This window comes from Cololabis saira, chromosome 12 (assembly GCF_033807715.1).
Source record: "Cololabis saira isolate AMF1-May2022 chromosome 12, fColSai1.1, whole genome shotgun sequence".
Lineage (NCBI taxonomy): Eukaryota > Metazoa > Chordata > Actinopteri > Beloniformes > Belonidae > Cololabis > Cololabis saira.
In genome coordinates, this window is record NC_084598.1 from 33,108,615 (window position 1) to 33,252,793 (window position 144,179).

At 39.9% G+C, this 144,179-nt stretch overlaps 6 protein-coding genes across 6 annotated transcripts in view; 2 read left to right on the top strand and 4 right to left on the bottom strand.

Moving 5' to 3' along the window:
• Positions 1-46,146: 46,146 nt before the first annotated feature.
• Positions 46,147-77,312, bottom strand: spen (spen family transcriptional repressor). Its single transcript, XM_061736670.1, has 15 exons — positions 76,937-77,312; positions 73,776-74,096; positions 66,181-66,795; positions 61,989-62,146; positions 61,654-61,854; positions 61,428-61,579; positions 60,165-60,290; positions 59,917-60,030; positions 59,714-59,827; positions 58,796-58,896; positions 50,876-58,703; positions 49,802-50,146; positions 49,481-49,675; positions 48,377-48,535; positions 46,147-48,249 (listed from the first exon to the last, which is right to left on the bottom strand). The coding sequence occupies exons 1-15, from the start codon at positions 77,017-77,019 to the stop codon at positions 48,118-48,120; spliced, it is 10,644 nt and encodes a 3,547-aa protein (XP_061592654.1). The 5' UTR covers positions 77,020-77,312; the 3' UTR covers positions 46,147-48,117.
• A 6,967-nt stretch (positions 77,313-84,279) lies between these two features.
• tmem82 (transmembrane protein 82) lies at positions 84,280-89,948 on the bottom strand. Its single transcript, XM_061735052.1, has 6 exons — positions 89,656-89,948; positions 89,479-89,548; positions 86,987-87,185; positions 85,281-85,695; positions 84,891-85,078; positions 84,280-84,422 (listed from the first exon to the last, which is right to left on the bottom strand). Exons 1-6 carry the CDS (start codon positions 89,747-89,749, stop codon positions 84,342-84,344), a joined length of 1,047 nt encoding a protein of 348 aa, XP_061591036.1. The 5' UTR covers positions 89,750-89,948; the 3' UTR covers positions 84,280-84,341.
• A 5,082-nt stretch (positions 89,949-95,030) lies between these two features.
• Positions 95,031-99,038, bottom strand: mad2l2 (mitotic arrest deficient 2 like 2). The gene is made up of 8 exons (XM_061735053.1): positions 98,751-99,038; positions 98,186-98,304; positions 98,013-98,084; positions 97,820-97,920; positions 97,633-97,727; positions 96,170-96,243; positions 95,964-96,056; positions 95,031-95,853 (listed from the first exon to the last, which is right to left on the bottom strand). Exons 1-8 carry the CDS (start codon positions 98,788-98,790, stop codon positions 95,815-95,817), a joined length of 633 nt encoding a protein of 210 aa, XP_061591037.1. The 5' UTR covers positions 98,791-99,038; the 3' UTR covers positions 95,031-95,814.
• A 1,986-nt stretch (positions 99,039-101,024) lies between these two features.
• Positions 101,025-108,074, top strand: LOC133457417 (solute carrier family 25 member 45). Its single transcript, XM_061736676.1, has 7 exons — positions 101,025-101,161; positions 101,467-101,523; positions 101,620-101,663; positions 101,751-101,822; positions 103,958-104,140; positions 104,763-104,997; positions 107,073-108,074. The coding sequence occupies exons 2-7, from the start codon at positions 101,487-101,489 to the stop codon at positions 107,351-107,353; spliced, it is 852 nt and encodes a 283-aa protein (XP_061592660.1). The 5' UTR covers positions 101,025-101,161; positions 101,467-101,486; the 3' UTR covers positions 107,354-108,074.
• A 3,277-nt stretch (positions 108,075-111,351) lies between these two features.
• On the bottom strand, positions 111,352-120,157 carry LOC133457416 (solute carrier family 35 member E2A-like). Its single transcript, XM_061736675.1, has 8 exons — positions 119,765-120,157; positions 118,667-118,802; positions 118,431-118,558; positions 117,422-117,542; positions 116,004-116,057; positions 115,857-115,929; positions 115,552-115,697; positions 111,352-112,759 (listed from the first exon to the last, which is right to left on the bottom strand). The coding sequence occupies exons 1-8, from the start codon at positions 120,009-120,011 to the stop codon at positions 112,531-112,533; spliced, it is 1,134 nt and encodes a 377-aa protein (XP_061592659.1). The 5' UTR covers positions 120,012-120,157; the 3' UTR covers positions 111,352-112,530.
• Positions 120,158-129,558: 9,401 nt separating this feature from the next.
• Positions 129,559-144,179, top strand: part of LOC133456556 (uncharacterized) — a 17,291-nt gene continuing 2,670 nt past the window's right edge. Inside the window, exons 1-7 of the mRNA XM_061735054.1 lie at positions 129,559-129,674; positions 131,109-131,205; positions 131,486-131,654; positions 134,369-134,514; positions 136,623-136,799; positions 141,923-142,039; positions 142,272-142,358. Coding sequence (XP_061591038.1) covers positions 129,661-129,674; positions 131,109-131,205; positions 131,486-131,654; positions 134,369-134,514; positions 136,623-136,799; positions 141,923-142,039; positions 142,272-142,358 — 807 coding nt within the window. The 5' untranslated portion in view covers positions 129,559-129,660. The remainder of the gene's footprint in view (positions 129,675-131,108; positions 131,206-131,485; positions 131,655-134,368; positions 134,515-136,622; positions 136,800-141,922; positions 142,040-142,271; positions 142,359-144,179) is intronic.

Below are 144,179 nucleotides of genomic sequence, written 5' to 3' on the forward strand. Positions count from 1 at the left end.
ACGCGGCGACGCGCACCGTACGCCGTAGGCTCTGCGTTGGTGTAACGCGGAACCATAAATCAGCCATTCACAAGCGTCCCGGCGCGTCACGGCTCCGCCCGCTGGAATGCGTGTGTGTGTGTGTGTGTGTGTGTGTGTGTGTGTGTGTGTGTGTGTGTGTGTGTGTGTGTGTGTGTGTGTGTGTGTGTGTGTGTGTGTGTGTGTGTGTGTGTGTGTGTGTGTGTGTGTGTGTGTGTGTGTGTGTGTGTGTGTGTGTGTGTGTGTGTTTTGTGTTTTCAAGGGAGGAGGTGGTTCGTTCCACATGAGGAACTTTTGAAACCTTCATAGACGGTTGGACATACCGCAGTTTGCAAGTTTCACAAACTTAAAACTTTCAGGTTCCCAGTTAACTTTTGCGCATTGTAAGCATCTTTGCGTATGATATAAGTCAACATCACACTTCCTCTTTCCCCTTCTAAATTAAAGGAAAACATAACTGTGGGGGATCAGTTCCTTAGTTTTGTCTATTTTCATCGTCTTTTTGGGGGGGGGGTTGGCAGTTTTCCTACGTGAATTAAATCCAAAAGTAATTTGAACTCATCAAAGTTTCTACGGAATCTGAACTAGTTCAGGAAGTTCAGCTTTCCACCAAAAATGCAAAATATAAATGTAGAAAATAAGGTTGAAGTTACAAGTCACTTTAACACACATCAAAACAAATATTCCTAATCCAGTTTAATGCTACTTTCCACTTCATTATCTCAGAAAATTAGAATATTGTGATAAAGTTCTTTATTTTCTGTAATGCAATTAAAAAAACTAAAATGTCATATATTCTGGATTCATTACAAATCAACTGAAATATTGCAAGCTTTTTATTATTTTAATATTACTGATTATGGTAAACAGTTTAAGATTCCCAGAATATTAAAATTTTTTGAGATAGGATATTTGAGTTTTCTTAAGCTGTAAGCCATGATCAGCAATATTAAAATAATAAAATACTTGCAATATTTCAGTTGATTTGTAATGAATCCAGAATATATGACATTTTAGTTTTTTTAATTGCATTACAGAAAATAAAGAACTTTATCACAATATTCTAATTTTCTGAGATAATGAAGTGGAAAGTAGCATTAAACTGGATTAGGAATATTTGTATTTTCTGAGACAGTCCTGTAAGTCAACATCACACTTCCTCATTCCCCTTCTAAATTAAAGGAAAACATAACTGTGGGGGATCAGTTCCTTAGTTTTGTCTATTTTCATCATCTTTTTTTTTTTGGTTTTGGCAGTTTTCCTCCGTGAATTAAATCCAAAAGTAATTTGAACTCATCAAAGTTTCTACGGAATCTGAACTTATTTCAGGAAGTTCAGCTTTCCACCAAAAATGCAAAATATAAATGTAGAAAATAAGGTTGAAGTTACAAGTCACTTTAACACACATCAAAACAAATATTCCTAATCCAGTTTAATGCTACTTTCCACTTCATTATCACATCTCAGAAGGAATTACTGTGTTTACCGCACCACTGCACTTATTTGACAGTTACAAGTCACAGACACACCCTCATCCAAATTAATTTATGTAGTAAAGCTAGTAAGGCTACACTTGATATTAGATCTAAAAGAAAAAATCATCAAAAACAGTGGTCTATGTATACTGTGAAAAACATCAGATGATAAGCATCATTACTCACCATCAAAGTGTCCCACAGTTTGACTCTCCTCGATAGGTTAAAAGGAAACAAAAACTGCCAAAATAAGATAATTTCCTTTGTTTTTTTGTTTGTTGTCCATCAAAAAAAATTGGGCATTTTCTTTTCCACTGGATTTATTTAACACTTGTGGTTACAAGTCACTTAATGGCTTCTGTCTTGACCCACACTCACACATTTATCCAATTACACTGCTAGTTTGCATTTAATCCTGTTCAGACAAACCCTGGAAACATGGCCCATGATTGTATGAAACCGTTATAAATTCCGCTTATGTGAAGGTTATCTGCACATACGGCAAATTGTTTTAACATTTTCATAATTCATAAAGCAATCTGTCCAAATTTGATCAAAAATCAGGAGTCCTAGTATTCGAAATGTGAGGATTTAAAGTTTTTGTGTCGTCTGTATGAAACCATTTCTTTGAATCCTTCTCATCAGAATTTGAGAAACTTTCACGGGACTCCCCCTCCCCCAAGATTTATAGGCTTCCCACTCCTTCCATGCAGGACTATGTAATTTCCAGAGAGCACTTGAAGGCACCATGAGGCTGGTTATCCTTCTGTCTACCTGCACATCAAGCAGCCTGCAGGGCACCGAAATCATTTGCATGGAAATGTTGATTCAGAATATTTTACCACACTGAATGGGCCGCTGCTGGAAAAGGAGCTGAGGCTGCTTTACATGATGTCCCTTTGTTCTGAAGATCCACTCATACAGAGGTGAAATCACTCTGACAAGCGCAGAGAGATGTATTCATATTAGTATAATAGCAACTCTGAATAACCGAATTTCAAGAGTACAGCTGGCCCGCCGAGCTTGTCATAAATCATGGGAAATATCTCAAAAATGTAGCACCCTGCCAGCCCTGATGATTAACACTGGTAGCTACGGACAAGGATGGTTTCATCTACATTTTTTTGCAATATCTTTCCTTCTCAGGAGGGCATGTGGGAGTGGAAGTGGGAGAGGCTGGTGTGAAAATAGGAAAAGTCTTTTGCCTAGCAACTACCGCAGTGTGGAATTTGCTGTTAAGCTTTACATTGTTTGTTGCTCCGTGTTATGGCAAGACATTGAGCAACGACTTCAAAAACGATAAGAAGAAGAGTTTTACATCTAGCCTCCCATTCCCTCCTCCCATCTCCCTCGTTCCTCCTCCCACCAGCCTCAGGGAACACAGCCTTCTAGCCAGAAGGTTGTACCTGCTTCCCTACAATTCATTTGTTTACCTTTGAGCATCAATCAAGTCCCCCACAGTAGATGATTACAATAGAGAGCGTCATTGATTGGACATGGCTCCCTCTCTCTCAAAGGCCCTCATGCATTGTTGTTCTTACACCTGTGATCCTGACGCTGCGAGAAAAGAGACGTAGGCTACTGACATTGTGTCCCAGACCCCCTTTTAATCCACCACAACCTTCACCCTCCCCTGTGCCTTCTGGGGTCTCCAGTTTCACAAAGCGCTGTAAACCCACAGACGGACGCTCAAGCTCTCTCCGGGTTTTTGAACACCAATCACTTTTGGAAAGATTCCTTTGCTGCCGTCATGTTCCCTCTTAGCTCTCACAACCGCATCCTAATGTTGTGATCAGTGCTGAAAGGGTGGCTGCCTGACCAATTTAGCCTTCAGCCCACCTAATATTTGCAGCTGGAGCCCTCCTGAGATGTAAATGAGCTGAAGAACAGGGTTGTTCATGGGTTTCATTTGAATAATTAGGCTCAGGTTCATGGGTGATGAATGGGCACAGACCCAAAACAGGAGTCTTTTTGGTTTTACTTGGCTGACCACATAAATTAACCCATCCATCCATTCAATCCTGGTTATGTCGTTCATGTCGTATAGAAACCACCTGGATAAGAACCCGGTAGAGAGACCCAGAGCCGCCTATGTTTACCACCTACTCCAGCTCTCCCTGTCACGGCTCAGACAGGACAGAGAACCCAAATGCACAACACCAGGCAGGTCAGAGTCCAAGAGGCTTTATTGAGGTCCAAGGCAGGCAGGGATCAAAACCGGGTAGTCAGGCAGATCAGGCAAACAATCCGAAGGGGCAGGCAAAATCCAAAAACCAGGAGTCATGCAGGGTCACAGGCAGGCAGAAACAGAACAGAACAGGAAGGCTGGAAAGCGAGGCAAAAACACTCGACAATCTGGCAACAGGTATGAGGAAATGGGCCGGTATATGAAGGGGAAACTGATGAGGGAAACCAGGTGTGGAGCTGGGCCGGGGAAGCACAGGTGAAGGGAATGAGGCTGATGAGGGTGGCAGGATCTAGATGACAGGAGAGTCAGTAACACAGTAAAAAAAACCTATGAAACTGTGACCATGACAGAACCCCCCCCTCAAGGGACAGATTCCAGATGTCCAAAAAAAACCCCACCCAGGGTGGGCGGAGGGGGTCCGGAGGAGGGCCCCGGCCAACACATGGCCACAGCTCCGGGGGCCATCCTCGGTGCCGGGCAGACCAGCGAGGCAGTTCCGGGGGTCGGCCTCGGGGCTTGGCAGATCCATCCAGGATCGCCTCAGGAAGGGGAACAGAGACCGGCGGGACCACCTCCAGAACAGAGACTGGCGGGACCACCTCTGGAACGGAGACTGGCGGGACCACCTCTGGAACGGAGACTGGCGGCGGGACCGCCACAGGAACGGAGACTGGCGGCGGGGCCACCTCAGGAACAGAGACTGGCGGCGGGGCCACCTCAGGAACAGAGACTGGCGGCGGGGCCACCTCAGGAACAGAGACTGGCGGCGGGGCCACCTCAGGAACAGAGACTGGCGGCGGGGCCACCGCTGGAACAGAGACTGGCGGCGGGACCACTGCTGGAACATGGACAGGTGCGTCCGGGACCACCAGACGCTGGGGCTGGCGCTGACGCCGTTGTCGTTGCCTCCCCTGAGCCTGCAGGCTCCTGGGCCCAACCAGAGCCAGGCGTGTTCTCCAGAAAGGGGGAAGAGACTGGGGTGTGTCCGGGGCCACCTCGGAAACAGCAACAGGCTGGAACTGGGGGCATGTCCCTGTCCCCTTCACCATACGGTGGTAGAACGCCACTTGGTCCCCATAAAAAAAATCCCATAAATCCACGTCCTTACGTGGTAGGTCCATGTTGGCAGGGTTCATTCTTTTGGCCAGATTGTACTGTCACGGCTCAGACAGGACAGAGAACCCAAATGCACAACACCAGGCAGGTCAGAATCCAAAAGGCTTTATTGAGGTCCAAGGCAGGCAGGGGTCAAAACCGGGTAGTCAGGCAGATCAGGCAAACAATCCGAAGGGGCAGGCAAAATCAAAAAACCAGGAGTCATGCAGGGTCACAGGCAGGCAGAAACAGAACAGAACAGGAAGGCTGGAAAGCGAGGCAAAAACAATCGACAATCTGGCAACAGGTATGAGGAAATGGGCCGGTATATGAAGGGGAAACTGATGAGGGAAACCAGGTGTGGAGCTGGGCCAGGGAAGCACAGGTGAAGGGAATGAGGCTGATGAGGGTGGCAGGATCTAGATGACAGGAGAGTCAGTAACACAGTAAAAAAAACCTATGAAACTGTGACCATGACACTCCCAGGAATACCGAGGTACTTCCAAGCGAGGCAAGATATGTAATCTCTCCAGCAAGTCCACCTGCGTCTCCAGCCTGCACCAGGCTGGACATCCGTGGGGGGCACCTATATAATACTAACCATATGACCAAATCAGCTCAGCTGGCTCCTCTCGATGGGCAACTCTACTCTGAGTGCCTCCCAAATGGTGAAACGTCTATCTCTAATATCCCTTTTCCACCAAACTGGTTCCAGGGCTGGTTCTGGGCCAGTGCTGAGTTTGGAACCAGGTTTTCTGTTTCCACGGACAAAGAACTGGTTCCAGCCAGAAGAAAACAGTTCCAAGGTAGCACCAACTCTTTGCTGGGCTAAAGGAAAGAACTGCTCACATTAGCGGAGGGGGCGGAGTTATTAAGACCAACGGCAAAAGACTGCGAGACGGCAACATTTTCAAATAAGCGACGAAATAATATGGATGCAGCAAAGCAGCAGTGGTCTGAGGAGGAGACAACCTGTCTCTTAGCGATATGATCCACGGAGGGAGCTATGCGGACCAAGTCTGTATTATAGCAAATACCTAGTTGTTGCTTTGATTTGCGCGCCAATGCAAACGCATCAACGTAACTGACGTTTAGAGTGACGTAATGACGTGACGTTTAGCTCCCCAAGCTATGGAAAATCAAACTGGTTCTCAGCTGGTTCGCAAGTTCAATGAGTTGTGAACCAGCCCCAGCACTGGCCCAGAACCAGCCCTGGAAACAGTTTGGTGGAAAGGGGTATCAGAGAGTCAAGTCACCCTATGGAGGTAACACATTTCACCAACTTCTATCTGTGATGTTACCCTTTTGGTTTTTACCCACAGTTCATGAGCATAGGCACGGCTCGAAGAAACACCACAACAGATCAGTGCAGAGTTCACACTTCAGACGCTGTTGATCTTCCACTCCATTTATCCCATGTGTGAAGACTCCCAGACACTTAAATTCTTCCACATGAGGCAGTATCTCCCTCCCAACCCTGAGAGAGTATTCCACCGTTTTCTCTCTGACAACCACGAATTAGATTTGGAGTTGTTGATCTTTATGCTCGCTCTTCAAGCTCAGCTGGGAACTGTTCCAGTGGGATCTCAAGATCGTGACTTGATAACTCCAACAGGACCACATCCGCAGATATATAATCCCCTGGCCAGCAAACCGGTCCCCCACCCCGCGTTGGATGCATTAAGAATTTGGTTCTGTTCATAAGCGAATCAAAGTGGGGAAATTTCCATGGAACGGATATGGAACCAGCGAACATATGGGACAGGGGACCAAATTACAGTGGGGAGAACAAGTATTTGATACACTGCCGATTTTGCAGGTTTTCCAACTTGCAAAGCATGTAGAAGTCTGTAATTTTTATCATAGGTACTCTTCAACTGTGAGTGATAGAAATAGAAAATCTTTGGAGGGAGCTGAAAGTCTGTATTGCCCAGCAACAGCCCCGAAACCTGAAGGATCTGGAGAAGATCTGTATGGAGGAGTGGGCCAAAATCCCTGCTGCAGTGTGTGCAAACCTGGTCAAGAACTACAGGAAACGTCTGATCTCTGTAATTGCAAACAAAGGTTTCTGTACCAAATATTAAGTTCTGTTTTTCTGATGTATCAAATACTTATGTCATGCAATAAAATGCAAATTAATTACTTAAAAATCATACAATGTGATTTTCTGGATTTTTTTTTTAGATTCCATCACTCACAGTTGAAGAGTACCTATGATAAAAATTACAGACTTCTACATGCTTTTCAAGTGGGAAAACCTGCAAAATCGGCAGTGTATCAAATACTTGTTCTCCCCACTGTATATCTTATCTCTGTCCTACATTATTATTAGAGATTAGAATAATCAGAGTTACAAATGGTCAATAAAAACATTGAGAAGAAGAAACCGCTGATATTATCTGTTTCAATATTGATATGAAACAGTAAGCTGGTTCCTTGTGTGCGTTATGTGCCCTGCTTATGTGTTGAATATGCAAACTACAAGCTGATGAGGGATGTAAACTGAGAACTAAAGTGGACTGGGTTGTGTGGTTCATGGGTTGGGGGGTAGTAGGGGGTGGATTGAGGTAATATGTATGTCTTGTAGGGGGCAGGGATGCCGGGAGAGCTGCCAAGCACAGGTGTAAAGCAACTACAGCAGCAGTGGTGCATAGGCAAACAGCAGGGCCTTTGTTTCCACACACACACACACACACACACACACACACACACACACACACACACACACACACACACACACACTAGCAACAGTGGTTCAGGGCAGCATATGTGGGCAGGATAGTGACTCATCTGTTAGCCTGATTAGATATATTAGCCCGTCCATTGCAAAGAAATAAATAAATAAAAATAAAAGAACGCCCCCGTTGTCTCCAGCTCTTCCACAGACACCGGATCCTTTTGATCCCACTTTGTTCAGGGCCTGGCATGAGAAAGTGGCTCAGCGTGCCGGCTCAGAGATTTACTGCTACCTGATAAGGCAGATGGTGTGGGTGGAATTAAGAAGCAGGGTCAAGGTACAGCAGGCTGTGCGGATGAATTGCAAATTTTTACCCGGAAGGTCCATTCAGCCTGGACTGTTCACCGTTCAGCAGAAAATAATGGTGGCTTTGAATTCACACACGAGAAACGTCCACCATTAACCTGCAACTCCAGCCGCTGGACTTTGACAAATCACCACACAAGGCATACATCTGCAAGTTGTATATATTGAACTCTCAGATTTGCGTATGTGGTAATGAGCAAATGTTGGTTGTGTGGTCCCTGTGTGTGTAAGTGTGTGTGTGTTGAGGTGAAAAGCTGGGCCGCTTGGAGGCATGTGTGAAAGCTTCGTGTTGAGTGGTAATATAAACCATCCCAGCGTGGTCGGCTTCAGTGTGGTCATTTTGTATTTCAAACAGCTCAAGACGCCAGCACTGAGGAGAAACATTCAGAAACAGCTGACGGTGACCATAATCCCCTGTTTTCTTGTTCTTTTCAGAGTTGTGTATGTTTTCTCAGTAACTTTATTACAAGACGGACTTAGTGTTGTTTATGCTAAAATCCTCTTGGTAGTCTAACGGTTATTAATATTGGTAAACTATGGTCTTTAAAAAAGGGACAGTCTACTTGGTTTCAGAATTTTCATCAGTTTGGTGGTCCTGCAAGAGGCCGTTGAAAATAAACAGTCAAAATCAAAGCGGCAGAGGCTTAAGTTTACTGACGCTGGTCTTCGGTGTGGGCCATGACACATATCATCCATTCATCCACAGGGGTCTGCTGGAGACACTTCCATTCGTCTTCTGGTGGAAAGACAGATTTACACCCTGGATATGTTGTAAGTCCACTTACATATGGACAATCAACCATGCACACTCACATTCACTTATACGGACAAGTTAGAATCACCAATAAACCTGACATACATGTTTTTGGACTGCAGGAAGAAGCTGGAGTACCTGGAGAAAATCCAAGCAAGCACGTTGAGAACATGGAAACTCCACAGAAAGAAAGTGACGATGCTACCCAACAAGTCACTGAGCTGCCTCAAATCCAAACATTTATGCCACGATTACGTGATTGAACCCAAGTCAATCCTTTACAGGACAAGTGACCATATTTGGTCAATTCAGTAGGATTACAGTCTAGGGCAGGAGTCGGCAACCCGCGGCTCTAGAGCCGCATGCAGCTCTTTAGTGCTGCCCTAGTGGCTCCTGGAGCTTTTTCAAAAATGTGACCTTTTTTTTCTTTTTTTCTTCTTTTTCTTCTTTTTTTTCCTTTTTTCTCTTTTTTTCTCTTTTCTTTTTTTCTTCTTTTTTTCTTTTTTTTCTTTTTTTCTCTTTCTTTTTTCTCTTCTTTTCTTCCTTTTTTTCTTCCCTTTTCCTTTCTTTTTTCTTTTCTCGACATTTCAACTTTTTTCTCAACATTTCGACTTTTTTCTCGACATTTCTAATTTTTTCTCGAGATTGTACTTCAACATTAATCTCGACATTCTGACTTTTTTCTCAAAATTTTGACTTTTTTCTCCACATTTCAACTTTTTTCTCAACATTTTGACTTTTTTCTCGACATTTCGACTCTTTCTCGAAGTGCATAATGAAAAAAAAATCTTCCCCCAATTATAACTAATATAGAAACATCCAGCATGTGTTGTCTTCATTCCAAGGCTTATACAAGACTTTTCATTTTTTGCGGCTCCAGACATTTTTGTTTTTTGTGTTTTTGAGCCAATATGGCTCTTTCAACATTTTGGGTTGCCGACCCCTGGTCTAGGGTTACTACAAATAAAATTAACAACATTAATAGAGGTCCTTTAATATTCCCCAGTAACCCTCCAGAGTTAAAATTTTGAAATGAATTTCATGCAAACTTAATACAACACATTTACTCAGAGAGAGACGTATGAATTTGTTCTAAATACCTACGGACCGTAGCAGTGGCAGAGACATGGTTAAATCAGTCACCAGAGATCGCCACAAACCTATTGTTGTATTTGTTGCCTGGCAACAGCTCAGGTGATAAAGTCACGATCTGCGTCAGCAGGTAGCACAGATGAACTCTCGCAAGAGATAAACGGTAAGAAAACTGCAGCCGCCCAGTTCAATATCAGAGACACTCCTTCACCGTAACATGTCACTGACCACAGTCTCTGTTCTTAAAAGCACTGCAGTCCCTCCTCCTGCACTCTTACAGCTCTGACTGCACTCTCTTTCTGCCTGTTTCAGTTTTTAAGACTGATCTCAAAATCTACTTATTTAGACAGGCATTTGACCTATAATATCTGTCTTTTATATTCCGCTGAAAACCCTGCTGTTTTCTGATGTTTAAATTGTGTTTTTATATTTTGATTGTTGTACGGTGACCTTGAATGCCATGAAAGGTGCCTAACAAATAAAATGTATTATTATCATTATACTGCATTTCTACTATATTTGCCTGATGATCTTACATTCTTACATTGCCAGAGTCAACTAAAGGAAGAAATTATTTCTCTCTCGCTCTATTTTTCTCTCTCTCTTGCTTTCTCTCTCTCTCCATCTCTCTCAGTTCATTTAGATGTGCAGAGTTCATGTAGAGCATTATTGTGGCTTTGGAAAACTCCATCATATACTCTTGCATGTAAACAAATTTCCATCGGCTTGATTACTCGTCATAACAAATCAAATTAAATAAAAAAAATTGCCAGAATTACCAGAAATCCCGTATGCAGCCCAGCATCCACATCAGAGAAGGAAAATGTTTTTGAAATTAGTGCCCAAATTGAAAAAAAAAAAAAAGAAGACAGCTCAGTGGAAAATCTTGAGAAGAAAGGCACAATATGACCAGAGGTAATGTAAAAGAATGTTAGTGGTCCCTCAACGACTGAATATATCATCAGCTTCTTTTGATTAAACTTTTATAGATGTAAATAAAGCTCTATATTCTGCATATTTGTCCATTTAAATACTCAATTTAAATAAACAAACAAAGAAACCTCGATACACTTTAAAGAAGTGTAATCAACTGGTGAAAGTTCATGAGGTTGTCTGTATCGTTTTTTAGGGAAGCTTCACGTATTAAATCCGAATCCTTTATGTTGTTTTTGTATAATGTTTGTGTTTATTTTATGCTTATTTAAAACTCAATCTACAACTGAAACTTACAGTAAATGATCATTAAAATATCAACTGGTCACTTATGTAGAATAGGGTTAAATTATTGTCGAAATTACTTTAGCTTGTGACTTATCAAAGTACTTCAATCAATCAATCAAATTTCATTTGTATAGCACCTTTCATCCAGGTACATGAAATACAAAGTGCTTTGACATTTTGACTGAAAAATAAGCACAATAAAAACCAAAATAAAAACTGGGAGACCAATGCACACTGACATACAATATAGGTAATTAAAATGAAATAATTATAAAAGTTCAAGAATTAAGGCTAAAAAATAATCAGTCCATAACAATAAAATATAATAATAATAAAAACATTACAAGAAATAGATAAATAAATAAAAGAAATACCTCTAAAAAATCTTAAACAGAATAAAACTATAAAATTTGATGCCACATAAAAAATGCCACATAAAAGCCAGACCATTATTATTTTACGTTTAAAAATTTCCACATTTCCAGCTCCTCTGGCTGTTCCACAGTTTTGGAGCATAGTGGCTAAAAGCAGCATCACCAAATGTTTTAGTTCTACTCTGTGGAACAGCTAAAAAGGAAGAGCCAGAGGATCTGAGGGGCCTTCCTGGTTCATAGAATAAAAACATATCTGAAATATACTCTGGTGCAAACCCATGTAACGCTTTATAAACTAATAAAAGAACTTTAAAATCAACACGAAAACTAACAGGTAGCCAGTGTAAGGATTTTAAAATGGCCCTAATGTGTGCTCTCCTTCTGGTCTGAGTCAGAGCGCAACTTAACCCCATCCTACGCTCTTTTTATTTAAAAGATAACACTTATTACTGTTGCACCTTTGTGATTTCGGAAGCTTACACAATCATTGAAACAAGTCAGGACAAAACCTAACAACTATTCTACAAAAACATCCTCATCCTCCACTTCCCCTCGCCGCGACGTAAGAACTGACTGTCCTAGGAAAGAACTGGTCTCGCCTGTGGGGGCAAAGCCAGAAAGACGTTACACGGCACCCTTCATTCAAGTCCTTATCACAACATTATCTCAGCATTCCGATGCCCTGAGCTGGAACATGCTCATATTCTCAGATGACGCCTCCAGCGTTTTTTATTAGAGACGTAGGTCAAACTGGAGCGGCAGATGTTCCCGTCTGCTCACCCAAGTAGAATGACCTGCTCCTCGAGGCACCTCCTTCCTCTCCTCCTTCCTCTCCTCCTTCCTGTCCTCCTCTCATATCGAGTGACTGCCAACCTAAAGGCCACTGTGGACGTTTAGGGAAGCACAAAGGGAAGGGCAAAAGTGGCCGGTGTTGTCAAGGTGCATTCCTGGGGGGGGCCGTATCCTCTAGCCTCAAACAAGGGGCCGCTGGGCCGGTGAGAGCCTCCATTCAGAGCCACCTGTTGATTCAGTTCCAGATGAGCGGGCTCACCCGTATCAGATGGGATGGAGAGGAAGGAGCGCTGAAGTGAACATGCTAAAAGGATTTAACCACGCATACAGGACTGTCTCCGAAAATTAGAATATTGTGATAAAGTTCTTTATTCACTGTAATGCAATTAAAAAAACACAAATGTCATACATTCTGGATTCATTACAAATCAACTGAAATATTGCAAGCCTTTTATTATTTTAATATTGCTGATTATGGCTTACAGTTTAAGATTAAGATTCCCAGAATATTTTAATTTTTTGAGATAGGATGTTAGTTTTCTTAAACTGTAAGCCATGATCAGCAATATTAAAATAATAAAAGGCTTGCAATATTTCATTTGATTTGTAATGAATCCAGAATGTATGACATTTTTGCATTACAGAAAATAAAGGACTATTCTAATTTTCTGAGACAGTCCTGTATGTTAATAACCCTGTGCTTTATTTTTAAACTCATAAAAAAATGTATTATGATTGATTAACTCCTTAACTGCACCTTTCATCCAGGTACAGTACATGAAATAAAAAGTGCTTAACATTTTGACTGAAAAATAACAATAGTAAAAACAAAAATAAAAACTGGGAGACCAATGCACACTGACATACAATATAGTTAATTAAAATGAAATAATGATAAAAGTTCAAGAATTAAGGCTAAAAAATAATCAGTCCACAACAATACAATATAATAATAAAACAAAAATTACAAGAAATAGATAAATAAATAAAACAAATACCTCTAAGAAATGTTAAACAGAATAAAACTATAACATTTGATGCTACATAAAAGCTAGATCAAATAGATGAGTTTTTATTCTACGTTTAAAAATGTCCACATTTCCAGCTCCTCTCAGATCCTCAGGCTGTTCCACAGTTTTGGAGCATAGTGGCTAAAAGCAGCATCACCAAATGTTTTAGTTCTACTCTGTGGAACAGCTAAAAAGGAAGAGCCAGAGGATCTGAGTTCCTTCCTGGTTCATAGAACATGACGGCTTTATAAATTAATAAAAACTTTAAATTCAACACGAAAACTAACAGGTAGCCAGTGTAAGGATTTTAAAATGGGCCTAATGTGTGCTCTCCTTCTGGTCTGAGTCAGAACTCGCACTGCAGCGTTTTGAACCAGTTGCAACTGATTGATGGTATTCTTGGGTAGACCAGTAAGAAGAGCATTACAGTCGTCTATCCTGCTAGTTATGAAGGCATTAGTGCATTAGTCTCTCCGTGTTGCTCAGAGAGAGAAATGGCCTCACCTTAGAAATATTTTTTAAAGGAGCATGAGGCTCCTTTTAAGAAATGAGACTCTCTAGCGCCATCCTTCACCACGACGGCCGTTGGGGGTACTGCAGCCAACAGCGAAGCTGGCACGGGAGAACGGGGAGAACGCACATGCAGCGTCATGTGACGTCACATCCGCAGGACAGCGCGGGAAATTCCGGCCCGGAATAGCAGCACACAGCCTGTTCAAGGCAATGGAGAGATACGCTAGAGGGCTCTTTCTTTTTGGTTTGGAAACCTTCATCTGACATTATTACTAGAAAACTTAAAACGTATACGAATATTTTTCATAGATCCTGCCTCATGCTCCTTTAAATGATAAAATGCTGTTTTTGTGACACAGCGTACATGTGATTTGAAATTAAAATCAGTGTCAAACATGACTCCTAGATTTCTTGCCTCTTTGCTCGGGTTTAGTCCATATATTTAGTTTAGAGGCCAGTTTCTCTCTCTGGGCTTTTGAACCGACGATCACTACTTCAGTCTTGTCCTGGTTTAGCTGTAAAAAGTTCTGTGACATCCAGGCCTTAATATCTAAAATACAGTTAAAAAGTGAGTCAATCAGCCTAGTGTCACCAGGAGACACGGCCACATACAGTATCTACGACCAACAAAAGTATGTGAACCTTGGCTGCCAGTATTTGTAGTGACACCTTTTTCCAACCAATAATCCTTTATAGGACTGTAAAGGCATTTATTGTCATTTGTTAAACAGCAAAAGTTGATTGTGTAAGTTTTTTGTACATAAAGAAAAAGGTGTCAAAACTTTTACGTCAATGGCAAGAGGCAGAGCTTTGTTATCATTTCGAAAGCAACCACCTCGGTGTAACCAATGCAGTAAGATGATGTTAAACTTTATCTAGGCTGGGAACTGCAGAGCCCAAGACATGACATCTGAAAAAAAAATACTTTGTGGTCTCAAATTAGTATTTCATACGCATATGTTAATAACCAGGTGCTTTTTTTTATTGGTCGATCTCAGTGTACTTGATGGAGTATGATGATGTTAAACTTTATCTAGCTTGGGAACTGCAGAGCCCCAGACATAACATTAGTATTTCATGGGGCTAAAATTAACATTTTGTGGTTTCACAGTAGTGTTTTGTGGCCACAGGTTAGTATTTTGTGGCCTCGAATAAATGTTTTATGGCCTATTATTAGTGTTTCATCACATCCAATTAGTAGCCTTTCATCTCAAATATTTTGTAGTTCTTTGTAGTTCCGACTTTAAACTAGTACTCTGGCACAAAATACTAATCTAAAGCCATAAAATAATAATTTCTGGCCAACAAACACTAACTTTATCTGTTTATTGTTTTTCTTATCTATTTTTATATCATTTAAATGGCAGTTCAGGCGCCACACTTAGGGCCTTAAAACAGCAGCAAACTGGCGGCGCATGATCACATGATCATGTCTGATTCTGTTCCGGTTGCAGATGACAAATACTTTTTTTAGTATTTTTCTTGTATACTGCTGCAGCATTACAGTTCATTAAAGGGGACCTATTATGGCATTTAATGTATATTTTAAACAGGCCTTGAATGTCTTAAAAACAATCTAAAGCTTGTTTTTTCTACATAAAACAGAAATTCAGCCTGTGGGCCATGTCTCTAGTTTTACCGCTTCTAACCTCATTTTCTGTGCTTCATTCTAAGGGGAGGGGGGGGTATGATAATGAGGCTCTGCGCTGATTGGCTGCTTGAATGACGTGTAGGAGGGGAGGACACAAAGCCTCGCTCTGGCTGAAGAGCAGCGGCTGCGTACACAAAGCGTGTCCCATGCAAGCGAGCTTCTGCGACAAAATCAATTCCATTGCTTTATTTTCTATTGGACTGTCCTAACTGGCCGCGAGTTTAACGGCTTCAGTGTGGACAGAGAGCGTCCGATGTCACGCAGCTCGACGCGATAGTCGGATGCTCGCATGCAGTTATGACACGGTGTAAACGGATCTTAAAGCCTAATTTACAGTTCTGCATTAAATCGACGCGTACCCTACACCGTAGGCTCTGCGTTGGTGTAACGCGGAACCATAAATCAGCCTTTAGTTCCCTGAAGACGGAACGGGTCACCTCGTCTTCACACAGGAAGATTTAATTGAATTCTAAACAGGTACACCACAGTTCTTTACTCCAATTCCTCATCATTTCATTTCTTATGTTACAAGACAAATGAATCATGTTAACTGTAATGAAATCACAACACTGAAGGTTCACAAATGGCAACTTTATTGTTAAAAAAATAAAAGAACATAAGTTGTAAATAAATAACATGTATGCACTATTACTGGCTCAAGGAAGGACCGTGCGTCTTCTGAAGGTGTCGTTGAACAGCTTCAGGTGCATTGCTTGGAAGATCTGAAACCATAAACAGAAGAAAAATGTATTACTAATAGAGCTCCGGTGTTACCTAACGAGTGAGTGGCTCCGTTAGGGAACACTGGAGCCACTGGAGCCACCGGAGCTGCTCACCGGACCGGACCGGTGAGCAGCTCCGGTGCTCCGGAGCTAAGCTAAATACTTAGCCCATGCAAAGATCATACTTGTAGACAAATATAAATAACATAAAAAAATAACGTCACTTACCGCTGACTCGTGTGCAGTTGCCGGATCCGTACTGTTGGTACTGATCCTTTTATGAGGGTAAATGTTGATGCAAAAACTGTCCCTCGCTGTGGAAAAAGTCACCGCTTCCAAACAATGGCGGACGCTCCAGCCGGCGGAGTTAGTTGTGGGCGTGGTTTCAGCAGCGGAGGCCGACCTATGGAAATCTGCGCCTATCGTGACGTCACATAGGCGCAGATTCTGAACGGCTCGTAGAAGTCACATGACACTGGAAGATTCAGCCGGGCGGGGTGAACAGACCCTGCAGAATTCGGTTGCTTTTCATCTTTTCTGTGTTGGCAGGGTGAGGGGAGACCACTTTATATATGTTAAAACAAGAAAAAACGTGTTTTTCATAATAGGTCCCCTTTAAAAGGACATTTCAAATCAAAGTTATCCGTGAAGAACATTTAGATTAACCAGAGTTTATTAAGAAAAAAAAAAAAGGAAGCTGAACAGTAACTCAGCGAGCAACAGAAAGCAGCACCGGTGCTTTTGAGCCCTTGGTGATATTAACGCAAGCATGATAATTATAACGTGATGTTTCCGGTTAACTTTCAGCACAATCCAGACTAAGGACTTGTTGAAATAGTTGTGGTCACATCACCTATCAAGTACTTCGTGATGACAGGATTCAGCTCCTTCGCCAGTTTAATGGTGGAGCTTAACCTGTCATTGTTGCAGCCAGCGCTGCAGTCAGATTCGATTTCAAGTTTTGCCGCTAATCAAACTTGAGATTTTGTGGTTTAAATGGTATATTATGAGTGCAGACAGCCCTACATCTTTCGTTGTGTCTTAAAACTGTTGATACATGAGTAGGGCTCCAAACTCAAGACACAAACTAAAACTGCTACCAGGGCAGTATATATAAAAGAAAAAAGACTTCATAACACAGTGGCAGCTCAGCTAATAGAACGATAATGGAGCAGTAGAAAAGCAAGGAAGAGCAATATGTAGATACAGGAGATGAGGAGACACAGGTGTCAGCAATCAGGACAGATGAGAATAGGGGAAGTAAAACTTGAACCAATACAGAAATAATAACACTTTCAAAATAAGACAGGAAGTGAAGCAAAACAGGAAAAAGGTCAAGATGAAACTAAACAAAGAACAGATGTTTAATTAAAAAAACACAAGAATATCAAGAAAAATCTACAAGAAACCAAAACGATAAACCAAAAATAAATAAATAAACACTTGGAACCTCAGCAGTAAAACAACAAAACACATTACAGTGGTTATAAAGTAAATAACATAGGAAAACCCTGAACCGACCAAAACCCCTAGATCATAACAGTCAATTGATGGGAAGCATCTGACTGACAGAAGAGGACTGTTCCAGTTTTGGAGGTGCTGCTGCAAAGCCTTCTTTAAAATGTGACCACAAAAATGTATTTATCCCTCATGACATTTTATTTCACATTTCCTCTTTTATCTACATAGGGGTTTAAACCCAGTCCCCCTATCCATCTTGCTCTAACTGCCATGTGTCAGCTCCTCCTTCCAATATCACTGTGTTGGAAGTTCAAACGGTTAAGTTCCTCCAGCATGTTCTCAAAACTCCCTTCCAACTAAGTTTCCCAGATGCTTTTTCATGCAGACACGCCGCAAGAGGAAACGACGCACTGTCACATTCCTTTGGTCAGAGATGAAGCTGTAAACCATCTGATACACTGAATGCTTTGTTTTGAGCCTTTGTTTATCACCCTCCTTCCCAGCAATTCAAGTCGACCTTATGCAGAATAGCAGCCAGCCAACATTTACATGGACTCCCCATGAGTGCCCCGCAGACCCTGGTGTGCAAACAGTTTGTGTGAGCTCACTCACTCTCAGCTGGATCTGTCTGAATCTAAAATTGCTCATCTCAGTCTGGGTAACTATGAACTTGAATTAAAAGGTGTCGGCAATGTTAAAGCTGCGGTAGGTAAGTTTAAAGATCAACAGTAAGATAAACATTTCTAGCTTCCGCTCCCCTCCTCACTGCCAGCAGCAATTAGTAACAGGTGACTGGCAAAACAGTGCATAGCCTTCATTCGTCGCTATTGATCACAGTTGTTCAAATGCCTGAGCTGCACAACTTACCCTGAAAGCAAACAGAGAACTGTCAGCTCTGCCAAGATTTTGACACATTAAACTATTTATTTATGTTCGCTCAACCTGGGAGTTCCTTCTGCTGAGTGAACGTAAAATATCAACTTGTAAAACCTCCCCACAAGAACCCACAGAGTTCCAGCCTGCTCTCTTGTTACTACAACAGTTGTGCAGTCAAAACAAATCTGAAATTGAAACTGACATTTCAACCTGTTTGTCTCCACTGTGGCAGAAACTATATAGAAACGAAATAGCCCCAAAAATTCATGTTTTAAGTTATTTCATCTTCATATTGTCAAAGAAGCATGTCATCACTTCTCAGTCCTTAACATGTATTAAATACCTTAGCCTTCAACAGGAAGTGACATCAACACAGCAACACCTGTGCTGGCAGGTGGATCCACATCTCCACAGTGGCTTTTTGGTTTGCTGATGAATGCATGTGTGGCATGTGTAAGAGTTGTCATGTCAATGAAAGCGTTGGGACAGCTGGGTGTGTGAAAAGTGTGTGTGAATGTGTTTAAGTGTCTCTTGGCACCCAGCCAACCATAACAAATACTGGATGTGCATTTCATTGTATTATAGAAGCTTCATCTCCTCTTTGTCTGGGAAATAATTCCAATAAAATGCTTGTAATGAAAACATTTCCACTATCCTACATACAATATCACAAAAAATTATTCAACCAAATTATCTTTGGGTTGTCATGGAAAGTATTTTATCTTTGGGTTGTCATGGAAAGTATTTTATCTTTGGGTTGTCATGGAAAGTATTTCTTTATGAGGATAATGCGATTATAATACGTTCGAACACCTTATGCTACAACTCCAGAGCTGGCAATTAGAGAAGCCAGTTTTGTTAGTGGTAGTGTACCGGCCCCCTGCTGGCGCTTATCTAGAGTTTCTGTCTGAGTTTTCAGATTTCCTGTCTGGTTTATTGATCAGTAGAGACAAGGTCATCATAGTGGGTGACTTTAACCTTCATATGGATGTTGACAGTGATAGCAAGTTAAAAAAAAAACGACAAACTGGTTTTAAAACCCACCTCAAAACCCACTTTTACTCATTGGCTTTTAACCCAGTATGAGACCTCGCTCTGTTTTTAGTGGTTTTATGTAATTTTATTTGTTTATTTATTTGTTTTTATGGTCTTTTGCTGTTGATTTGTTTGTCCTCTTATGTACAGCATTTTGTTTCAGCTGTGGTTGTTTTAAAGCGCTTTATAAATAAAGTTGAGTTGAGTGAGTTGAGTTGAGAATCATACCCTCGATCTCATCCTCGCCTACATTATAGAATCTGATCATTTGTTAGTGTCACCTGTTAACATATCCGACCACTACGCTTGAATTTAACATTGTCGACGTAAAGCACATAATAAAAAGTATCACTATAGCATATGTTTGTCCGATAATGCTGTTGCTAAATTTATGGAAGCCATCACTTCTCATCTTTGTATAGTAGAACATAATGAAACTATCGAGGGCTATGACTTAAAATCTAGCTTTGCAGATATTGATTGCCTTGTCAATAATAGTGCATATTTGCTGCACTCAGCTTTAGATGCATTTGAAAAAGGGTCTCTAACCATAGGAGCTTAACTCCCTGGTATAATTCGCATGTCCGCATGCTGAAAAAAAATGCATAAAATGGAAAAGAAGTGGTACTCTTGTAAGTCTGTAGATTCTCATTGTGCATAGAAGGATAGTCAAATAGTATCTTTCAAAGTCCTTCGCAAAGCTAGAACAGCTAATTATTTGTCCTTGTTAAGAGATAATAAAAATAATCCAAGTTTTCTGTTCAGCACTGTAGCCAGGCTGACAAAGCGTGACAACTCTGTTGAGCTGTGCATTCCTGCAGCTCTCATTAGGGAAGACTTTATGAGCTTCTTTAGCAGTAAAATCATGAGAATTAGAGAGGAAATTAACCAAGCCCACCCGGTAGCAGCGGTGGGTGTTTCTTCAGCTTCAGTGACTTCCTGACCTAACTCTAGACTGTTTCGTTCCTGTAGACCGCCCTTAGCTAAGCTCAGTCGTCAAAAAAGCGAAATCATCCACAAATCTGTTAGACCCCATCCGAACTCGACTACTCAAAAAAGTGTTTTCTCTTATTGGTGCGACAATATCAGACCAGATATGTGCCACACGTTTTTAAGATTGCAGTAATTTAATCTTTACTCAAAAAACCCTTTCTTGACCTAGACATTTCACCGAGTTATAGATCACTTCCCAACCTTCCATTTGTATCTACAATTGTAGAAAAGGAAGTTGCAAGCCAGTTATGTGTTTTTCCACCAGGGTTCAGAATGCATAATAGCACGGAAACAGCACTGGTTCAAGTCACGAATGAATGACTTTCTTATAGTCTCAGACTCTCAGATAATAGATTAGTTTCCACACTAGTTCTACTGTACCTCAGCGATGCTCATGATCCTGTAGATCACAGCATTTTATTGCACAAGTTAGAGCATGATGATCGTATGATGGTGTCTTTTAAGACGCAGCTTTCTTGTATGAAGGGATTGTTCTGTTGGGTGGGAAGGTAACACTCAAAAAAACGGTTGTCCAACTGGATTCACAGCAGTCTGACCAGCACTGATCCAGCTGGACCCTCCTATGTGATTTTTTGCTTGTGTTGTTCTCTTAGATGTAAGTCGCTTTGGATAAAAGCGTCTTCTAAATGACAGTAGTAGCAGTAGTAGTAGTAGTAGTAGTAGTAGTAGTAGTAGTAGCATGTTGTTGGAATTAAAAAGGTCAGCTCTAGGTTGGATTAAATCATATCTTTCTTACAGATTCCAGTTTGTTCATGCACATGAGGTTACTTCTGTACAGATTAGGGTCTGCTACAGTGTCCTGCAAGGTTCAGTACTAGAACCAATCTTGTTCAGTTTATACATGCAACCTATGGGAAGTATTATCCAGAACCACGGCATCAATTTACATTGCTATGCTGATGATACACAGTTGTATTTGTATGTGAAGCCAGATGAAACAGAATCGTTAGCCAAAGTTCAGGCATGTATAATTATTAATATATTATTAAGGATATAGTAAGGGTTGGATATCCGCAAACTTTTTATTTCTAAAGTCTGTTGAAACATAGGTTATTGTTTATGGTCCCAAAGATCTTAGTTAGGGATTGGATGATGTTGTCATGGCCTCCAGTACTACTATGTGAAAACCTTCTGATCAGGATTAGTCATTTAAACAGCATATTAAATTAGGTTTGTAAGACGGTAAATATTAGGAGCATCCTCTCCCAGAGCCTGTAACTTGTAGACTAGATTACTGTAATGTATTATTATCAGGATGTCCAAGTAATTCTCTGAATATCCTCCAGGTGATCCAAAATGCAGCAAGGTGAGTGCTGACAGGAATCAGCAATAGAGACCACGTCTCATCTGTGCTAGCCTCCCTGTAAAATTTAGTCCAATTTAAAATTCTATTACATGTTTATGAAGCCCTAAACAGCCTAGCTCTGTGATATTTGCAAGTTCTGATAGTGCCTTATGTTCATAATAGAGCTCTCTGCTCTCAGGTTGCACGTTTACTGTACCTGTACTTCCTCGCATATCCAAATGTAGGTTTGGAGGACGGGCCTCCTGCTATCAGAAACCACAACTATGGAACCAACTTCAAATTTGGGTTAAGGAGCTGACACCATCTCCACTTCTTCATTCTTTTTTCCTATCTCCATTTTCCTGCTCTACCCAGCTGGCCTTCAGCAGGAGGTCCTGCTCAAGGTTTCTTCCCTTTAAAGGCTGAATTATGCTTCTGCGTCAAAATGACGCCGTGCCTACGGCGTGTGGTTTGGATCGACGCAGAGGACACGCCGTCACCTGCGCCGTCACCTGCGCCGTCACCTGCGCCGTCACTGACGTGCACCTCCTGAAAATTGTAACTACGCGTCGAGGAGACGCCGTCCACACGCAGACCGAGTTTGAATCAGTAGTGAACTTCCAGGGCTCTTTTCTTCGTTTATATGTGATTTTTTTTGTTTTTGTTTTTTGCACAATAGTTGTCCTTATCTCTTTGATTTACTGTGACCGGAAAAAGTCGGATAAACCATTCAGAAAAAGATCGCTAACTAGCGGCCGCGGGGGGTACTGCACCGCGACCAAATGAAGAGACGGAGAAGTCCGAAGGGTTCAGCACGGCGTCACGGCTGCGGCGTGTGCTCTGCGTTGGTGTGACGCAGAAGCATATTTCAGCCTTAAAGGGGAGTTTTTACCTGCTATTGTTTGTGTAATACTTGCCCAGGGCTCATGTTCTGGCTCTCTAAAAAGTGCCTTTCAACAAGAATCACTTTTGAAGAAGCATTGAAATTAGAAAGTCAAAATTCAATTCAACATTTTCATCTTATCCAGGCAATTTTTATACTTGAGCTACACAATCATCATAACTCCAAACAGTTTTTCGTTACTGTAAAATGATTAATAAATATTATTAATACAGTTCCTGAAAACATGATGTATTCATTATTTTTTTATCTATTTTATCTCCAAACTATTTGCTTTTTTTTAATATTTTACAAGAATTTTTACTAGTTTTAAATTTTACAAGAGCAACCACATCACTTTTAAATAGTGTAGTATTTACAGTACTTACACCTCGTTTACACTGTATCCAATGCACTTATGAAGCTTGATGGTCCTTGTACAGTACACTTGCTCATTTATCATTAGGCTACTTGTTATGTACTTTTCAAGAAAAATACAAAACTTTATTTTTCCAGCTTATGATTTTGGGTGCCTACGTGCTTTGGCTCCTTTCCTTGTGGTGAGAAACCATTTTGTTCTAAGGACTGTCCTGCGAGTCTAACGACAAATTATTTCTTCATTCATTTTCAACAACCATGGAAATAACATTTGCCTTCTCAGTCGCGTTATTCTATAGTTATGAGTGATAACTCTATGAATAATATATTTTTAAGATAAGCATAACGTGTTACATCATAATACTAAATTATGACAATAGCTTGCTGTTGTTTAAAGTCACGAAATATCCGGAGAGTTGTGACTCATCACTACACAAACTTTAAGAAGCTGTTGGTTATTAAGCTGCCAGAGAGGTCTCTGCAGAAGTTCAGAACAGTATTTTTAGATTTTGTTTGATTCCAAAATGGAGAATTTGATTTGATTTGAAAATCTTTAATGTCCCCGAAGGGCAATTTGGTTTGCAACAACAGGACAACATACATATCCCACTTCAAACACACAATACAATAAATAAAATAAAAATAAATAAATATAGTAAATACAGTCATCACAGTAAACAGGTACATTGTTGAATGTAAAAAATGTCAATTTAAGGAACTTAAAACACACTAGGTGGCGATGGAGGTTCTTTTGTGTAATACTGTCGCTTGCAATGCTGAGCCTCCTTTTCTTTGCTTCCGTTATAAAGCTCAGACATAGAGAAGCATATTCTATGATTTTGAGCTAATAAGCATATTTTTTTACTGACATTGCAGCAATCTGTCTTTTCCCCATCTTGAAAATGAAAAGTAGATTTAGTAGCGGAATTATGAAAAAGAAGAACAAAGCTGCCAAGCACACCAGTCACATTTGTTGTGATCCACTATCAGCCTGACGTTTAGTTATATATCTGAAGCGTGTAATGACATGACAGGGGTTGCAACGTCAGGTTCCCCTCTATATACATCACCAGTTCAACAAAGGGACATAAACGACGCTTAATGCCGAACACGTTGTCATAATCAGCTAATATTTCCTCACCATCTGAGACCACATGTCCGTGGTCTTCATACACGGACAAGACTACATTAAATGGAAACAGACAGAATAAAGGCAGTCTGTCCCCAAATCATAACAAACGTTGCCCCGGCCAATCACCAGCAGGGGGAGGTTCATGCTTGTGCAGGTGTTCGCTCGGGGAATGTGCCGTAATGATGTTTTCTCGGAGGGGGACTAGAGGAAGGGGGAAGGAGCAGCAAATTTCCCACGTTTCGTTCAAATAACAACAGACATGATGTGATCCAAAAATTGGTTACCCTTTAAAAACATTTCTAAACAATGCATTGACTTTTACAGATGTTCTTTGGTATTAAACTTTACATCTGTGTATTAATGCATCAGCGGAAACAGCTGTGGAGTTGGAGAAACAGCAGCAGCGGTAGTCACCGTGGTAGAAACAGTAACCTTACCACTTTATTGTTAAAGTGCTGTTCCAGCTTCCACTCCAATTCCTGCGGTTAACATGAAACACTTGTGCTTTCATTATAGTTTTATGTCTGTCATAAGATTTGCAACAAAAGTGCAAAATGTCTGCAAACAATTTTCTAAATTACCTCACTAAGCTGCCACACCTGCGCGTGGGTGTGCCAGAAAGAATGACAAAACTGTCCCGGCAACAGAACACAGAAAATGATGTTAAATGAAGTGACACAACATGATGAGGCATGTATGTGTGTGGGCAGATCTGAAATCTCACAAGCGATTATATCATGTCGCTTGTCTGCAGAGGAACTCCCTGGGCGTAATGCAACTGTTATCTTTGTCAGAGAAGTATGAAACTTCCAGTCTTTTAACCTTTTGCCACCATAAACACACCTAAAATGACCCTCCAGATGGCAAATGACTATAAACACACATGCTCACTTTCACTTGCAGCCTTGTCAGAAGTACCGGTTGCATTACAGTGTTTAGACAGGCTGCCTGCAGCTGTCACGTCTGCAGATGCAAGTGTGGGAATGCATGGTGGGCGCACATGCTTGCATGCGTTCAAGGAGGTACGTTCATGCGCCATCTTGTTTCTAGAGAGTCGGTGGGCAGCATCACTGAGGAAACTGCTGGTGCCGCCGATTGTTGCGAGGGTGACGCGGTTTTTGACAGCTGTCTGTGGAATGATGTTTCATTTCAGCGCCTGTCAGGGCTGCCTCGCAGGGAACCTGTTCTTGCTTGTTGAGCTCTTTCAACAAAGCACCAAATACCACAGCAAGTCTGTTTCCGCACCTGTGAAGCCGGATGAGTCTCACGGTCACATGATGAGCAATAAAAGAAACTGAGCATTGAACCGAACTTGAATGTGAATTCTTGAGGTTCATCATTGTATCTCATGGGAAAAAACCAGCACAGGCGGCGTTCCTGAAAGAATTTCTCAAGTCAGTCATTAGCAAAAGTTTGCATACCGTCTTTATATGCAAATACAAATTAGATGAACAACATTGAACTGCTTTCAACATGCCACTATTTATTTAACAAGAATGAAGTCATAAAAAAAAGCTTATATAACCACATACTGTATATGACTTGTAGTCATCATTTCCTGTATGATTTGATCAATCGCCCACATAGTTAGGAACTTTGGCCAACTCTTTTTTGCAATATGCACAGCTCTCTGGAGATCCCATCCCAGCATTTCAATACAGGCCCAGGTACTTCCCATCTCACCTCAAATCGAAGAGAAAAAGCAGAGTTTGAGAAGAGTTAATCAATCAACATGCCTTTCAGAAAATCTAAAGGACATTATACAGTGAATGGTATTATAAACTTGCTAGGGGAAAAAACAAACGTTGGCAGATTTTGTAGCAGCTGCAGAGAAGAAGTATGAAGATCTGGACAACTGCGATGAGGCCGAATCAGACAACATAAGGCCAGAAGTGTCAAGTAACGAAGTACAAATACTTCGTTACCTTACTTAAGTAGAAATTTTGGTTATCTATACTTCACTGGAGTAATTATTTTTCAGACGACTTTTTACTTTTACTCCTTACATTTTCACACAACTATCTGTACTTTTTGCTCCTTACATTTTACAAACAGCCTTGTTACTCTATTTCATTTCGGCCTTTAAAAAAAACTATCCAGTTAAATTGCTCCATCCGGATAGAGTGAATTTGGTTGTGGTTGTGGCACAGATGTTCTTGTCCAGTTTTGTTCTTACATCCGTTGCCCTCAGATTATGGTTCTTTAATATATTTGCATTATACTAAGATGCATTCATTTTCAATGGCTTTTGTCCTTAATGGCTTTTCCCCCCCTTACATTACTTTTACTTTTATACTTTAAGTAGTTTTGAAACCAGTACTTTTATACTTTTATTTGAGTAAAAAACTTGAGTTGATACTTCAACTTCTACAGGAGTATTTTTAAACTCTAGTATCTATACTTCTACCTGAGTAATGAATGTGAATACTTTTGACACCTCTGCATAAGGCGCAACGTCATGAGCGAAGCCAGCGGGAATCGATGGCACGGATCGGCATTCCTCATGTATTCATGTATTTGGTGATGTTTTGTCGATACTCAGCTGAAAAATTAAAAACATTCAGGGACCACGATGGTTACGTACTGTATGTATGTGGTCAGATTCAGCGTCGCCACAGTCTTCCACATCTTCATACCGTAAATAATCCCTTTCGCAATGAAATGTCCTCTAAACCTCTTCTTGATTTTCTGAAAGCCATGTTGATTAAACTCTTATCCTCCCCAATTTTTGAGGTGATGAGGCAAATGTCCAGGTCGGCTCCCCTGTCCCCCTAGTGTGCTTCGGATTACTGTCCTTTTGTGAGAAGCAATTTTCACCGAGCTTTTAGCTGTCGCACAGATGGCCTCACATTAGTTTCTAAAGTGCTGTTTTACAGAGGACTTTATGGTATCTCAATGACCCCGAGGTGCCCCGATGCTGTGGCTGCAAAATAACCACAAATCATTGCTCTTTCCACCACCAAGTCTGACGGTGTGAATGAGATGTTTCTTCTGAGATACAATGCTTGGTATTCACCAGACACGACACAGGACACCGAGGCAAAACGATGCGATTCTTCCTGGTCACGTGCAGTTTTGCAAATCTAAGTTGTAAAACTAGTCTTGAACTTTGACATTAAACATTTTCAGTGCAGCTTGTAGCATCTGAGATGTAATTATTGCACTGACAGATGTTGCAGTAGAATTACCAGGATGTCCAATCTTGGCTGGCAACTGCCTTGAATACGTTCTACTTGACAATAATGTTAATGTTGATTACTGTGATTGTTTGCCAATGGTTTTATAACCCTTCCATATTCATTTGCAGCAACAGTTGCCTCCAAGACATGCATCTGGCTGCAACTTATATTATTAAATAAAACTGCGAATGGGAACTTAGAATTACCATATGCTTTGTTTTGTTTGTTGTTGTTTGGGGTTTTTGTGGGGTTTTTGGCTTCAAGTTTGTTGAATGAATAATAGCACAGGGGGGAAAAAGTTATATGTTGTGGTTGCGTTTGGCCAGTACTGGGACGCACTGTAATCACTGGCTAGATGGATGCAATCAAATGATATCTATTGTTTTTGTTACTCATTAAAATAAAAGGAAACAAAGACATGGGATTGAAAGTAGGAATACTAACGTCTGCACATGATAGTGGAAACAAACAAGTCAGCTTGAAAAAGAAATATTTCCAAATGCCTGATATTTCCTGATATGGTCTAAGGCAGGGGTCGGCAACCCGCGGCTCCAGAGCCGCATGCTGCTCTTTAGCGCCGCCCTAGTGGCTCCCTGGAGCTTTTTCAAAAATGTTTGACCTTTTTTTTTCCTTTTCTTCTTCTTTTTTTTTCTTTTTTTCTTCCTTTTTTCTCTTTTTTTCTTCTTTTTTTTCCTTTTTTTCTCTTTTTTTTCTTCCTTTTTCCTTTCCTTTTTATTCTCGACATTTCAACTTTTTTCTCGACATTTCGACTTTTTTCTCAACATTTCGACTTTTTTCTCGAGATTGTACTTCAACGTTAATCTCGACATTTCGACTTTGTTCTTGAAATTTTGACTTTTTTCTCGACATTTCGACTTTTTTCTCAACATTTCGACTTTTTTCACGAAACTTTGACTATTTCCTCGACATTTCGACTTTTTTCTCGACATTTTGACTTTTTTCTCGACATTTTGACTTTTTTCTCAAGATTCTACTTCAACATTAATCGTGACATTTCGACTTTTTTCTCGACATTTCGACTTTTTTCTCGAAGTGCATAATGAAAAGAAAAATCTTCCCCCAGTTATAACTAATATACATGCAGCATGCGTTTGCCTTCATTCTAAGGCTTATACATGACTTTTCATTTTTTGCGGCTCCAGACACATTTGTTTTTTGTGTTTTTGGTCCAATATGGCTCTTTCAACATTTTGGGTTGCCGACCCCTGGTCTAAGGTTAGTTGCATTTAAGGCTGAATTTTCACAAATAAGCATGCTAAAATCAGCAAAGTTGCAAAATTTATAAAATGTAACATGTTATCATGTGTTATGTTATACTGCAGGAAAAACATCCACATGCATGTGTTTGGTCTGTGGGAGATAATCCATATAAAGGCAAAAAAGTGCGAGATTCTGGACCAGAAACCTTTTCATTGTGAGACGACAGCGATGCCATTGTGTCACTTCATCCTCAGGACAAATCACATATCCTTACAGGATTTAGTCAAGCAGAACATTCTGTTTTTATCTCCCAATGATACACATCTCTGAGATTTCAGCCCACACAACAGCACAGCGGCGTTTATGGATGTGATGAGTGAATGATGATGTCTTTTCATTGCTCATGAGTTTTCCTTATTTCCCAGGATTTGCCAGATGCAAATCAGCGAGTTGCCTGCAGGAACAACAAACAACCGACCCTAACGGCGAGACAATTAAACAAAGATACAATTCAAGTCTTACTTCAGGTGCAAAACATTACCATCTTCATGTTGGATGGAAACAGGGGGACTTTCAAAGCGCTGCAGACAGGTTTGAGAGCCGGCATCTGCTAGCGATTACCAGTCCCACACAGTCGGGCAGAACCGACACTGACTTCAGCTTTTGGCCAGTCTGGTGGCAGTTTGATTGGCCCAGATGTAAATCTGGTGTCAGGTATTATCAGCGCTCCTCCGTCCACAGAAAACTGCTCAGGCATATTTAGAAAATTCGGACTTTAATCTTTCTTTAGCGATACGCATCAGAGACCGGCGGGGTTGCTAAATGTAAGAGAGCTTTGTGCAGTTTAATGACATCACCTTGCAGGATTTTCATGTGTTGACATTTAAGCTTTTTCAAACCACCTGGTGCCAGCTTTTATGGCACTGAGAGATTCTGAACAACTGATAAAAAGGCTCGCTCTTTGAAACGAGTGCGCTCTGCAGTCTTTCTGTGTTTAAATGGGAATGCATGGCCTCATTTTTTCTACCTACATTTCAAGCCATAAAATAATGCTAATCTGCCTTAAACATGTGGAACAAAGGAGGAAAGCGGTCGTCTCAGAAGTACTTATCCTTAAGGCAGACATTCAAAAGAAATATAATAAGTGGGAAATAAATTCAGTCTGTGGAAGGAGTCTAACTTTAACCATCTCCCTGTAAGTATGCAAAGCGACCAAATATCGCTAATGTCAGAGGAGCAGTGTTCCAGTTTACGCAACTTAAAAGGCTCTAGAGTCACTCACTGAGACATAAATCAGTGTGCAACTAGACTTTGGTAATTGCCCAAAACTCTGGTGAGACCACAGCTTTCCATAAATCATAACTTGGTTGAGGTTTGAGGGCTGCAGCGATATTCCTGTAAACAGCTCATAGCTTGTTAGTGTGCTGGAAGCGTAGCAGAGCTAGGAGACTCACAATCCAGCAAAACAGTAAGACAACAATTAGCCATCCAACAAACACAAACAATCGCACAATAGAAAATAATACCGCTCAGGAATCCTGACTGCTAAATGCCTTTCTTTGTGCTTTATCTCTTCCTTAATTACACTTTTGTAGTTTCCAGTCTTGAAAATTCCAACCCCATCATTTTCACTGCAGGCGTGCTCCGCACTATAGGCAGCCAAACAATCAGCACATCCTGACTGGCATAATGGCTCTTTGTGCTCACACACCCCACCACTGGAAACCTATTTAAGGAAGACACATGCTCTGCTCTCAAACTTACACCCACTTTCAGTGACCTAAGTCCAGCGTTGCCACCCGGGCTCCATCTCAAGTCTCCCACATTTATTCATGCCGACTGACAGATTGGGTTCTGCAGGCGGAGAGCGGTTAAATTCAGAATAGATGGATAGTGGAGGGGGAGAAAAAGACGGCAAAACACAAGCCAGTCTTTTATTTTCCCCCTGAAAAGTGAAAGAACCTTAAATCATCTCAACAACTTGCTGGAGCCAGATCACGGCCTGCTGCAGATCGCAACACACACAGACACGGGTCCCCTGGAAGATATGGGCCACAGCACTATATTTAACTGCTGCTAATTTTAATGTAGTGGCAAACACATGCGCATTTAACATTTTTATCTGCTTCCTTTACATGTGCAGCTACTTGTTAGATTGTAAAGTCAGTAGTGATGCACCTAAACACAAACTCTCCTTTCTGACTTGTATTTTTCTGGCCCCAGTCACATTGGTTACAGCTTATTCTTGCTCCTAAAAGATCATATTTATTTAAAGAGATCTACCTAAACAATGTGATGGTCAGGAAAACTATCCGAGAAAACAACCATAAAATCATCCTGCAGATTTAAACTTTGCTCAGTTTATGCAAATAAATCACTTTGGGGGCAGAAGAGCGCAGACTCAACTCTTCTCTTGCAATAACTTTCCACAAGTTAAAAGTAGCCTTGGGACATTTTTCAGCTGCACAAAAATGTTCCAGTGCTCCACAAGTGGCTTCCCGTTTTGTACGGCACACCTATGAGAACACACACGTACAGAGATTGGCACGTGTAACCCCAGCTTCATCCCACCCCTCCTGATTGACAGGTGGTGGCCACGATGTACAAAAGGTAACACAAACCCTAAGCAAAGGAACTTTATTACAAACATGGATTTAAATAGTGTCGCATTTTGAATATACATTTTTTTGAGAAAGGAAATACTTTTAGAATTTTATTCACAGATCAGTTTTAGTGAGTTATGTTTAACTTTTTTTTTCTTTTTTTTTTAACGAAGAGTTTTTTCATGGGCTCTGGCTGTGCAGAAACTACATTAGCAGCATCTGAATTTGCTCAATCCAGGTTAATCCAAAAATTGGCAAATGAGGGATGAGCAAATTAGAATGACAAATATAGAACAATTACTGTATGTATTGTCTAAAAGACATAGATTTTTCTGTGGAACTGCATGTATGTATGTATGTATGTATGTATGTATGTATGTATGTATGTATGTATGTATGTATGTATGTATGTATGTATGTATGTATGTATGTATGTATGTATGTATGTATGTATGTATGTATGTATGTATGTATGTATGTATGTATGTATGTATGTATGTATGTATGTATGTATGTATGTATGTATGTATGTATGTATGTACGTACGTACATATATATTCCCGGAGATCCCAATCATACGCTCCCATGAGCCTCCCATATGAGAGGCATAAGGTGGATTGAAGATCCATCTACAACCTTGATTACTCAGGAATGTCTGTACTGATTTGTCCATCCCGAGCTCTTTGCAAGCACCGACAATGTTCGTGCCACAGTCAGAGTGAAGCTGTTTTGCTGGGCCTCTGAGTGCGAAAAATTGTCAAAGGGCATTTATGCAGCTGGATATATCCATTGTCTCGATGACTTCAAGATGAACAGCTCTTGAACTCATGCAGGTGAACATGATAGCCCATCTTTTACTCTCTGCCTGTCCTCCTCTGGTGCGTCTTGTAATCACTGACCAAGGGCCAAAGACATCGAGACCAACATAGGGGAAAAGAGGGCAGGTTGCGAGGCGTTCAGGAGGAAGGTCTGCCATGCGTTGCTCTTCCAGCTTCCCACGAAGCTTGTGACAGGTTACGCATTTATGAAGAACTGAGTTGATAAGTGACTTGCCTCTCAAGATCCATAATCCCTTTGATCTGATCGCACCTTCTGTCAGGTGGCGGCCTTGGTGTTTCACCTGCTCGTGGTGATGACGGGTGAGCAGCAGTGAGATGTGACTGTCCTTGGGTAGGATGACAGGATTCTTTTCTTCAGCTGGGAGTTGAGTGTGCTTCAGGCGTCCTCCAACTCGTATGAGTTCATCTTCCAAGGTAGGGCAGAGTTTCTGCAAGGGGCTGTTTTTGGAGACTGGTTTGTTTTCTCTGAGAGCTGTCAGTTCCTTTGAGAAAGTGGCATTTTGTGCTGCTTTAAGGATGATGTCTTTTGCTTGAGCCCATTCATTCACAGTTGTAGGTGAGTCACACCTGTGCCAGCCTTTACATTTTGGGTTGGGATTTGTTTTCTTACAGGATCTTACAATATGGATGAGGAAGGCCACTCCTCTTACTAGGGAAGTGAAGGAGGAGAAGTGAAGGAGGAGAATCGAAGGAAGCGCTCAGTGGTAAGTACAGGTTCCATGTAAGTAGCACAGGTTTGTATCTGTGGTCTGATTTCTTTGTCTTTTTCAGGTTGAATGAGATCAAATGTCTCATCTGTTTCCTCTGCACGTTGTTGATGCAGTAAGGTGGGTCCCATGAACCAGGAGGTTGGCGCCAGACGGGATGCAGGTAAGGAGCGTGAAGCATGGTCCGCCGGGTTTTGTTCCGTATGTACATAGTGCCATTGTGTACATACGGAGAATTTCAACACTGTCCTCCGCCTCCCAACAGTTAATTATACCCACAAGCCTACATGCATCACCCCAAAAAACATTTTAAATGGGCAAATGGAAAGAAAGCACACGGTTCCTTGCAGTTCCTTGACTAGCCGCTAGTTGCTGGCTCCTAAAGTAAGTCAATCTCCACTGACCTCCATGTTAAAATGTCCAACTTTGGAGCAGAAATAAACATATTTACAACCTAGTTAAAAAAAAATGACTTGGTCTCAATCGTTTAATTCAAACATCCATGACAACTCTGCGGGAGTTGAATTTTTTTGTACCAAATCACAAGAGTTTATATAAACCAATAATACACTGACTGACAGGCAGCTCAGCCAATGGCTAGCTGTTATCGCTATCTCAACCATAATCATCGTGCTACCGCGCTTAGCCAAGCCAGCAGTAGTTTGTGCTAACCCAGCATTGGCTAAATGCAACAGTAATTTTTGATTTCAACATAAAGTCGACATGTGAAATGGTATATCCCGCTAGAAACATCTCTGCCAGCAGGCGTGGATCCGCCGAAGGAGCCAGGAGCCAAAGCTAACTTTGTTTGACAATACGTTGAGCTTGTTACCATCAGTTTCCTGGGCATCATGGCTGCAGAAAAAGAGGCCTCAAAACCGCTCTTCACAAACCAATAAGTCATGTGACTTTATGCTTCATTCATTGTTATTTCAACTCATAACGAAGAACGCCTGTCAGTACAGTTACCAACACAACAACCATTAAAATGAGAACAATTATTCTATCTTGGCTTCGCAGCGTAGGAGTGCTAATTAGCTGCAGTGATGTCATGTCCATTAACATTATAGTGCAATGCAGCCGTTACTTAAAAAGCCACGCCCCTAATTACTCATATCAAAGAGTTACATAAAAACTCATCCCAGTAGAGTTGATTTTGATGGGAAATAAAGCTATGGGGGCCAAAACCTTTTTGTACCAGGCCGTAAGTATCTGTGGGATCTCACATATGGAGCCATCCCCTAGTGGCCATTCAGGGAACTGCACACTAGCAAGCCAGCTGTAGTCCAATGAATAAAATATGTGTTTGACTTTTACTTCAAGGACTTATTAATCACCTTTAGGAAGAGCTATCTAGCTCTCCAGGTCTTCAATCCCTACAGCAAAACCTAGTCTAAATTATTTGGACTCAGCGTTCCTAAACTATATATCACTTGATTGCAGTAAATCACAGATCAACAATGATTAATCAGTCTCCCAGAACTACTGTACGGTAGACACCATGGGAGATGAGACAAAGAGACAATAATGTTCAGCCAAATAATGATAATGGCTGATGGTAAAAAGAGAGTGACTGAGCAAGAGATCAAACAAGACTGAAACTTGGTCAGTTTTGGTAAAAGCAACTCAAACCACTCCTGCAGGAACCTGCTGCAGTAAAAACATTGCAATGTTCTTATATGCTGCTTTCAGGGAACCTTTCCATAACACTTCAATAATTGTGCCTCTGAGTCATGAATCAATACACATTTTGGTTGTGAAGATCCCTCGTTTTTCAAACCGGGGATGTAGTTTGATTTCATCCAGCCACAAAAGTTTCCTGCAGCCGTAGCTGGATTTGGCCTCTTCTACACTTGTGATTGTGGTAAAAGAAAAATATTCAACAGCTGCACTGCATTAATGCATATAAGAAAAAGAGCTCATAATCCTTTCCGTGCTTGGTGTCGAAGACTACTTTACTTCTGCCTGCAATCAGCACAATCCAGCCCCTTTTTTACCCCGCTGTGTCCAAACAACTAATCTGGCTGCAAGAAGCTGGTTGATGTGATACAAATGCAGAAGAGTGAAGAAGTACATTAGCTTTTTTTCCCCTGTGTTTAACAGCACGGTTCAGCTTCTACCTGTCAACACCTGCCATGCACCGTGGCCTCATCAGTCACTCGTTTCTTATTCTCCTCCGCTGGGAAGTGGACCGGTTCACCGGTGTTTGCCCGACGTTTTTGAGCCATTTTCACTTTCCATGTACACATAACATCAGTCAACTGTGACTTTGTTTGATAGAAACTTATTTACATGGTGACAAGATAAAGTCCTTTAGGAAGGGTTTAGAATTCATAAAGGTGAAAATTTACAGTGGGAAACTTGTTAATGTTTTCTAAATGAATAGCGCCTTTGTGTATGTATCTACATGACCTTTGCCTCTTGTTCTTCCTGCCTGTAGAGAGTCACTAAAACACTAAAACGGCATCTTATCTGTCACATTCCAAGCTTTACATACAGCTATGTCCACATTAGATAGCTAAGATTACAATAGTTAATGTTTATCTGTCAAACATTCCTTTCATAATTTCCTCTGGGACATGCAAACAGTAATGATGGAGCAATGTACAAGAATCATATTTGTATTTCTGAACTTTATCATGTTAACATGGAAATAAGTCATGGCTACTTTGTGTAATACATTGTTTCACTTTGTTTCCGTTTCCTACATTCTTGATCAGTGTTTCCGAAGCACGATATCAGAGTTTGCATTTAACGATTTGTGGAAAGAGACTTAAAAAAAAAAAAAAAGGACATATTTGTTACGATGCCATAAAAACTGCTCCCAGGCTAAGCAGTGCGAATAAAGTTTTGACAGCTGATTTAAAGCCACGTCTGACCACACGAGGGCATGCAGAAGCATTTTTAGGAATAATTGGCAGGTTTCCATTTCAGGGCTTGTTTCACAACAAGCTGGCAAAAATAAGACGAAACAAAACTTCAGGTATTTAGACGATAACTATTTAGAAAGGCAAAAAAAAACATGTATATTTTTGTTTTTTTACATATCAGTTTTCTGACCGAGCCATGTATTACAACTGAAACGTGTTTTGAAGTCATGTGGAAAAATAAAAAGCCCCAAATATGTAGAAAGTCTGTTTTTTATTCTTACCAGTTAGCAAATGCAGCCTGAACCCGTTCGCCTGTCAAGTTAACAAGGGATCGGCACAGCGGCAAAAGCTTGAAAATGTTATGACTTGTAACAAATCATGACTCCGCTGTATCACAAGTCTGTCGCGCTCTCGTGCAGCTGTAGGCAGACTAGCCCAGCCAAAACATCTCAAGTCTTACGATTCAACCACAAATCAGACTTCAGTCTCACAGTTTTGTGGAAAAGAGGCTGTTGAAGCTTTTTACAAGGTGATATGCTGGTTAGAGTTTTAGGCCTCCAGTCCAGAGGCTTTTGGCAAGAAACAGACCCTGGCAAGCGTCTCCCGAGTTTCAGGCTGAAACTGTCTACTTTTTCCTGACATCTCAAAATGTTGATTCATCACAAACACGGTCATCTACACACCAACAAAGCAAAAGGTTAATTTAACTAAAAATCAAAGACTCATTCGTATGTAAATGCACCAGATCTCAGTTCTGGTGTGTGTCACTGCCAGCAGCGGCCCTTGTGATGCGGGAAGAAGTGACCACCGGCTTCTCAGGCTGGATAGTTTCAAGGAACAGATGGATGGAAGAGCTTTTTGAAGCCTTTAAAATGTCTCAAAATCTCCACATGGAAGAAGTTTAAGACTCAGGTAAACAGAGAAACAGGGTAGATGCAGTACTCGAGTTGAAGGGGGGTGGACGGGGGATGGGATCCCCCCTGAAATAAAAATGGTCAAAATCATCCCCCCTTTAAAACTGCCATCCCCCCTTTCCATTCCTTATGTCATTTCATCAATGAATGTGGTTTTACTGCTATTTCAACATTTAGAGTCATCACCAGAAAAATAACTTATTTGACAATTTTCACCTGTTTCAAGTAAATTTTCACTTGAAATAAGTAGGAAAATCTCCCAGTGGGATTTATCCTACAAGCAAAAAAATCTTGTTCCACTGGCAGATTTTTCTGCTTATTTCAAGTGAAAATCTACTTGAAACAAATGAAAATTGTTGTTTTTTCCAGTGATGAGTCTTGTTTTAAGTGTAATGAGATTATTTTACTAAAATGAGACATTTTAACTAGAAATAAGACAAATATTCTTGTTAAGATTTTGAGTTTTTGCAGTGATCCATTTTACTTATTATGTGGAAGGACAGAGTCATATTGATAAGTTCAGAAACTGTTTTTTATTTTTGTGTTTTGATGTATTTGGTGTAAGCCCAGTGGATATTTAAAGCTTACAGAAGGCTGCATTTAACTGCTGCTATGTCATTCCTGCAGGTGTTTTGGTCAGTGCCATCATTTGTAATATATTATATTATTTGTAATCAGCACAAATTATCTGTCCTCATATGATAAAATCCACCATCCCCCCTGATCTTTTTTTTATAACTCGAGTACTGTGTAGATGGATTTTGGTCAGACAGGTAACATATACTGTAAGCCAATCGATACTATAACTGAGGTTCATAGTTCCTCTGGTTTGTAGGAAGAATCTTAAAGAACGACATGCATCAGTGCAGCGCTCCATCAATCTTGCCTTTAAAGCAGAAAGGTCAGGCAGAACCAAAGCAGGAGCAAAAGCTCCAATAAACTCAACACTGACGAGGAAACACAAGAACACAGCAGACACACACAACAAGCTAACGAGGGAAAACAGGACTATATATGCACACACCAGTGACGTGCGGTCAGGGGAGGAAGGGGAGGCTGTGCCTCACCTGCCATCATGGAAAGAAAGAAATGTAAAATGAAAAAAAAATATTTTTTTATATTTATCAATTGATTTGTACTATAAAGTAATTTTCCATTTAACTTCACCATTTTTAGATTATTTTTTCTTCAAAATCGCCGAATTTTCACATTTGCCGTTCAAATGCTGAGCCTCACCATGGATTGCGCAATGACTCGGCTAACTGTGCTGTCATGCTATGTAGTGAGACCAGATCGCTGTCTCTTTGTATGTCACGATTAAAATTTTCAAACACGTTTGCTATATGAAATAAGTTTCCATAGTTAAGTTGATTTACAGTATATAATGAACAGCAACTATATGTGTGTAATGTGTTTCTTGTGCCGGCACAATCATAAAACGGCTGAAAAGAGGCACGGGGTGAGGCACGCACTTCTCCTGCCTCACAGTAGGGGGCACTAGTGAGCTCAGGGATTCTTGCGACTCATTGGCTGCAGAATAAGTGACAACAAGCAGGAGTTTACAGTTAGCGGCGCATGGACTTCATTTATAAGTAAAGGTAAGACCATAATAACTTTTAATTAAATGTGCTTTTTGTGCGCTAGTTTGTATGTGTAAAGCATTTGTATGTGAATGACGATAGGAGGTTTTAAACATAACTAGTTAACTGCTGCCATTCAAATGGTGAATAAGTTGCTCTGGAGGGTTCATATGCTTGTAAAATCTGACTGATGAAGTCAGTGTCTCACCATCCATGAATCTCACCGCACGTCAATGGCACACACTAACGAGACACAGGTGCAGACAATCAAGACAGAGCACACCAACAGCATAATAACACACCATTGGAGGACACTTTCAAAATAAAACCGGAAATCTAACAGGACTCCCAGAAAAAAATGACAAGGAGCAAGTCAAAGCTAAATAAATAATAATTAGGAAGACATGGACAGGTCTGAAAGCCTTTACAGTACTCTTGTACAAAAGGTTCCTACCTATGAATACTTACCCAAAAAAGGGGCATGTATGTATTAAAACACTTTTTGTAGATTTTTGTTGTTGATTATTAAACATTTGACTAAAATAGCAGTAATGATGCTTTTTGAAGTGTAGAAACTGGTGGTTTAGGTCCCCAGGTCAGAACCCCCACACCTTACCTTGGGGCCACCAGTTCCCAGGAAGACCATAGCAATGGTCCTGTTAGCAGAAGGCCCAGACATATTTTTAAAGCTCCAGAAACAAATACCCCCCCCTCCCCCTAATTTATATACCACTTTTAGCAGTTTTTTCTGTCTTCTCATGTGAGAATAAATTGTCCAAACTGCAGCATGGAATGCTGGGAGCTCACTGCCAAAAGGATACATGAAAACAAGCACTTATCAGCGTCTGAAAAAAGAACCTCTAAATGTTTTGCATTCTTTTTGTTTTCTGGCTAAAACTGAGCTTTTTTAAATGTCATCTTGCGGCAAAGAATTCAAGGGGAGAGCCGCTTAAAAATATGGATGAGGTCTACTTTAAGGTCAGAGGCATATGAATTTTCTCTCGTGTTGCATAAAAGAAGTACATAATCTAAAAAAAAAAAAAAAAAAAAAGTCTAACTGAAGAAGGAGGGGAAGGAAACATGAACGGAAGTCTTCTTGTCTTGGCATTTTTCTGGCACCTGATCTGCTTCTCCTCACTTCAGGAGCAGGGTGTCAATTAACATTCCAGGTCCCAGCCTGTCGGGGCTTTATAAATCACTTATGCTTCGGCTCTGCTGGTTGCACCACTTTATTTCTACTGTAAAGGCATAATGACAAGACTATGGGAGCACTTACTAGGGCATGACCCTCCGCGTGCTTCTCACCGTCTTATCCTTCTTCAGGTCCCGTCATGTTTTGTCGTCGCCATTGGCCGACCGTGTCAGATCTGTTGGATACAACTATATTTGAAGAAAAAACACTTAGAAGGTCACAATGATCTTTGAGAATTTGTTTTGTTTTGTTTTCACGCAACTAAGTCTCTGAAAAGCCTGTCATACCTGATTAAAATAACGAAGGGAGTATTTACATTCTTGACATTAGTAAAACTATCAATAGCACAATGAAAAACTGCTGTTAAAGGTTAAAGTCTTGTGTTAAGGATTTCACTCAAGTATGGAGGCTTTTGCACAAACTGCAAGAATATTTTAACATGAATTGTTTTCAGCTGAGAGAAATGTATATTATTATTATTATTATTATTATTATTATTATTATTATTATTATTATTATTATTATTAATAATAATAATACAATTATTAATAATAAGGTATCAGTCTTAAAGTAGAATTTTGTTGTGGTTTATTTAAAATCTGTGTGTGAGCCACCTCAAGTGACTTCAAATATGCAGTTCAACTCGTTCTGTGGTCCATACAAAGCCATTAAAATAACTAATAATTATTACTTCACTAAGGAAACCAACAGATTATATTAAAGCCTTTCTTTCTTTTTCTTAAGATGTACCATATTTTCAACTATTTTGCAGAGGAGTGAAACCATTGATTTGTTTCCTAAATAATTGACTTCATGCCATTTTCTGGGGGGTTACTAAAGTTGTCAGATAAATGTAATAAAGTTTCTCCTTTAAGGCTTCATGGAAGTTGGTGTCAAAAAAAAAAAATGTCATGAAAATATGGGCCCTAAGTACAAGAATAACAAATTTGTAACTAATTAGAGAACTGTATAAGTTTTAACTTCTGAAAAGACTGCTTCCAAAAACAATCAGTATAATAAAAGATCCTGCACCACTGACCGCCAAATGTTCCCAAATAGAATTCCAACTGCCACCAAATTCCCATCTGGGGCATCTCTGGACATGCACGTGCTTGAATTGGACAGACGCAGGCAGAAACCGTAACATTCAAGCCACGGTTTCAAAATTCTCTAAACCATAGCACTGTCTGCCTGCAGGGATGAGTCTATAACTATGACAGCAATGCTGCTCAGCTTTGCTCCACATCCATCTGCATTCTGCTCTAAAACGCATTCTGGTGTTCCCAGAATCTGTGGCATGTGCACGCTTGCTGCTTGACATTTGGACAGTATTGTGCAAAACATTTATGTGCTTAAAGTTATTATCAAGTCACTTTGTTTGTTCATGTGTTTTTACAACCAGAGGTGGCAAGTAACAAAGTACAAATACTTCGTTACCTTACTTAAGTAGAAATTTTGGTTATCTATACTTCACTGGAGTAATTATTTTTCAGACGAATTATCTGTACTTTTTATTCCTTACATTTTAAAAACAGCCTCGTTACTCTATTTCATTTCGGCCTTAAAAAAAAAAAACTATCAAGTTAAATTGCGCATCCGGATAGAGTGAATTTGGTTGTGCTTGTTTCAGATGTTCTTGTCCAGTTTTGTTCTTACATCCGTTCCCTCAGATTCCTGCAACTAAACTTGGATGTACATTCCAATAAAGGTTAGGATAAATGATAACATGCCTCTGAAGTTTGACTTTTTGCACCATTACAATACTTATAGGCAACTAGTCATCATATCTTCTGCTCTCTGAAACACGTGTTAATGCTCAATAGTACACATATATGGTTCTTTAATATGTTTGCATTATACTAAGATGCATTCATTTTCAATGGCTTTTGTCCTAAATGGCTTTTTTCCCCCTTACATTACTTTTACTTTTATACTTTAAGTAGTTTTGAAACCAGTACTTTTATACTTTTACTTGAGTAAAAAACTTGAGTTGATACTTCAACTTCTACAGGAGTATTTTTAAACTCTAGTGCCTATACTTCTACCTGAGTAATGAATGTGAATACTTTTGACACCTCTGTTTTACACACAATATGTTTATGAAATCCCGTCCGAAACAAAGAAAAAATGTAGTTTTTAATCATTCTTTAAAAGCATTTTCTTACTTGAATAAAAATGATCCAAAGTATTGATGATAATGCCTCCAATTAAAGATTTTTTTTGTACTTAAAACGTTTAAAGCAGCATAAAGGAGTGTTTTCATGCTACAATATCTTAACCCTTGTGCTGTTTTTGGGTCAAAATGACCCAATTCTTCTATCCTTCTTTCCTCCTGCTCTCTCCTTCCTTCTTCCTTTCCTCTTTTCCTCCTTTTTACCCTCCTTTACTCCTTTTTCTTCCTACCTCCCTTTCGTCATTCGTTCTTCTATTACCATCTTTGCTTTTCCTTCCTTCTTTCCTCATTTTCTCCATTCCTTCCTTTCTTTCCTCCCTTCTTTCTTTCCTTTTCTCCATTCCTCCCTCCCTTCTTTCCTTTTCTCCCTTCTTTCCTTCCTTTCTCCCTTCCTTCCATCTTTTCTCCCTTCCTTACTCCCTTTCCTACTTCCTTCCTTATTTCCTTCCTTCCATCTTTTCTCCTTTCTTTCATCCCTTCCATCTTTTCGCAGTTCCATCTTTTTTTCCCTTCCTTACTCCCTTTCCTACTTCCTTCCTTACTTCCTTCTTTCTTTCCTTAATTCCATCTTTTCTCCCTTCTTTCCATCCTTCCATCTTTTTTCCCTTCTTTCCTCCCTTCCATCTTTTCTCCCTTCCTTACTCCCTTTCCTACTTCCTTCCTTTCTTCCTTACCTCCTTCTTTCCTTCCTTCCATCTTTTCTCCCTTCACCCTCCCTTGACCCAAAGACAGCACAAGGGTTAAGGAATATTTGATTACTTTTAGGAATGACATCACCTGTATATTTTCCCTATACCGGGTGATGAACGTATTTAGACGTGGCATTAAGATGTTCGTTGAAACCCAGTCGGAAAAGGTCGGTGCTAATGCCGGGTGAGATACGATCCTGCAGGATATATGTGAGGGTGGTCTGGGACACATTTGTCCACGTTCTCTTTGTAACCTAAATACAAGTGTCCTGGGATGGGTTCAGGAACCACCTACTAGCCGATAAGTCATTTGATCTTGCAAGGAAATAATGGTTATAAAGCTCTTTGTCATTCGATTTCTTCTTTGTGACGCAAATAAAGAAAGACTGACCAATCAAGACACCAGTGTTGTTCTCGTTCACGAAAACGGAAACGAAATATGTTCGTCAACGCCCATTTTTCCCCGGACGAAAACGAGACCGGACTAGAAAAAAAACACGTGTATAAACAATAACTAGGACTAAATCATTATGCAAGTTCGTTGACTAATAAAAACTAAACGAAAATATAGTTCACAAAATAAATACTCCGCTAAAATCTATGATCATTTTCGTTCATAAACAAAGACGACACGAAATATATAATTATAATGAACGTATCACTTCCTCCTGTCTCTTTTGCCATAGAGCGCCGCTGTGCGTTCGCAAATGCTCACCGGGACTGTCCGGGAGCACAGTTGTCTATCACTTTGTATTGGCATTGTGGTCAGGGCGGATATATCGAACATACCCTTCCCCCACACACTCGCACTCACACTCACACATAAACAAACACACCCCCTTTTGAAGTTAGCGCCAGCGCTGCATGCAGCCGCAGCTGCACACGATCTCAACGCGGACATTTCATTTAATGTCATTAAATAAAATAAAACGGTAGCATGCTTTGCACGGGGATCGGGAGAAAGAGAAGGGAAGATGTCTGGAAACATTTTAGATACATTGACGTCGAAGATAAAACAGAATGCTTGATTTTAACGGACGGGGAGCAGTGCGGTCATACTTCAAGGTAATGTCTAAATCAAGGTAAGCTAAGTTAACATAAAGTATGTTGCTGGTTGTTTACAACATTAAATCAACGTCGTGTTGTTGAGTGTACTGTCAGCTTAATGTTACTACAATAAAACCTACCCGAAAATAGTCTACTAGTTAGTGAGTGTGTGTGTGTGTGTGTGTGTGTGTGTGTGTGTGTGTGTGTGTGTGTGTGTGTGTGTGTGTGTGTGTGTGTGTGTGTGTGTGTGTGTGTGTGTGTGTCCTTATGACATTATGAGCAAAGGCTTTGAAGTGCGACTGTTTTCATTCATTCACATGGTTTTTGTGCAGAAGTTCAAAGCCCCTCTAAGATTATTTTGTATAAATGCACACTACACACACCTGCACAACAGGTCCATAAACACAAATAAATCCAAACATGGGGCATTTTGAATCACATGAAAGGTGCAGCCATAGAGAGAATCATAACAAACTCCGGCTTTTTGTTGAGTCGTTTACACAGCTGCGACTGCAGCCAAAGTTTATAAAACCTGGCATTTAAAGGGTTAAATCTTTAAAAAAAAATCATGAATATTTGATATCAATACTTAGGTCAGATATTGGTGAAAGAAATGAGCTCATTTAAAGTAGAATATAATATTAATGTATAATATGTTTTATAGCTACCTTATGAAAAGTGCATTTTTTGCGCTAAGGGGTCAGAGTGTAACAATTATTCAGACTGCAATTACATTTTTGTTTAAAGTAGGATAGTTTTGGATTGGAATGACATTGACTACGTTTACATGCAGTCAAAATTCGGGTTTTTACTAATATTCGGGTTTTAGATCTACAGTACACTCAACAACACAACGTTGATTTAATGTTCTAAACAACCAGCAAGATATACTGATGTCTAAAATAATTGTCAAACTAAAATTAGACTAAATTGTCAGACTAAAACTAGACTAAAATGCAAATAGTTTTTGTTGACTAAAACTAAACAAATAAATTCACTGTTTCATGGACTAAGACAAAGACTAAAATGCTTGACTTTTAGTCGACAAAAATGTGACTAAATAAAAAAAGGATGAGTTCGACTAAATATGACAAAAAATAACAACGGCGATTGAAACAGGACTAAGACTGAAACAAAATTAAAAAATAGCCGACAAGAACAACACTGCAAGACACCAAACAAAGACTAATTCCTCCGAGGTGTAGTAAAAGCTACGTCATGCCTCTAGGGGGACCCTCTGAAATAAAAACGAAATAAATAAGTCTCTTTGAGCTGCTTTAACTAAGTTTGTGTGGAACGGTGGGAGAAGCCTGATCAGACCTTTTGATTGGACCGGTTGGATCATATGCCTGCTGGGTGAACGGAGATATATAATGTTGTGCTCTCAAGGTCATGTTATTAAAATCACTGCTGCTCTTTGCAGCTCCGTGGACGACAGCACACCTTTATCGTGTAAAGCACACCGCTGAGTGATATCTCCTGGTGTTTGATCTCCATTTAAATGCAATACAATCCAGAATTCTCTCGTAAAAAAATATCTTAACCTTTTCCAGCCTGAATATCACTACCAACTCAATTACTGAAGTCCTCAGGAATGCATCTTCTGTTCAAACCATGACACATCTCAATAAATGTGTTGTGAGGATCTGACTTGGGTTGTTGTGGAAAAACCTATTAACACCTCTGTCTGTTTAAACCACCAGGGGCCTAATATTAGTTTGCACCCTCCGTACCCAGGCCAAGGCTAATATTTAACAGTTGCAAATAACCAAGGCTAATATTTCCATCACATGGGTTGACCGTTGTTGACAACCTACTCACTGCTGACTATGAGAACAAATGTCATCTTCAACTATTGAACTATTGAAAATTAGTCCCAATATGTTCACAAACGTTGCACATTACAGAATATACAGGAAGACGTGTCTTGCTGTGCTTTTTCATACCATTAAAAACACAGTTGGGTAACTAAAGCCCTGCTGACTGCACACCTAACCTGACTTTATTCAAGTCTCACCAGAGGGTTTCTGCATCTGAGGAGACTTCAGACCCCCCCAGGTGGCCTGAGCTTTACTCTCTGCCTTGTAGTTTAGTCACATGCTGACATCTTCTGACGGCTTACAAGACTGCAGCTTGAACTGGGCAGAGCGACGACACGTTAGACGAGACGTTTTAACTATTTAAACCAGGGGTGTCAAATGTGCGGCCCGCGGCCCGCATGCGGCCCGAGAGAGATTTTCATGCATGAGAAGTTTCCAACGCAAAAAAACGAAATGTTAATTTACTAAAAAGGAAGGCATAAATAATTGCCATGAATCGCAGCATATCCGATAATATATTTCTTCTACAAATCCATCGTTATTCCACAAAGAGAGCAGTTTGACATTTTTTTAGTTTGCTAGAATGCATTTGCCGATTTTATTTCTTTGTAGACGGTCATTTATTTTTATTAACTGACTACTATTATATATTTTCGCAGGAAAAATATCCCTGCTAAAAAAGATGATAGAAGATATTTATTCAGAGAATTTCAGTTTTGAATACGAGGATAGTGACAAAGTAAAACAGTTAAAAGAGAAGTGCTGACTTTTTCGGCACACTGGCGTAAATATCCGGGCCTGTACTCTCGGATGTAATAAGAAAGATTTTGCTTTTTATTAAGTTTCCTATAAAAAAGCGAAATATGAAAAAAACATACTCGTTTCTGTTTATCTTTGTAAAATTATATTAAAAGTATCTTACATAATTTGAAAAAAAAGAGAAATTTCAAGAAAAGATCCTGAAGAAATATATTTTACATAATTAGAGTGTAAACAAAGTGCATATTTCCTTTAAAATGTACTAAACTGATATTGGATTAGATAACAATAGTAAAAAAAAAAGAATTAAAAAAAAATATTTTCGCACCGTTTTTGTTATTTTGAGCGTGCGTGAGAAAAAAATTTGTCAAATCCGGCCCGCCAAGCAAAATTAGTTTGACACCCCTGATTTAAACCGTCATGCAAAAATGATGCTGAAGCTTCTCAGCTCATGAGATGATGTGAAAGCTTAGACTCGAGTAATTGGGGGTTCAGGGGGGGGAGCATCAAAGTTCTGTCAGATTCACAGATCAACCAGCCAAAACACAGAGTTATGGACCATTTAATGATCTTCAGAAGTAAGTTAAACAACCATTTATGTTACAGTTTAAAATGTCCTCATGGAGGAACAGCGAAATACACTCAAAGTGAAGATTGATCAAAAGACATTTTTCATAATAATCACCGTTTTGAGATTGTTTTTTTTTAATGTTGTTTGTTTTTTTTCTTTTCATTTGTATATCAAAAATTATAAGTGCCTTCAACATAACCATGAGAGTACTTAGCTTGCAGTCAAAGAAATATTTACATCACAAAACTGACAAGCATGGTTTTACTTTCAGCATCGGTTTCACACACCTCATCTCCCGTCTCTTTTAGACTGCTTTGTTTTGTTGCACAAAACAAAAATATAGACCCTGAAGAAAGACAATTGTAAAGGGGAATACACAAGAGTACGGATTAAGGACATCAGTATTTACAGCTTGGCTCAAGGACACAGTTAAGAGAGATGGAGACATATGATAAACACATCCATTAGCGGCTTTATGTCAAGTTTAAATCACATTCTTTGCCATAATGAACCTACTTTACCCTTTAAGATATGAAAATAAAGCATGCTATAGCACATCTGACACAGAGTAGTGGCATAAATGACTTCAGTCTGCAGTCTTTAACGCATAAAGAAAATCATTTTCAGACAGCAGGGGGCAGTAGAGGACCACACGGGGGGACGCAAACGGAAATAAACAACCCCTTACAGTACAAAAGGTTCCTTCAAATGAAAATGTTATTTTCGTTATGAACAAAGCACTCTGGTAACAGAATTGTGTTGATGAGAGATATAAAAACAAAAAAAGTCACATAGGAAAATAGGTTCTGATCACATGTAATTTACATACATGCACATCTTGAGCATTTGCAAGACATTTTGGCACAAAAAAAAAAAGGTTTTCAGTTTGTTTATTCTTTTTTGCAAATGTCTTTCCCCACTGCTCCACATTCTTGCTCTGCCCAAAGTAAAATAGTGCAATATAAATAAAAACAAAAAAGAAAAGTCAAAGAGGGGGAAAAAAAGAATAAAGGACAAAAAAAACTGATGATCTGTCTTGTTAAAATATTTAGCTTGGTCTCTCCATGTTGCTTCAGTCTTTAACTATTTATAATATTTACAGTTTCACAATTGTCCACAATACCCTTAGGTTTTAAAGAAGATGCAAACAAAAATAAACAAATTAAATATTTTTTACAAAGTCCCCTCTTGAGGCATTGAGTGTAAACTGTACAACTCTAAAAAGGTCCCATCACGAGTTCCTGGGGCAGGGAACGCTTTGATGGAGAGTCAAGTTTGGAAATGATGTAGAAATTTGCTGATGATTTAAAAAGAAAACAAAAAAAAAAAACAAAAAAAAAAGCCAAAGCAGTATAACTGATGAGGCTAAAAAGAATCTTGATCATTTTCCAGGCAATGATTTCCTTTACTCGAGCACAAGTAAGAATGATCACATGAATAAATCCATTACACATATCAATTTATACTCAAATCTGTACAGAATTCACAATTTCTCCTTAACATAGTGCAATGACTTCTCACATTGTCTTAAAAAAAATCACTATCACTTGTATGAAGGTAAAAAAATATCCCACTGGAAGGTCTCCATCCACAGCCCTATGAATGTTATGAATTATAAAAGGGTATGTGCAACACCTCCAAAAATGGCAACAAAAATAAAATGAAAACAGCAATCAGTAATGACCATCAAAAGTCCCCATTTAACCCCTCACCATTCACATCCTCTTCAGGAAGAGAGTTTTAAGAATTCATCATCACTGGGTGATTTAAGGACTTGGTGTAGTGAAGAAGAAACGGTGAGTCCAAAGAAGAAAAAAAAAAAACGTATAAAAAAAAAAGAAAAGTCGTCAAACTGATAAAAAAATATGAGGCAATTCCAGTTTCCAAACTGGATGAATCCAAAAGGGCTGGTGTTGGCTTTGTTCAGGAGAAGAACGGAGGTCATTAAACAGAGGCAATAACAATCATGAGGTGAGGAGAAATGTTAGAGATGCTGTTGAGAAGGTCCGGGGCCAGGCGTGACAGGTGGCTCTCAGAGAACTCGCACGGCGGGAAAATCTGCACCACGTAAGCTGGCTGCATATCCAGAGATGAGAAAGGTTTGATGAGAGAGGGTCCAACATTGTCAGGACAAAGCATTTACTATGACACTCAGCCAAACTTAAAGAAAAGTAAGGAAGAAATGTTTAAAATAAGCACAAACCTGATTGGAGCCAGGGTTGGGCACGTTGATGATGCCAGCTGCCTGTTTGGCTTGCAAATAGGTAATGAAGCCGCTTTTCAAGGCTTGGGTTTGACCGAGGACGTCTTCCTGGTCTCGGCCACATGGCAGAGCCAGCAGCAAACAGTAGTCACCTTCCACCTGCCGTGGATAGAAGGATTATTTTATTTATTTAAGTGTATGAACTACCCTAGAACTAGATAACCGCATTACATTCTAAAAGTCATAATTTAATCAAACTAAATCCAGAGGTGGGTAGTAACGAGTTACATTTACTCCGTTACATTTACTTGAGTAAGTTTTGGGAAATGTTGTACTTTTAGGAGTAGTTTTGAATCACTATACTTTTTACTTTTACTTGAGTAGATTTGTGAAGAAGAAACTGTTACTCTTCCTCCGCTACATTAGGCTACATTGAGCTGTTACTTTTCTTTTATCCCTTTTATCCACGTACGCGTCAATCTCATGACATCACTGAGTGATTCTTTGGGAAAAATGTTTGTTTTTGCATGTTTTGCTACATATACACAGACTCAAACATACACACACACACAGAGTTTATATGAGTTCATGTTCTAGTTCTGCCTGCGGAGCCTGGTTAAAAAAGAAAAGTACAAAGGCTTGAAATTTTGTGCTACTTGTGCTTAATTTATTTTTTTATTCTTATTTCATTTATTAAAGTACTTGAATTTACTTTAAGATTATTTTAATTTAAGCTATTTTTTATTAATTTATTTTATTATTTTATTGATTTAATTTGCCTGAAGATGATTATTTTGTACTTTTGTCTGTTTGAATGATTGTGTTAAAAAAATAAATCAGACGTTACTCAACAGTTACTCTGTACTTGAGTAGTTTTTTCACCAAGTACTTTTTTACTTTTACTCAAGTAATTATTTGGATGACTAGTTTTTACTTCTACTTGAGTCATATTATTCTGAAGTAACAGTACTTTTACTTGAGTACAATTTTTGGCTACTCTACCCACCTCTGACTAAATCCGTAGTTAAATCAATGTGTGTCGAGTATTAAGTTCTACTTAATGCTCGGGATGTAACAGCGGTATCAGAAAGCACCGAAACTCACAGTCATTCTGCGCGCCACACTGTCCAACTGAGAAGCCTCGAGCCTCATTCGTTGGACAATCCGAAGCAGAGAGCCTCCCTCCAGGGGTGGCAGGGAGCGCTGGGCCAGCACGGTGTTGCCAGACACAAAGTGTAGCTGGACCGCAGCCTGGTCATTCTTTAGTGCCAACAGTCCCTGCCATACTATAGGATATTTCTGCCAGGAGAAAAAAAAAGGAAAAGAGAAAGAACACAAAGCGATTTAAGTATATTGCTCTCCGTGATAAAGTCTTAAAAGCACATCTTACGTATGACGACACTGCTGGTCCATGGATCCTCCTACCTTCAAAAGCTGCACCATATCAATGGACCGGTGTCCTGAATGTTCCAGCTTAGCATCATAGCGGGACTTTTGTGGACTCAATGAAGGTACTGTAGGAGAAGGTGTGAGGAGGACAGATGGGGGGGCTTTCTGTTGCGAGAGGTCTGGCTTGTGAGTGAAACCCATGGGGGATATCAACGGAGACTGGTACGACGGTGAGACTGTGTCTCTTGGGATTCGGGAAATGTGTGAGAGGTCTGAAGAAGCAGTGTGGCGGAGATGCGAGCTCTCGGGCTTGAAGTCACGCCCTCCCCCGTGCAACTGAGACATCTTTGCTCTGTTTCCTGGCTCGGGGTCTGGAGGAGCCTGATTCAGAAAAATCATAACACAAAAGATGGATGTATCATTTTCACTTTTCTGAATAAAGCTTAATTTTTTTAAAACGCTACATTAAAATGTGCATACATTTAAGAAGCATACAGGACTGTCTCAGAAAATTAGAATATTGTGATAAAGTTCTTTATTTTCTGTAATGCAATTAAAAAAAAAACAAAAATGTCATACATTCTGGATTCATTACAAATCAACTGAAATATTGCAAGCCTTTTATTATTTTAATATTGCTGATTATGGTTTACAGTTTAAGATTAAGATTCCCAGAATATTCAAATTTTTTTAGATAGGATATTTGAGTTTTCTTAAGCTGTAAGCCATGATCAGCAATATTAAAATAATAAAAGGCTTGCAATATTTCAGTTGATTTGTAATGAATCCAGAATGTGTGACATTTTTGTTTTTGTAATTGCATTACAGAAAATCACAATATTCTAATTTTCTGAGACAGTCCTGTATAATAGAAGCACATCAGAGTCAGAGTCAGAGTCATTTTTATTGTCCCTCTAGGGGAAATTCTTTTAGCAGTCTGGGAAAACAGTCATCATACAAACACAGACATACCAATAAGAACAATTAAAACATTAAAACGTGATATAGTAACCATAATAAATGAGTAAAAGCAAAAGTGCTTTCAGCAGTGCAGGCAGAATGATAAAAATATATTAAAAATATTAAAATGTATGCGAGTCATCAAGTTACCTGGGAAGAAGCAAGACTTTGGTTGGGTAGGTTGTGTCCCGGATACTGGGAGAAGCCCCGCATGTCTCGGTATACTGGAAAGGATCCTGCCACTCCTGGATGCATCAGCTGAACCCCATGAAGGTGAGGAGACACCATGACCGGAGTAGACCCATGGACCCCTCGAATTCTACTGTCATTGGAAGATGGATGCAGCATCTTTCCTTCAAGTGGTTTCAGAGGCTCTTTAGCTGAAAGCTCCATGCTTTTTCCCAAAATAGGACTGTTTGAAGGCCCGGGGATGTTACTTGATGATGCTGTTCCGGTCTCTGAGCTGCGTGACTGTCTTGCATCCACGTTGGCCTGATCTCCCAGTTGCTGGTGCATGAGTATGCGCTGGTGCATGTCTCTGTATGGATCCATGCGAATGTTTGAATGAAGACCTCTGTGATCACTGTGAACCTTCATCACATCTGACTGAAGCTGGGGAATGGACGTTCTCGTACGGGTTTGGTTGAAGTGTCTGGGCTCCTCTTCACTGCCGCTGTTGCCTCCACCACTCGACAGGGATCCTTGGGGACTTGAATGAGACTGCAATACCAAATCGCGAATGACGTTGGACGGCGGTGTGTTTGAGCGCTGTGGAGGCCCTGGGTGTGGCGAAGACAGGGAGTCTCCTCTTCTTCCATAGTTTATCCCAGAGATAGGTGGGCTGTTCATTCTGGCCTCATGAGCCATTGACTGGGTGACGCTGTGAGGCTGAATTATGACAGACGACTGTTCCGAGTGCGGGTGATGCATGTTCGAATGGTATTTAGACATTGGTGGAATCCCATGACTGAGAACAACGGAAGTGCCAATAGGGGAATTGCTCGGTGGACAAGATTTGACAAAGGGAGAAGGTGAATGACCAGCTGTTCGTGGAGACTGGGGCTCTTGCTTGAGTTGTAGAGCTGACCGATCATTTGCCATGCCAGGGCTGGGACTCATCCGCGTTCCAGATAGTGAAGGGTGATGCGGGCTCATGACTGGGCTCAGGTTAGACTGCTGTACAGCTTTGCTGATGTCCATTTTCTTTGCCAAAGGGTCCGTCACTAGTGCCCTCTTGCTATGCTGCTGTTGAATCACCGCTTGGTTGTACATCAAGACTTGAGAAGAACTGACTGGTGGCTGGAACATCTTTACCACACCCTGAGATACTGTGTGATACGGAGTTTCAGATTTGTCACAGCCAAGACTATCCTGCTTGGTACTGGAAATGACAGGCTGAGAATTATAGGACTGAGTCGTCAGAAGGACCCCGGTGTGCCCATAACCGGTAGGGGCTACTTTTGAGCTTGGTAACTGCGATGATGTTATGAGTGGGTCTTGCTTTATCTGAGATTTGGACACCGATTGCTGAAACTCTATATCGCCAGCACTAGCTTGAGGAATCTGGCTGATTTTGGCTCTCATCCTGTGAGGTCCTTCAGTTTTCTGACCAGAATAACTGAGAACAACAACACCCTCGGACGTATTGACCCTTAAGCCAGGAGTGGAGCCTGTATGATAAGGGGTAGGCTCAACAACTGAGCGCCCTCTATTCCCATCTTCTACTACTTCCATGCCATGGCAGCGATTATTCTCATTGGAGTTGGATCTAAACTTTTGCTTAGGGTTGTGCAGGCCCATGGATCGGCTGCTTAAGGAAATTCGTGGGGTTTCTTCTGTATCATAAGGCATTGGAATTCGACTTATAACTGAGGTAGTAGGAGAAATAATTGTATGTTGCTTCTTTTCTCCACAGTTCTGTTGGGACTCTGTGAGGGGAGATGGTTTATAGTGTATTGGCTGGGGTGGCAATGGTGGTCTCTCTTCAGGATGTAACTGTCTTAAACCCACTGCTTCAGGGGGGTTTTCATTTTCTGATATCCGTGAACATTCTGACAGCGCTGAGGTGACTACAGTGGTGGGTATAGAGTTGCTGTTTGATGCAGACACATATTTTGGTTCCATTAAGATTTTTCTCAAGGTACTGGAACTAGGGTCGATGTCAGACGCCTTGGTATCCGGGGGCATTGGGGGGTTTGCCGAAGGGGTTGCAAGAGGAGTCGATGCAGACACGGTGGGAGTCACCACTGTGACGTGACACGAAGGAGCAACGTAAATCCTGCTTTCTTCAGACCTTTGTGGCCACTCGGGTAAACGTGGCATTTTGGCCGGTCGCAGCAGGGGGGAACTGAACTGGGATACTGGTTGTATGCAAGCAGGGCTGAAACTGGGAATGCCTAGCTCTGGCGGTTGGGGAAGCTTTTTACAAACAGAGATGTTGCTTGTGCCTGAATGGAAGGCAGATTCTTTGGGTACGGGCTGTTCAACCTCCGGCTGTTCTGCCTCTTTGGGTGTGTCTACAGTTATAGCACTTGTAACATCTCGCCTACAAGTTGCAACAGCAGTGACCACAGAGGTTGCTGCAGTGGCCCCGGCTGTACCAGTAGCTGCTTTTGAATTGATAGTTTGTGGATCTTCTGGTATTGATTCAGGTAACTTGACTGGGGAAGACTCAGATTGAGAAAGCTCTTCAGCGGCAACTCCTTTTTTGTTAGCTGCACCTTTACGGCCTTTTGACTTCTTTGGAGTTTTGGCTTTAACTTTGCTTGTTTTCTTGGGTGTTTCAAGCAGAATGGGGTCGTCGGCTGCTTTCGACTCTGCTCCTGACGCCTTCGGGCTTGTTTGAGAGTCATCATCCAGGCCCCCAGCAAGAATATTATTGATTACCATATGTGTTTCAGGTTCCATTATCTCATTTGACGATGAAGAGGAGGATATTACAGAATCAGGGGTAGGAATAAGAGAAGTGTAAGTCGGAGTAGCTGTGAACGCATCTGTATCTGCGCAGCTTTCTTCAGCTGTGATGGAATCTATAGCAGCGGCGAGTTCAGTTTCGCTTGCAGGATTAGCCGGCTTCTCCTCCTCAACTTCAATTTCTGGTTCCACGACAACAGGAGCAACGACGACAGGAGGTTGCTCTGGTGGTGGTTCCTTATATGTCCGAGGAGGTTGATCAGCTGTAAGCTTGGCAATATTTTCAACTGCCTGCTCCAGTTCCATCTGTCGTGCTAAAAGAACTGCGGCTGGATCCACAGGAATCTCGGGTTCTGATAGCTCGTCTTCCTTTTCTTGTGAACCAGGCTCTTTGCAGTCTTTTGTACAGTCTGTCGTCTGCCCTTCCTCCGTCTCTTGCACTAATGTCTTTGTTTTTGAAATACTGACCGTTTCAAGGGTCTTGGGTTCGACATCTTCAGAACGAAGTAAACCTTTCACGTCATCAACACTAACACGGATCTCAAGATTTTTCAAACTGTGGGATTTGTCTTCAGTGACCTGCTTGGTGTTTCGTTTGAGCCTTGGCGTTTTCATCTTAACAGTCTTTTCAGCCTGTCTATTCTCAGAGGGGACGGTGTCCGTCTTTTCAACGTCACCATCAGCAGATTTTTTCCCAACAGGATCTTTTAAGTCTTTTTCTTTTCTTTGCATGGGTGAGTTTGTGTCTTCTTTTGTGTCTTCATCAGTTAACTTATCAAACAGCTCAGACTCAGCTTTAGGCTTGAGCTCCATCTCATCCTGACTCGTCGAATCATCTTGTTCAGTCAACACTAATTTGCTGCCGGACATTTTGTCTGCTCTGCTTCCTTTTTTGTTTGCCGTCGTAGGTGAGGTTACAGGCGTTTGTTGCGACTTCTGCGTACGGGGGGAACGCCATCCCTCAGAGGCCTTCACAACTTCCACGGGGCTTGTTGCCTCTTTGACCTCTTTGACTTCTGTGTCCACCTCCATCATTTTCTTCTGATCAGCTTTCACCGGTGAGGCGTCTTCAGCTCGTTTGACACCTCTCTTAGGAGGCCGCCCTCGCCTGGCATTGGTAGGCGTTTGAACGTCCTGCTGCGCTGGTTCTTTATCAGCGCCACGTCTGCGCATGGAACGTGATGACTCTACGACCTCTTTTCCAGCTTCATCTTCATGTAGCGTGGCATAGACCGACCGTACGTTCCTCCGACGTGTTCTCCCATGAATCAGACTTGACTCGAGGTTTTGCTCGGAATCTGACGCGTGCACTGGCGACTTAGACGTTGATTTAGACTCCGGTGATATTTTGGGTGCTTCGGCCCGAGGAGATAAGGCCCTTTTTAGCTTTTCTCTGTCAATTCGTTCACTTTTTCGCGTAGCGGGTTTGTCAGTGCCGACAGCTTGGGTTAGTTGTGCTGCTCGCAACGCGGACAAAGATTTGGCCTTTTTCCCCTTAGGCTGTCTGCGGTTTGGTAATGGTTTAATTTCCACCTCCAGCTCTGGCATACATAGCTCACTATCCGTTTCAGTTTTCTGAGATTCCTCAAAGTGCTTCGTTTCCTGATTTTCAATTTCAGGCTCCGTCTTAATAATTTCTGGTTTTTCTTCCACTTTTAAGCAATCAGGGTATGCAGATTCTGCACTCTTTGTTTCGCGGGCATTGAGGGAACCACTGGGAGTGGGAGGTTTATCTTCCACAACAGGATTGTGTTCCACCACCAAATTATCACCAAATTTCATTTTGCGGTCAGTTAGCTCTGCTTTTGTTTCCGTTTCATTTTCTGGTTCGGAAACCTTTAGTGTGGGAGTAATAGTCAGCTTAGGAACAGCTGATTTAAAGTCCTCTATTGGAGGAGAATGAGAAGGGGACATCTCAACAACTGGCTCAACTTTTTCCTCTTTGACAAACAGTTCTGGCTGATCTGGGGACAAAACTTCCTTCTTCTCTGGTAAAGACGTTTCTTTGGGGGAAAGGACCAATGGCGAAACTGTCAAAGCTAACGGAGGGCTGGCAGATTTGCTGTTAGACTTCAGCACTGGATCCGATTCCCGGTCAGATGTCACACTATCAGAATTATGAGCTTCCTCTTTCTTAATGTCGGCGACAACTGGATCACTCTCAGTTTCAGGTGGAGGGTGGTCCTTGTCTTTCTGCTGCTGAAGCTCCAAAAATCTGCTATGGAAAAGTACTATGGGCTCCGGGGGAATGTCAGCGTCTCCAGATTCAGGACGTGGCTCGGTAATGCCAATCTTGGTAAAAGGTTTGTTACTTTCACCTTCTAAATCTTGGTCTTTACGTTCAAGGCGCTGCAAACGCCTGGAATCCTGTTCAAAGATTGAACTGTGCAGGAAACGAGAAGCAAATAATTCCTGACGTTCTTGGTCAAGTGGCTTGAGTTCCTCTTTTTTGTCGCGCAGCTTTTCACTGGAGTCCGTCCGGATCTTTTTCTTTTTCATGTACCATGACGGAATAGGTCGAGGTGCCAGCTCGGCCTTGTCCTTGTCTGAACAGCTGTGGGAAGCTGGAAAGCGCGAGGGAAGAAAAGACCAATTATCCTCCCTGGAGGAATACAGAGTCTTGGCTCTTTCAAGGAGTGCTTTAGTGTCAGGAGTTATTGTTTTATCCAACGCAAACGAGTAAAACTTATTTTTCTCCAAGGAGCCTGAAAGTTTGAAGTCTCCCACCCTCTCGTCACGATCCCTCAGGATGTAAGACAGGGATCTACTTGACTTGGGAGAGATCTGCTTGCTCTCTCCGTCGTCATCTGAATCAGACTGCACTTCTCCAGGTTCCAAATCCTGGCTTAGTCGTTTGTGGATGCTTTCACGCTTCGAAATGTCACTTGGGAGCGTCATTTCCATTCTCAGGGAATCCGACTTCATCTGTCTTTCCCAATGTTGCATTAAATCATCATCACATCCAAGTAGGGATGTTTTGAGTTTGGGGAGCTCATTGTCGGGGGACTGAAAGTGTTTGGCTGTCAGGCTCAAACTGTTTTTCAACAATTCTGTTTGTGAGAATTTATCATCTGTTGCTGGAGAGGATCTTCTGTCTTTTTTTGTAACCGACAGAGAAATCTGGGCAGTTTCATCGTCCTCATTGTCAGAAAACTGACCCGCGTCGATAGAAGATGCTATGTTGCATAAGTCTTCATTCAATTTTTGGGAACTGCTAAAGGTGCGCTCTCGTTTCAATTTGAGCATTTCAAAGTCAACAGTCTCCAATTTCTTTCGTTTACTAGAAGATAAATCATCGCTGGCCACATCCTGAACTGATTTTCCAACATCACGTATTATATAATCCTTTTCATAATCGCAAATGTCATCGTTTGGTGACTTTTCAAACTTGTGGGTTTTATCGGGGTCACCAAGCTTTAATCTGAGCCAATGACTCCGTTCAATTTGTTTTGTGCAAATATTTGTTTGGTCAATGTTCACAAAATGTTCGTCTCCATCAGGGTCTCTGCATTTTTTCCGCCTTTGTTCATTTTCAGATAAAACCTGTTTTTGTTCTTTTAATTCGTGCAGATCGAGACTTCCATCTTCTGATAACTTTGTGAGATTAGAGCCGTTTTCACTTTTTGAGCCCTCTAAATCCAGTTTAAGGTACGGAGAGTCCAATTGCTCCATGGAGTCTTCTGGAAGCCCCCCAAGATGGGAATGCTGCTCCAGAAGGAAGCCCAGAGAGTTGCTTTCATACTCTCGTCCATCCTTGGGGCTGTTAACGGAAACCATCCGGATACATTTATCCTTGTGGTGCTCCTTTTTATGCATCCCTCGTATCAAAAAGCTCTTCTCCAAGTCTGTCTCTTTTGCAGTGCTCCACAATTTATAAAATCCAGGTCTGCCAGGGTCTTCTTCACTATTTCTCTTTTGCCTATCTGTTCGTCCAGAGTCTTCGAAGCGCCTTTTTCTCGCAGCCAAACGATCAATATCCACAGAAATAGTGCTGTCGTATCCAATTTCAGATTTCCCATGTTTTTTGGATTTGATTTTGCCTTCGCTGTCAGTAACTTCCACCAAAATGTTCACATTTTTGTCCCTGGGAATCTTCCCGTGCTTAGAGACGTCAGTTTTACACGGCTCAGAGCGGAACGGAGGGCTCTTCTTGTCGGCTACAGGTGACGCCAATCTGGGACTGTCGCTCCCTCCTCTGCTTATCGGTTTTTCTTGCAGAGCATTCCCGATCAGTTTTCCTTCTTTTTCTTTGACACGCGTTAACTGCACTACACAAGGTAAAAGGTCTAACCTTCCCTTGCTGGAGCTCTCCTTAGGAATTTTAGTGGCCTTACTGCGCAGAACAGACTCGGGGCTAACGTCCCTTTCAAGTTCAGGTTCCATCTCACTTCTGGGAGTAATGGGTGATGTGACTTTAACCTTCTTAAGCCTCTGTTTCTCACTTTTGTCTTTGTCCCCTCGGTCTTTACGCCCAGTTCTCTTGTCCTTTTCCACCGGGTTTCCTCTCTCAAGTTCAAAAGCTCTATCCCTTTCAAGTTTTTCCGTTTTATTGTACCTGTCGGAGCGAGCCTTTTCCAGTTTTTCAAACCTGGGTGGGGATATTGAACTGCAGCTGCCACTTCTTTCAGAGGACCGACAACAAATGCGGCGGTCGGAATCGCTCGGTATCCTCTCGGACAGGGAGGGAGATGCGGTGGGGCTCGCGGGACGACGAGTGGAAACGTGAGAGGGGCTTTGACTGCGCTCGATGGTCCTCCTGCCGTGATCCCGTCCACGATCTGTTTCAAAGCGCTCCCTCTCTCTTTCACGCTCCCGTTGCAAATAGCTGTATTTGCGAATGTCCTGTTCGTACGGGTCGGCCCTGTACTCCCGGTATTCCCGAGGGTCCTCAAAGTATTGAGAATCATAGTAATCTCCTCCTTGATACGGGTCCCATTCAGCGTAGAACTCACGACTTCTTGCTGGATATTTGCGCCGCAGATCTTCGCTGTATGCTGCAGGTGTTCGTACGTTCTCATAATATTGTCTTTCCGCCGGAAACTCGTACTGGGTTCGTCGTTCATCCCTGCAGAAAAGAAACAAACCACAATCAATTTCATTTTAGGATGATAGATTTCAATCGAATTTAGAATGATTTTATAAGAAAACCACACAAACCTTCTTTCAGACAGAATGTCATAAAAGTCTCGAATATCCTGCCCAGACGCCTGCATTGAACGATAAAAAGCCATCTGACTTTCCTGATTTGCAAAGTCCACCTGGAAAAGAGAAAGAAAACTCAGTGGGACTGTCTTAAGATTCACTAATATCACAGATGATACTCTGGAACGGGGGCGAAAATCCCGGGGGGGACAGGGGGGACAAGTCCCCCCCATTAGTAAAGCTGTCCCCCCCTAGAATAATTTGAGACAGAATTAATAATTTTGGAACAATGCAGTAGTATTTAGTAGTGATGCACCAAAATGAAAATTTGTGGCCGAAACCGAAATCGAAAATAATAATAAACAGTAAAATCTCATTACACTTAAAACAAGAGTCATCACCAGAAAAATAACTTATTTGACAATTTTCACCTGTTTCAAGTAAATTTTCACTTGAAATAAGTAGAAAAATCTGCCAGTGGAACGAGATTTATCTTATAAGCAAAACAATCTTGTTCCGCTGGCAGATTTTTCTACTTATTTTAAGTGAAAATATATTTGAAACAGGTGAAAATTGTTGTTTTTTTCTAGTGATGAGTCTTGTTTTAAGTGTAATGAGATTTTTTTTAACTAGAAATAAGACAAATATTCTTGTTAAGATTTTGGGTTTTTGCAGTGTATTATGTCAGATGTGCTGTATTATTGCCACCTTCCACCTAATACCATTGTTTTGTATTACTCTAAGAAAGGTCTTCAGCCTGTTTGCGAGATAGAGTTGAAAATGTATTAAAGGAAGGCTAAAACTTTTATTCCTTGTCCCCCACTGGATTTATTCTCTAAAATCTTACTGTTTATTGTCCCCCCCAACTATGAAACGGGATTTTCGCCCCTGCTCTGGAAGATCGTTTCAAAGCAAAGCCATAGATTAACTTACCTTGATTTTACTCCCCCCGATCTTCCATCCCTTTGTGTCCTTGACTGCCGCTTGTGCATATTCAATGTTGTTATACAGGATGAGGGCCATTCCCTTCATCCTGTCGAATACAACCTTCAAGGCAGAAGAGGAAAGTGAGGGGAAAGTCCCTAGATTTCACAAAACAAACAACGGGCCGGCAGACGAGAACTGAACACGCTTACCTTGACGACGTGTCCATAGCGGCAGAAATGGCGAGTGAGAAACTGCTCCGTCGTGTTTGAGGCCAAACCGTCCAACCAGACACATGTTGTAGGCATACTCTTCCCAAAGCCCAGCTGGGAGGGGGTGGGGGGAGACAGCATGGGATATCAGCATTTGTTTAAGTCAACATTTTACACAAGTACGACATAAATTTCAAAATTAACATAAGTTTCAACATAAGTCCACCATAAATCAACACAAGCCTCACCTTCAGTCTGTTATTACCAAGATACTCGCCATCCATCTTCTTAATGGCCTTGCAGACACTGGCAATGTCACAGTATTGTAGAAAGGCATACTGTGGTGCTCCGTTAACCTTCTTTATGTCGATATCCTTCGGAAACAAACGACAACAAATTAGGAATGGGTGATATTTTACCGTTCACGATATACAGTCAAAAAAATTCCCCACGGTAAGAATTTGTCATCTCGCGGTAAAAACGATAAATTCCCGTTGATGACGTTTTTGTGTAACAAACATGGCGGAAGGCGGATCTGAGAGCGAGGAGCTCGTTGTTAAACGAGGCTCCAGCTCCGTTATCTGGAACTGGTTTGGATTTAAAAAGAGAGACAAGGAGCAAACATCGTCTATCTATGCAGAGTCTGCAAAAACAGAAGGAAATGGTTGTTACATTTTGATATAACGTTTGACTATTACGAAAAAAAATTGCAATAGTATCTAATTTGTGGCATGTTCCAACCACAGGTTAATTTGCACATTTTATTTATATTAGAAGAGGTCATCACTGATAGGATTTTATTGTCAGTGAACTTTTATTTATTTGTCCTGTTTCTTTATTTATCAGGTTGTATTTTTTTCTACTTTGTGATTTTATAAGCTAAGAAAACTTGAAGGACAATGATACTTTTGCTGTTTGCACTGTTATCCCACTGTTTAAGCCATACAGTTTGAATAAATGTTGAATTCTTACATTTCAACGTAAAAATTCCAATCCTGTAACTTTTGCACAGACTCATATCCGGCACTTTACAAACCTCATTGCACATTTCTGTCTATACTTTTTACCTATCCTAAGTTCCTAAGTCACATTTGTTTTTATATTTGTATTGTGTTGCACCAATCCCCAAAACAAATTCCTCGTGTGAAAACTTGGCAATAAACCCTTTTCTGATTCTGATTCAAACTTGTTTCATTTGAGTCATTACAGTTTTGCAGTACAGGTGTACTAATTTAATTGGTTTTTATTAATTCAATTTAATTGGTGTAGTTTAGTAGCATTTAGTATTCTTTTAGAGCAGTGTTTTGGGGGCTCCAAAGACTGAATGTGGTGATAGAGTTATAGTTAAAAAGGTGGAGTTGAATTGGTATTTTTTTATCGTTTATCGGGATAAATGCCAGAAATGATTTTAGTCCATACCGATCATCCCTACTACAAATACATTTTGTCAGAATGATCATAGATCGCTGCGTAACCCCTAGATCATCGACCGTCTAGCGACGTCAACCTACCACTATCTCTCCAAAGCGTTGAAAGATGTTCAGCAAGTCGTGGTAGGTGGTGGTCTTCTCCAAGTTTCCGATGAATAACGTCCGCGTCGCCTTTGGGTGAAACTCGTCGATCCTCTCGTCCAACGGCCTAAACTCGTTCTCGCTTTCAGTCTCTGAAGGATGTGGAACATGAGTGTGCAATTCTGCAAATACGCAGTGAGGCACGTTTGAAAAGACGAGAACTCACCGGGGCCGTTCCAGGCGGTAACATCAATTTGCATGCCGAAAAAAAGCTTCCCCTTTGATGCTCCGAGCGCTTTCTCTTGGTCTTCCTGCTGGCGGAAAAAGACGAGCCCGTAGCGCTCCTCTGAAGCGCCGTGGATTTGCACAGATGTAACTTTCCCATGTTTTTTGAATTCGTGAAACAAACCATCTTTAAGGCTTGTGTCTGTAGAGAGCATATCAAAAGCAAATAAAAGATTATTCTATTTAACTCCATTTTTTCTTTTAGTAAATGGTGCATCATCAGAAACACAGCACGCTTCAGTAAACCCTTCTCCTCTTACTTTTTACACAGCTTACCTGTAGAGCGCACAGGAAGATTTTGGACCTTGATGCCGAAGCTTTTGCGTGGTTCATCCTTGTCAAGTGAGGATAAAGGAAGAGCTGAGGGTGCAGGTACAGCAGCAGACTGTACTGAACGTGCCGGAGATTCATCACTTGAGCTACTGCTTGAATCACTGCAGCAAGAGAGGGATGGAAATCGGGTTGTTGTCTTTTTCTCAGACAAACAGACGTGTCAGACTAAAAAAAAACAGTGTGATCATATTGTGTTATCTTCATCTGGCCAAGAATCCCTTGAAAGTTGTTTGTATTTTCACCTTGATGAATATGACATGAATACTGCAAGTTGAACAGCTTGTTTTTCTTTTATTCTGCAGTGCGTCGTGCACTAATCTAGTTATGTTTCAGTAGGCCTGTGTTGAAAAGATCGATTTTCTGATTCTAAATCGATTCTCATATTAATTCTTAAAAATCGATTCATATGTCTAAAGATCGATTTAAAAAAAAATAATTTTAAATCATTACAACTTTTGGTATTTTTTTTATGACCAAAAAAGGAATGTTTTGTTGGACACAAGCACTATCTAGTGCCATGTTTCTGTCTTTAAATAGGTTTAAAAGTATGAAAACATTAAAGTTTTCAGTTATAATTGCATAAATTGTCTATATTTCTTTGCTTTATATACTGTCTTGGGGTTACATTTGCATAAAATGCTAAAAACCAAATTCTTAATAATGGGAAAAATTGATAATTCTGACCCACACGATGTTTCTGAAAGCAGTTACATCAGCATTCTGGGAGCTGATTGGTCCTTACAGCATCATTAGCTGCCAATACTTGCTGTTGAATCTCAATATAATACTAGTATTAATATGTTGCAGAACTACAGTCATATAATTCATGCAACAGCTGAAAAAACAGTTTTATTAACACTAACCCAAATCGATATCGGAATCGAATCGGATCGAATCAAAGCGTGATAATCGATTCTGAATCTTAAGAATCGGAATCGAATCGATTCTTGACATTTGAATCGATCCCCAGCCCTATGTTTCAGTACATACTTAAGTATCATCTGACTGATTCCAGAGTGGCAAAACATGTCTCTTTGTTTAAACTTGACATATGAAAGGATGGATTAAATATATCTAAAATAAATGATTGCAGAAACAGACAGTTCCCTCATATGAACGCTCATGCAGTGTGCCTTGACTGGCCTTATTCTACTGTTAAATAAAAACACATCAGGGGGGAGCGCAGCTCCTTCCCCCGTCGGTTCATATTTCCGCGGTGCATCTGGTAATCATCACAATCAGGATTTCCAAAAGTGCCAGAGTCGTAGCGGCGGCGCTCACGCGCCCGCTCCCCTCCAACCATTCCCATGTCTGCCTCGGCTTCTCTGGCCCTCTGCTGTTTGTTTCCTTCTCACTTTCTCCTCCTGCGCTCAGACGCTCCCGGAAGTGCCGCTGACGGAGCCCGGCCTGTGGGAGCGGGCATGCAGCCAGCACTGGCCAGAAATTTCCAGTTCCAACTGGATCTCACGGAGGAGGGGGGCGGGGGGGGGGGCAATTACCCATACACAGAGGTAGGCAGTGAGAAAAATATAGCAGCTGTCTCCTGAAACCCCCTCTGCAGCCAGCGCTTCCTCAGCAAACCGCACGTGTCGCTGCATGTCGTTCAGAAAATACATCAACTAAATATGTAGATTTATGGGTTAAGCCAATTCATTTAATAACAGAAACTGTCAAAGACAGCCTGTAAACTTCCCCACCTTCATCTTAATATGAATGTTTGTGAAAGAATTTGAATGAAAAGAAAATTGCTGGATTCAAAACCAGTGAGAGTCAAAGCCGTCGGTCTCCGTGACACCAGAAATCTCCTTCATGTACACACTGTACAGTTTTTGTATAAATGATGCCCATGTTCTGAATATTACTCAAATATTCAGAGTTATAACACGAGAGATTCACTGCACTGTGACTCGCTCATCAATTAAAATACATCTTCAAAGATATCATTTCATAAACAAATTCAACATGAAGCGCTGGCTTATCATCGTCAACAGATTTACGTTAGGATACCGACCACAAGCTCAAACACCAACCCAATGACGGAAAAATGAATTAAAACATAAGTGCGCATAAAGATGAAGAGATTAAACACAATCCATACAAAATGTGTCTTTTAAAGCAGCTATGAAGTTCATTTTTTTCCTCGCTTCTGCTCCAGTCAACAGCCTTTCAATCAGCTTTGTAAAAAAGGAACCATTGTTGAAAATTTTAATTATAGAACAAAAAACAAAAAAACAGTGCTGACATGCCGCATTTCTAAATGATCAGATGTTCGGGTCGCGGTTCAATAAAAACTGATAGAGTACCGCTGAGGGAACCGAGCAGCTTGCAGAATATTAGGAGATATTTTATCTTCAATGGCCGATCGTGTGAACCGCAGCTGCTATGAAGGTTGAGCAACATTTTGCTCCATGTGAGGGTCTCTGCTATCTGCATCATGCTTGCACATGTTGCACAACTTAGAAAATGTTATTTTAACCCAAAAACGGCTGCAACTTCATGAGCTGATAAAAACAAATGCTACGAAGAATCCATCAAGCACAGATCATGTGAAATGATATATAGAGGGTCTGCATTGACGTCACTTTCCCATTGGACCACGCCCCCTTACTCGCACTGAGTAGCAAAACAGTGGAGAAGACGGGATAACAGCCGATTATCGGCTTAAATTAAAGGCGGCTGGACTTGACAGTGACCCGTACAGTTACCCCAAGAACCAGTGGTCCATGGACATTAATATTTGGCAAATCGAGTTTCCTGATATTCATATCTACTTAATTTCTACGCCGGGGGAATACACGAAGCAAAGCTTGAAGACATACAAAAGTCTTGATGCTTGGTCCGACTTCAAGGCAGGATTTGTTGGCGAAATTAAAGTGATGAGGACACCGAACTTTATGATTTGACCGTTTAACGTTAGCTACCCAAAAATCCAACATTACCTGATACAAAATGGGAACCGCAAATCCACGTTTCAGTGCCTGGAATCCAGTTGTTTCTGCGAATTGCAGCGATCCATTTGTCTCTCTTAAGCTTATTTTTCAGCAGTCTGTAAAACGATAACTCTGATTTCTTGCTAAATCTATGAGTACAGTCGATCGCACCACAGCTCTTTCCCATTTTAGATGATTTCCAGTTGCTCAAACTGAAAGTTTACGCTGCCACTCAGTGGGCGAAACCTAGGGGTGGGCGATATATCGAGATTTTAATATATATCGATATATTTTCAAACGCGATATGGTACAAGACAATATCGTTTATATCGATTTAAAAAAAAAAAAAGTTTTTTTTTTTTTATTATTATTTTGATATAGCTTATTTTGTGACAAATTGACTTGAATGTTTTTTGAGATTTGCACAAATGTTTTGTTATTTGCACAACTGTCAACCTCAGTGGAAAAGTCTGCCTGTTACTGTCTACATTGTATTAATTGCACAGTGTATTTTAATTTAACTGTTATGCAGGAAAGGGATATTTGTTTTATTTTTATTCAAGAAGCATTTCTATTCTATATATGCAGGCAGTTTATTTTTATTTCATTTGTTTTATACATTTTGATATTGTGCAGACCTCTGTTAATAAAAGGTACCTGTGTGACATTTGGCACGAGGCTTTGTATTAAAACTGACTGTTTTTTTAAGGGTTTGCCTCAGAAAAAATGAAGCTAACAGAGATGCTATGCTATAATGCTTTGGGGGAAACCACAATTATGGCACAGAAAAAATATCGATATATATCGAGTATCGCCATTCAGCTAGAAAATATTGAGATATGACTTTTGGTCAATATCGCCCAGCCCTATTTCGGTGCCTGGAATCCAGTTGTTTCTGCGAATTGCAGCGATCCATTTGTCTCTCTTAAGCTTATTTTTCGGCAGTCTGTAAAACGATAACTCTGATTTCTTGCTAAGTCTATGAGTACAGTCGATCCCACAACAGCTCTTTCCCATTTTAGATGTTTTCCAGTTGCTCAAACTGAAAGTTTACGCTGCCACTCAGTCTTTCTGCAACTCAGTGGGCGTAACCCCCTGTGAAGTCGCATCTGTGACGTCATGCGCATTCCCTCTATATATATAAAAAAGTCAAAATGGAGCCCAACCAAAGCTGAACATGTGAGAGGAACATAAAGCTTCCTCACCTGCCACTGGTGCTGCTGGTGGTGCTGCTGACCGAGTCTGAGCTGGAGGAGCGGCTGCGAGAGCCGGAGCCGCTGCGGGAGCGCGGTGGCCGGGCGGCCTGGCTCACCAGTCTCTGCGGAGAGGGATTCCGGGAATGGGTGGAGTGTGGGGACCGGCTGCGGCTGTGGCGGTAGGCCCGCTCCCCGCGCCGGCCCCGCTCCTCCCTGTAAAGGTCCCTGTGCACCACGCTGGCCAAGGTGAAAGGTTCCCGGGCTCGAGGCTCGTAGCGAGTCTCCGGCGTCTCAAAACGACAAGGGCTCCGGCTGTGGGAGCGGTAGAAACCCACAGTACTGGACGTAGATCCCCCGGTTCCACCCGCCGAGGTCCCCGCTGACACACCAGCTCCCGCGCTCACGGCAACGGCCCCAACTATAGTTCCAGCGACTCCCGGTGACACCGTTGTGCCACTTCCACTGGAGGTGCCAGACCCGCTCCCGGCGGCGCTCAGAGTCCTCTCTCTTGCATCGCGATAATAGTCGGGTTCGTAGTGCCTTTGGCGTTCGAAACTGCTGCCGGGACGCTCGTGATGTCCATACGCGCCGTGATCGTACACTCGATCCCGACTTTCAGCAGTCCTAGAAAAAAAAAAAAAAAAAAAAACATGAAAAGACGAGAAATGACTTGGCAGTTACACTTTGGTTACTGGAGAACAGGTTCTGCATCACAGAGGACAAACAAAAGTATCACGAGTCTGGTGGGTTGGTCGTAATCAGACACAAGGAAAGGCAGAGAGAAGTGTCTGTAAAGGTCAGAGAGAGATGTCGGTATCACACGAGAACTGTTTCTCGTCCTTAAGGCCGAACTGGAGGGGTTTTAACTGAGCGATGGCTTAAAAAAAGCTAGCGTCTGATATTTCATCTTTCTCGTCGAACGGTTCAAGCACTTGAAAAAACAAGAAACCCAACAGTTCCCTCTGGCATCATATACCGTATTTTCTGGACTATAAGCTGCTACTTTTTTCATAGGTTTTGAACCATGCGGCTTATACAAAGGTGCGGCTATTCTGTGGATTTTTCTTCCACCGCTCGGGGCGCTCTAACCGGAATTAGAATCAAAGCTAAGACAAGATAAATGCAAAGAAGAATACGCTACTTCTTCTTTAGCAGATAGAAGTAGGTAGAAGCAGATTTCAAACAGATAAATAGATAAATAAATACCGGTTATTTTCTCTTGGTTCTGTCCCGTTTTAAACAGCAAAGTTGCTGCCGTGTTAAAAAGATCTATTTAGGTACAAACATGTACATCATTTACAGTTCAAAATAGTTCTGTACATGTAGTAAATATCTAATCTAACAACATAAATATCTGCGGCTATCTTTTTTTTTTTTAAATGCAGGTGCAGCTTATGGTCCAGAAAATACGGTAACTCTATAAAAAGTCCAGACAATAACACGTGCTTGAAGGTTATTTTGTATAAATCTGTCTTTGTATTTAAATGGGTTGGTTTGAATAATTTGTTTTATTAAAATATAGATAAAAAACATCACTATACGGCCAGTCTTTCAGACTTTCGTGTTGCCTTTCTGAAAACAGCAATTTACACAATTTAATTTGGAAATGAAACAGCGGTTGTGTAACAAAACCCACCACCATGAGCCTTTACTGTAGCTTTAATTAAGATAAAATTACTAATCAGAAAATTTACCTAATTTGGTTTAATATAAAAAAATATTGAAAACTCCTTTTTGAAGGATTATTGTAAAATAAGAGACACATTTCTATTTTATCCATTTAAAACCAACAGGATGAGAAAAGAATTGGTAAAAATTCATAAGAGATTTGAGTTTTAGGAGAAAATATAGCTTAAGTGTCACATCTGGACTACAGGCTGGTCCAGGACCATAAAAATGCATTTTTTCCTCAATGACAATCATGTTTTTCTGAGTTACTTGTAGATAAAAATAATCTATAGAAATAGTACTTGGGTAGTGTGGCCATACTGACCTACAGGGGGAAGTTTCCAAGATGCTACTTGTACAGGAAATGAAAAATTAGTCTGACTGAGTCTATTTTTGTTGAAAAGGCTGATTTGTATCGTCATATGTCCAAACGGTCCACACGGTTTTCAGAACAAGCGCTGCTTTCATTCGCCATTTTACCCGTCAATTTACGCTCCTCATAAAAAAGAAAAAGAAAACATAACATGAATCAATATCGTCAATAAAGACTGTCTACCAGTAATTATCTTGGAACATAGGAGTTGTAATAAATATAGATCTTTGGCTTTGCATGTCGCATGTATGAATCATTCGTGCTTGTACCAGAGAAGGAAGGCGGTTGCGTGGAAACGCAGGTATAGAGTACGGTATGGCAGGAGAAGGTCATTAATTGTTTTGTGTTTGTGCTGCATCTTAAGCTCTTTATCCGCAGACGCCACATTTCTAAATTTAAATGATTTTTTTGTAATATGATTCAATTATAATGTATAAATCTGTAAACTATACAAACCGTAACACATGTCTACGTTGAAAGGGGCGCACAATTTATTCAGCAAAAATTCAATTTTCCTTTTAATAACATTGTTAGAGCTTAACGTGAAATGATGCCTTCACACCCCTGACAGGCTAATCTTACACCTGCAGCATGAAACGCTCTCGCGGCTGCTGCACATGTTCGGTGTTCGGGGTAAATGCTGCTTCAATGTTAAGACAAGTCAGCGTTCCTTCTCCTTCCAGTGTGATAGCCATCAGATGTGGGAGAGGAGGTTTGAGACTCTATTTCTCTGGTGGCTCCAGCCCTTTCTGTCGGGTCCAGCTCAGGGCGACGAGGTCGGAGCTTATTCCCTGTCCAATAGTCCGCAAGTCAAGTGCAAAGCAAAGAAAATCTCTAACGCAGATAGAAAGTTCCACAAGCTTTGATCAGTATTTTTATAGAAAAATATGCATTTATTTTATAAGTAAATTTGATATAAAAATTAACATGGCCACTAAATCATTTTATTATCAAAAACAAAGACCTGTAATTACCTTCTTAATATGCTGACTTCTTATTTTAGAGACTATACAAAAGGCAACATTTATTATTTATCCAAGTCAGTGGTTATTAATCTGCTATCGCTGTTGTTGAAATAGGTTTTTAATAAATTTTTGCACGTTTCTTTTAGTTCTTGACAAAGGAATAATATACATGAATATATTTTAACTTATAATTAAATTGATTATTAGGGTGATTAAAACCCAACATCTACAACAAGTAGATTTAACGTAAAAAATACATTAAAATGAGCTTTACCCTTGAGTTTTAACATACGTTTCCATTTCTTTTCAGACGGATCCCTAAAAGATCTTCCTCTGCATCACTGGAGCTCTGTGATGTCCTGAAACTGGATTTGCTCGACAAGAAGAGTTTCTTCAAATACTCAATCTGGCTTTTGCACATTAAACTGCCGGAACTGAGTGGAAATGGCCCCGTCTGCTAAAAAACATGAGCGATTTGTAACGACGCCTTTGTTCTCCACGATGTGCGCAAGCTGAAGGTCTTCGCCGTTGAGCACAATATTTCAGATCCTTATCAAAAGTATTGCACGAAGCCTTTCCTCCAAAAGGCTTTCGCCATGACAACAAGGATGTATCCACATCATACGCAGCCCTGGACGGGGATGGTAAATTGGTTTAGAGGAAAACACAATGGGTCAGGCGCAAATTCTGCTTCAGCTTATTTGATTCAAACATCTGCGTACTAGACTCATGAATAAAATTCATCGTAGGAGGATGTCTGATGTGAAATTGATGGATTACCTTGACCCCCAGACGCTCTCCAAAAATGCTAATTTGGTGGCACAAGCTTGCTGCTCAACAGATACCCTTCAATTTCACTTTACACAAACCGGGCCTTACATTATTCATGGAGGTTAATAATAATTCAGTTAGACTTTTTTTCCAGGCATGATTTCCATCAGTGTGTGATTATTTGTCAGTTCTAATGCATGCTAAACACGTCAAGTGTTGGGGGGTTTTGTGAGAAGCATAATTTTGAACATGCATTCTATATGATAAAGGAAAAAAGAGCTGTTATAAATGTAGGTTGAGTCATACGAGAGCAATATATCTGCATCCATCTAAAAGAATCACTGAGCAGCTGACAGCTGGATATGTTATTGCGATGCACACAAAAGATTTAACTGAACACCTCGGTGTCGTCAAAGGCTGGAACAAATGAAGCAAATTACATTTTACATTGCAATTATATAATCACAGTATTTAAGTACGTCACGTTGTAAAAATCTCTTTGAAAACTCATCTGAGAAAGAATTTGGACTCAAACCCACCAAAGGGGAGTGTTTGTTTTGTGGTAATGGGGTAAACACAACCCAAATCAATGCAATCCATCAGTCTGACAATTCTCTGAGCTCAGTATTACAACAGACCAGTCAGACTCTGGGAGGTCGGACTTTATGTAAATAGTAGCTGAGAAAAAATAATAATATTAATCATAATAATAACAGCAATATTAGCAATAAGTGAGTGCTATTAAATAACTCTAAAGGGGTTGTATCTGGGTTTTATGCTTGAGAATCAAGACCATTCCAACTGTACGATGTGCAAAAATATTCAATTTGTCCCTATTACTTATATAAATGTGATAAATAAGCATTTTCAAATACATTTGCTACATATTTCCTGTAAATTTTGTTTTTTCTAATCAAATACAGCAGAGATAAGCCAAAGATCCAAACATTTCCAATTATTTAGTATCAATTTTTTTTATTATTATTATAAATCGTCTAGTTGTTTCAGAAAATAAATATTGATACTACTTTAGCACAACCTGGACTTCAATGTGTGAACAATAAATTATATTAATAAAAAAAGATTGTTTTATCGTATGTTGTTTCAGTTATCCTCAATATTCGGAAAATATGCAAGATAAGGAATGAAAATTATAATGACGATATGACTTGCGATATATAAACCAATACTTTAGTGTATGGCGTCAATGTCGGCAATGCAATGAAAACTGAACCCTTACTGGCAGTAAACGGCCTGTGCAGATAGTAAAGAAATGAATTATTTTCATTCGAGCTAAAATATTTTATTTTTAAAAATTATTAAATTAATTATTAAAAAAAAAAAATCAGTAAATAAAAAACATTAAAAAAAATAACAAATTCATGTCAATTGAAATCTAAATTGGCATTTAGAGGTCTAAAGTTTCCTATGATCGGCCATTATTGGCATTTAGGTTATGAATCCGTGCAACTTGGAAAATAAAAGACTAGCATTTATCACGATTTTTTTCTAATTGCTTTTGTTTTTCTGATGTTGATACTGTGATGATGAAATATTTTTGCCGCATTATACAGGATGTTAAGTCTAGACTGTCATTTTGGCTCTTGGGCTATTTTTAGGTTTACTGTAATTATTAAACATTGCTCCCTCAGCACATATTCTGGGGAATCCCTTCCTTGCATGGTTCATACTACAAACACAGCAATGCTGGAAATTTGGGGGAGGGGGGTTTTCTTTCAATTGACTTTTAAAATACTTTTCAACTAAATGTTATTCGAAACTTAAGCCTTTTAAATAAAAAACAGTACATACTTAATTATCGCGTCAACAGCTGTATCTATTAAAACACAGGAGAGCAGAGGGAGGAGCTGGGGGCGGGGTCAGGTGAGAGGAAGAGAAAGGAAAACAATACAAGGGAAAGTACAAAACTCTGCATTTAAACATTCAGGCAGTGATAATCGTCTATAATACGCCGGCTACTTTGGTTAGTGGGGAAAATGGAGAGAGACAGGGGATCAAACTAGGGGGTTAGAGAGGACAGCTAAAATACACAGGGCAGGACATACCAACCTTGTGACTGTGAGAGTGGTAACTTGACCTATAATTCCAAATACAATTTAGGGAGATACAACTTTGTGAGCAAAAAATTAGGCAAAAATGTTGAGTGGAGCAGGGGAAAAAACTGAAGCACAGCTGTTCACGTTTCAAAGCGTAATCCTTATCTTCGGAGCAGGGCACCTCGTGTGCACGGACGACCCCGAGTGTCCGCTTTGGTTGGAATAATCAAGTTCAATATCCATCCACACTTGTGACGAAAAATGGCGCCGCGTTGAGTCCGATAAAATTATGAAATCCATGACATTGTCTTCGGTGTGTTGACCATAGAATCCACGACGACGCCGGTAAAACTCTCACTTCTCGTTTATGAAGTCCGTGGAGTAATTTCCTTTGGTGTGATTAGAGGTGACGACAAGACAATGTAGTATGGTAGTAATCCAGATTGGAGAGGTAGTAGTACAGAAGCAGTCCTCCTAAAGGCGGAGACCACGCGGAACAATGATGGACTTCGTGGATGTTCATGTCTCACGTCCATCCATCCATCCATCCATCCATCCATCCGTCCATCACCTCCTTTGCGAACAAAAGTGTCCACGAGCCGTCCGAACCTGGTCTGAGTCAGTGGCGAGCGCAGTTGACCGGTGCAACTCAGTTCTCTGATTCTGCGCGCCTCTTTCGTCGTATCCGTCACGTAGTCCCAGGTTGACCAAAGCTTTCAAGGTTAGTAATCCACAAGCGAGTTATCTCCACTGAAAAGGTTTTTCCAGTCACGACTCCACAGTGCCTTCTCTGATTCATATCATCCAAATATAGTCCTCGCTGGTCCTTAGCAAACATCAGTCATGGAAAAGTTAAAAAAATAATGATAATAATCTCCACAAAAATAAGACAGAAGAGAAAAAAACAAAGTCTTTTGCTCACTTGTTTCTGTTTTCTCTAGTAGAGGTCTCCCAGAAATACATTTTTTTTTATGCCCTGATTAGAATGAATCCCAAATAAAACCAAAAAAAAGGAAGAAGGAACCAAAGGAAGCGACCCATACCTTTAGAATTACAGCATATTCTTCCTGTGTGTGGCCAGTGTTAATCCAACAGTGGGGAATAAATATCCTGTGTAGGTTATCCACATGGCTCCAACCCACAAGAGAAATGAGCTCCTCCGTGAGGTAACCGTGCACGGTAACTGAAAACCAACAATGGTGTCTTATACCAGTAATGTGTATTGGTGCCTCGGTGGGTTTGTTACACGAGTGAAAATGGGAGACATTAATCCATCGAACAGGGCACGTAATTCCAGATTAGGGGGAATCCCAGGGATGGCCGTTGGACCACTCTCTCTTTTTCTTTCTCTGCCTTTTCTCCCTGTCTTTCTCTCTCCAGCAATCTCCAATAATCCTGGGAAATTTTTTTTACGATATCCAATCTGTGCCCCGTGTTTTCCGCAACTGATACATCCACCTAACAGAGACATTTAATCTCACAAGAATAATCCCCGACAGAATTTTTTTGAACTACTGCCTGTTTATTTATGCGAAGAAAAAAAAGAGATATATCCTGTCACTTACAGAATACAGCAGTGTCTACCTGTACGTTTGCATCCAGGAGCACAGAAGGGCTCCCTCTTAGATCTAACTCTTGAACATGAACTGTTTTTTCTCCTCTTTAACCCCCAAACACGTAAATGAACAGGTGATGGAAAGATGCTCGGAGGTAAGGTGTTTACCAGAAACCACGGTTCGCCCTGCCTTCAGAGAAACTTTGTCCACTTACCCGTCTAGTCTGCGTTCATAGCGTCCATCTCTGCTGTGGAGCGACGTGGGGGCCCCATACACGGCCCCCCCTGCCGCCCTTGTGAACCCTGTTACATCCCGGCCACGAGAGCCTAAGGACAGACTATCGTCCAGCCCCCGCGCTGCACTAGGAATTGTGCCCGGTTCATTGTAATCAGTGCGCAGGTCTCTGTCCCCCATCTTGTTGATAGCATTATGAGCCTTTTGAGCGCTCTTGATGTCCACAAAATCCACAAAGGCCGCGACTCCACCTTCTGAACCGCGCTTGGGCAGGACCTTGACACTCTCCACCCGTCCATATCTAAAGGAATGAAACAAAAGGAAAGACACGGTGACCACCAGGTTTGCAAATGCATATATACACGCTGCATTAGTTCACTTTGAAAACGACTATTTTTACAATATATTCACAGCTTTTTCAAACCGCTCTATTGCTGATGTTCAGTGTGTCCATGTGAGCTCATGTATTTTCGTGTGTGTGTGTGTGTGTGTGTGTGTGTGTGTGTGTGTCAGTATATGTGAGTGCATGGATGCAGAAGTGGGAGGTAAGGAGGTTTTGCACTTGTTTTCCGCTCTGTGCTTGTTTTTTTTTTCCTTTTTTACAAGGCCACAGTAACCCAGCAACTAGACCTGAACCTTGGAACAGTGCACGTTAATAAATGCATACATTTTCCAACATTAGCGTTATATCCTGGAGGAAGTTGATCTTGGAAGGATTCAACAGCTGTAAAATTAACAGATAAGCTGCATATTAAGGTTTCTGGTTTAAAATAGAAAAATTGGGTACAACACTGATTTATGTCTTTTTACATATTCCAACATAATTTCCTTTTTTTTTTGCACCACCAGGGCTTGAGGTTTTGTTTAGTTTTTTTATAGATTTACATGGGCAATTATCCCGTTGGTTGCAAAAATAATCATGTAAATACAAATATCCCTCTTTATGCTTTAGGCTGCTTGCAAAAGCATCTTCATGAACTGACTCCTGCGCAAAATTAAAAAAGAAAAAAAGGTTCAGGGGGTGTGCACTGCAAAAACTCAAATTCTTAACAAGAATGTTTGTCTTATTTCTAGTTAAAATGTCTCATTTTTAGTCAATAAAAATCTCATTACACTTAAAACAAGACTCATCACTGGAAAAAACAACAATTTTCACCTGTTTCAAATAGATTTTCACTTAAAATAAGCAGAAAAATCTGCCAGTGGAACAAGATTTTTTTTGCTTGTAATGAGAAGATAAACCTTGTCCCACTGGCAGATTTTTCTACTTATTTCAAGTGAAAATTTTATTTGAAACAGGTGAAAATTGTCAAATAAGTTATTTTTCTGATAATTACCCTTTTTTTAAGTGTAATGAGATTTTCTGACTAAAAATAAGACATTTCAACTAGAAATAAGACCAATATTCCTGGTAAGATTTTGAGTTTTTTGCAGTGTGCTTTTTCTCCCTCTGCGAGGGGACGACAGGGAGCTCATAAATTTATTGGCATGCCAGTTCCCAACACCGAAAAGCCCCCGACGCCATCTTAGAGCAGCTCTCCACACTGCTTACTCATTGTGCCGTCCCCCATCTTCAATGACTCCCATCACACGTCGGGCTGTCATGCACCTGCATGCTGCCCTTCTATTCTGCCTGTGGCCAGGGCTGCAGGAGCGGAGCTCTGCAGGAGCTCTGCAGCCTCGCAGACCAGCCCCGCTCTGCCTGTGCTGTTGCAACAGCAGCCCTCCCCCCTTCAAACATAACGTTATCATACCATGGGATTATGTAAATAACACCGTATATACGGGGCTCATTACGGCAAAGCTGCATGAATCCATTTTTTTGTAGTCCACATTTGCTGCATCAATCCAGCTCATTGAGAAGAATTAAAAAAAATTGTCACAATAGCCTGAAAAGCTGCAGATTAGTGTTAAATATATATATATATATATATATATATATATATATATATATATATATATATATATATATATATATATATATATATATATATATATATCATAAATCAGCCTTTACAAGTTTATGGGCTGTCTGCTTTTCCTGCACACATGAACCGAGCCGGGCTGCTATTTCCTTGACAGACTGGGGGGGAGGAGGCGAGAACACACACACACACACACACACACACACACGCACATGCACATGCACACACACACACACACACACAAACATATTTACAATTTTTTCCCCCCCAGTCCAAGCCAGGAGGACAACAAAGAGCTATGGGTCCATCAATGGTGCATGAGGGGGGTTGGCGTCATTCATGAGCCATAATAAAAATAATGAAGCTCAGTCTGAACAGCCAGCTTGATTTCTAGCAGTGTTTTTTTGTGGAGGCGCTGCGGACCCCGTAGTGTCTGCAGGTTTCATGGTTTCATGTGGCGGAGACGACCATTTTCCGGAGTACAAACACGCGCCGCCGCCACTCTACAATGTCGCAACTGCGAGACTTCAATCAGCGGCGGCCGCGGAGCCGCTGCTCCTCACTCAGGCTCAATTCATGCCTTTTTTGCTGTTTTGGGTCGCAAAACTCCCAAGTGATGAGTTTAATCCCCTCCAATGCAAAGCGGCTCACCTGGTCGGCTGGAAGTTTGTTTACACTGAAGCTTAAATTATGGTTGCGCGTTAAATCGACGCAGAGCCTACACCGTAGGGTCTGCGTCGATTTAACGCGGGACCATAAATCAGGCTCGCGTCACCGCGTACCTTACGGCGTAGGTTCTGCGTTGGTGTAACGCGGAACCATAAATCAGCCTTGACTGTCAGGGAAACTTATCTTTTTTCCCCCTTTTTCTCGCCATCGGGACCAAAGAGGTGGGCTGGCTTTTACAGTCAATTGGTTGAAATGTGCAAGCGTGAACGGGCAAGTTGGGTTATCAATCAGCCAATAAGTTCCCCCCCGGCAACATTATGGAGCATATGGAGGTTTTATTTGTCCTTATAATTAGATCTGGTCTGACAGGACAGCTCTGCTACAGGGGGAACCTCCTGCTTCATCCCGACTTCACTAAAATGTGACACAACAGACAAGAGAGATGCTCGTGTGCACTCAAAAAAATAAAACAACCAAAAAACACGCACATACACACATAAATATAAATACACGTCTCTTTAATATATTATATAGCGCTCCTACTCACCGCTTGAAGTGCTCAATAATTTTCTCCTCTCGCACATTTTCGGGTAAATTTCCCACCCATAGATGTCTGGTTTCCCGGACCATACTGTGTGTTCCTGCTCCCCGATCATACAGATGACTTTGCTATGTCAGTTTCTCCCCGTGCAAAAATACAAAAAAATAAATAAAATAAACGCCAAATATGGAAAAAAAATGGACTTGACGCAAATCATTGAGCGGTCGTTTGTGAGCCGATGTAAAGCATTTAGGTGTGAGTGTCCGCACGCTGTTTGGGTCTCTGCTCTCCGCTGCTCCGGCGCGCTCCCGCAGCTCCGCGTGAGCGCGCTCCTGTGCGTTCCCGTGACTAGGCGCGTCCCTGACACCATGCGACCTTTGGGTGTCGAAAGAAAGCATGTAGCTTCCTAAAAAGATGCAGCAACCACGCTCGTAATGAGAGGCGCACCGCGCAGGCGTGGCTTTGTGTGTGAATTTCTCTTTTCCTTTTTTTCTCTTTTCTTTTTTTTTCTCCCAACCCGATGAGATAGTCTAGGGCCCGTGCGCATGCGCGAGAAAAACCCCTGGTTGAATGGCTGGTGATCTGACATGTGAGAAGCTCCGACCCGCAGGAGGATCCCATCACTGGCTGTTAAACACAGCCAGCCGAGGCGAGGCTGTTTGCATGCAGTCAAAATAGATTACTGTGGCTTTTGGTAGACGGACTACACTTTTTTGTTGTATTAGCCTGGATTTATTTTTATGAATGCATTAAAGAAACATCATTCCACACATGGCACTGCCATCATTTTTAAAGGTTATGGGGAATTTAAAAAGCACAACACTTTGCTGAACTCTGGGAACCATATATGAACATTATGACAGATGAAAGTGCAAAATTTGCCTGAAAATAACTTGTAAATATTGTGGAAATTATTATTATTATTTTTTTTTTATTATTATTATTTTAATTTCTGTTTAATTTATTTATTTTATTTTCCTCCCTGATTGGTTAATTCAATATATTATTTTTATTTCAATTGAAAATGGTGCAAGGTAAGTGTATGAGTAAATGTTGTATGTCTGAAAAACTAAAAAATGACAATAAACATATTGTGAAAAAAAAAAAGAAAAAGCACAACAACAACAAAAGCAATGGCACTGTAGACTAGGATTAAGTTTGGTGTTTGGTTAGTTTGGTGCGCTGAATTATCTACGTCAGAGCACCAGAATAGTTAACTTAGATTACTGTGGCTTTGATTGATGGATGGCACTTTATTGTTGTATTGGCCTGGATTTATTTTTATGAATGCATTAAAGAAACATCATTCCACACATGGCACCGCCATCATTTTAAAAGGTTATGGGGAATTTAAAAAGCACAAAACAACAAAAGCAATGGCACTGTAGACTAGGATTAACTCGTGTTTATATTTTGCTTCAGTGAAATAAGAATAATAAGAAATAAAGTCAGAGTTTGGTGTGTTGAATTATCTACGTCAGAGCACCAGAATAGTTAAGTTACATTACTGTGGCTTTGATGGATGGATGGCACTTTATTGTTGTATTAGCCTGGATTTATTTTTTTATGAAGTTTATGAAGTCTTCTTCCCGACTGGGCCCCGGACCCCCCTCTCCCCCGTCTACCACCCCACTCTACATTAACGTAAAGACCCCACTTCTGACCTTATGCGTCACATTAACACACATCCTGGGTAACCTTTGTACAGACTTATTACTCCGGCACTTTAAAACCCACATGTTGTAAATTTTTTCATTTAATATATTTGTTCTTTTGTATTGCACCAATCACCATGACAAATTCATTATGTGTGTTAAATTACTTGGCAATAAACTTATTTCTGATTCTGACTCTGATGAATGCATGAAAGAAACATCATTCCATGCATGGCACACCATCATTTTAAAAGGTTATGGGATTTTAAAAAGCACTACAACAAGAAAAGCAATGGCACAGTAGACTAGCATGAACTTGTGCTTACATTTTGCTTCGGTGAAGAAGTAAAGTTAGAGTTTGGTGCGTTGATTTATGTATGTCAGAGTACCAGAATAGTTAACCGTCTGGACTTCATTTCTAAGCTGGGGAAGGCTGTAACCTTTTTTTTTTGGCACCTTTGGGCAAAAATTCCACAGAAAACTTGTCATCATGTTGTAAAAGCAGCAGCTTTAGAGGAAGTGCGAGTGTCGAAGCTCTGCATGGCCCCGTTTTCCGTCAATAAACCTCGTCAACAACCGCTTTCATCCACTGTTGTTTGCATTAACTCATTCACACTGAAAAAAATAAGGGGAGTTTAGACACATCTCATTCTGTAATTTCAAATAACATGTCTATGTCGCAACTTGTCCGGGGTGTGCCCCTGCCCTTCACCCGAAGAGAACTAAAGAGACCTTAAGAGACCAGCTCCACCAGATTCCCATGAGCCTGGATAGAAATAAGAGGATGGATGGATGGATGGATGGATGGATGGATGGATGGATGGATGGATGGATGGATGGATGGATGGATGGAAGGATGTGTTGCATAATCAGTGTTATGACAATTGTTTTGACACCTGGTAAAGTGTTTGATTTGACGACTTTCCTCTTCACACTAGAGCTTTTTCTCGCAGCGTGTTTGAAGGACGGCTCTCACACCTTCGTTGCCACCGGCAGCCATGTTCATAATCAATGAACCAGAAATTTGGAGATAGAAGCCTCATTCACATAGTTAGTCACTACATTTACATGCACTGACAGAAGGTCGAATTGTTGCCTTAATTCGACCGATTTTTAATTTTGAAAAGCCATGTATACACCTTAGCCGATGTTCTGACAATTTCTGCTGCTTTGCCAAAAAATGCGACCTAATGGTTTTCCACCTTTATAGAGCTACAATTTTACTGTGTTTTACTTCCTAGCCTACTTCCTTTTCCCCCAAGTGGTCCTTGTCGCTTGCCAGGCCGTTATTGTAAAAAAGATCTTGTTCTTAATGACCTGCCTGGTTAAATAATGACTGAATGAATATCAAATAAAGCGATATAATTGTTTTGTTCTCTCTTTATCTTATAATGTTCACAAAATGTAATGCAATTCATGTCATGGGTAGTGTATTTTGAAGGATCAAATACTCAACATCCCATATTATCCATTTTACATCGTGCAAGAAATGATGCAAACTTTGAAAATCGACTGTGCGCATGCACAAAACCACAAAGTAGCATTTCTCTAGCAACACCGGGCCGAACTGAAGCTCAACCCTGTAACTCCCTGCTGTGCTGTGTGAAGTGGTGTAGTATTTCGGTCCGCCACTTTTACGCCTTGGTTCTGGTTTAGGAAGTTTTAACAGAGGAGGAGTGATCTGCTGTGTGAAATGGAAAAGATGTGCGAAGGCCAGGAGGTAGCTGTAAACACCCCCAGAAGATTAAATCAGTCCGCACACCGCAGGGGGCAAGGAGTGATGGCTCATTATCAGAAAGCTGAAAGAGCCTGACAACAACTGGCACAAACCCCAAATGACAAAAAGTGCTGCAGAAAAAGGAAAAATAATAACACTGTGTTTGGGACCACAATAGGAGGAGAGAGTGGCTGCGTAACGAACCGTGTCACTCGATGTGGAGTGCTCGCCACTCAAAGAACCCTGTCGCCTTGCTTAGCAACCTGGAGGAGCCATCGTCTGATGCATCTCTCTCCTGCAGCGGTAGAAACGCTGCCCACGCCAGCAGCTACGGCAAAACTGAGGCCAGCAATCTGTATCTCACTGAAACAACCAGGTGCAAACTTTAATTCATGCCTTTATTCAGTGCAGAGTGAATTAAGACACTGAGAACATATACTTGGGTGTCTAATGTGACACCAACCAAGTCACTCTGACATAACACGAGCTTGTCACTTTGTCTGAGGGACGTCTGTGTACGAAATACAGCATCTGGAGAGGCGTTTGAGTTTTCAGGGTGTTGTTACATCTCTGACCTAGATCCGAGTACAATCATCCAGCCTCCACATATGTATCAACGGCCAACTTCACAACGTGCTGAATCCGCTGCGCCTTGGAAGTTGGTGGCACAAAACTGTAATACTAGCATTAAAAGAGACACACCTCTCAGATGAGAGAAGTGGGAAAGATTAAATGACTTATTCCACCCCCAGTGCCGGTTGCTACTGTATGTGCAGAGCTGCATGGCGTGGTTTGAAATGATGCTTTGTGCTGTACCTCCCTGGTGTTGTGAGAATTCAATAATACATCAATAAACCGTGTCAGATTTTTCAAATTTTTTTTTTTAAGGGCATGATATGTTTCCTTTAATAGTTCAGTGCTCTGCTAATCACATCCAATGACTCGTGACTGCAACTGTAGCTAATTAAATTTCATGTTTATGCTGCATGTGAACCTTATTCAAATGTCTGCGTTCATCAGATTAAAGGGGTTTGGGGCAGAGACGGTGGAGCTACAAGAAAAGGGCTTGATTTCAGTCTAGCTTTTTAATATTTTTTTCTTTTTGAATGTTTTCATCTGTTTTTCAACCCCACCTACGGATTATTTCAGATTAAAAAATGCGATCCGCCTCAATCATTGAACAAACACGAAATCATGAAAATAAAACATTAGACGTTTCTTCCACTCAGTTTGGAGATTGTGAGAATATATGATAAAAGCTCTCACATGGTTATATTTGTTGTATTATTTAGATAGTTAGCTATTTCTGTTAAAAGTCAGTTGCTTGTGGACGTCCCTAAATCCAGGCTCAAAACTAAAGGTGACCGAGCTTTTGCGGTGGCCGGCCCTAAGCTGTGGAATAGTTTGCCACTGAATGTTAGATCTGCTCAGACCATAGAGGTTTTTAAGTCTTCTTTGAAAACTTATTTATTTTCTTTGGCTTTTAGTGTATGATAAATTAGTTGCCTACATATGTGAGAAGTGATTGTGCACTTTATGTGTCTGTTCTTTGCCGTCTATTCTCTATTTTTTATTACTATTTTATTGATCATTCTAGCATGTTAGTGATTTTATTGTTTCTACACTTTGTACTGTATTTTCTTTTGGTATTGTTTAATTTTATTGTATACTGTACAGCACTTTGGTCGACCTCAGTCGTTTTTAAATGTGCTATATAAATAAAATTGACATTGACATTGACATTTGACATTCTGTTACAGTAGTGCTTTGACATTTGTCTTGCTTTTTAAGACTAAAGACAACTTTTTTAATACTTCAACTGGAAGAGAGGCAGAGATCCCAAAGAGACATTTTCCAACAGTAAGAAGGCTTTTACATGTGTTAGAGTTAATTAAGAGTTATGAATGTTTGAGTTGAGGAAACTGAATTGAAGTAATTGAGAAATTGAATATCTCTCAATTTAAAGTGAAAACAAATGTAGGCAAAATGGAAAATGTTCACAAAGTCTAAAGGCAATAAATTGCATCAGGAAAAAAAAGGTTTGATGGGACTATTAAGTCAAGAACTTTGACCTGGACTTACTCCCCTGTAAGCTAATCAGTAACATGAAACTGGTCCAAAGGTTCAAGGGAAAGATGATGTAAAGCTTAGAAAGCAGTTGAATCAGAATGCAAGTTGTGATGCATTTTGTCTGCGTGCAAAGAAAGGAAAAAAAGGAGGGGATTTTTCTCATTGTGGCAGGTTATTTAAACATTTCTAACCCAAACAACTCAAAGTGTTTTCAGTGGAGGGTGAGCTTATGTATTCAGTTCATTCGCTCCTCTATACATCATGCAAAGATGAAAGAGTGAGATAGTTTTTTTTCTTTCTTATTTCTCTTTCCAGAAGCTCTGTATCTATGGTAAAACGTTATTCTCTTTCTGTTACTATATTAAGCCCGAGATGAAAAAAAAACGGACAGTGCGCCTGCGCTAAGATGCGGTAACAACAGCGACAATCCAGCTGTGCGCATGCGCCCAGCGCGCCAATCAGCTGAGGACACAACAGTGTGGAAGCGTCGGGGGGAGGAGCCAAGAAGCGCCTAGTCAGGACAGCAGCTCCCCCGAATCAGTTGCTCATGGAGACCGTCCTCCTCATGTCTACTGAATGCGTCCTGATGTGGAACTTTACCCCATTAAATTCCAATAAACCCACTGGAGTACAATATCCTATTTTGGTGGATCGACTAAACACCAAAAAAATCAAAATTGCATCATCCGTGATTTTCAGACTTGGATTATTATGGCAACTGGATTATCAGGCATAATGTGCCTTCCCCTGTAATTTTTCTGTGAAGGAATTACGGGAATTATATAACAAAAGCCCTCTCATGGAATATGTTTCTGTCTGTCCTCAGCTCATAATAAAGACACTGCTTGTGGGCTGTTATAATACCGGCATCAAACGTGGATTTAATTCGATGTGGGTGTCAGAGTATGAATTGTCACTCGATGTTTGGGTAAAGTTGTTGAGATAATGTTATAATAAAGGTTTGGTGAATCAAACAGAGTTTTCTGTCAAAAACAAAACATTTTGTGTGTATAATATGATTAACACGACTTTTAAGGAGTGAAGAGGTAATTGAGCCACTAACTGCGAAGCCGTTTCTTTGTCTAGCGCCATTTTGTGAGACTAACATCAGTTGGAATGTCGTCAGCCATTTTGCTTTTTTCTTTTAACCGTTGGCAACCTGGGCGATGAGAATAAAACCGTTATCGGGTTTAGGCGAAAACGGGAGAAACGGCTCATCATAAATTGTTATTTCAGCGACAAATATGACCATGTTCCTAAACAGTTTACTTGGAAATTAAAGAGTGTATTAAGCCGATGTAGCTATGTTTTGTCTACCGTCGAGTTATAGGCTACATTTTACCATGGTAACACTTAAGTGATAGGGTTTAATGCAATTTCTCACTCTAGTCTTAGTTTCCTAATAAATGCTTACCAAATTAATTAATATAACATGTAGGATTCATGTATATCTGTTTAATAAGGCACCTTTGTGACATTCAGGTATTAAAAAAAGAATGACTACATGGTATAAAGAAAAAAGCATAGTTGTGAGTAAACTCATAACACAGTAAAATTAGACAGTTAATGTAAACGTATAAAATACAATTTAACAATTTTTATTTTTTTTACCTCATCTCATTTGGCTAAGGACAGGGTTAGCTCCCGTGAGTCACAAGGCCTCACAAGTAAAAGCTTGAAATGTCCATTTAATACTTCACTGACAAAATATCCTTTAAAGGTCACAGCATACCCAGAACAGCACATTTTCTGCTTTTTAAGGAAATAATTATTCCAATTTTGACCAGCATAAAGAATACCAGAGTAAAATTAAATTGTAGATATTACTGCAGAACAATGGTTTACACATTTCAAGACCATTTTTTATGAAACATTAAAAGTTAAGAATTTTTATTTAAAAAAAAACCAAAAAAAAACATTGTAGATACAAAAAGCAGTAATCTGATGCTTCATTAATATGATTTCCATGTTATTTTGGATGATTCCTCTCATGTGTTTGTAGTCTTTGTCGACGTTCTCTCTTGGCGTAGTGTGTAAAATCCTCTTCATCCTGTGTCCACACAGTAGGCAGAAAATATTAAATCAATGTAATCATTTTCAGTAGTTTTACATGGTCAACTATAGGACATGTCAATGCTGATAATTTACTTTTCATTATTCTCACCCAAGATAAATGCACCTGTTATAATTTATTAGAACAACCCCCTTGGGAGTCAGCGTAAATGCACATCTTGCAGCTTTTTGCCCACCCTGTATAATGTGAAAACACTAAGCTTCCAACCCTTAACTACTCCAGCGGAAACGATAATGAGGCACAGTTTTCTGTTTCAGAGTCTTTGTTGACCTGAATCTGTCTCACGGTCCTAAACGCCCCCCGTAAGGGATACAAGTTTGAGAAGTTCAGATTCATCTTGGGACCGACTTTAATGAACGCACTGATATTCTGCCCTAGTTTATTGGTCCCCGTGGGTCTGAAAGTGCTTGAGGCCCTGCATGCTGCTTTCAGAGAAACACTGACCTGTGAGGATGCTGCATCCAGCAAATCCTTGGCAGGGATTAGACAGCTGGCCTCACCCAGGAAACACATCAGTATGTGGAGCACGTCGGCCCAGCGACCCACAGTCAGCATCAGGACCATCAAACCACCGAGACGCACCACCACTGCGTTGAGGACAACCTGACTGCTCGGCAGACGATGTTGCTCCTCTGCAAGACGTCATAAAAACATTACAGGGACGTGAACGAATTCTGCAGCCATTATTTGCTCATCAGTAAAGATTGAAGGGAAGAAACAATGCGTTTAATCCATACTACTCCCAGTGTGAAGGCATTTCAGAAACCTTTTGGCCACATTTATTAGGGTCTGATGAGCTTTGAGACAGCTTTAATGTTTTTACATGTTCCTCACCCTGCATGTATATGACCAGCAGCGTATAGCAGATAGTCAGCGGTGTCCAAAACCTAAGGGCTTCCGTTGCAGAGAGAAAATGCTGGTTAATGATTGAGACGGCAGCCAGAGCGGCCACGAGGAAGGTGATGGTCAAAGTCCTGCACAGCATGGGCAGCAGGTAGCTGCCTGATGTAAGGAGGCTGATACAAATGCCGCAGTAGCGCTGCGAGCTGTGGAGTTTGTACAGAGTGATGACATGGTGCATAAGGCTGCTGGCCTGTCTTGCCAGGTACCAGCTGAGTGAGGCTGCCAGGAGCAGACATAGCCAGCGCTGCGGGGCCCCCTCGTGGAGAAAGTGCAGACTGCTGCTCAGGGCGCAGCCCAGAGAGAACTGGCTCTGCACTAACAGCCGCTGCAGATGTTTCTTGGAGTCCTGGTGATGAGACAGAGGGGAAAAAACATATATCAGTGTAAGCAGATGCTGTAATATCAAAAAGTCAATTTATCAAGGCTGTTACACCACCATGGGGATGTGTTTTTGGCCTCCATGTCAGGGTTTCAGACATATTTTTGCCAGGACCACAGCAGTAGAGCCAGCCTCATAAATGCAGATGTTGCTGACTGATTAGTAAACTTGCACAATTATCCAATCCACTTAGTGTTTTTTCATAACGGTGTTGCTTTAATTAAATGTTTGCATGTTTTTATCTCAGAGCCCTTATGTGCAAAGCTCTCTAATCTCTCGTCTCCCAACCTGGGGTCCGGCCCCCCCTGGGGGGGTGCCAGAGATTTCTGGGGGGGCGCAAAACTTTGTCTGCTTTGAAATTATGCAGTTGTAAAAATTATATTTGCGAATAAGTCATTCATAAGACATTGTTAGGAATAATTTATGAATGTCTTGAATATTTTTTGTGTTTTTTATACATTGGTGACAAACACAGGAAATGATTTCATTCCTTATTATTATATCATTACTCGACATTTAATTTACTCCGACAGGTTGTTAAAGAAAAATGTTAAAATAATAAATAAAAATAAAAATATTTCTGAAAAATGTCTCTTTTAATATGAGACCAAATTTTTTTATGTCCTTTTATGTCCTTTTGTGCGTATTTTATACATTGGTGAAATTGGAGAAAAACAAAGTCTTATGTATAGAGAGTAAACCAAAGAGAAATGTATCAAAAAAACATAGTTAATGTTCATTTTTTTCAATTAAAGACTATTTTGGTGCTAGTACGTACAGGTCGGGGGCCTGGCTGGTCTTAGACACAAGTAGGGGGGGCTCCAAGGAAAAAAGGTTGGGAACCACTGCTCTAATACACACACCTCACAAACAGACCGTAGCAGAGGCAAAAGTGTGTTTCCTCACACAAGTTGATCCTGACGAGTCTTGATGGTCAGATGCGCAGTGTTTTGCATGCAACAAATAATAATAATAATAATAATAATAATAATAATAATAATAATAATAATAATAATAATAATAATAATAATAATAAATACATCAATCAATCATCTGTTAGGTTCCTGGCAGGTACAAATATGACCAAATTTGATTGTGTGCATTCAGATATCCAATCTGCTGCAGCTATGTTAATGTTGCAGGTTAATGTTCATACAAATCCAGTAGGCATGGAAAAAAAATGACGCAATGTTTGTTGTCACATGAGACATGACCACACAAAGTTAAGCTACATACTGCATGTTTGCTGCTTCCCTACCGGTCCAGCTGTAATCAATCCAGACACAGCTCGAAGGCAAAACTCCAGTACCACAAGCGCTGCCACGCGGGACCCCACTACAGCCAATAACCCCGTCACCAAGAGGAACCAGAGCATCCCTGCAAGTCCGGGTTTACTCCTCGGTGGATGACTGGTGGACGCCTCTCTTGGTGTGACAGCATCACGTGTTTCGCTCCAGCTGTGAGACACAGGGAAACAGTCAAACGAGAGAGGAAAGTAAATCATCGTGACCTCTGGAGCATCACTGGAAGAGCAACGTTTTGACCAAAATTATGAACAAAAGCTTATACACATTTTTTTTTAGTCAAACTGTTGTTTTTTGTGTCCTTTTATGTAAAAACATAAACAAATACTAAGAAACGCTTCAATGCTACAAAAGGATTTAAAAAGGCAACCTGCGAATGACACTAATCATCAGTCATTGATCCCTGATCAACAGCAAATGATGTACATTATATATATATATATATATATATATATATATATATATATATATATATATATATATATATATATATATATATATATATATATATATATATATATACATACATATATAATATAGAACCAGACATTTTGGCACATTGCTGGTAGCATTGCTAGCATTGAGATGTGTGTGTTACAATGCCAAAAGGGAAAGACATAAGTAATGCTGATAGGCACAAGCACTGTTGCTGCACATCGATCTGCACAACGACCTAAAAATGTGCAGTTCTATCTTCAAGTTTAAGGAAATGTTTAAAGAAAATACTGTAAATAAATATAAAACACTATAATTATAAAGTATATTATCAAAAACATTCTAGTAAGTGAAACGTCAATTCTATATTTTGTCTTACATATTTTTGTCTTCTTTATGTATTGTTTGTTTCCACGGAGTAATGGTAATGTCTCATATTTAAGCTGATCATAAGAAAAAAAGTGTAGGCACTATAAACTACGGCTTCAGCCTACACCTTTTTGGCAAAAGAAATGTTTTTTTTTTTTTTTACCTTTTCATCTTGTTTTGTAAAAAAGTGTGTACAAGCCGAAATAAAGATTCATTCATTCACATCAACCTGGAAAGGCTTTTACAGCCATTTCAAAACAATTAAAACAGAAAACATTGATTAATGAAAAATAACTTATTTGACAATTTTCACCTGTTTCAAGTAAATTTTCACTTGAAATAAGTAGAAAAATCTGCCAGTGGGACAAGATTTATCTTCTCATTACAAGCAAAAAAATCTTGTTCCACTGGCAGATTTTTCTATACTTTCTACTGAAAATCTACTTGAAACAGGTGAAAATTGTTGTTTTTTCCAGTGACGAGTCTTGTTTTAAGTGTAATGAGATTTTTTTTTACTAAAATGAGATATTTTAACTAGAAATAGGACAAATATTCTTGTTAACATTTTGAGTTTTTGCAGTGATCCATTTTACTTATCCTGTGAAGGACAGAGTCATATTGATAAGTTCAGAAAACAGTTTTTTATTGTTGTGTTTTGATGTATTTGATGTAATCCCAGTGGATATTTAAAGCTTACAGAAGGCTGCATTTAACTGCTGCTGTCATTCCTGCAGTATTTCTGCCGGTGTTTTGGTCAGTGCTATTATTTGTAATATATTATATTATTTGTAATCAGCACAAATTATCTGTCCCCATATGATCAAATCCACCATCCCCCTCTTTTTACAACTTGAGTCGAGTACTGCTCGTAATACTACTACTTCTACTACTACCAGTCTTACTATTACGAGGACGACTACTAATACTTTTAATAATAAAAATAATAAACTGGGATGATGTGGTGGGACCTTAAGAGAGCTGTGCATAAGCAGACGTCCCAAAACTTTACTGAGGTGAAGAAATGTTGCAAAGAAGGATGGACCCCCACAATTATGTAAGGGACTTACTGTCTTACACAAAGTCACAACCTCACATTATTCCTGCTAGATGGTATTTAATCACGTATACAGGACTTTATTGTGATTTTCTGTAATGCAATTACAAAAACAAAAATGTCATACATTCTGGATTAATTACAAATCAACTGAAATATTGCAAGCCTTTTATTATTTTAATATTGCTGATCATGGCTTACAGCTTAAGAAAACTCAAATATCCTATCTCAAAAAATTAGAATATTCTGGGAATCTTAATCTTAACCTGTAAGCCATAATCCGCAATATTAAAATAATAAAAGGCTTGCAATATTTCAGTTGATTTGTAATGAATCCAGAATGTATGACATTTTTGTTTTTTTAATTGCATTACAGAAAATAAAGAACTTTATCACAATATTCTAATTTTCTGAGACAGTCCTGTATATGATTTATTTTATGTTTTTTTTCCTCCTTTTTGGCTCGATTTTTAATTTTTTGGGGGGAGTATCATGTTTTTACACAAAAACATAGGACTAAATGACTTTACTGGCAACTTAAAGTCATAATATTCAAGCACACATGTATCGAAAAGGAAATGTTCTCACCTGTCCTCTAACAGTAAGTGCACTCTCAGCAGGGAGCACAGCACAGAGATCCCACATGTCCCCACTATTCCTGCAAGTCACACAACACACTGAATATGAACCACAGACGATAACACAGAACTGTTTAAAGCAGCCTGTAGCCATGTTGACTCCATGTTGACGCCAGAGACACGTTACCTTGAAGCAGGCCATCCAGTGGGTTTGTGTCTAAAGTCAGCCACCCTGGTAGGAAGTAGGAAGTCGGGAGAAACGACGTGATGAAGGAAAACATGCTTTTACCTTTGACGTGACAAAGATATATGGGGCTTAAGCTTATCTAAGCCATGACACACTCCAGATTTTCATTTTGTGTTCCCAGGTCAGGTTTCTGTGGTGTTGAGTAGCTCCCCTGATTATTTCTCCTGCTTCAGCGTTGAGCTTTACTCAACCAGAAAGCCATTCTGTGTCTCGTACCAAAGGTCGTCCGAGTGCTGGTGGAGCAGGCAGATAAAGATAGTGAGTGTTATTGCACCATGGCAAAAAAATAACATAAAAGACTATTTTAATCCCTGTCTCTTGACAGTTGTTCTGAGGCTCCCATGTTACCACTCTTCAGAGAAGATGCAAAGAGGGGACCAACTTGCAACGGGCCACCTTACATAACCTTTCTCAATGATTGGCTTTACCTGTGTATGTAGGTAAAGGGTCAAGGAGCTTACCAAACTAATTTTGTGTTCCAATAATTAGTGCTAAAGCTATTCAAATCAATAAATCAAAAAGACTACCCAAATTTATGCGCCACCCTACTTTTGTTTAATTAATTATTGCACACTTTCTGTAAATCCTATAAACTTAATTTCACTTCTTAAATAAGTTTGAAGTTTGAAGTTTGAATTTATTCACAATACCATAATAATAGTTACAATAATACAGTCAAATTAAGTGGATAGAGTGAATGGGTGCCCCAAGGAAGCTAGGAAAGCTTATAGGTGGGGGCCCATAGTTCATATAACACTGTGTTCGTTTGCTATATGATTGATTGATTGATTGATTGAAGAATTTATTAGAAGAATTGCATAGGATCAGGTACAGTTTCATGACAGTACAGATTCGCTGATACAAAGTCAATTAAAAGGCATTATTCCAAGAAAGCATTACACTTGTTTACATTGGAGACCTTTTTTAACTCATATAACATTGAATGACATACAGGTAAGAAGCAGTACTTTGTAGGGAAGATTGTAAAAAAAAGAAAAGGGGGGAATTACTGTTATTTTGCACCGAGAGAGACTAAAAAGGTGATGAGACAAATAGAATAAGCTAGGTAATACAAAACAAAAGCAGAAAACAAAACAAAAAAAACAAAAACAAAAACAAGAAACAATAATCAGAAGGAACAGCGGGATGTGCAGTAGAGGCTTTGATTATTCCCAGTTACGAGTAGCAGCCTCCTGTAGGTGGCTTTTTAGGGCAGACTTGAAGGAGATTAGGGATTTGCTTTCTTGGAGTTAACCCTGGGCTGAAAGTGATTTGTGGAGCTGCCTCTAGTGTTATGGTGGTGAACATCTTTTACATTTGATTACATAATATGATATATTTAACTGACATTGCTGATCCGAACAAGGAAAGATTTATAAAGGAAAATCTTGAAATTGATCAGGGGTGCCCATACTTTTTCATACCGTTGTATATTACGAGAGAAACATGGTTAGTTGATGTACTACAGAGGTAACTGGTAAAGACTAAATTTGGGGCGTTTTTTAATTTCAATATATAATAAACACTTTAAATTTAAAATAATATATATAAATATATAAATAATATATAAAATTAATATCTCAGGGATCAAGGGGATCAATACCACTATGTCTCGGTCGAGGTGCACGTTGCCTTGGACGCTGCCACCTGCTGCCCCCATGTGGTCAGACGTGGTATAGCTACATCGCGCGTAAATAGCAATACAGCTTTGGTCAAAATAGTTTGTTAAAAACTTAATTAAGACAAGGAGATCTCGGTTTTTGTGAAGTGCTATTTATGAGTATAAATGTACTTGAAAAAAAAAAAATTCTAGGAGCATATTTATAGTTGATATTTAAAATCTGTCCCTAAAAAGTCATTTAAAACGTGTCATATTCCACAAATCAAGGTTGGTGATAAGCTTGAAGAAGAAAAAACAAGTGTATAACTCCATAGGTCCCTGAACTCTATGAATTGTGTTTGAACTGAACAGACAAAAATGCATCGCAACAGGAAACATTCATTAACAATGGGAAAATTGTCAGGAACTGCTGCCCAAGCAGTCGTTTAATTGAACTTTAAAAACTTTTGTTTGGAAAATTCACATTTTTTTTTTAGTTCCTCTTGCATTCTCGTCTCCCTCGGTTTCGATGGAGTCGGCACAAACTTAAGATAACATAATGCTTTATTGTCATTGTTCCTTTTCAGGGCAACAACAACATTTGAACACGTGTCTCCACTCATATACAACAGACAGAAGGAAGGATAAAACAAGAGGTCAACAATATGCCCTTCTGCATGTATAGAAAAATGCTAAAAAAAAATTGCACTTAAATTAAATACAAAAATTCTATTGAAGAATAGGTGTTGATGGTGTTGCTGCAGCTTATAAGGAGTTGAGGGCCATGATGACTCTTGGTTTGAAGCTGTTCTTTAGTCTGTTTGCCCTGGACTTCATCGCCCTCGGCCTCCGGCCTGAAGGCAACAGCTACAAATGTACAGGTAGGTGGAAGTTCTTACGAGGTGTTGCTGCCTGCCGCTCCTCCTCCGGAGCCCACGGGTCACCGCAGGGTCATCGGCCGGGAACCACCATTCATCAACACCTCTCCCCTTTAATCCTGGAACGTGTCCTGGTGCCAGAGGGAGGTGATGACCCCTGCAGCTAACAGGCGTTCCCCCCCTGCGGCTGCTATTGGGGTTAGTTGTTCTTTCACCAGCTCCTGTCCGTCCTCCTCAGCCAGAGCCAAAAGCTTCCTTTTCCGGCCTCCTCCCCCAGCTCTTTCATCACCTCCTTAGCTCTCCCCCGGTCCCTCCTGCGTCCCTCAAGAAGCGTGTGGTTGAAAACCCCACAAAGCCTCCACATCCACTCTCCACTGGGTAGATTTTGCACTCTGCAAGCACTCCAGAGGGTCAGAAGATCATCGGCTGCCCTCTCTCCACACTGGAACACCTCCACCACTCCCGTTGCCAGAAAAATGCCCAAAATATAATAAAGACACTCCCCGGACACTCACTGTTTGAACTGCTGCCATCTGGGAGGAGATACAGACTCATGAAAACGAGGACAAACAGACTCAAACACAGCTTTTATCCAACAGCAATAACCGCTGTTAACAAAAACAGGAGCTAATGTGCAATAACAATAACAAAAATGATTGTATGCTGATGAAGGTTCTTGTCGGGTCCGTGTGTTGATGTGGAAGGGGGAATGTGTCTAGAGATATATATATTTATTTTATTTTATATTACTTTTATTGGATTATTTTTCAGTTATTTTATGGTTTTTATATGATGCGCTGACTGGAGAGCACTTAATTTCGTTGTACATAGTTATAATGACAATAAAGATCTATCTATCTATCTATCTATCTATCTATCTATCTATCTATCTATCTATCTATCTATCTATCTATCTATCTGATGCTGCCTCAATCCCCTCCTCCAGAGGTATCGTGAGCTCGATGAGGTACACCGATTTGCTGATGTCAGGGCGGAGAGATGTAGTGCTGCCTGGCAAGATCAGAGGTGTCAAGTAACGAAGTACAAATACTTTGTTACCTTACTTAAGTACAAATTTTGGTTATCTGTACTTCACTGGAGTAATTATTTTTCAGACGACTTTTTACTTTTACTCTGGGTAAAAGTAAAAAGAGTAAAACTAACCTGACTCACGACGGTCTAAACCCAGCGTTTACTTACATTTTCACGCAATTATCTGTACTTTTTACTCCTTACATTTTAAAAACAGCCTTGTTACTCTATTTCATTTCGGCCTTTAAAAAAAAAACTTTTGAAAACTAAGATGCATTCATTTTCAATGGCTTTTGTCCTTAATGGCTTTTTTCCCCCTTACATTACTTTTATACTTTAAGTAGTTTTGAAACCAGTACTTTTATACTTTTACTTGAGTAAAAAACTTGAGTTGATACTTCAACTTCTACAGGAGTATTTTTAAACTGTAGTACTTCTACTTCTATACTTCTACCTGAGTAATGAATGTGAATACTTTTGACACCTCTGGTCAAGATCGACCTTCATCTCAAGACATCCTTTTAAATGTTTATTGAAACCCAATCTTTAAAGCCACTCTATGTAGCAATGTCACGTCTGACACACGGGGCAACATATCACTGTTCATGTATCAGGCCCTGGTGTAACACACAACGAAGCACATCTAGTCGGACAAAGTGGTATAGCAACACATGCTGGACCGTCCCCACTCATTGGCACGGTATCGTGAGCGGCTTTTTGTCGACACGATAGATCCGTATGCCCCCATGTGGTCAGAAGTGGTACTTCTACATAGAGCCTTGAAACACTGCCAGCTGTTTCTCTTCTGGAGCAAAAAGTGAAGCTTTCAGATGTGTGGTGCAACACTATTGAAGAAACACCCCCTAGATCAAAGTTCTTAGTTACGACAATGTTTCTTTTAGGTACAGCAATTAAATGTCAAAGCTAAGCTTTTCCCCTACAATTCTCAGCAAAAATGATTTGAGTTTGCAATATACTCCTGTACTAGTTGTATATTAAGCAGCAGCATTAATCTTCAAGTTAATGTGTAACAGAACATCTTGCTTATTAACTCAAGCAACACGGTTGGACTTGTCGGTGTTCTGAGGAGTCAATTGATCTTGACACATGAAGTGTAGAAAACTCACAGCATCGTGTCTGAACTAAATCTGACGAAGAACATCTTTTGTGGTCTGCATATTAAACAAAAATGGCCTAAAGGCCTACACTACATCAGGGGGTGCCGTTTTATAGGCGTTAAATTAATAAACCTAAGAAATTAATGAATAGCTGGGTATGAATAGCTTTTTGTTCAAATGCCACATTTGATTTGCAGTTGTGGTTAATAATATGACTCAAGGGAAGATGTGCAGTTTAGAGACTGCAGCAGTTAAAAAAAGCCTCATGACTAAAAGAAAAATAAAGACATTCTTTGATACCTTTTGAATATTCTGTCTCTAAGAGGGCATTAAGAGTCTATTTCCACTAGAGCAGCTCAGTTCGGGTTAAAACGGCGAGGTGTGTTGGCTTGATGATTGATATAACTGCAGAATAAAAAAAGAAAAGTGTCTCCACAATCAGCTAAGTAGAACAAAGGTTGATGACATCAGCACATTGCAGTGTAGAAGGGTCCTGCCTCCTTGTAGATTTGCCTGCTTATTTTATCCCCAGACAATTTTATTCTTGGGTTTCTGTTATTATAAATGAAATAACTGCAAAAAAACTGGGCCTTTTTAACACAAAGTTTAATATTTAACTAACAATTCAAGTGCCAGTAAGGCAAGTCTATGTGTGTATAGCAAAATTCAAGAAGGTGATTCAAAGTGCTTACTTAAAAACCGGTTTTATTTCATTTCAAAACTGTTGATTTTACACATATTCTGATTACTTTTAGCAGTACAAGTCAGTTGTAACATAATACATTGGTAGCAAATGTACTTTGTAAACATGTGCATTTACAGAGGATTACAAAGGAAGTCTCCACACCAAAATAAACCACTTTCTGCAGGTTTGATCCATCATCTCTGATAAATGCAGCTGCTATTCATCAGCAGATCAATACAGTAACTTCAGACATCACCTCACAAATAAAGAAGGAAAGACTGACTTTTGGTGACAGAACAACAATCTCTATAAGAAGCTCATCGGCATAAAGAATGAGCCTGAAAAGACAAACGGCTGCTGTAGAATGAAGATGTTCTGCTTCCAAAAATGTTCATTTCATTTTGAATTTTACGGCCGAAGAGTTTTTTTTTCTACACTCCAATTACCATGTTTGACTAAAAACAATGTTTCAAAATAGTAAAACAGGTCAATATGTTGACACTTATATGGAATACATTCAATGATCTGTCCGGACCAACTGGAGATTGATAAAAGGTCTTTGTTGTTTCTTTTCACGGCTTTTGTTGCAATGTTATAATCCGACGCCGAGCACTGGCAGCAGCAACATGCATGCGCTTGAAAAAAATATGCAACGTGGACTGTTTCGCACCTGATTGCTCCAAGTGTTCAACAGCAGTTATTGATCCAGCACTGATCGGATGTGTTGAACATCATGTTGCAGGAAAACTCTTGCAGCAGGATCTGCCCTTCTTACCCAGCGTGCGCCTACGTTTTCTGTGCTCGCTCTTCTACATACAGCTGCATCTGTTGACGGAAAACAAAACGGAAGCACTTTAGAATGACATGAATAATAACATCAAAGAATAACTGCGTTTCCTCTACAAGAAATCAACGCTAGTAATCTTTCAGCATACTTTGACTATGTCAGATGTCATGGACTTCAGAGGAATAAGTCTTGGCTCCCTCATGTGAACTTCCTGCTCATCTGCTACTATCCATGGAAAATCCTGAGGGTACAAATGCAGAATATTGATCCACCCATGTACATATTTCATTTGTGTTTGCAGTTTGCTGGAGTTGACGGGAAAATTAACAAATGTCCTGCATTTTAAAAGGTCACCTTAATGACTTGAACCTTCTCCATGTTGCGAGTAGCGGCATCTCTGGTGTGCACGAGTACTGTAAAAGAACACCCTGTGACACAGAAAGAACACATTTAAGTGATGATTTAACTTCATCAATCCACATAGACGAACACCTTTACTCTAAGCTCAAATGGTCACAACAAATTAACTTTGTCGTGTGTTTTTTCTGTTGTGTTTTTGAGGAGAGCTAGTGTTTATGCAGAAACTGTATCTTCCAGTATAATTTTAAACTATCAAGGTTTAATAATACAGGTGTATTTTAATAAAATTAGAGGCAATCCTCATCTTGGTCCCTTTAGTGAATAATAAAATAAGATTTATTAATTGAGAACATATTTGAAGTCCAACATGAGATGATCATAAGTGAAGCAGCTCCATTTGTATGAGAAGATGTGACCTGTTGAATATGTATAACTGTCATTATTATTGTTGCTCTATGCTGCATTTTTAGTTCATGGTTATTATTCACATCCTTAACCTGACTGCTATTTTTTTCTGGCATTTCCAGTGAATATGTCTTCTGTGAAAACAAAGCTAAACATAAAGCTAAATTGTTTGGTAGTCAATCTATTCATATCTTCAAGTTCAAATACAACAAAAAAGGTTAGTTTTTTTTTTAAATGTACAGTCCTGATCAAAATTATTAGTACTCAGTTATCTACAATAATACAAACAATAAGGAGAAGAACATCAGCAAAGATAAAAGAACATAAGCTTCAAAATGAAAGTGCGAATAATTTAAAGCTCTAAGTCTGCCTGTTTCAATTAAATATCTAGTAATTCACCCACTCACTTATTTTTTATTTAAGAATGTATTTTTTATTTTTGTTTTGTAAAAGGAAGCAACATAAATGAATAAAAAGTACAAGTACACCAGTGTCTATATTTTTACTGTAAGCTTCGCAATTTTTAGGTGGACATCCTTTTTATGAAAATGATTTACTCTTGTTTTATTGAATCTGTGCCCACCGTAAAATTTGTCTGTTGGTTTGGTTTAGTTGACTTACAAAACAAGAATTAGCCTTTTTAATCTTGCTTAAGTATGTGGCAAGGTTGCAGGTGCGATCCTGAATAATCAGTATGACCTGTATAAAATCAGAACATTGAAGAAAGCAGATATAAAGTATAAGAGTTGTCAGACCAACAGGTTCAAGAACTCAAAATTATATATTTTTTTGCAAATATTTTACCTTATTAATTTGCTCTTACTTGTTTAACTTCACAAATTTGAGGTGATACCAAGCACAAAAAGATTTAATAGCCAGTAAGGATGCTTGTTGTTACATGGTACGTAACAATAAAAAAATCATGAATATTTATCCCTAAGTTGTCGGGGTATTTTTCCATCATATATATCATGAAAAATTCTAATTATAAAAATGTAGTTCTTTTTTTTTTTTTTACTTCTGAAGAGCTCATGATTGTTAGTGATGTTTACCTGGCGGGTTATTATTTAAAATAGCATCACAGACGCTGATCTTCAGGATGAACGCCCTCAGCAGCTGCTCCACATGTGACAGTAAAGTGTCTGAGCTGTGACAGCAAAACAAAACTTATATTATTGCCTGTTCAAATGCATTTTAGAGTAAATGAGCTCATTATAGTCAGAAAATGTGGCGTGAAACCTGATAGAGAGAAGAGTTGGCTGGGAGATCTCAAACACAAATCTCTCGACTGGATGATGCTCTTTGTCCATGATGACCACCACCACCTTCTCTGCATCGTTCTAGGAGTTAGAGGGAAAAATTCCTCAGTTTATACAAGTGAGGGACCACATTTCCAAAATATGATCCCTGTCAGTGCCAGGACTCATCTTACCTTCTCAATGAGGGGCTTCACACAGTGTAGTGTATCTTGGATATACTGATTTAACTCAGGGTGACATGACATCTAGAAATAGAGAGATTAAAGATTAAGTATCAATGTTAGAGACACAAGCAGCACCTGTATAATAAATTTAAAAAAAGTTGTAATTAGACCTAAATCCGTACCTGCACAGGTACATTATATTTCTTTCTCTTCTGGAATATCCCAGAGGGGTAAACTTCACGGACATACAGGATAAGATGAATAGCGACCTCCAGAAACTCGCAGAGGATGTCAGCAACGACTGGAAAAGAGAGACAAGCAGGAGAAAAAACCTTTAAAACAAATCATAATCATAATCAGGTTTATTGGCCAAGTCAGGTCAAACAAGACGGAATATTTTCGCTCACTATACAGTAAATAGACAAATGACAGCTCTTATTAACATATATACAATTTAAAAAAGTGAAAGGTGCAGCAGTATGAGGTAGACGTGGTTATTGAAAGGTGCATATATTCATGAAAATACTATGATAAATCGTATACAACCATGATTCAAATGAAATACACAGTTATTTAATGTTCCCTGTTAACTAGCAGCTGTTTTAAAGGGAAATCAAAGAGACATGTTTTATTTTATTACCATTTGACCAGAGCAGGCCGATTATAAAGCAAATTAAATGTATTATTATGGTAATAGTATCTTCAATGCATCAACTGTACGACAGCTTCATTAGTTTAGTTTCTTACCCTGTCCGAAATTCAGGTCTTGTCTTGTTAGAGTTGTCATGTTTTATTTCCCAGCAGCCGAAAATATTAATGAGTTTTCCTCTTTGGTGGCAACAATTTGGTGCTTTAATCGCTGGATAACACTAATTTATCGCTAGCTATCTTGAAAAAACGATTTAGTTTTAATTATATATAGAAGCATATTAGGAGAAGGGATAAAATCGGAGAGAAATTGTGATAAAATCCGTTTAAATTAACCAAAAACAAAAACGCGGCGAGTTTTTTTCCCGTGGTGTTGCCATCGAAGTTCCTGGCGCATAAAAGTGACGTCACGAGCTGTGAGCCGTCATTTAGTGATGACGTTTTACTATTATTTTTGTTAAACTTTATATATATATTATATATTTAATTTAATTGAATAACATATATATATTTAATCAAATAAATAAAGAATAAAACTGGAAATAAAAGCTATAATAAAATCAAAAATTTCACATCTCCACCAGATATTTGGCATCATCTTTTCTTCTCCAGACACGATTCGACCCTTTTTATATTTTTTTAAGCCCAAATTCATCACAGTAAAACGAAGGAGCAACAGATTTGCATGATATTTATCATTATAAAGTAGGGAAAACAAACAGATTCTTTCCACCTTTCTTTAAAAACATTGGAGATGTTGCTGAAATCAATATTTTAGCAGAGAATTAGAATTATATTGTAACTGCTTAAATAAATCATTAAAAACAGACAATGGCAATGATAACAAAACGCAAGAATGTGAAACCAGGAACTGTAGATAAAACAGTAACATGCCCTGGTTATGGACAGGAATGGGTAAACCTGAAATCGTCCTGGGCTTTTTTATTTTCTTCTTACCAAAAACAATCACCTTTCTGAAATGAAATGAGATCAGTATACTTTCCTTTCTGTTTTGAGGATTTTTTTTAATGAATTCTCAGAGTTTTAATTTGATCTAGTTTTCCAACAACTGGCAACAATATGCTGTAACAATGTACCTTTCACCTAACCATGTCTACCCATACTGCTGCACCTTTCACTTTTTATAAAATTGTATATATGTTAATAAGAGCTGTCATTAGTCTATTTACTGTACAGTGAGCGAAAATAACAAATTCCCTGTCTTGTTTGACCTGACTTGGCCAATAAACCTGATTCTGATTATTGTAAGAGATAATAGCCATTTGTAAGTCACAAAGTCTAAATTATTGATTACTAACTCCCAGGGGGCTAATATTTGTTGTGTTTCTTGTTTAAACTGAGAACATCAATACTAATATTTATTAAGCTTAATTGAGATATATGTTGAACCACAACACTGTACATAACCTACTATAAACACTATTGTAATTTTCATGGAGAAGTTGGTATTATTATTATTTTTATTATTACAAGTATTAGTAGTCGTCCTCGTAATAGTAAGACTGGTAGTAGTAGAAGTAGTAGTATTACGAGCAGTACTTGAGTTGTAAAAAGAGGGGGATGGTGGATTTTATCATATGGGGACAGATAATTTGTGCTGATTACAAATAATATAATATATTACAAATAATAGCAGTGACCAAAACACCTGCAGAAATACTGCAGGAATGACATAGCAGCAGTTAAATGCAGCCTTCTGTAAGCTTTAAATATCCACTGGGCTTACATCAAATACATCAAAACACAACATAAAAAACAGTTTTCTGAACTTATCAATATGCCTCTGTCCTTCACAGGATAAGTAAAATGGATCACTGCAAAAACTCAAAATCTTAACAAGAATATTCGTCTTATTTCTAGTTAAAATGTCTCATTTTAGTAAATAAAATCTCATTACACTTAAAACAAGACTCATCACTGGAAAAAACAACAATTTTCACCTGTTTCGAGTAGATTTGCACTTAAAATAAGTATAAAAATCTGCATGTGGAACAAGATTGTATTGCTTGTAATAAGAAGATAAATCTTGTCCCAGTGGCAGATTTTTCCTACTTATTTCAAGTGAAAATTTACTTGAAACAGGTGAAAATTGTCAAATAAGTTATTTTTCTGGTGTTATTTTCTGGCGATGACTAAATGTTTAAATAGCAGTAAAAACACATTCATTGATGAAATGAAATAAGGAATGGAAAGGGGGGTAGCAGTTTTACAGGGGGGATGATTTTGACTGTTTTTATTTCAGGGGGGGATGCCATCCCCCCTCATCCCCCCTCATACCCCCTCAACTCGAGTACTGATTACGAGTGATATTTATTTTGAATTCTTGTAGTGACGACTTTTATTTTGAAGGGCAAGCAGCGCTGCTCTCCGGCAACAGTTTGCAGTCAAAGATCAGTGAAGAGCTGTATTATTACAAAGGAACTGTGATAAACTTGGCACTGAGAAGGGTCGCAAACACAGTTTCCAACTATGAAGTGTCGCTAATAGAGGTGAGCAATTAAAACGCTTTCAGGGTGCAGAATGTGTCATAACAACGAGCAACCTCCAAGAGAATTTTACTATTGTTATGTAAAAACTGCTGTGACGCTAAAATGTTCCAAACAAAGTCCACAAGGTCTTAAGTCTGAAAATACATATGCAAAAAAGCTTCCAATTTATTTTCTATTGAGTGCATTTTCACTTTGGTCCTTAGTGATTTGTTCCACCGCATATCAGTCTCCCCCGGCTGTGCAGCTGAGGTTTAATTCTGGTGTATTTGGTCCATAATCGCTCCTGCACACTGCTCTTCTTTCAGACTGGAACATTGTGCAAGTCATGCCATTTTTGGAGTTCCTAGCTGGGAGCATTTCAGGTGCAAAATACTTGATAAAACATTGAAGAACCCAAATACCCCTCAATGAATGCATGTACAGGTATATAAATGACATATCCCTGTTGGTTGTTGTAGGTGCAGTTGGGCTCGCAGTTGGACACCCATTAGACACTGTGAAGGTTATGCAACACTCTGAAACTCATAAAACATGACATATTATGTAAATCCTGCTTATGTGGACATGAACTGTATATCTTCATTTGCAGGTGCGTCTGCAAGCACAGTCGGGTTATAAAGGGATATTTCACTGTGTGTCCAAGACATATGCACATGAAGGGGTAAGTCCTCTGGTTCTGTTCTTACACTCAGGCCCCCAAGTATTAGGACAAAGTGGCATAATTGTAAAGATATAGCCACAATATTTATTACTTAACCCTTGTACTGTCTTTGGGTCAAAATGACCTAATTCTCCTGTTCCTTCTCCCTCCTTCCTTCTTCCCTTCCTCCTTCCTTCCCTTCTCTCCTTCCTTCCTCCTTCTCTTCCTCCTTCCTTACCTCCCTTCCTTCCCTGCCTCCTTCCCTCCCTTTCTTTCTTTCCTCCCTTCTTCTCTTCCTCCTTCCTTGACCCGAAGACAGCACAAGGGTTAAAAACTTTTGTAGTCAATGATTGTCTGGAGTCTACGGACGTCATCAGCTGCTGAGTTTCTTCCCTGTAGATGATCTTCTGCAGCCGCCTTCATGTGCTGCTGTTTTGTGGGTCTTTCTGTCTTCAGTAACTGAAAGTCTGCTCTCTTGGTTGGAGATTGGTTACCTTACTTTGCCTTTTCTTAAGAGTTTTTAATTTCTTTGCCTTCAAAAGGTTTTGCATGGCTTTCCCAGCATGCTTTGGTTCATCGTCCATCTGCACTGGGAAGTAGATCTGAAAGAGGATGTTAGGGTTAGGTTTGCTAAGGACCCAAGTGCAGGAGAACAGGAGCTGCAACAAAAAGGGGTTTATTCTCAAAAAGGCAAAACAAAGCGCTGCAGAGCAGGATTAACACAAAAACCAGGAACAGGAAAACCGACGAGAAGACATGGAGGAAGAACCAGTACGGACCGACAGGGAACCAAGGAATGACAAGACAAGATATACTGAGGGGATAACGAGACATGACGAGACACAGGTGCAGACACAATCAGGGCAGATGGGACACAGGCGGGGCAAGACAGAAACTGAAAGTCACAAACTGGGGGGGAAGTGTCAAACCCTGATAGAGGAATTGTTTTTTTAAATTAAAATCCTAGTTTTGACTCAAATCCCAAAGGGGACTTTCTGATATAACGTTTTTGAAATAAAGATAGTAGGCTGATGGGATCTGGTCTTGTCGTTCAGTACCCTAAAAAAAAATCATATTATTTCGTAAAATCAAACTTATCGTTAAAACACAAATAAAAAAATCAATCCACGAGGAAACCGTTGCTGTGACCTAAAATCGCCCACATGGATCCACCCATCATGTCGTCTATTGTTCTGGTTCGTTTCAGCTTTTATTTCATCCCACACCAACTTCACGTCATTACTATGAATTTTAGGAGTTTTGACCGGCTTGTTTAAGTTGTTTGGGGTTTTTTGGCTCTGACCGTTACTGTTTCTTGCCTTAAAGGAAAGTGCTCTGTTAATCTTTCACAGCCTTACTAAACCAGATTTAACTGTTTGGAGAGGCCTTGACACGGTTTGTGGGGATGACTGAGTCTGTCAAGTAAAGAACTCAAGAGATCAGCCTCAACCCTCTCAGACCGGATCATCAGTCATTAAAAACATCCGTCTGTGACTTCGAGAGCTTCTTTGAGTTCCTGTCTGGTCATCAATTTAGCACATGAAGTGGTATTTTTTTGGATCATGTTTTGCTCCTTTCCATCTCTTACCTGTCGTTCCTGTTCACCAGTCTGGCGCAAACCCGCCATATTTACACTCATGAAGGCATCTCTTGATTGCAGACTTTCACAATGATTTGCTAACCTTCTCTTTTTTTGACTTTTCATGCAACGTTTCACTTTCAACGGGTTTTTGGTTCTTCGCAAAAGATTCAACGATCAAATTCAGTTGTCTTCTGTTTTGATGTTGCTGAGCTCATCCGATTTTTCCTTCTTTTTAGCAATGTAAACTATTGATTTTGTTATTTCATTTAAAGATTTAAGTCTGTTTTTGTGTTTTTTCTGCCTAATGATGATCTCCTTTAATTTAATACAGTACTTGTAGCTCCAGCAGCCAAATATCAACTCAATTCCTTATATCAATTTCAGACTTTTCATCATTGCTCTCCATGTAAGGAGGGAGTGAACTGCAGCCATCCAATTAACTTTTATTTCAGTAATTTATCCAACTGCTTTAAACTCTTTTGTTCTACAGATACCTCTGGTCCTGATTGTATTAAGGTAGCCTGAGCCGTTATCAGAGGTTTGTGTGTATTTATTATGTCTTCTGTTTCATAAGCTTCATGGATTCTTCAAGGGCATGGCGTTTCCGGTGCTGACCACCGGCCTCGTCAACTCTGTTGTCTTTGGCGCTTACAGCAACGCGTTGGATTATATCACGCAGTCTCAGCACGGCGGCGGTAAAAAAACTGCCTCTGCAGGACAGGTCTTCACTGCCGGCTGCTTCTCGGGGCTGGTGCAGGTAAAGTCATCAACCATCACCTAAACCAAGACCATAGCTGCAGATGTTGATATTAATCTGTAAAATCTCTACAGAATCACAATAAAATTGGATCTTATAAGGTGACAACGGTCTTACAATGTATTTTTATTATCATATTAACTGGAAATTCTGTCTCATTAAGTTCAACAAAGCCACATTCCTCAATTGTCTGTCTGCATCTGGCTAGAAAATGAACATGGATTATCAAACTTTTGCACAGTATTACATGTACTCCTTCACTGTTTGCACTAATTTCAGAAAGAATGACATTTTATTCAGAAATGCAATTACATCTGGTCAATCTGTTTGCAATTACTGTTGTTTAAAGTCCACAAAAAAATCTAAAAATCACACAAATACTCTACGCTTCGTGATGATTTGAGCACAATGAGATTTATGGATGTTGTGCAGTTCTGGTTATGACCACCAGGGGGCGGGCAAGAGTCGCTGAACAATTTTTCCTAAATATTCAAAGCAGAATTGAAATTCTGTTGCATGAAATTTAATTCAAGTTTAGAGAAGGAAGAAAAGAAATACGTACTTTTGAATACTTGAAACAGTCATTTTAGTGGACGATGCCTTTAACTCAGTCGTCCTTCAGGTGTTGGTTTGTGCACCGATCGACCTGGTGAAGGTGCGTCTGCAGGGTCAGACCAGTGCCGACCGGTACCGGGGGCCCGTGCACTGTGTGGCCGTCATACTGAAGGAGGAGGGACCCCGGGGCCTGTTCAGAGGAAGTGCGGCCCTCGCCCTGAGGGACATCCCCTGCTACGGACTCTACTTCCTGCCTTACGAGGTCACTCGTAAGGCTTTGACGGAGAGCGGCAAAGAGCCAGGTCAGTCTCAGAAACTGACCTAGAGTAAACTAAACCAAGAGTATATTTTACCGAGGAATATGAGACCAAAGAGAAATGTACAGATACATGATGAAATAGCTCATCATAATTATAAAGTATGCATTGTTTGATTAACCTCTGAATGTCTTAATATTGATAAAGCATGAATTGAATGAATGATGATGAATTTTGCTGCTTTTGTCCTTCGGCTTTTGTTCATTTAAATGGAAGAAATTTTATAGAAAATACCAAACAACACACACACTCAAAGAAAAAAAAACTGTCCCTCTTAAATTTACTTTGACTTTTATGGATTTAAAGACAATATTGACCCAAGTTTCATGGGTTTTATTTACATCAGCTTTATTTCATTTGTTAATAAACATCCATTTTTGCATTTCAGTCCTGCAACTCTTTCCATGAATGTTTTGGTACATGGGAAGATTTAGTGCTCGTAAGGAGGAAAAAGGGGGGAAAAACGTTTTTATTTCAAACCGGGATGTCATTGGTGATTCTAGATGTGATTTGGGACAAAAGTGGTGTCCATGCAAGGCTGAGGAGCAAAGGCGAGCAGAGGAACTCCTCTTTGCTAACATAAATGTGAGAAAATCAAAGAAATGTTTAAGAACAATCTTCCTCACAGAAGGGTTGGAAGAGATTTGCATACTTTCATTAAACAATTCAAGGAATCTGGTGAACTCTGATCATGTGAATCACACGGCATTAAGACTTGTTTTTTTTATCAGCAGTGAATTGAAACGGATTTCTTTGGGAAACCTTTGTCAGAAACTAAAACACGGAGCTACGTTCACGAATCCCAACTCAAAAGTTACTGTCCAAAAAAGAAATCTTATCTTCACCTCATCCAGAGACGACGTCACTGTCTTTGAGCTCAGATGAAAAGCAGTGGAAATGTTTATTGTAGTCAGATAATTCCGATATGGTACCCGCATCTTTGTTTTTGGAAGAACTGTGGGCTGTGCGCTCAGGACAAAATAAAAAAAAACAATACCACCCGACTGCTATCATTAATAAGTCCAAAATGACTGAATTACTGAAGAATAAGAGTGGTTTGGACTTCCTGGAGTCTTGACTTGTCTCTAATACAGATTGTGAGGAAAGGTTTAAGCCTGTGATGGACTGGTGACCTCTGACTTTGGCCTGAAGAGAGCAGGGATTGGAGTTTGGCTCCAGCAGACCCCTGAGACCCTGAATGGGAATAAGCGGGTATAGATAATGGATGGAGGAAAAAAAACAAAAACTAAATTGTTTGTGTAGCAGACCTTGGATTGAAGACAGTAGAGAGTCTCGACTGATGCGTAAGGTTTCTTTATTCAGGTCGCATCCAGAATCATGACGACTTTCTTTCATAAGTCCTTACGACACAGTGAAAACTATATATAAAAAAAGGGATACAAACAATTCATAAAACTCATTTCCACAGCGCGTACAAACAACTCATGAATGAAACAGATCCTAATTAAATTATACAATGCTAAAAACATACACAACTATATCTAAATGTTAAGAAAACAACAAGAAAACAAACAAACATCATACCTCGTTGCGCTCTCCAAGGAATGCAAACAAAGGAACTCCTTTCTTCTCATACGAATAGAGTAGACTATCAAAAGGTGATTGTCCGTTCGTCACCATCAATATTATAAAGAATGTATGAACTGACCGGGACAGAGCCACAGATGACAAAAAAGACTCAATCTTATATGAAAGGCCCAGGGAAGTTTTAAAGTGTACGCCGGCTGCCATGAAAGCCAAGCTGATAATCAAAGTCGCCGGGGCCCACCGGACCTTTTCAATAATGCGAGCGGATTTCCGGTCAATTTACACACAAATCATATTAAATGCATACAAAATACAATATATACAAAAGAAATCACAATTTTAAGACACATCCAAAGAATAACCAACTGACATTATACTCATAACAAATCCCATATTATCATAAAGAAAAAATATATCCACTAAGCAAATTATGACTCAATATGGTCCTTTACAGTTTGGATTATCAAACTTAAAGATGTTTTGTATTAATTGGTCATTTCTCCAATCTTCAGGTACGTTTGCAATACTGATGGCGGGTGGTGTGGCGGGTGTGGTGACCTGGGCCTTTGCCACCCCCATGGACGTGGTTAAAGCCCGGCTGCAGATGTCGGGGGCCGGGGGCCGGCATTACAGCGGGGTCCTGCACTGCATGAGAGTGAGCGTGAGGGAGGAAGGAGCGAGGGTCTTCTTCAAAGGGCTCCTGCTCAACAGTCTGAGGGCCTTCCCAGTAAACGCCGTCACCTTCCTCAGCTACGAGAGTCTGATGAAGCTTTTATCTCCTCCGGCAAGATGAAGTCATTCCCAGCAGTAAATGTTTGCACATGTTTGTCGAAATGAAGATTGTGCTCTGGAGATTCTTTTATAGAAAACGGGTCATTTTCTTTGCTGAAACAGTGTCAAAGATTAACATGCTGACACACCGGTTTTTAAGTCCGTGTAGAATCGGTAGCTACAGATACAGAAGCACATCCCAATAAGGGTTTGTTGTTTACTAAAAACCAGATCCATTTCTACCTCTGCCATTTCTTACATTTAAAGACACCTGATGCAGCAGTCCCACTTCTGACCACTTGAGGAACTATTAAGCCGCTGATGAGTGAGGACGCACCAGCATGTCTTGTAATACCACCATGTCCCATTAGAGGTTCAACTTTAACGTTGAAGCCAATGCAGAAGAAAGAAAAGCTGCAGTTCCTTGACCGACCACCGGGGGCTGGCTTTAAAAGCCAGACCATCTCCTTTGACCTCCATGTTCAAATGTCCAACTTTCCAGCAGAAATACACATTTTTACAGCCTGGTCTCAAAATAGTTTTTTGTTTCCATAGCTAGATTTCACGTCTAAGACAAACGTACAGAATAGTGATCTATCATCACTTGACAATGACACCTGTCACATGGTGTATAAAGGTGGCAGTGCTTCAGTGGGTTTCCTAGGCCTGTTGGTTCCACCCTTTTGAAAAATGTCATGGTACATTACGAGGAAAAAGATCCTTACAGAGTAATCCTCAGAAAACCTGAGTTTTAGTTGGTCTGACACATGAACTGTCTCCTAACACACTGCCCTCATGTGGCCAGAAGTGATATTGCTATATAGTGACTTTAAAATTAACATTATTATTATTATTATTATTATTAATAATAATAATAATAATAATAATAATAATAATAATAATAATAATAATAATAATAATAATAATAATAATAATAATGATGATAAATAACATTTGACTCCTGTCAGCCTTGAACTTTACTAAAGTTCAATCATGAGTTGGTGCATATCTTTACCTGATTCTTGGCATTTAAAAAATTGTCAGAAGTCAGACTATCTGCAAAATAAGACTGAACTTATTTTATCTTTTTATTGCAACAAAAGCATCCACCTGGTCTGAGATCAGGATGGGACTCTGATCGTCTACTCACTGGTATTTCTAGTGCAGCTGTGTCTTTCCTCTTCTCTGCTTTGTGGAGGATCATCCTCAGCATATGTTTTTATTGTAAGTGGTTGTAAAAAATGTTGATACTTTTATATGATTATCATCATAATTAAAACATTGGCAGTCCTACTGTCATGCTGTCTTTATTGATAAACCTTACGGGACACCAGGCTCACATCTGGGGCATAAGAAACACTTGTTTGAATTAACTGCAATCTAATGTGACTACACAATAATGAATAAATAATCAAATAAGATCAACATAGACACAAGTCTGTTGTCTACAGTTTCCTCCCTCCTAAAGGGGAGTTTTTACCTGCCACTGTTTATGTTAGATTTATGTAATAATTGCTCGGGGGTCATGTTCTGGGTCTCTGGAAAGCGCCTAGAGACAACTTCTGTTGTAATAGACGCTATATAAATAAAATGTAATTGAATTTAATTGAATAACAACGTTTTGGAAACTTTAAAAGGTTTCTTTTCTCGTTTGTTATGTTTGTGTTCAAAACCCAGAATAAAACTCTTCAGACCACTGTTGTACAAATCATCACATATTTGATTTTCAACACAATTACAGAGAATTTTAGAAATGAAGAGCTGATTGGACGTCTGTAATCCATAAAAACCTAGTCTGATCAAGAAATGTGAAATTACAGTAACAGATTCATTACAACTGGTCAGTAAAGAGATTTATCAGGTCCAATATGGAAATAGCAGTTCCTGTAAAAACCTCCCTGAACATTGCTGGAGATAGGCTTCAAAACGCAAATTAATATTTTAGATTAACCTTGTTTTTTAGTAGTTCAGAGAGCTCAGCAGTTTATAAACAGTTTATGATAGAATTAATCTTTAGTTGGATGGAATTGATATTGTTGAATGGATTGATATTGTGTACAGCATCTATGTATTAGAAAGAATGCCTTTCAATTTAAGAACACAAAAATTATTGATAATTGGCAAAAGTGGATTACATATCTCTCGGACTTCAGGTAATTGCAGACTGGATTATCAGAATATTTTTTATGTATTTTTTTTTCTGAAAGGGGTTTACCAGTCCCCTAATGTACGCTTTTACTTTCCCCTTGATACTTTTGTACAGATTTATAGGTCTTCATGATGATTGTTTGACTGTTTATTTGTTTACATGTAAAATCAAAACCAATAAAAAGTAAATGATGAAAAAAAAGAATTAAATCTTTAGTTGTAAAGCTCATCCTAAAAGTTAAAACACAGTCTGTTTGTACACAGTCTGTTTTTCAACCTGAAATCAACGCCAAAAACAAATTATTTGGACTTTAAGCAAATATATTGTTCATATTTAATGTGTAATCTTTCTAGCACAGCCCCAAAAAAGCATGTTTTTTTGTGTATTTTTAGGCAAGAAGTTGCCTTCTCATACAAAATTGTGAAAATGTCATGTAGATTTTATATTGTGACATTCACGTGGTCAAAACAGGAGCACAGAAAATAAAAATGACTAAATGCCTCCACCAGAGATGATAACTAAAGATTTCCTGCGAATGAGCTCAGATCAAACTGGCTGAAACCTGCACTCTGCTGCCCTCTAGTGGTGGAAACATGTAAAATACACTTTCAGTCCAAGACAGAAGTAGAAAAATATTACAAAAAGTAAGTTTAGTCTCATACTACTCTCTTACATGAACCTTACAGTTTACTGGATTGGAACTTAGTTATAATATTTACAATTAACAAAGGTGTTGTGTTTCTAAGATCAGAAAATAACCACTAAAAATGGATCTTAGATTCACTCAGACAGTGTTAGAGTTGTAGGTTCAGCAAGTCCCACTTCAGCAGCTGTTGAAGCTACGAGTCATTGTGGAGGATGTAAACAGGAAGTGTTGTGGTTTATTTTACACTACTGAGGCCCGCCAATTATACTGATAAGGAACAATTTAGACATCAGCCACCGACCAAAATATGTGTACATTAAAGTCACAGATGTATTCATAATACTGAAACTACTGTATCTGTAATAAACAGAGTTTGGTTTGGTGAAACCATTATTCTGTCTCGATCAATGTGAGGTCCCTTTAAGCATCCTGAGCTCAGTGTGTTATCTGTGCTTCGCTGGTATCCTACCAAGGTCAGACTTTAAAGAACAAAATCAGAGGTACAAACGTGCAGAATGTACGACGGAGTATTAGGGCCAAACTAAGACAAAAGATAAAAAATAGTCATAATAATATGAGAATACAGTCATAATATTACGAGAATAAAGTCGTAATATTTTGAGAATAAAGTCGTAATATTACGAGAATAAAGTCGTAATATTAAATATATTATAAATATATAAATAGAACTTCACAAGATGCTCAATATTCCTCATTTTAACACAGAAGACTGCTCTTCCTGTTAGAGTTCTCATACATTATATTCTCATAATATTACAACTTTATTCTCATAATATTACGATTTTATTCTCATAAATTACGACTTTATTCTCCTAATATTACGACTTTATTCTAATATTACGATTTTATTCTCATAAATTACAACTTTATTCTCCTAATGTTACGACTTTATTCTCGTAATGTTACGACTTTATTCTCGCAACATTACGACTTTATTCTCGCAACATTACGACTTTATTCTCGCAACATTATGACTTTATTCTCGTAATGTTACGACTTTATTCTCGTAATTTCCAATTTTTTTTTGTCTTAGTTTGGCCCTAATACTCCGTCGTAAGAATGAGACCACAACAGAGGAAATAAGTGAACTTTTCACTTTCAGCAGCTGTGACATCAGTTCACCCAGACGAGTACCAGTGTTGGTTTTAATTCCCTGCATCCTCTCAGAGTGCAGATAAATGCAGTCGCTTGGCAGGTGTTATGGAAATAAACAATGCAACCTGAGATAACTGTGAAGACATGCGGGCAACTCAAATAACGTGGAGAAAATACTTTTATTTTCTGCGGTGTTGACCCACATCATTACACATTTTCACATTCTAAAACATAAAGTCATATTCACCTCAATACTTTACACCTCTGAACATTAAATTAGAGTGAAGACTGTGCATGTTTGGACTTGACAGTTGAGGCAGCGATTTAAACACTTTATATGATGGAAAATTAGTACAAAACAACATAATCTGATGGTATAAATTGTACAACTCAGCCCTTATGTAGTAATACCGCTCCTGACCACACGGGGGCCTGTAGATCTGCAGCACCGACGATGCAGCGCTAGTGGGTGAGGACGGTCCAGCTTGAGATATGCTGCCCCCATGTGGCCAGAAGTTGTGTTGATACATAGAGTTGCTTTATTTTCATTTTCCTCAGAAATGACAAAGAAATATCTTTAAAAAAAAAAAAAAGGTCACGTGTGATTAACACGTTAATGTAAAACACATTTGTTCAAGTAATTCAGCTTATGGTCAAACTCTGATCAAAATAGTGAGAACAAAACACGTTTAAAAAGGAAAAACTTGTTTTTAGGCACAAAATTGCAACAAAAAAACATTTCTATGAAGCTTTGACTTCTTTTTTCTTTTATAAATGGCACACTTGTGAATGATTTTAAAACTTGTTTGCGGCTGCACACTTAAAGAGTTGCTTGTTACAGAGAAAAACAAAAGCAAGTGTTGACAGAAGATGAGCATTCCCAGAATGCAGTACTTGGCCGTCAGAAATGTTTCACACGTCGTGGACGAATGTGTGAAAGTGTCAGTCAAAGCTTTGGCTGAACCAGAACCGTCTGAGGTACCAAACACTCGCATCTGGCCTACGGTTCACGTCAGACGGTGGAATGCAGATTACATCGCTACTTTCAGTGATTCGTACGACGAGGAGCTGCTGCGCCTCAGACGGGGGATCAACCGGAATGCAAATAAGTCCTTGAAAAAGCAGAAAGTGCCCCTGAGCTTCTCCTGGTACTGGTCCACACAAGACAACAAAAGACCGTTAAAGCCGTGATCAAGACCAAGAAAGACAGTTTTGTTTCGTTCCACAGGATTGCTTGATAGCTTTGTCAAACAGACTCAAACACGCGGCGCCTGGAGCCGGAGAGTCCTCACTGGGACTGGGAGGTCTGGAAGTCCTGGTCCTGCAGGAGGGGTTTGTGGTTCTGCTCGGCCGCCATGGCCTGCAGGGTTTCCCTCTGGAGCTGCCTGGCCTTGTTGTAGAGGAAGACCCCGACGAACACGAGGGCCGTGCCGGCGGCGCTGAGGAGCGTGATGTGGTTGCTGAACACGATGATGCTGAGCCAGACGGACAGCGCGTGCTTCACGGTGCTGGCGACACTGAGGGAGACGGAGAGAAGCTCACGCTGGCTGTTTCTCACGCAGCAGAACCACAAGCTCATTCAGTAGAATAACACAACTCAATACTGCAGCATGCACTACATTTACAATTAAAAGTTGTTTAATTAGTCCATTTTCTGATTGTTTTTTTTTTTTTTTTTTTTTAAAAAGGAAGCTAAACTTTATACAAGCTTATGATTCAGAGGAAATTCTCACAATTTTAACAGCATAATTTTCACTTCATTTGTATCTAATTAAAACATTACATCCCAACCCGTCAGATCTAATAACAAGCATGTAAATATGAACTCCAAAAAGGTAATTTTTTCTTTTTATCTTCAGAATAATTGAGCGTATTTTATATCTACAGGACTGTCTCAGAAAATTAGAATATTGTGATAAAGTCCTTTAATTTCTGTAATGCAATTAAAAAAACAAAAATGTCATACATTCTGGATTCATTACAAATCAACTGAAATATTGCAAGCCTTTTATTATTTTAATATTGCTGATTATGGCTTACAGTTTAAGATTAAGATTCCCAGAATATTCTAATTTTTTGAGATAGGATATTTGAGTTTTCTTAAGCTGTACGCCATGATCAGCAATATTAAAATAATAAAAGGCTTGCAATATTTCAGTTGATTTGTAATGAATCCAGAATGTATGACATTTTTGCATTACAGAAAATAAAGGACTTTATCACAATATTCTAATTTTCTGAGACAGTCCTGTATGTGGTCAGTATTTACTTTCAAAGCCATTTCTCCTCAGCTAATAAACATATTATTTTTAATACTCATCATCAAAGCTAATTCTGGCGAACACATATGACATTTAAAACAAGGAGTTGACCAAAGTGCTGCACAAACTATGTCAACAATAAACCTGATGCAGTAAAAGACGAACATAAAAAGGTAAAACAGTGTTTGAATAATAGAAATCATCTTAATTTGCTCAACTGGTCAGTGAAAAAATGTTTTCAGGAGAAATCTTTAACACCATCAAGCGTTGGGGCAGTTCTGATATTAAACAGTAAACCTCTGCGGGTTTTTACTCCCAGGAGCACCAGTCCACACGAGTACGGTGCAGCCAAGGCTATGGGGCATTTTAAAACAAGTCATAAAAGTTTTAAACGGACCGGGAACCGGTGTGAGAACAGGAGCCCTGGTGTCGGTTTCCTTCCGTCAGCAGGCGAGCTGCTGCGTTTTGTACGACCTTCCACACGAGATGTAATAAAAAGCATGGATGACCCTCCCAAAGCCCCAGGACAGGAGATAGCCCTTCATCTTATTTATAATTATCTATAATTATTTTATAATTTAAACGTTCCTCAAAAATCCCGCCAAGGTTCCTTGCAGATGCCAGAACCATCCAGCGGGTCGGCTTTCCAAAAACAATCATTTCTGTTTTGCTTTCGTTTGACCGCATCAGTCTGAACGTCGACACTATCTGTTACCGTTTCCCCGGCCTTTCTGTCACCGCTGCCTCGATAACGCCTTATCTTCCAGAGACTGGAACACATCTGCACCAGAACCGTAACGTCCGGGAGATGAGGAGGAGAACGTTGAGCTTTTATCTCTTAACGTCAGCATCTGCGAGTTAAGGCCCTGTCCCAATACTCCCCCTTCCCCTACTTTTCAGCCCTACCCCTAAATTGTGTGCGTTCCCGTGAGGGTAGTGGTCTCCCAATTCCTCTTTTCACCTAGGGGTAGTGGAGAAAATGAGGGTCGTGGCTATGAATCTGTCCCTACGGAGCGAGGGTTTTCAGATGCACCCTAGCTGAACTAGGGCCAGAAAAATTTCCCAGAATGCTTTTCGTCGTCATTTGCGGACTGAATAAAAAAAAAACAAAAAAAAAATGGCGGACATTTCTTATTTTTTAGTGAATAAAATCAATATTTTGAGTTAGTTTCTGCATAAAAATGCGTTTTGATTACATTACTAGCGAGAAAAATATATTTTACTTTAATAATATTCACTCAGTGAATGTACATAATCACTCGTTTGCCCGTTGTTGCGAAGACTTTTTCAAACCTCGCCAGAATAAAGGCTGATTTATGGTTCCGCGTTACACCAACGCGACGCACGCCGTACCCTACGCTGTAGGCTCTGTGTCGATTTAACGCAGACCCATAAATCAGCTCCCGAGCCGGCAGGCAGTAATCCCAAAATTTTCGGAGCAAATTTCTTAACAGGCGTAGTTACAACTGTTAGATTTCATCTATTAAACCAACATTTATCTTCCTAAATGATTTATTTCAGCCAGCGGTAATTCTCCACAGAGCTGCAGATTTCTCCCCGGGACGACGGCGCAGGTTGACCCGGCGATCACGTCTGTACTCCGGATGCTGCTGCTCCCCGGACCGGCGGCTCTTATCATCGCCGAAAACATCAGATCAAATTTCTTAACAGGCGTTATTTGGATAAACTGAGCCCAGGTTGGGGATCTTAACGGTTACTTTTATGCCTGAAAAAATATTAAAACTTAATAAAGTGGCATATTAACAGCGCTGCAGCTGAAATTAAAACAGCTTTTGGCTCTCAGCTTCCTGATTTTAGTGGTGGTGCTGAAAGTAGGAGTAGTGGGAGTATTGGGACTGGGCCCTGGGAAGATTTCAAGTGCCCTAAAATCTGTGGCTTCTTTTTAAGGGGTAGTGGTAGTGAGGGAGGGCTAGTAGTGGAAGAAAGTAGGGGGTGTATTGGGATTGTCCCTTAATCATCATCAACCTCAAACCCGCTGCTGACGACGACACAACAAGTTAACCCGTTGACTCGGCGGCGGCCTTTACCTGAACGTGACGGGGGAGATCCGCCCCATGAGGGCGTAGGCCGTGACGCTCTGCAGGTGGAAGAGAGACCCGTCAAATAGCAGCAGCAGGACGACGTCCTGATTGAAGATGAAGCTCTTTCCACTCTTCCCGATCACTGGAATATCCTGGAAAACATCGTTTCAGACGTTCAATTATTGAGGTCAGACATGACGTGTGGAAACCTCGTTCCACTTTTCTCTCAAACAATATTCTATTCATAGTTTACAGACTGTCATTACACGTCTCCATCACACGAGCAGACAGTGATTAAGGCGGCGGCTTACCAGGAGGAAAACCCAGGCCGGGATGAGCATGATAACCGCTGCGGCGCTCGTGTAGAACTGCAGCTCTGCAGGACTGGAATCAGACCAAGAAATCAGAGACTTTGCGACACAGAAACAATCCAAACGATAAAAGTGACGGCCGTTTACCTGAACTTGTACGTTTCTCCGCTGAGAAGCTTCTTGGAGAAAACATTCTGCAGGCTGAAACCAGAAACAGTTAGACTACACCCCTCAATTTATGTTTTACACAATCACACGCGTCACCAGAGTCAACCCTGGATGTCTGATTTCTTCTTTTAACCCTTTAGCCGTCTTTGGGTCAAAATGACCCAATTATCCTGTTCCTTCTTTCCTCCTGCTCTCTCCTTCCTTCTCCCTTCCTCTTTACTCCTTTCTTTTCTCCCCTCATACATTCTTTCCTTGTTTTCTCCTTTCCTTCCTTCCTTCCTTCCTTCCTTCCTTCCACTCTTTCTTTCTTTCTTTCCTTCCTTCTTTTTTCACTTCCTTCTTTCTTTCTTTCTTTCCTTCCTTCTTTTTTCACTTCCTTCCTTCCTTCTTTCTTTCCTTCCTTCTTTTTTCACTTCCTTCCTTCCTTCCTTCTTTCTTTCCTTCCTTCTTTTTTCACTTCCTTCCTTCCTTCTTTCCTTCTTTCTTTCTTTCTTTCCTTCCTTCTTTTTTCACTTCCTTCCTTCCTTCCTTCCTTCTTTCTTTCTTTCCTTCCTTCTTTTTTCACTTCCTTCCTTCCTTCTTTCTTTCTTTCTTTCCTTCCTTCTTTTTTCACTTCCTTCCTTCTTTCCTTCCTTCTTTTTTCACTTCCTTCCTTCCTTCTTTTTTCCCTTCCTTCTTTTTTCACTTCCTTCCTTCCTTCCTTCTTTTTTCCCTTCCTTCTTTTTTCACTTCCTTCCTTCCTTCCTTCTTTTTTCACTTCCTTCTTTTTTCCCTTCCTTCCTTCCTTCCTTCCTTCCTTCCTTCCTTCCTTCCTTCCTTCCTTCCTTCCTTCCTTCCTTCCTTCCTTCCTTCCTTCCTTCCTTCCTTCCTTCCTTCCTTCCTTCCTTCCTTCCTTCCTTCCTTCCTTCCTTCCTTCCTTCCTTCCTTCCTTCCTTCCTTCCTTCCTCCCTCCCTCCCTCCCTTCCTCCCTCCCTCCCTCCCTCCCTTGACAGCACAAGGGTTAAGAATCTCACATCAACAAAACTGTTGTGGATGAACGGGAATAAAAGCATTTGGAAACGACGACCCCGTCCCACGGATCCAGTTAATGATTTGCTTTTCTGCGCGGCTCGTTTGCCAAATCCACGTTACACCCCCATCACTGGGAGATAACGCAGACGCCTTAATGACAGTGTAAACAGCCGGCGAGGAGGCAGAGCAGCCAGCATTGTTGAGTTTGGTGTGTCAGCTGCTATGCAGCCAAACCGGTCGTTTAATGAACCTGCAACTCCTGTGTGTGCAGGAGGAGAGGCCGTTTAAGCTGTTTTCATGTCTGTGCTTTAACGGGTTACAGAGAGGTCTCTGTGTGGCAGAGCTGAAACTCTACATGTGGAAACGGTGTGGTTGTGAGGACGGACCAGTCCATGATGTTGGTGGAGAGGGCGGCGGAGAAGCCGAGCATGTTGAAACTGATCTCCGTAGCCGTGCACAGGGCCAGGCCCGCCATGACGGGGAAGAGGGACAGGTTCACCCACAGGCCTGCACACCAAAGAACAAACACACACAAAAAAGAGAAAGAAATGAGTCCCATCATCAAAAGTCTCTGATAGTTTTCACATCTTATTTTTTTGCTCATCTACAGGACTGTCTCAGAAAATTAGAATATTGTGATCTTTATTTTCTGTAATGCAATTAAAAAAACAAAAATGTCATACATTCTGGATTCATTACAAATCAATTGAAATATTGCAAGCCTTTTATTATTTTAATATTGCTGATTATGGCTAACAGTTTAAGATTAAGATTCCCAGAATATTCAATTTTTTTTAGATAGGATATTTGAGTTTTCTTAAGCTGTAAGCCATGATCAGCAATATTAAAATAATAAAAGGCTTGCAATATTTCAGTTGATTTGTAATGAATCCAGAATGTCTGACATTTTTTTTTTTTTTTTTTTTTATAAATTGCATTACAGAAAATAAAGAACTTTATCACAATATTCTAATTTTCTGAGACAGTCCTGTACAGCAAACTGGATAGATGTCAAAGTTGCCAACAGCTGTCAAGAAAGTACCGTATCTTTTATCTAGTATATAAATAGGATCAATTTTCATTCTTCCAACTCCATTAATCTCAAACTAAACAGCTCAATTGTCACATTGTTTGTTCTCACAACTAGAACACAGATTTAAATCATATTTCTTCTTTCCCTTAGTTTGATTTTGCCAGCAAAAAAAAGCTCTGAAACCTGTTTCTTTCCCCTGTACATCGACACGTAAACACGCAAAAACTGCGGGAAATGGCTCAGCATTGGGGAACGGGGTGATTTGGAAATTAAACAACAGCTGGAGCCCTAATATTCAGTCATTTTTACACCTGAAACCCCCAAACACACACACACACACACACACACACACGTTTGTTTACCCGTGTACTCCCCGAGGATCAGTCTGGACATGATGACGGTGAAAATGGGCGCCGAGCTTTTCACCGTCTCGGCGAAGGACACGGCGACGTTCTTCAGGCTCACCAACCCCAGAACCACCGTGGTGAATCTGAAGCCAAAGCAGACACGCTCAACGTGGCGTCCCTCCCATCTTCGTCCCGCCTCATCTTACTTAAACGGGCCCAGAACTGAAAAGTAACAAGACGGAGGAACCCACCTCATGAGGCCGACGAAGAGCATGATCATGACGAAGTTGGAGGGGTACTCGGTTCGAGACTTGTGCTTGTAGAGGCAGCAGGGGACGAACATCTTCACGCAGCCGATGAAGGTGGTGGAAAGCATCTGCACAGCGCCTGCAGAGCACGGAGACGCCAACTTAATGTTTATAGTTTTATTTGGATCCCCATTAGCTGCAGCAAATTCTTCCTGGGGTCCGACACATAATTTACAATACAAGACAAAAATTAAAAGCAAACCTAAAGAGGTAGTAGAAGAAAAACAAAAGAAACATAGAAAAGAAAAAAGTAAAAAAAAAAAGGAAATTCTACTACAAAATATATTCTAGATTTCGTCAAATGAGACCAGTACTCCTTTTGACACTCACATTAAGGTTACAGTCATTCTGAAACATTTAGATGTAATGCATTTACAATACAAAAATCATACCTTTTTTTAAATAGCATCAACCAATTCAAACAATGTATAGTCATCGACAATGCGTTTAAGTTATAATCATTTATCTTTATATTTTTACTTTATATTTTTACTTATACCACTACAGTCAATCTGCTGTAGATATTTTCAGATTTTTTCTGTAGATTTTTTCTGACATTCGTATATTTATATATTTTTTTGTACATAAGGAGACATGCCCTGTTCATTTTTATTCTACTTTATTTCTTGTTCTATTTGAGATTTTCAACGTCTTGCTGCTCAGTTGTCCTGCAATTGCCCCTCGGGGATGACTAAAGTTTTCTGAATCTGAATCTGTAACTTGAACCCATGACCATTTTTAGTAAACCAATAGCCATTTAATAATAATTAAATACGTTTTATATGTATTTATTTAAGAAATGTTTCTTTACTAATAATTTGAATTCTTTTATGCTAGTAGTTCGCTCAAAGTGATTGGGAAGTAAGTTCCATTCATACATAGCTCTGTACGTCACCGTTCTCTTACTATAGTTTGTCTTTGTTTTTTTTTTTTGTTTTTTTTTTTTAATGTGAGACGAGCAACACGTTTGTTGAAATGGGTTTGCGGTTTTTCTGGTCTGGAAGGAGAGTAATGCTCCCCAGCGGTGTTTCCTCTCCTTACCCAGCATGCTCGGCTCCCCCTCCAGCAACGACAGGATGTATTTGTTGAGGAACAGGGTGCAGAAGCTGAAGAAGTACCAGAGGAGCAGGTAGGTGAGGGAGCGCCAGTTCAGGACCCCGGACTCGGCCTCGATCAGCGTGGTCTCCGTGACCGTGATCTTCAGAACCTGCTCTCCCGGCAGGCTCTCGCTGCGGGCCAGCACCACCCGCTCCTGCCGGCTGCGGAACGGTGACAGGAAGTGCCACATCGCCCCTGCCGCATGAGGGCCCCGAGGGGAAGGTCGGGAGAGGGGAGGAGAGCCGTCGATCAGCGGGTCCGGTGGCTAGTCCATGATCCGATAGGCCCAGAAGAATCAGGAGTCACTCAGTTTAGCCGTGGCTGCTCCTCGGGTCGCCACCGCGCTAAACACACAAGCAGGAAAGATTAGAAACAGCTCAAAGGACAAAACATCCTCCCCTTTTTTTATAATAGTTTCTTTATTTGGAAAGGACAAGTCGATAAAACGATAAAGTAACACTCAATCAAATGAAAATGAATGTCCTTCCAGTTTTGCTAGTTTAAGTCCCAAAAATTAACGTTTACATGAACTATGAACAGAAATCAGGCGGTCACCTGCCGCTGCTGTTGAACCAATCATGAAACCCAGTCGAGGTCAAATCAACGAGTTACATAGTACCAGTGAAATCAAACAAAATCTGCTCTCATGGGGGTGATAAATACAATCAAGTTATTCCAAATCTTATAAAATATGTCCCGTTGTGTTTTTAGTTGGAAGGTCAGCTTTTCCATCCTAAAAATCTCTAAGGTGATACCAATCCAGTCCTCTAGACTCTAGAGTAGGTTGGATCGGAGTTAACCAAAGTCCTGGTAATTGCTTTTTTACTTGCCACTAAGAGCAATTGCAGCAATTTTATCTCTCGCCTACATTCCAAAACAGTAACATGAAAAACATCCTCCCTTTTCATCGTATCTCCTCACCTATCCACTTTGTCCGCTCTATAAAACGAGGTGGACCTGCAGCAGCAGCAGCAGCCGACATGCTTCAGTTTGACTTTAATGTCAAACAGAAGAATCAAAGCGTTTCTCTAAACTTTAACCACATTTTACAAGAGTGGGATTTCCATGATGAAAGTTTAATAGTAATAAAATTGTCTTTTTAAATGATACATATTATACATAACCCGCCCAAGTTACATCTGTTTCTTGAGATCTGAATCAACTTTCTGTAACACGCTTTGCCCAAAGTACCGTATTTTCCACACTATAAGGCGCACCTAAAAGCCTTTAATTTTCTCAAAAACTGGCAGTGCGCCTTATAAATGATCATTACGGTAATTTGTTACTGTATTCAGGGGGATTGTGGGTAATGTAGTTGGTGTCGCCGAAGTAACAGCGCTAAAAATGTAAAATCGTCACAGACGTTCAAGACAACAGCAGCGACGCTGACTCGCATAATAGAGACTTTGACGAGACGGAGCAAAGCTGGTTTTTATTTTGTTAATAAAGTTTGACATACGGTACTTTTCTTCTTGTTTTTTTTTTTTGCATTTGCTGTAGGATTTTGTAGCATTTCCTGTAGCGCAGCTCCATCAGGTAGATACGTAACTCAACCCCAGCCACTATAGTAGGGTATTTTAAGATATATTTAGTGCGCCTTATAGTGCGGAAAATACGGTACTGTAGCACTACAGTACAAAAACTCCAAACACTTCCAACTGTGTCTCCACAGCTCTGTTAACAGCAGCCGGTTTTAATGGGGTTGGTCAACTACCCCATTAAAATCCACCCCACCTACTAGTCAGTGAGGTCCATCGCTTTTAAGAACTTCTCACAGCCCAGTTTGCCAGCTTGGACCCCCGTTTGCCTTCAGAACTGCCTTAATCCTTCATGGCACCGGTTCAACAAGGTTCTGGAAACATACCTCCGGGAAGTTTGGCCCATATTAACCCATATAGTGATTTCACTGTGCCGGGACGCTGGCTCAGCGACAAATAAAGCTCTAATCTAATCACATGGCTCATATTGGCCCATATCAACGTGGCAGCAGATTTGTCCGCTGCATATGCAACAGTTTTCAGGTTGGCTTTGACATTTAAACGATGCTCAGTTGGTATTAAGGGGTCCAAAGTGGGCCAAGAAAACATCCCTCACCCCATTACCTCACCACCACCCTGACCTACTGATACAAGGCAGGATGGATCCATGCTCTTATATGTTTTACACCAACTTCTGAATCTACCATCTGGATTTTGCAGCTGATGTTGAGACTCGTCAGGTTAGACAACATTTCTGAGTTAATGTTCAACCCAAACCAGTCTGCCCTCTGACCTCAACAAGACAGACAGCTGCCGCTCACTAGATAAGTTTTCTTTTGCAGAACCTTCTCACTAAATCCCAGAGACGGCACTTCCCAGCAGTCGACTCCGACCGGCACGTTTCAACTCGCACAGATCTTCTGTCTTCTGGTTCTGGCTTTTATATTGTTTACACCAAATTTGATCAGCGGTCGGCAACCCGCGGCTCCAGAGCCGCATGTGGCTCTTTAGCGCCGCCCTAGTGGCTCCTGGAGCTTTTTCAAAAATGTTTGACCTTTATTTTCCCCCTTTTTTTTCTTTTTTTCCTTTTCTCAACATTTTGACTTTTTTCTCGACATTTCGACTTTCTCGAAATTTTGACTTTTTTCTCAACATTTCGATTTTTTTCTCAACATTTTGATTTTCTTGTCAACATTTCAACTTTTTCTTGACATTTTGACTTTTTTCTCGACATTGACTTTTTTCTCGACATTTCAACTTTTTTCTCGACATTTCGACTTTTTTTCTCGAAGTGCATAATGAAAATAAATCTTCCCCCAGTTCTAACTAATATAGAAACATGCAGCATGTGTTGCCTTCATTCTAAGGCTGATACAAGACTTTTAATTTTTTGCGGCTCCAGACATATTAGTTTTTTGTGTTTTTGGTTCAATATGGCTCTTTCAACATTTTGGGTTGCAGACCCCTGATCTAGATTTTGCAGCTGATGTTGAGACTCGTCAGATTAGACAACATTTTTGAGTTAATGGTGAACCCAAACCAGTCTGCCCTCTGACCTCAACAAGGCAGAAAGCTGCCACTCACTGGATATGTTTTCTTTTGCAGAACCTTCTCACTAAATCCCAGAGACGGTACTTCCCAGTTTCAACTGGCACAGATCTTCTGTCGTCCTGGTTCTGGTGCGTAGCTTGAGCCACGTAGTCTTGACCCACTTCAGAGGAACTAACATAACAACCTTTAACTGATTCAGATCAGACCTGGGTCTGTGACGTCACAGCACCTGTAAATCTGAGCAGCTCACTGACATCATTATTACATGTTTGCACTGCCACGCACAAGCTTGATTCATATTCAAGTTTCTGATCCGACTAACTTCCTACACAAAGTCTAATGCAAATTATTTATTTATTTATTTATTTATTTTACCCATAATCGGGCCCTTTTGACACTTGTGGTTAGTCTTTTTCATTTATGAAACAAAAAGGTAATTTCTAAGCAGTAATATATTCGGCTTAGAGGACACGAGAGGTGAATTATAGTTCAAATAAACCCAGCTTTACAATGTTTAATCCCTGCCAGAAACATGCGAACAGGTCGGACTCTTACCTGTGTGAAGTCTGCTCGCAGAGGCAGAAAAGTGCGCAGCGGGACTTTTGCAGGAAAAAGGAGGAAGCTGCACATTAACGTCTCAACACGAGCTAGCCGAGGCTTCTCCCCCGCAACGTGGAGCCTCCCAGAAACACGGCGGCCCACGCAGTCATGTTTCACAGATCTAATAAGATCACTGCAGAGACAATATCAGGTTTACAGAGACATTTATGGATCTGCGTCGATACACTGGGACGTGGCTGCTAACACAATCAATCAATGCGCCGCGTCAAGCTGGCGCACTGAACACCACCGGAAACGAGGCTTAACCTTCAAAATAAAAGATCTGTTTAATAATTTAGTTTAGTTTAGTTTAGTTTATTTGCACATAAAACAGAACAGTAAAAACGAAATGAAGCATTGTGCAGGAGAGGTGGATACGGAAGAGTATTAGGGCCAGGCAGGAGAAAAATAAAAATAATATTTTATTAGGGCCAGGCAGGAGAAAAATAAAAATAATATTTTAGAGGAGAAAGGTTTTTTTTTCATTATGCACTTCGAGAAAAAAGTCGAAATGTCGAGAAAAAAGTCGAAAATTCGAGATTAATGTTGAAGTAGAATTTCGAGAAAAAAGTCGAAATGTCAGAAAAAAAGTCGAAATAAGATAAGATAAGATAAGATAAGATAAAATAAGATAAGATAAGATAAGATAAGATAAGATAAGATAAGATAAGATAAGATAAGATATTCCTTTATTAGTCCCACAGCGGGGAAATTCGCAGTCTACAGCAGCAAAGGGGATAGTACAAAACAAGAGGCATCAATAGAAATAGAAATAATAATAATACAATAATAATAACAGAGTATGACACACTATAAACAGTACTGATATATATAATAATAATAATAATAATAATAATAATAATAATAATAATAATAATAATAATAATAATAATAATAATAATAATAATAAATACTGGTATACAAATAAGATAACAGACAGATATTTACATAATTGCACGTTGTAGTGAATTATATTGCACCTTATTTTCCAGTAGGCTATGTATTTTCCAGTATGTACAGTATATACATTTATTGTCAGGTTGTTATGTATGTATGTGGTGGAAATGTTGAGAAAAAAGATGAAATGTCGAGAACAAAGTCGAAATGTTGAGAAAAAAGTCAAATGTTGAGAAAAAAGACGAAATGTTGAGAAAAAAGTCGAAATGTGGAGAAAAAAGTCAAAAAGTCGAGATTAATGTTGAAGTACAATTTCGATAAAAAAGTCGAAATGTCGAGAAAAAAGTCGAAATGTTGAGAAAAAAGTCGAAATTTTAAGAAAAAAGTTTAAATGTCGAGAAAAAAGTCGAAATTTTAAGAAAAAAGTCGAAATGTCTAGAAAAAAGTCGACTTTATTCACGAAATTTCGACTTTTTTTCTCAAAATTGTATTTCAACATTAATCTCGACATTTCAACTTTTTTCTCGACATTTCGTCTTTTTTCTCGAAGTGCACAATAAAAAAAAAATCTTCCACTCTCAAATTTTTTTTCTCTTGCCTGACCCTAATACTCTTCTGTAGGTGGAAGCCAAAAAGGCTTATGAAAATGCCTCCCCTTTATAAAACAAACATAACAACAATAACAACAGCAGTAACAGCAGCAGTTGCAGCAGCTGACTTCAAAAACACAATATAGAAATACATTATATAAAACAGAAAAAGACAATTTAGCATGAAAAAGAAAAACAATACTGAATTATTGATAGGAAAAATGAAGAAGATAGATAAAATTACAGGATCAATTACATGAAAAAAAAGTACAATTTAACAACTCCAGAAGTGTTTCTGATCTTAACTAAAGAATGATTTTTTTCAAGTTTTTTTTTTAACAAAGCCAGTGAAGATATTGATTTTAGTGATGTAGGTAAATTGTTCCATAGAGATGGTCCTCTGTATTTTAAAGTGCGTTGATTGTGTGAAGTCCAGCATAAAGGAAGGTGAAAGTCCTTTGAGTGTCGTGTCTGATATGAATGAATGTCTGAGGAAAACTTAATTCAGGAAGCTGAGTGGCAGGTCATGAGACGAATATACATACTTATACATAAACACACAGGTTTGATAGATGTTCACATTGAAGACAGATAACAAATAAAATTTTCTAAAAAGAAGAATAGAAGATTCTCTTTTTTTAATTATTTATATTCATAATTAAGGGGGTTAGGAGGTAATTATGTATAATTACCCCCTAACCTAATTATCAGCCCGATTTACTTTAGTAAAATAAACGCATTAAACATTTTTAGAATTAGTTTTACATGTTTGATTGATTGTCAACTCAAAATTAGACATTTTTTCTTGAATTCAAGAAAAGAAAAGTATGTGCTCTTATTTTTATCATTCAGCTCCCATGCGTACGGTAAAACTCAATTCAACTTGAATGCACTACTACAAAACAAAAGCATGCTTCTTCAGTGTTTCTGTTTGTAATGTGCTGTTTAAAGTGCTAAGAAACACTGAATGTAAAAGTATTATACGGTAAATAAAATAAAAAATTTGAAATACACACAAAAATATGTACATTTCTTGTGGCGCGGCAAATCACGTATTGTCCAGTAGGGGGCAGTAAAACGCCGAGAATCCAGGCCTCATTTATAAACCTCAGTTATAAACTTGCTTATTGAAAATATATATTTTATTTTAAATATAATATTATCAATGCAATCAGCAGTAGTGGCCCGTGTCGCCGCAGAGTGGTGTGTCAAATACAGGTCAATGGCTTCATTTAACTTCCTGTTAAAATGTCATGATGAGGAAAACACCTGTGTAATTACTTCCAGACCGAGGTTGAGTATCAAAACAGATGAAACTTTGGGGGTTTAAGGCACTGTATTGTCTAGGGTTCACAACAAATAAAAAGGGTAAAATAATAACTGTGGACAGCAGCGTATCAGACAGATATACAACATTTTTTGTTTTTATTTTTCTATTTTACACCTATTTAAAGTGCTGATGGCTCTGGGAAAAACTGAATGAGAAGAGATAGATAATGATCCCTTATGAATGAATCCATGTCAATAGTCCAGCACTACTCAGAGGATAGTGTATATGTTTTCCTTGTACACTTAGGTTACTTTTGTACCCTCAATCAAGACTTACATGTACTGTATGCTGCCAATGCTGGCCACATGTGTGTAATGTCTTACATTGTCATAATCTTACTTCTGTTCGATAAACAAGTGATTAATTTGAGAAGAACCAATATTATCACTCCAGGTAGGACTCCAAATATTTAATTCCTTCTGGTATCGGCTTAATAAATTAAGAAAGGATTAACTTTAAATATTTATGCCTTCCTCCCGCCCACTTCTGTTGCTCCGTGGGGCGGCTGGTGGCCTGGGTTCAGGTTTCTTCCTTGTCGACTTCGGGTGGCGTGATTGTTCCCTCCCTCCTCCACTATAGTTGCAGTTCAGGTAAAACCTTGTTTTCACTTTGCACACACACAGTTACACAGACATACACACCTGCTCACTCACCTACATGCTCAGTCCACGGTTTTGGGGGACAGATAATCACAGTAACCTAGTCCTGATCAGTTTTAGAGAACTGGAATGGTTGCTGTTTGTGTCTCTGCCTGTTTCTGTTTGTTTGATTGTTTTCTTTCTTGCAGATTCAAAAGGCTTGTGTGCCCGTTGTGTGTTTCCCTGTGTTTCTCTCATTTCAGACTTGAAGCGGATGCCACCCATCAACCCCCTCACCCCCTGATCCCCCTTACAATGATGAGAAAACTGGCTTATAGGCTTCTGGCCTGTTGTTGCTGGAACCTCTGAGTATTAGAAAATATATATATATATATATATATATATATATATATATATATATATATATATATATATATATATATATATATATATATATTTGCACCTTTACAGAATGTGTACTTTACTATTTTACTTTACTCTGCTTTATTGGCTTCCAGTGAGTCAAAGAATAGAGTTTAAAATCTTACTGCTGGTCTACAAAGACCTGAATGGTCTTGGACCAAAATACATGCTTGATCTGTTAGTTCTTATGAAGCTCCCAGACCCCTGAGGTTCATCTGGATCTGGTTTGTTGTGGTTCCAGAACCAGAACCAAGCAAGGTTAGGCAGCGTTCAGTTATTCTGCTCCTCACCGGTGGAACAAACTTCCTGTAGACCTGAGGTCTGCTCCAACTGTCAGCTCCTTTAAATCAGGCCTAAAAACATTACTGTTTACTCAAGCTACTCTTAAATTAAATACTTACCTGCTGTACTCTACTGCCCTTACTTTTTAACAACTTGTGCTTTTTATTATTTTACCTCTTTTCTTATAATTTTATTTCATTTCATTTGTTATTTATTGTTTCATTCTGTCTTGCCGCTTTTAATGTTGATGTAAAGCACTTTGAATTACTTTGTGTTGAATTGTGCTATACAAATAAACTTGCCTTGCCTTATTATTCATCAACCTAGATAGTTTAAGCTGTAGATTAATCAATTTCCTCTATTGGGTTCAATAAAGTTGTCTGAATATAAATCTTAGATGTGCATGGTACTTTGTGTAAATAATAATAATGTAAAGGTCAGAGGTGGGTAGTAACGAGTTACATTTACTCCGTTACATTTACTTGAGTAAGTTTTGAGAAATGTTGTACTTTTAGGAGTAGTTTTGAATCACTATACTTTTTACTTTTAAAAGAGTAGATTTTTCTGAAGAAGAAACTCTACTCTTACTCCGCTACATTAGGCTACGTTGAGCTCGTTACTTTTCTTTTATCCCTTTTATCCCTTTTATCCGCGTACGCGTCAATCTCATGACATCACTGGGTGATTCTTTGGGAAAAATGTTTGTTTTTGCATGTTTTGTCACATTTACACAGACTCAAACACACACACACACACACAGAGTTTATATGAGTTCAGAATCAGAATCAGAATCAGAATCAGCTTTATTGGCCAGGTTCGAACATTGTCCAACAAGGAATTTGATTCGGTTATTTCGCTCTTTGGTAGTAAAAAAAATAAACAATAAACAAATAAACAATAAACAAATGTGGTATTACTATCTACAGTATAAACATTTTAACATTTTAAGGTGCAGCAGTTTGAGGTAGTGATAAAAGAAGGATAGTTCTGAATAAAAATAAGAATAAGTATAAGAATAAAGTATAAGTATAACCTATATACAATTTTAACAGACAAATTATACAAAAAATACAAAAAATTATACAAAAGGAAGTACAAAAGTGAGAGGTGCAGCAGAGTGAGGCAGACATGATTATTAAAGAGGGTGCTGGATGATTTTTATTGCACGTGTTTGGTTACTCTGAGACTTATTATTTGTGGGAGTTCATCAGAGCAACCGCTTGCGGGAAGAAACTGTCTTTGTGTCTGGAGGTTTTGGCGTACAGTGCTCTGTAGCGCCGTCCAGAGGGGAGGAGTTGGAACAGGCGGTGTCCCGGGTGTGAGGGGTCTGCAGAGATTCGACCTGCCCGTTTCCTGGTCCTGGACCGGTACAGGTCGTCGATAGATGGGAGGTTAGTCCCAACTATCCTCTCTGCAGTCCTGATGGTCCGTTGCAGTCTGTGCCTGTCCTGTTCATGGGCTTGTTCTAGTTCTGGTTAAAAAAAGAAAAGTACAAAGGCTTGAAATTTTGTGCTACTTGTGCTTAATTTATTTTTTTATTTTGTTATTATTTTATTTATTAAAGTACTTGAATTTACTTTAAGATTATTTTAATTTAAGCTATATATTTTATTATGTTATTGATTTAATTTGCCTGAAGATGATTATTTTGTACTTTTGTCTGTTTGAACGGTTGTGTTAAAAAAATAAATCAGACGTTACTCAACAGTTACTCAGTACTTGAGTAGTTTTTTCACCAGGTACTTTTTTACTTTTACTCAAGTAATTATTTGGATGACTACTTTTTACTTCTACTTGAGTCATGTTATTCTGAAGTAACAGTACTTTTACTTGAGTACAATTTTTGGCTACTCTACCCACCTCTGGTAAAGGTCCGTTATTCTTATTTTATTAGTGTCAACAAATCAACTGTTCACGTTTTCGGGTGATGTACACAGTTTTGTCCTCTAGGGGGCAGCACCAGCCAGGAGCAGGATGAGGAGGGGCAACAATATATTAAAGCGTAGAAGAAGAAGTGGCCACTGTGTTTTGAGATGGAGTTAAATGAGAAACTGAAGCTGAATAAAAGTGCAGGAATGTAAACTTCGGCTCAGTGCTGAAACGGTTGAAAATGGACGAAACTAGGTAAGCCGCTTTAAATATATATGTCTTTATATATAAATATTAGTTTTTTCTTCATAGAGGTCCTTTTCTGGTGCTTTTTTAACGTTATAATCATGTTATTAAGCAGTCACACCCGTCTGTCAGCACTCAGGTGAACGAAACGAAACCGTCTGAATCAATTTATATCCGTGTCTCTGCGGGCTGTTTGATGACTGCTTTCTCCTCTAAAGCAACATTTATTAGAGCTGAATAAAAACCTGACGCACTAAGTTTCCTGTTGAAGTGTAAATGAGTTAATGCGGGTCATGGGACTAAAAATCACCTAAATCAGGGATAAAACACAACAAATACAGTCAAAAAGGAATGGGAAATATTCTTGGATTAGTATAAATACACACCAAGGTCTGATTTATCTTTAGAAGGATTTATCAAACCCCGAGACTGGAAAGTTTGGGAAACTCCAGGGTTTGTTTAGTCAGGTTTTTGGGAATGCTGCAGGACCGTGTTGCCAGGTTTGATGCTTATCAGCAGCCTGGCGCCGCTGTTTTACGTGTGAAACAGAGACATAAATGTCCTTAAAGTAACCATTTAAACGTGTAATGACGACAGCTGCAACAGTAGTAAACAATAATAAAAATTACAATAATATATTGCTAAATTTTCACAATCAGATTATTGTGTCGTGCAGAAGTAAAAAAAATGATGACAACAGAGCTCTCTGTCAGGTTAAATTTGAATTTCCTTTTCATCTAAAACAGTTTTTGCATGTTCATGTGTCCTGGTGGACAAATGGCTCTGAAAGTAGGAAGACTAGAGATGGAGAGTTGATAGGTGTTGCCATAACTGTAATGAAAACCCAGTTTATTGTGTTATTAAAAGGCAAGTAAAAGTGAATTCATAACATACTCTAAAGGTTTGATTGATTGATTGAATTGTTTATTTTGAACACATAAGGAAAAAAAATATAAAATTTTAAAACAAATTCAGAACATACAGAAAAAAAACAACAACAAAAACGTAATACAAACAGGGGGAAAAAAACTGTGTCCGAAAAGGAGCAGGTAAAAGTAAAACTCATTTAACCCTGCCCCTTTGTTACCTCTATTATAAATTAAACATAAATATTAATAATAAATAGCTGCTAATTTACCTATTAGGCTACCGATTTTCCCATTGGTTGTGCCTTTGCACCTAACCAGCTAACAAACACAATCTTTCCTTAACATAACTCCTCAATCAGGTATAAGATCTGGCTATAAATACAACTACAATGTCATTAGAAACAAAATCCTATTCAGAATGATCATATATCTTTGGTCAGCTGGATAGTGTGTTACAACTTTTTTGATGAATTAATACTTTTAATTCTATATTTACGTTCTGTACTGAAAAAAATGAGTTTTCGCTTCCCTTTACAGAAAAATGCACGTATTCACTTTATCTTCACATTTTCAGTCCTTTGCTGGGGAACCAGCCGCAGGACAGCCCAGCTGTTTTGTCTCCAAACCTGAGGCCCAGACACCCGGATCTGATCCCGACACCATGTGGACCGGTGAGCTGCTCATCTCTGTATCCCAACATCACTCCGCCGGAGTGTGACTCCGAAAAACAGATAACAAATATAAACGACACCGAAAGATTAAAGAAAGGATAACCTGAGAATTAAAATGTCAGTTCCCAGCCCTGCTGTGGTTAACTTATCATACTTCCTTTGCTGTTATCACTTGGAAAGTCAGTCCTTTAATTGTTAACACATGCAAACACGTTGGCTGACAAGAGTTTTTTTTTATCTTTTATTACATTATGTGCTCTTGATTTCCTCACTCTGGCAGATAAAGTCCTGGTCTGAGCTGTCATGCCCGCTCAAGCTCTACTTCTGCTTCACCATAGCGTCTCTGCTGCTGCTGCTCGGCCTCACGCTGCCCTTCCTCAAGCAGGCGGGCAAAGATGTGTCCGACAAGGAGAACTTCACCGTGTCTCTCATCCAGCTGGTTGGAATACGTGAGTGCTGTCGGCCAAAAGCAAGAGTTATCCTCCTGTAATAAAGTGATTTAACCTGTCGAGTGGAAGAGTGACGGTTTATGCCGCTATGTGAATGCTCTTTCTGGTGATTAATTGCCCCACAGTTAACTTTACTTCCTCATCTTGTGCAAACATTCTGGGTTGAGTCTGAAAATACTGAGATAATGCAATTTTATAAACCCCAACACTGGAGCTTCAAGGGGAACTGACAGGACAAGCTGCCTCACAATGAACCTGGAAGTTAAATTAAACAACAGCTCTGGTCTTAGTAGCCGGTTTTGACCAGTCCACTTGACTCCACCCTCCTCTTCCGTGCTTGTTTTGAAATCGCTGTTACAACATTGTGGTTGGGTCTTGTGAGGTCCAGCGTGGCTGGAGACGGGGAAGCAACGGGTCATTCTAGTCTAATCTGGATCTGCGGCGCTTTCTTTTTAAGTTGGTTGTGACTTCAGAGAGACAAATGTCGGCTCTGCAGTACAGGAAATGTGCTTCTTTTTCTAAACACGTCCCTTTGAAGACAAAAAAACATATCTTCTGCATTTTGAAAACTTGATTAACAGTCCAAATGTTAAAGTAAAACTTACTTGTAGTTTACATTGAGGGAACCCAGGGAGTTGTAGTTCATTATTTGAGGTTTAACTCTGGTTTAGTTTACGGCAGTGGTCTCCAACCCCCGGGCCACGGCCCGGTACCGGGTCATGGGTAATTTGGTACCGGGCCGCACAGAAAGAAAAAATAATTTCTGTAGCATCCCCGACTGATGATGGTTGACTCTCAAACTGATGGTTCACAATGTTTTTATTCCTTGGATGTAAATACACTGCAAACACACCGTAAGAGCTATAAAGGAATAAAATAAAATAGTTAGTTTTTCTACTTTCATGTAAGTTTCATTTAACTTAAATACAGACCGACACAGCTGCTCGGTCGTTAATAACAGCTACCGTTAACCACAATACATGAGTAACCATGGCAACCAAACCCAAGCTGGACATAAATACGGCAACATTTGCAAAGAAAACAAATCCTTATCAGCCAGGTGCTTTTTGTGTCAGTTAGGCTCCACTTTCGCATTCCCGACACTCGTTTAGTCTTTCAGACACACTTTCTACTCCAGTTAAACTTTTACTTTGAAAGTCCGCAGCGCCGGATGTTTACAATGTGACGGCGAGACGCCTTCAAAATAAAAACACTAAATATTGGTCTCCTTAATATATAACAAATAAAATAAAAGCCTGGCTTTAAATAATGTTAATGAGACATAAAAACATACAAACACATTTATAGAAATACTCATAATTTACAATTTCCATTATTTTATTTTTTTGAAAATTATGTTTTTTTTTTATTATTATTATTATTATTATTATTATTATTATTATTATTATTATTATTATTATTATTATTATTATTATTATTATTATTATTATTATTATTATTATTACTATAGAGAAAATACCATAGTTTTTAATGCCTTGATCTTGTCATTTTATTTAGTTTTTATCAACTACACCTTTAGTTTGGGCCGTGAAAATATTGTCAGACATTAAACCGGTCCGCGGTACAGAAAAGGTTGGGGACCACTGGTTTATGGCACACTTTAAAGGTCGAGTAAGACACTTCTGGAGGACGCTTTGCAGGTACATTGAGCTACCACCCATAGGAGCTCATTAAATATTGCCAAACGTCATGTGGAGCGAATCAACTTAGCCTATCTTTGTAGAGAGTCTCTGGGCGGGGTTAATGTGATGATGACAGAGCCGTAATCTGGATGTAAACAGTCCAGATTGCTGCAGCTGAGGCTTCATGGTTATTTGAACCAGCTTGGACTTTTTTGAAAAGTTAACAGAAGATGGCACTCAAATAATTCCTTCCCAAGGTAGATGTATCTGCAGCAAAAGTTTAATTTACTCTTCTCTGCAAAATGCTCTTGTGTTGATTGTTTTCCGTCGCTCTGATTGGTCGTACTGGTAACTCACTGCAAGGTTTGATGAGCGACTGTTGGAGCCCCTTGGAAGGGAAGGTCCGATGGATCGTTTTCAGACTCTACATCTTTCTAGATGTGGGTCTGATCTACAGGACTGTCTCAGAAAATTAGAATATTGTGATAAAGTTCTTTATTTTCTATAATGCAATTACAAAAACAAAAAATATCATACATTCTGGATTCATTACAAATCAACTGAAATTATGGTTTACAGTTTAAGGTTAAGATTCCCAGAATATTCTAATTTTTTGAGATAGGATATTTGAGGTTTTTTTAAGCCGTGAGCCATGATCAGCAATATTAAAATAATAAAAGGCTTGCAATATTTCAGTTGATTTGTAATGAATCCAGAATGTATGACATTTTTGTTTTTGTAATTGCATTACAGAAAATAAAGAACTTTATCACAATATTCTAATTTTCTGAGACAGTCCTGTATTTGGGTAAACTTCCAGAAAACACCTCCTTCACAAGCATGGAACCTCCTCCTGTCAGGGACCGGCTGGAGGAGGGTTTGTTATGGTTTAAATTACTGCTGTAAAGACATAAAAACCGTAAACAAATCAGTCTTTGAGTTTTGGCAACTTGTAACACACATTATTGTCATTTCATACACATGGATGATGAAGGACTGAGTAAATAACAGCCGGTGATTTGCAGGTGAGTGGTTGTAACTGAGCTCTCGTGGTGTTTCCTCCTCCTGCAGTGTTCTGCATGTACTACATCAGCCGCGGCGTGCTGCAGGAGAACCGGCAGGAGCTGCTGGCCTTCATGCTCAGCATGTTGGTGCTCATGATCCGGTCCGTGGTCAACTTCTCCGTGCTGGACTCCAAGGGGAAGCAGGAGTTGCTGGTGGGTCGTCCTCACGCTCTACACTCAGCGTTACAGTTACTCCATCTTAGACCTGTATGAGGAGCGAGAGCTGCTTTAAAATCCCACATCCTCCCCAGATCCACCTGCAGGCTCCCAATCTGTGCACAGGGGGTTAAGTTAAGTCCATCCCTCTGATATCTGTACATAACTCTAATAAAAGGGGATTGATCGAAGCCCAGACACCAAAGCTCCATAATGTTCTCTCATCAATTACATTTGTTAGAAATGTAAATGAGAACATATTTAATCTTAGGAGCGGTGGTTGTTTAGAATTTGATGTGAAAGGTCAGTTCAGCAGCTCGACTTGTTACCAAGTCTCACCGTCGTATTGGATGCCGGGTCTGGTTTTGCATCGTCTGACTGAAAGATCCAGAGCTTTCTCAGAAAGAGAAGTTCCCTCAGAGCGTCAGAGACGCAGGCGTTCCAACCGATAACAAACCGGACTCTTTTCACTCCAGACGACACGATGTCCACGGTTCGTGTCCTGGTTCAGAGGAGATGGTTTAGGTCGGGGGTCGGCAACCCACGGCTCCTGAGCTGCATGCGGCTCTTTAGCGCCCCCTAGTGGCTCCTGGAGCTTTTCAAAAATGTTTGACCTTTTTTTTCCCTTTTTTTCTACTTTTTTTTTCTTTCTTTTTCTTCTTTTTTTTTCTTTATTTCTTTTTTTTCTTCTTTTTTTCCTTTTTCTCTCTTTTTCTTCTTCCTTTTTCCTTTCCTTTTTAATCTCGACATTTCGACTTTTCTCGAACTTTTGACTTTTTTCTCAACATATCGACTTTTTTCTCAACATTTCAACTTTTTTTCCTCTACATTTTGACTTTTTTCTCGACATTTCGACGTTTTTCTCAAAGTGCATAATGAAAATAAAATCTTCCCCCAGTTCTAACTAATATAGATACATGCAGCATGTGTTGCGTTCATTCTAAGGCTTATACAAGACTTTTCATTTTTTGCGGCTCCAGACATATTTGTTGTTTGTGTTTTTGGTCCAATATGGCTCTTTCAACATTTTGGGTTGCCGACCCCTGATTTAGGTCATGTCCACGTTTGGCTACTTCCTTGCGTGATGGAGCTTTAACCGACTGCGGTGAAGCGGTGCACGCTGACTTCCTAAAGTCTGTCCGGGTTTAGTGATTTCCACGTGGCCTGTTTTTGATGCAGCGTGAAAAATCTCAGGCAGAAATATTCAGCGTTGGTTTTCAGCTTTGTCCTACGTGGACGGAGGTTTCTGCAGAGTCCTGATGTTGTATGTAGCGTTGATGGTGAGATATTCAAAGTCTCCCCAATTTAATGCGGAATAACATTATTAAACAAATTTTGGTGACTCTTTTCCTCCCTAAAATAGTCTCTTTATCTTCTAGCTGTTTTAGCTTGTTCTTCCGGGTGTTTTATTTAACATACTTTTCAGATCTTTTATTGCTCGTGTTAAATTTGCATTTAAAGCTGTGTTAATAACTTTATCTAAAGTGCAGCTTCCCCTCTACATTTGTACGTTGTATTTGTGTTTTTAATTACACCTTAAAAACCTGTTTTAGTTTCCTGCAGAGCTGCAGAAGAGTGTTTTCAGCCTTGTAAACGTCTTTCTCTCAGGCTGCAAAATCTTTCAACTAAAAGTCAAAAACTATCTCATGTCGTTTGCAGCTGTGAGATCATCTCTGCGTTTCTGAGGATGGCAGGTTCATACCGTTTCACCCCGACGGAGTGAAGCAATTTGATGTCAGTGTCGTTTAAACGTCCACCCCGTGAACGGTCACGTGTTTGTGTCTGCAGTTGATACTGACAACTTTGTCTAATTATCTGGTCCAGGAGTCGATACATCTGAACAACCAACGTGTCTGACTTTGCTTCGTGTGCTAGAGCTTATCTGCTGTTCAACCGTGAGAAAGCGGCTTTGGCTTGTAAATGAGGAAACAGCAGCTAGTCGCGCTGCATTTTAATTTCATTTGTTTAGAAAAGTAGAAAACAAGAAATTCCTGCTGGGTGAAATGCAGTTGCTGATCTTTGAACAACCAGAGAGCTGAGTAAACATGTCTGACTGTGTCTAGTTGAATTCAAACGCTCTCGTTTCCCGTCCCCCTGTGCTGCAGGTTCGCTTCGTGTGCATCATGTGTCTGGGCGGCGTGCACTTGTTCTGCACCACCTTCCTCCTCTGGAGGCCCAACATGATGGCGTTCAGGGTGGGCGGCGCCTTAAAGAGCCTGCAGGAGCAGTACTTCCTCCTCAACCTCTGCTTCTCCATGGTGACCTTTGACCTGCAGGCTCAGGTACATCTGCTCCTCTTCACACGTAAACCTGAACACTTCCTTAACCCTCTCGGCTTAGACAGAGACAGAACATGGACACTTGATGCAGCAGCAAAGACACAGCTCCTCAGATGAGGTCTCACATTTACGCCCCCAAGTGGCAGAAACTCGCCATTACACCCAAACACGAGTGTTGGAGCATCTGCAGAATCATGTTCAAGTCTTTTCAGGGTTCTGTTGTGCGTCCACTCTTCAGACCAGGCCAGCATCTTTTTCCCAGAGGTGTCAAAAGTATTCACATTCATTACTCAGGTAGAAGTATAGATACTAGAGTTTAAAAATACTCCTGTAGAAGTTGAAGTATCAACTCAAGTTTTTTACTCAAGTAAAAGTATAAAAGTACTGGTTTCAAAACTACTTAAAGTATAAAAGTAAAAGTAATGTAAGGGGGAAAAAAGCCAATAAGGACAAAAGCCATTGAAAATGAATGCATCTTAGTATAATGCAAATATATTAAATAACCATATATGTGTACTATTGAGCATTAACATGTGTTTCAGAGAGCAGGAGATATGATGACTAGTTGCCTCTAAGTATTGTAATGGTGCAAAAAGTCAAACTTCAGAGGCATGTTATCATTTATCCTAACCTTTATTGGAATGTACATCCAAGTTTAGTTGCAGGAATCTGAGGGAACGGATGTAAGAACAAAACTGGACAAGAACATCTGAAACAACCACAACCAAATTCACTCTATCCGGATGGAGCAATTTAACTGGATAGTTTTTTTGTAAAGGCCGAAATGAAATAGAGTAACGAGGCTGTTTTTAAAATGTAAGGAGTAAAAAGTACAGATAATTGCGTGAAAATGTAAGGAGTAAAAGTAAAAAGTCGTCTGAAAAATAATTACTCCAGTGAAGTATAGATAACCAAAATTTCTACTTAAGTAAGGTAACAAAGTATTTGTACTTCGTTACTTGACACCTTTGCTTTTTCCGTATCGCTTTACTTTACATTTCTGTAATTAGGGCCCGAGCACTTGCAGTGCGAAGGCCCTATTGTATTTGCAGGAATTATTCTTCTTCTTCTTTTTCTTCTTCTTCTTATTGTTCTGACAAAAGGAAGGCCTTTTTGCCCCCCTAAACGTACCCAAAAAGTCACCAAATTTTGCACGCAAGCCAGGCCTGGCGAAAAATTTGATATTTAATGGTTTGCATTAATGGGCGTGGCAAAATGGCTCAACAGCGCCCCCTTGAAAACTTTGTGCCTCAAGCCCCACGATACGGTTTGGCGTACATGCACGAAAATCGGTACACACCTCTATCATGGGGCAACTTAAAGAAAAGTCTCTTGGTGTCATGCCCGAAACCGAACAGGAAGTCGGCCATTTTGAATTAATCGTGTAATTTTGGCGCAATTTATGCTATTCCTTGGGCAGTTAATACGGCCCGAACCGTAACGTGCACCCAAGTGTGTTATACATCAAACTGTGCGTCTCCATCCTCCGACACCACGCATTACTTTTCTCTTTCAAAAGCGTTACCGTGGAAACGCTAAACGCCAAAAAGCGCGCCCACCCTTCATCTGATTGGTTCAAACCGAAAAAACTTTGCGCCTCAAGCCCCATAATACGGTTTGACGTACATGAACGAAAATCGGTACACACCTGTATCATGTCGCAACTTAAAGAAAAGTCTCTTGGCGCCATGGCCGAAACCGAACAGGAAGTCGGCCATTTTGAACATTCTGAATTAATCGCGTAATTTTGGAGCATTATATGCCATTCCTTCGAGAATTAATACGGCCCGAACCGTATCGTGAACCCAGGTGTGTTATACATCAAAATGTGCGTCTCCATCCTGCGACTACACGCATTACTTTTCTCTTTCAAAAGTGTTACCGTGGCGACGCTAGACGCCAACAAGCGCACCCCCACTTCATCTGATTGGTCCATATTTGATAGTTCCCCAAAAGGCACCAAATTTGGCATGCAAGCCAGGCCTGGCGATAAATTTGATATTTCATGGTTTGCATGAATGGGCGTGGCAAAATGGCTCAACAGCGCCCCCCGGAAAACTTTGTGCCTCAAGCCCCACAATACGGTTTGACGTAAATGCACAAAAATCGGTACACACCTGTATCATGTCGCAACTTAAAGAAAAGTCTCTTGGAGCCATGGCCGAAACCGAACAGGAAGTCAGCCATTTTGAATTAATCGTGTAATTTTGGCTCAATTTATGCCATTCCTTCGGCAATTAATACGTCCCGAACCGTAACGTGCACCCAGGTGTGTTATACATCAAAATGTGCGTCTCCATCCTGGGACTACGCGCATGACTTTTCTCTTTCAAAAGTGTTACCGTGGCGACGCTAGACGCCAAAAGGCGCACCCCCCTTCATCTGATTGGTGGATATTTGATAGTCACCAAATTTTACATGCAAGCCAGGCCTGGTGATAAATTTGATATTTCATGGTTTGCATTAATGGGCGTGGGCTAACGGCTCAACAGCGCCCCCTAGAATACTTTTCTCTGCCATAACTTTTGAAAGGTTTGACATAAAGAGTCGTGGATGGCGTCATGGGACTCGGTATTGAGTCCTTGACCATAATTGGTGAAAATTAGCCCCGCCCCTTCTTCTGATTGGTTGTCCCGATTTTCTGCTATAACTTTGGAATGGTTTGACATAGAGAGTCGTGGGTGGTGTCATCAGATTCTGTATGGAGTCCTTGACCTTCATTGGCCTGAATTAGCCCCGCCCCTTCTTCTGATTGGTTGTTCCTTTTTTCTGCTATAACTTTTGAATGGTTTGACATAGGAAGTCGTGGGTGGTGTCATTTCTGATATGCTTATGGGGGCGGTGGCCATGAGTGCGAGGGCCCGTTCATTGCTGCTTGCAGCTTTAATTATGTATTATTATTTACTGATAAAGTATTCGACTTAACCAGTTATGTTTGTCGTTACTGTGCTTATCAGCTCCTGATGTCCAGATAAAACGTCCAAAGTTTTAAAGTTTTATCGTCAGATGCTGTATGTTTAACATGCAGCACAATGAAATTACAGTCCCCTGAAGTAATAAAATAGAAGAATAAAGAATAAAGGATAATAAAATAATAAAACAGCCCACAGTAATTAAAAAGACAAACTAAACTTGAACATTTACAGTACTGTATTTGGATTTTAAATAGTATAGCGTGCAGCCACGCTACACAATGTGAGCCACATTTCTTCATCAAAACAAATAAAAATTAGATAAATATACAGCACACATGGCTGTTTTGTTTCTTAAAAGGTTATTTTAGACGTGGTTATTCGTACGGACTGTTTAGCAAAGCAGAATCTGGTCAGGTCTAAAAAGCTGAGAGCGGCCGCTGTGAGGTGACTATCAACGTCTAGTTAGTCACAGAGAGGGAGGAAAACATGAAGACATTGGTGCAGGTCAAGGGTGTTTATTGACCCTTTCCGTAAAATCAAACTGTCAGATTTACATGATATGCAGATTATTGGACTTTAAGATGATAACTAGTTTTGCAGTCACCAGACATGAAGATAAGATAAGATAATCCTTTAATAGTCCCACAGAGGGGAAATTTGCAAGGCACCGTGCCTCACCCTGACCTCCAACAAACAAACTGATCCCCAGCCAGATGCAGGTGATATCAATCAATCAATCAATCAATCAACTACTCTGCCCCAGTGACACACACACACTCACACTCACACACACACTCACACACACACACACACACACACACACTCACACACACACACTCACACACACACACACACACACACACACACACACACACACACACACACACACACACACACACACACACACACTCACACTCACACACACACCCAGTGACACACGGTGCGTCCGAAATGCTATACTAAACAGTATATACTCAAAAAGTATACTTAAGTTCGGCACACTTTTGAGTAAATATCAGTAGTGTGCATTAATTGGGACGTACTACTCAGAGCCACATGGCACTTCCTGCCGTTGGGAGGGGGAGTTGTTACCATGGTAACCTGTCACAGCAGCAGTAGTAGCAGCACCGCTCCGCTCTTTCCCGTTTATTCTGGCCCAAACAAGATTACATTATATAATATTATTATATACCAATATTATAATATTAATATTATATAATAATATTATTATACTTAATATTATACTTATGACATATACGTATCACTTAGCAACCAAACACCGCTGCATTGCATTGTGGGAAGTTTCTGCTTAGCTAGTTTCCATCAATCCACACTAATACATTTCTCCAGAATGAGTATGGATAGCGCATACTATTGAGTACGTACTAATGTTTCGGACGCACTAAAAAATCTCACGTACTGCTTTTGCTACTCATTAGGGTGGAAGTATGGGATTTCAGACGCAGCCACAGTGAGAAACTCCCTCTCTGGCTTCTTCAGCCGCTGTGGCTAAAAACTAAATCAATCTTTCAACACCACATTTAAACCAATAGCATGACCCAGTTTTGCATTGCTGCAACCCCATTCCACTTACATCCTCCCACCTTTTTTTTTTCCTCAAGTCCATAACCCCATACACCGCGCACTTATACATCTACTCTGCACTTTATAGCTGTGACACTTTACAGCATTCTACATAGTCACACTTGCACTTTACTTTAGTCTGCTGCTATAACTTATAACAATAACTTATAACTGTAACTTATGAATGTAAAAATACTATGAAATGTGTTATGTGGTTGGTTGTATTATTGTACTATTATATTTTTTTAACTGAACATTGTATTGCTCTTAAACTTGCATTGTTTTTATATCCTAGCCGGGGGGACTGCCAATGGGAATTAGCCAATAGGCTACATTTGGGTGCATCTGCTTTTATTTTGTAAATGCATAATGATGTGCACTGTCCCTCCTTACCAAATAAATAAAATTGAAATTGAAATTGAAATTGAATGGCAGCAGCTCAGCCAGTCCAGGCGTCGGCTTGTTGTCGTAACCTCTAAAGATCATGCAGATGAACCTGGTCGTCTCAGAGTAAAGATCGTCCCTCCGTCACCCTAACAGAGGTCTCACCAGACCGGAGCGTCTTGATTGATGACGGTTCTCCTGCGTTGACCATGATGATGATGATGATGATGTGTTGTTGTTCAGCTGTGTCTCTGCATCCTGATCACGGCGCCGGACTCCACCATGTTCGCGGCCAACAGCATCATCCTGGGCGTGGGAGTGGTGTGGGCCTGCCTGACCGACGCCGTCGGCGCCATCGCGGTGAGCGTTCCTCTCAGACGCAGCATGACATCAGCCCATCAGCCTCCACAGCAAAACCACCGGCGGCTGAGGCGACTGACTCTCAGGTCCCATAAAACCCACCTGAAGAGTCCGCCGCCGACGCCTCGGGGGCGTTTCTGAGGCTCCAGCTGGTTCTGATGCCGCTGGCTGATGGGTGTCAGCTTAGCTGGCGTTCGTAGTCGTAACAACTCGTCTGTTCTTTTATTTTCAGGTTTTAAAGGAAGCCAAGATCTTAGTCTGGTCCTTCATGGTCCTGAACCTTCCTCAAGTGGCCTTCTTCGTGTATCTGATGTACACGGTAGGATGACCTGCACCTCTCCCTGGACCAGTTTCAGAGGAACTTACGAGATACACATCTAAATTTATCTGGAGGTTTTCCTAAAACACATTTAATAACCTCTGAAGTCTCATCAGAGCAGAGGAGGCCGTTTGTTCCTACAGAACCTTTAACCTTTAACCCTTGTACTGTCTTTGGGTCAAAATGACCTAATTCTCCTGTTCCTTCTTTCCTCCTGCTCTCTCCTTCCTTCTTCCCTTTCTCTTTTCTCCCTTCCTTCCTTCCTTCCTTCCTTCCTTCCTTCCTTCCTTCCTTCCTTCCTTCCTTCCTTCCTTCCTTCCTTCCTTCCTTCCTTCCTTCCTTCCTTCCTTCCTTCCTTCCTTCCTTCCTTCCTTCCTTCTTCCCTTTCTCTTTCCTTCCTTCCTTCCTTCCTTCCTTCCTTCCTTCCTTCCTTCCTTCCTTCCTTCCTTCTTCCCTTTCTCTTTCCTTCCTTCCTTCCTTCCTTCCTTCCTTCCTTCCTTCCTTCCTTCCTTCCTTCCTTCCTTCCTTCCTTCCTTCCTTCCTTCCTTCCTTCCTTCCTTCCTTCTTTTCTCCCTTCCTCTTTGCTTCCTTCCTTCTTTCTTTTCTCCCTTCCTTCCTTCCTTCCTTCCTTCCTTCCTTCCTTCCTTCCTTCCTTCCTTCCTTCCTTCCTTCCTTCCTTCCTTCCTTCCTTCCTTCCTTCCTTCCTTCCTTCCTTCCTCCCTCCCTTATTTCCTTCTTTTCTCCCTTCCTCTTTGCTTCCTTCCTTCCTTCCTTTTCTCCCTTCTTTCCTTCCTTCCTTCCTCCCTCCCTTCCTTCTTTTTTCCCTTCCTTGCTTCTTTTCTACATTCCTCCCTTCTTCCCTTCTTTCCTTCCTTCCTTCCTTCTTTTTTCCCTTCCTTCCTTCTTTCCTTCCTTCCTTCCTTCTTTTCTCCCTTCCTTCTTTCTTTCCTCCCTTCCTTCTTTCCTTCCTTCCTTCTTTTTTTCCCTTCATTCCTTCTTTCCTTCCTTCTTTCCTTCCTTCCTTCTTTCCTCCCTTCCTTCCTTCTTTCCTTCCTTCTTTTCTCCCTTCCTTCCTTCTTTTCTCCCTTCCTTCCTTCTTTCCTTCCTCCTTCCTTGACCTGAAGACAGCACAAGGGTTAAAATGGGTTGTGCTTCCACAAATCAGAAGACAATAATCTCAGTAAAAACCTCAAACCTCCGGGTGCTGATGTTTTATATCAGCTGAAAGTTCACTGTTTTGTTTTGGATGCAAACACAGTTCTTGGATCATTTCGGATTAACAGAGACCTCATTTACTTGCAGAGGTGTGTAGGGTAGCCAAAAATTGTACTCAAGTAAAAGTACTGTTACTTCAGAATAATATGACTCAAGTAGAAGTAAAAAGTAGTCATCCAAATAATTACTTAAGTAAAAGTCAAAAAGTACTTGGTGAAAAAACTACTCAAGTACTGAGTAACTGTTGAGTAACGTCTAATTTATTTTTTTAACACAACCATTCAAACAGACAAAAGTACAAAATAATCATCTTCAGGCAGATTAAATCAATAAAATAATAAAATAAATTAAAATTAATGAAAATAGCTTAGATTAAAATAATCTTAAAGTAAATTCAAGTACTTTAATAAATAAAATAATAACAGAATAAAAAAATAAATTAAGCACAAGTAGCACAAAATTTCAAACCTTTGTACTTTTCTTTTTTAACCAGGCTCCGCAGGCAGAACTAGAACCCCTCCGTACGCGGATAAAAGGGATAAAAGAAAAGTAACAGCTCAACGTAGCCTAATGTAGCGGAGTAAGAGTAAAAGTTTCTTCTTTACA

Excerpts from the sequence above, each read along its gene's own strand:
- tmem82 (XM_061735052.1), bottom strand. The coding sequence starts at position 89,749 with ATGTTTTCCTTCATCACGTCGTTTCTCCCGACTTCCTACTTCCTACCA. Across the intron at positions 89,549-89,655 it reads ACTGGATGGCCTGCTTCAAG|GAATAGTGGGGACATGTGGG; the intron begins GTAACGTGTCTC and ends TGTGACTTGCAG. Across the intron at positions 87,186-89,478 it reads CACTTACTGTTAGAGGACAG|CTGGAGCGAAACACGTGATG; the intron begins GTGAGAACATTT and ends TGTGTCTCACAG.
- LOC133457416 (XM_061736675.1), bottom strand. The coding sequence starts at position 120,011 with ATGTGGCACTTCCTGTCACCGTTCCGCAGCCGGCAGGAGCGGGTGGTG. Across the intron at positions 115,930-116,003 it reads GGAGAAACGTACAAGTTCAG|TCCTGCAGAGCTGCAGTTCT; the intron begins GTAAACGGCCGT and ends GTCTGATTCCAG. Across the intron at positions 112,760-115,551 it reads ATCTCCCCCGTCACGTTCAG|TGTCGCCAGCACCGTGAAGC; the intron begins GTAAAGGCCGCC and ends CGTCTCCCTCAG.
- mad2l2 (XM_061735053.1), bottom strand. The coding sequence starts at position 98,790 with ATGACAACTCTAACAAGACAAGACCTGAATTTCGGACAGG. Across the intron at positions 97,728-97,819 it reads CCAACTCTTCTCTCTATCAG|CTCAGACACTTTACTGTCAC; the intron begins GTTTCACGCCAC and ends TTGCTGTCACAG. Across the intron at positions 96,244-97,632 it reads TTTAAATAATAACCCGCCAG|GGTGTTCTTTTACAGTACTC; the intron begins GTAAACATCACT and ends TCTGTGTCACAG.
- LOC133457417 (XM_061736676.1), top strand. The coding sequence starts at position 101,487 with ATGCCATTTTTGGAGTTCCTAGCTGGGAGCATTTCAG. Across the intron at positions 101,664-101,750 it reads ACCCATTAGACACTGTGAAG|GTGCGTCTGCAAGCACAGTC; the intron begins GTTATGCAACAC and ends CTTCATTTGCAG. Across the intron at positions 104,141-104,762 it reads GCTTCTCGGGGCTGGTGCAG|GTGTTGGTTTGTGCACCGAT; the intron begins GTAAAGTCATCA and ends GTCGTCCTTCAG.
- spen (XM_061736670.1), bottom strand. The coding sequence starts at position 77,019 with ATGGTCCGGGAAACCAGACATCTATGGGTGGGAAATTTACCCGAAAAT. Across the intron at positions 61,855-61,988 it reads TCTTCCTGTGCGCTCTACAG|ACACAAGCCTTAAAGATGGT; the intron begins GTAAGCTGTGTA and ends TGCTCTCTACAG. Across the intron at positions 48,536-49,480 it reads GTGTGGCGCGCAGAATGACT|GTGGAAGGTGACTACTGTTT; the intron begins GTGAGTTTCGGT and ends TATCCACGGCAG.